The following is a 121,896-nucleotide window of genomic DNA, read 5'->3' on the forward strand; positions in this document are numbered from 1 at the left end:
TGCAGTCTATTGCTCCGATTATGATTGGCAGTCCAGCCACGGCATGAAAGTCCCTCTTTTTTTTTACTTGTTGGACAGCGGTGTATGGGAATTTGATGTACCATGGGTGATAAACTGATGAGAGCTTTGATGACCAAGGGGAGCGCACGACTCACAGAGGACTGGGACACCCCCGATCTGTCTCCAATCTCCCTCTGAAAGGTTCCAGTGGCCAAAAATCCAAGGGTGGTGAGGACCTGGACGTGTGGTGGAACTGGGTTTGATCGGCGTGTTTCTCTCTGGAGTTGTGGCTCTACCAAGCTGCATATTTGCAGCAGCACAGTCCTTGGCAATCTAAATCACGATGTCAGCCATTTGTCTGTCTCCACAAGGATATCTGCACGGTCTCTTCCAAGAGCCTGACGCACTAAGGCATCCAAAAGTAGCAAGACAGCCGCTGGTTACACTTCCCATAAACCTTGTTATATACAGAGTCAAATTAACCTTCAATTAGTGCATAATTTAAGTCCAACAGAATAATGTCAGCATAATTATGGGGTATAATGTATATATTTATTTATGTTTGCTTCAAAGTAATTAAATATACAATCCATTAGTCAAGCAAACTTGATTGGAATAACAGCGGACTATTTTAGGAAACTCCTACGACAGGTCTGGGTCACTTGTAAATTCTGTTCGTACCTGAAAGAAAACGTAAAATACGAAAAGATTGGTGAATGCGCAAATTCTCTTAAATCACTCGTACGCACGACTTACAAATCTGTGCGTACGAACGGTTGTTGCATGAGGCCCATTGTCTTTGCCACACAAGGCTATTATAAAGGTAGAGCAATTCTCTGCTTTCTCTGCTTCAAATAAAAGTTCAAGAGTCCATCTCTTCTCTCTATGGGGAGTTTTTCAAATAAAATCAGTCTGGAACGATAGTTTAATAAGAAAGTCCTCATAACCCTGTCTTATCTGACCATTTTTTGATAACCTTTGAGTTTACATTACTTGACTATACAGTTTCTGAGAAGAAATTTACATATAGAAGGTGTCTATCAGAGGATGCTGTAACCAGATTTAAAGAATTAATTCCATCATCCTTTTCTTCACTGCCATGTGCAGATATGACAGAGGACAGCTACCTAAATTTTACTCCAGCAACACTTGACTCTCTTGTTGACAGCACTATAGTTTCAATGCATACAGCACTGGACAATGTAGCCCCTCTGAAAAGGAATGTAATCAGTCAGAAGAGGCTGGCTCCTTGGTATAATTCACAGCTGCTTTAAAGCAGACTGCAAGAAAGCTGGAGAGACAGTGGCATTCCTCTAATTTAGAATCTAAATTAGTCTGGAAAGATAGTTTAATAGCGTATAAGAAAGCCCTTCGTAAAGCTAGAACTGCTTATTATTCATCATTGATAGAAGAGAATAAGAACAATCCCAGGTTTCTCTTCAGCGCTGTAGCCAGTCTGACAAAGAGTCCGAGCTCTGCTGAGCCAGGTATTCCTTTAACTCTCAGCAGTGATGATTTCATGAGCTTCTTTATCAATAAAATTGTTTTTATCAGAGAGAAGATTGATGGAGTCCTTCCCACTATTATCAGTGATGTATCATCAAGTACAGCAGCTTTAGAAGTATCTTAAGAACCTGATTTATATTTAGACGGCTTCTGTCCAGTTGATCTCTCTGAGCTAACAACATCAATAGTCTCTTCTAAACCATCAACTTGTGTTTTAGACCCAATCCCAACCAGACTGTGCAAGGAGGTTTTCCCCTTAATCAATACTTCCATATTGGATTTGATCAATCTGTCTTTGTTGACAGGATATGTACCTCAGCCTTTAAGGTTGCTGTAATTAAACCTTTACTTAAAAAACCTACTCTTGATTCAGAAGTGTTGGCTCATTATAGACCTATATCCAATCTCCCTTTTATGTCTAAAGTTCTTGAAGAAATAGTTGCAGCTCAGCTTTGTGATCATTTCCACAGAAATAATCTGTTTGAAGAGTTTCAGTCAGGATTCAGAGTGCATCATAGCACAGAAACTGCACTGCTGAAAGTTACCAATGATCTCCTCTTAGCCTCTGATAGCGGACTTGTGTCTGTGCTTGTCCTGTTGGATCTCAGGGCTGCATTTGATACGGTCGATCACAGTATCTTATTACACAGACTTGAACATGTTATTGGGATTAAAGGAACTGCATTAGGCTGGTTTAAGTCATATTTATCTGATAGATTTCAGTTTGTTCTTGTAAATGAAGAATCTTCCTCACACACCAGAGTAAGTCATGGAGTTCCTCAGGGTTCTGTGCTTGGACCGATTCTTTTCACTTTATACATGCTTCCATTAGGTAACATTATTAGACAGCATGGTATAACTTTCCATTGCTATGCTGATGATACTCAGTTGTACTTATCTATAAAACCTGATTAAACCTATCAGTTAGTTAGACTCCAAGCATGTCTCGAGGACATAAAACCTGGATGACTAAATTTTCTGTTTCTATATTCAGACAAAACTAAAGTTTTTATCTTTGGACCTGAGCGCTTCAGGGAGAAAGTGTCTTGCAATGTATATACTCGGGATTGTATTTCCTTGGCTTCTCGTACTACAGTGAGGAACCTTGGAATTATTTTTGATCAGAATCTGTCCTTTGATGTACAGGTAAAGCAGGTTTCCAGGACTGCCTTCTTTCACCTTTGGCTTCTCGAGCTCCATCATATCTTAACCCCTTAACGTTCCGATGTCCCGCTGGCGGGATGATGCATATTCTATGGTTTTCCTCAGCCCCACTGTCTATGTACCTAAACATGTAATATGCTGTTGGAAAGCTAAGGTTATTGAGATTCAAATTATGTATGCCAATCCAGGATGCAATCATAACTGTGTAAACAGTCAACACTTATGTCAAACCAGCCGCAAATACAAAAAATTGTCCAACTCGCCTATGAAGCCTCACAGTATTCTAAGAACAGATACAACTCCAACAAAAATGGTCCTGTTACGTTGGCAAGGGTCCAGTAAATGTACTCAAGTAAAATAGTTAGTCTACAAGTCTTACGTCCACAAACACACATAGTCTGCGGCGGCAAACTGTCGAAATTTCCATCAGATGCGTATATTTTCCACATGTTCTTGATTATAACTTAAGTTAGTATGCATGTAATAGCCACACCGTGACACCAAAACATCTCTGGGCTTTAAACTTTTGACATCTGACTTGCTCCAATAGCAAGTCATTTCAGATTCTGCAGTTTATTCGTCTTCTTTTTTCTACAACATGGCTAAACAGACTTCAAAAACAAAATACAGTATGGAGGAAGCCTTGGAGGTTAGTTTACGCCGGGACAGTGATGTCTCTGATGTCAGAGGAGGACAGTGATTTTTCTTTGACTCTGGAGAAGAAGCAACGTCTGAAGAGTGAAACGTTGAGGGAAACGTTGCTCTCGACAAGTAAGTATTAATTATATTTTATTATTATTTTATTTAATATTATCATATAGATAGATAGATAGATACTTTTTTCTTACATTTCTTTGTTTTTTCTTTCACTTACATAATAGAACGTTTGAAGATAATTCAGACGAGGACTGGGTTCCATGTGCTACGTGCTACTATTTCCTCACAAGGCTGTTCAGAGATTACTGAAGAAGGGCAAACTATACAGTCTTCCATTCCCAAAATCAGTAATGTCATGTAAAATGTTCCCTCTAAGATGCCAGCCCCTGCACCTTAGCAGTAGGGCAGAGGATGCTGCTAATGATCAGAAGAAGGGAAATGTAGCTGGTCAACAAAAGCCTACTGGGCACTGGACATAAACTTTTTGGAAATAATTTTTACACAAGTCCAATGCTTTTCAAACAAAAGATCTGGGCGTGTGGAACCATCCGAACCAACCGGACTGGCTATCCAATATCGAAAACAAATAGTCTGAACTCCAAATCACCACAAGGGAGCATCAGGTGGGTGAGGAACGACTCTATCCTGTTCCACCAGTGGGAAGACACAAGAGATGTTTTTCTGTGTTCCACTCTGCACACACCACAGAGAGGACACTGTCCAATGGAGGATCAAAGGTGGAGGTGGGCAGGGGACCCTGAAGGATATCCCTGTTCCACCAGCAGTAAAGGAGTACAACTGGTATGTACTATGTACAGAAGTGTTTTCTGCCTTTTGAAATGTAATAATTTGTATGCTGGACATATTTTGATACGATTTTTCTTTTTTCTTTTTTCCAACTGTCCTTTTAGGTACATGGAGGGAGTTGACCTATCAGATGGCCTGATAAGATACTATAAGGTCTTTCACAAAACTCTGAAGTAGACTTTCTTCTACCAATTCATGGACATTGCCATTGTGAATGCCGTCATCACGCACAAAGAACAAGCCAGAAGCAGAGGTGAGGTTCCTTTGCACCAGAAGGCATTCAGGGAGACCTTAGCCTTGGCAGAGACGGGGTCTACCACCACAGCTGAATCTGGACCATTTCTTGCCAGTCAACCCAAACCTGTGCACATATCAGGACCCTGCACAGCTGGGCGCTTGAGGTGCAGACACTGCCAGACCAAGACACCTGTAAAGTGTGCCAAATGTGATGTGCCCCTGTGCTTTCAATCTCCGCCACTCAGCGGTTATGGTGAAAAGAGACCCAGGACAAAGGCAATCTAAGACCTATATACCTGAGAAATGGGCAGGGTGGGGGGTGGAGTGTGTCCCACACTCCGAAACACAATTATTGTGTCTCGGTGAGGCAAATGGTGATGCGGATTGGAAAGCCTGTTGTGGGGGTTTCTAAAGCCGGTCTAAGAGACATAGAATTTACCATTCCATTTCTCCCTTTTGATTATTATTAATCACTAACAGAAAACACACTTAAAAAAAATGAAAGGGAAGGAAATAAAAAAAAATAGTCACAACTTAAGTATCTGATACGCTAATTCATGCAGATTTAAAAAGTGTATAATTATGGCAGTTGTTTACAAGAGAGAAAATAATAATAATGAAAAACAACAAAAAAGAAAAACAAAGAAACATTTACAAAATGTTATCATCAGAGGGATAATGATAGGGGTCAGGAATGTGAGGAGAAGTTGAATTTTGATCAGCATTATTGGCGTTCACATGAACATATGTGGAGGAGTGAATCATCTTTTTCATGAGCACGTTAGACAGCCATTTTAACACACACGGAATTAAGTTAAAGAGCAAAAAGAAAATCATTCTATATGGGATTATCATTGTTAAAAACCATGCTGGCCATCCTTGGCCCCAATATTTTAGCCAAGAGAACCATGAGTCACTGCTAGTGGGGGTTGAATGGCATCTTGCATATGTTTGATGATGTTTTCATATTCATCGGAGTGGTTGTCTTCAATTCCAGAAGACAGCTTGACAGTCTTAACATCTGACAGCATGTTAAGTGGGGCGTCATGTGGGTCTGGTGGCCCATTGACTATAAATGTGAGTTTATAGTGAGTGGCTCATCCACTGTTCGCAGTGAATAGGAGCTTGATATCCGGGAAAATTCTCCTACGACCCTCACTTGGCGACCAACCACCTCATTACCTTTTAGTGCCTAAGGTCCCGCTCCGAACAGCCGAGTCACACCAATGGCAATGCACATACTTATGAATGGCTATGATTGGTAATTTATATACTTGAAATGATTCAGCAATAATATGAAAGAGGAATTAACTAAATGTTTAAACGAAAAGTATTCTGGAAACCAAACAATATACAATAAACAACCTGAGGAACAGGGCTTGAAAACTAAATTATTTTTCAATCGTTCCGTTCCGAACGGTTCAGGCATGTTTAACGTTTTCGTTCTTGCGTTCCGCCACCAACATATCGTTCCTGAACCGGTTCGGAACGTAAAATATCGTTCGTTCTTATCGTTCCGGCAGTATTTGGCGGGCCTATCAAGTCTACGTGTGTGGACTTTACCTTAGAATAGACGTACTCATTAGTATTTGCCCTTGATTTACACCGTAGCTCTATGCCCAAAAATAATAAATCACCGGCAGCATCCAAAAACATTCAGATGGGCTATCCATCCCACATTGCTTACTGTAGCCTATAGGCCTATTCTATGATAAATAATTTCTTATCAAAAACATTTCTGGATAAGTGGGGGAGAGCCGGGACGAATGAAACACGTGCTCCCAATGCGCAAGATCCAATTTTCTGTTAAGCTTTTTTCCTGCCATTCTGACGACTAAATTTCATCTAATTCACTTATTCTATTATTATTACTTTAGGCTACTTACTTGAGCCCTGTTGCAGAATTTATAGTGGATCCTCCTGTTTTATTTTGACCCAGTATTAAGGCGTGGGTGACGATTGAAACAAGTGTCTCATTCGTCCCGACAGTGTCCTCCTACTGACACTTAAATCCTTTTTGTCAGTAAACCTGACAACGTTAACATTTCATACTTTCGGATTTATTAAAGTAACGATTCATCTGCCGTATGGTCATAACATCCTACTGCATAAAACAACTAAAAGAACTTTTGATCACCAAAAAACTACGACGGGTAAGATTTTACTTATCAGTGTCAAAAACAGGCTCGTGAGGCTAACGCTGGAACTAGGGGACGTCACGGTGATTCGTGACAGCTGCCTGCAGCGAAGTGAACGCACAGCCGGAAGTAGTCTTTTTTTCCCCTGACAAAGGCTACGCTTTTGTGAAATTTTATAAAATATATAGAGAACGAAAAAAAAACGTCATTAACCGGTTTTGTGGATTTCAGAATAATGTTTCTGTTCCGGAACAGTTGAAGACCATTTCGTTTTCGTTTTCGTTTTCGTTTCCGTTTCCGTTCCTTGTAAAATTCCGTTCGTTTTCTGTTTTAGTTTTCGTTCCTTGAACCGGTTCGGAGCCCTGCTGAGGAACATCACAAAACACTAAACAATACACATTTAACCATGACATGTGAATATGACCATTGAGTTGAGAAATTATGAATATTAATGATACAACTAGTGTAATACCTGACCATTTCTTTTTATGTGAACATTTTTATGATGACCATGTGCAGAGTCGTGTAGTGCAGGTCAGTCTCTTCTGGTCCAATCCTGTCACTGCTTGGTGTTTGGTTCTTCTCCTCCTGGCTGAACATCAGTTCAGCAGTCTGATCCGGAGCTAACTCGGAAGGAGAGGTTACGAGCACTTCACTTCCATGAAGGGGTCTTTACCACCCCTTATTCCCTAACTAATCTTCTTTTAGGACAATTCAGGAGAGAATTCAGATATATTATGTTGACAGTGGTTGAAGATTGTGTGAGGCGTGCCCATCATTTGGCATGATGGGCACGCCTCCCAGAATTTCAGATGGACACCTTGTCTGTCGCTTGGCTGTGAGTCCTGTAGTGGTTCTGCTGCTGATGCAGTGAGTTTAACCTGAGGATGAATGTTTGCAGGAAAGAGAACCGAGCAGCACAACAATGCAACAAGCCACAATGTTCTACATTGCACAATGTTCTACATTCAGGAATTGCCTTTTAACAGGTTCAATCCCAGTATTCATTGGTCGACCAATTAAGTTTTCACATGAACCCCGACAAATAAAACAACTGGCCAGTTGATATAAACCGTGTTTTAGGACAATACCAGAATATTCACCAACCTGCTGTAAAGCATTGATTAGAAATGCAGTAACAGCAACTTATTTTGATGTGGAAAAAACTTCAAACCATTTAGAGAACACATCAACACAGAGACACAACATAAGACAACGCAGAACAAAGACAAAAGAAGACAAAATCACACAAAGAATTTTTGGGAAAACTTGACAAGTTTTAGTAAACCATGATTAATTGTTAATTAATTGTTAATTAATTGCCGGACTCCTCCACTGCAGTTTCTCCTCCTGTGTTGCTCTTTGCTGCAGGACAGAAATGTTTGTGGTTAGAGTTTATTTTGGGAGCAGCACAGCATCAAGAAAGCAGCCATTTGTTCCCAATGAGTAACTGATTAACCTGTTTAGGATAAATATTGCCTGTCCTCTCTTAATTCAGCTCAGAGCGTTAAGATAAAATTTCAGCATAATCGACTTAATTCTCACTTGTTACTTAATACTAAATGTTCTTTAATTCTTACCAGTGGCTGTGTTTCGTGATACTGAGCCGTCCACAAACAGTTCAGGATCAGCATAAGTTTTCCGGCTCCAATGAATCAGAAACACTTCATGTGGTACCAACAGTGTGACATCAGAGCTGTTTCCAACATCATGTGATAAAATAACATGTTTCCATACAAATTAGAATAAAAAAAAAAAGGTTTATTTTATTTGTTTATTTATCTTAATTCATCATTTATTTTTTATCTTTGAGGTGAGCGTTGTGGCCTTGTGCTGCTGACTTTTCCTTAGCAGTGCCACAGCATCGTGCTTGTGTTGTCAGACATCTGGGGTCCGTTTCACAAAGCAGGTTCAACAAACTCTGACGGTGCGTTCAGACCAGACGCGGTGCGAATTTTTCGCGTGACGTGATTACATACAAAGTCAATGCAAAGACGCAAATAGACGCAAATTCGAGCCGGCGGCGCGAATGAGGCGAATACCGCCGTGCGAATGACGAGACGCGAATTTGCGCGAGTTCAGAAAATCCAACTTTGGCGAAATATTCGCGTCACGACAGCCTATCAACGTTGAGATTCTGGACGACAGTGACGTCATGCGTCCCGGGATCTTCTTAATTGATTTATCTGCCACTCACCGGAGACAGATGGACAGGCACTCCGCAGCTGAAATGGAGCGCCTGTAGTTGGTGTCCTGCTGAGAGCTCACGGCACCGATCCTCCCGAGCAGGTCATCAAACTGGGTCCTGCTGAGCCTGAAATACCGCTGGAAGCGGCCGTCATCCAGACGCAACTCCTGGAGAAGGCGGTGAAATTCTCTGAGCTGAGTGCAGCTCCGGATGATGTCACTGACCCAGACACGACGGCGTGTGCGTTTCCGACGAATCTCGGACTGCCACAGCAGGTATAAGGACGCGATGGTACTTATATCAGCCATGGTTGATGAGAGAATGAAATGGAGGGAATGGCCCCTTGAGCAAAAATTCGCTCGTTGTTTACTCGCGCGAGTAAATTCAATTACACCCGCGGCAAAACTTGCGCGAGTCCGGTCTGAACGCACCGTGAGTCTATTCCTGAACTCTGAGTTAATCTACTTAGATAGAAAACTCTGAGTTTTCGGTTCCAGAAACGCTGATTTGAGTGAGGTTAATCAACTCTGAGAACCAGCATCAAAGGAGCCCTGATTCGACGAGTCACCATGGCAACGGGGAAGGGGAGGGGCTACGTTTTTCACCAACCTCGAATTGGAAATCTTAAAGGATAAGACCGTTTTTTTGACATTGGGCCCTTGATTTCACATTATAACATGATGTTCTACTCACCCCTGCTTGTTGTTGGTAATTTGAAGCTGTTCCGAAGATATTCGAGAGGCGTCTGGCTGCTCTCTTGAGATATTCGGCCATGAAACGGTTTCCTATGGGCAAGCTTATACAGGCACAAACTATGCTGTTTATAATTTATTAATTACTGTACACTAGCACTGATAACGTGGAGGTGCGTCGCTTACTTAAAAAAATCCGGGTTACTAATTTTGAATTTTAGTCGAATGAATGAATAGGCAGCAGGTCTGTGGGCTGGCAGTTGCACGACGAGGACGTCAGTAACACCCACTTTACGACAAAAAAAATCAAAATTACAGTAACCCGGATTTTTTTAAGTAAGCGACGCACCTCCACGTTATCAGTGCTAGTGTACAGTAATTAATAAATTATAAACAGCATAGTTTGTGCCTGTATAACATTGCCCATAGGAAACCGTTTCATGGCCGAATATCTCAAGAGAGCAGCCAGACGCCTCTCGAATATCTTCGGAACAGCTCCAAATTACCAACAACAAGCAGGGGTGAGTAGAACATCATGTTATAATGTGAAATCAAGGGCCCAATGTAAAAAAAACGGTCTTATCCTTTAATGCGCTCATACGGCAAGTTTCAACACGTTTTTAGAAATAAGTGCAACACCGTTGCAGCAGCAAAAGTGTAAATTTAAATGTAGTCCTTTGCAATCACAATAATATTACAAGGAAAACTGCTTGAATGGTAGCCCATTCTTTTATTTCATTTAGGTGCAATCCCACAGGGGAGAAGCGCACTTGGCAGCAGTTTAAGATGAAATATAAAAACATTGTTCAAACAGGTGAGACCTCGGCATGGGGGTACCACATTCTGATCATGTTTTACACTGTAAAATAAATATTAAGTGGCTATTTGACTGTGCAGTTATTTTATCCCCAACATAATGCTGTTTTCACACGCATAAATGTCTTCTCATCTATATCATGTTCTGTTAAATAATTAAGCCTATTTACACTAATCAAATCAAATCAAATTTATTTATATAGCACATTTCCTGTACAAAACAATTCAAAGTGCTTCACATAAAATAAAAGCATTGCAGCAGGGAGTGTAAAAAGCATTAAAATACATAAAAGAATATAAAGAGAAACAAATAATATTATTTAAATGAATTTAAAAACAAGCAACAGTCCAGATAAATTAAAAGATAGCGTTTAGATTTCATGCATAGACACATGAGAACAGAAATGTTTTTAACCTGGATTTAAAAATGTCTCCATTTGGTGAAAGTTTAATCTCCACTGGCAGTTTGTTCCACTTGTTTGCAGCATAACAGCTAAATGCTGCTTCTCCATGTTTAGTCTGGACTCTGGACTGGACCAGCTGACCTGAGTCCTTGGATCTAAGAGCTCTGCTGGCTTTATACTCTCTGAACATATCACAGATGTATTTTGGGCCTAACACAGACTCCTACTCAGCCAACAGAAAGAAGGCAGATGCCCGTAAAACGTGTGGTGGCCCAGAACCGCCACCTCTAACGGAAGGCCAGTGGCTGAGGGAATCCCTGGAGGGAGTTCACCCCCAAGACACAAGACAGCCTTTATAAAATATAATAGGCCTATATATAACTTTTTTAAGCCTATTCATACAAATATTTATTTGTCTTTTATGTCTTTTTTTCTTTTGTCCCAACAAAATTCTGATGGTGCCGCTCAAAAAGATAATTGTCTGGAAATGCTAAAACATCTATGATGGTCTGATAACCATCTCCTGATGAATATTTAATTCTCTGCGCAGTAATGCTGCACCTTCATCCACGGGATCGTTGTCAAAAGGACATGTTGGTGGAAAAAGTCGGCTCCTACTGTGCCTGATGGACTTCTAGAAGTAGAAGAACTCGCTCTGCTGACTGAATAAATGAGGAAATCAAATGGCGTGTGTGGCTGAAAGAGGGCGGAGACAGAGAGAAACTCAAGGTTTCTTGAATAAAACCTGGTCCCGACCAGGTTAGGTTCAGAGAGTCTGTTACTCCGGTAACTGACCGTGAGGTTAAGTTACCTCTCTTTGTGAAACAGGCTAGAGTTAGCCCTCTTTCTCTGGTTTGAGTTACCTCCCTTTGTGAAACGGAAAACTCAGAGTTTCCCTCATTTCAGGGTTAATAAACTCAGAGTTTTCACTAAACCTGCTTCGTGAAACGGACCTCAGATCTTTGGTTGGAGATTGATCACCGTTATTGATCACTGTTGCCTTGCATGCATGCTTTGACCTAAGGGCCCACATCAGGTATACTTTTCTCACTTTTCTTCTTAATATTGTTTTGTAATAATTCTCTTTGCTCTGAGCAGTTTTAGAATGTTAGTGAAATTGTTGAGGATCCTTCTTGTTTTCCTTTGACATAAATGAGGCCTTTAATCATGTAGTCCAGAGCTCTGTGTTTACCTGCTTAGAGCAGCTCTGTCTTCAGTATATTCTGTTTTACTGAAGCTTTACTTCTTCCTTCCAATCAATCAATCAATCAATCAATCAATCAATCAATCAATTTTATTTATAAAGCACATTTTAAATAAAAGCAAAGGTTACCAAAGTGCTGTACATTAAAATAAACACAATAAAAACATAAAACAAAACTGTGCACATAAAATAAACAACCAAGACGGTGGTAAAAGCCAAAAAAAAGAGGTGAGTTTTAAGACGACTTTTAAAACAGGACAAGGAAGGGGCCTGCCTAATGTGCAGCGGCAGCTCATTCCAGAGCCTAGGGGCAGCAACAGAAAATGCTCGGTCCCCCCTTCCAGTATGTGTGACATGTATATGTATGTGGGTGTATGTGAATGTATAGCTGAATGTGTGTGTCTGTATGTGGCCTTGGGTTTCACTGCTTTGTTTTATGTGCTTCTATCTTGTAAAGCACTTTGTGCAACATTTTCTTGGATGAGAAGTGCTATATAAATAAAGGCTGATTGATAGATCGATTTAGCGCACCAGATTAAAAAACTTGGGTCATCTCCCATGGAACGTCTTCTGATGAACCAAAACACATGATTAACACTGTTCTCACAGAACATTTCATTAATCCCATTCATATCCTTTTTCTTTCAACCACATGTTATGACTGAGCACAGATCGAGTTGAACCATATCATCTTGTTTCTCAATAAATTGCAATTGAAGTGGGTTGTTGCCATTTCCACACATCTTTTAGCCACCTGGTGTGGAGTGGTGGGAAGAGAGGGTGTGTCCAGATTACTGTTGTAGTTCTTTGTCTATTGAGCTTTTAATGTTTGACTCTCCCACCCCAGGAGGGGTATGAAAATGAGCAGAGAGATCGTAATCATTAGTGTTACTGCCACTCTGGTACTACAGTCTAGTCCCCAGAAGGGTGTTTTTCTTACTGGTTTCATTGTCAGTGGTCTGTTTGATAGAGTCTTAAGCTGGATTTATAGTTGACGCATCGCTCAAAATGACGTTTCAGGCCTGGCGCGCTCCATGAAAAGACAGCACAGCGCGTTGTCGTGCACCAGTCAAATTTTTTAACTTTGCGCACGCTGAAAATTACAGACCGGATAGACCAATTTGAGACCAGGCTCAGTCAGGAGGTGCGTTTGTACAGGCAGCTGTACGACACTGCAGTGAAGCAGCACAGGGAGCACGTAAACTCCCAAAACTGGTGGACAGAGGTTGGCAGAACTTTGGGGAAAGAGGGAGAGTTCTGTAAGAATGTGTGGAAGAAGCTACGGGACAGATACGTGAAGGCAAAGAAGAGGGCAGAGACTCAGAGTGGTGATGCCGGGGGCTTCAGACCTTCACCTCTTTTAACTGAATTAAAAAATTAAAATGATCCGAATACTGCAGCAGTATCATTAATGACAGTGTTCCTGCTCTTGACAGCGGCATTGTTTTCTTCTCCACTTTCATGGTTGTAGAGTAGAGGTAACCTTCACGTAGCAGCGCCACCTCTGTGACGGAGAAAATTGCAATGACTGGCGCATCGACTTGCGCAACTATATATAGCCGGCACGAAATCGTGACGTCATCAACACCGCTCGCGCTAGCAGACGCGGCCACAATGCTAGAGCCTTTAAGGGCGGATTATAGTTCTGCGTCTATCGTCTTGACGTGTTGCTTTGCTCTGGTCGCGAACCACTTTTCATGTTATGGTTCTGCAACCTCGGTCTGGAATTTCTCGGGACACACAGCAGTGCAACTCGCGAGAATTTCGGTGGGCGGTGACGAGAACTTCGGGGGCGCCGGCGGAAGTGTTTATTTTTCAAAAAAAAAAAAAGTGTATGCAAGATATGGATCTGGAGTTGCTCGACATCGAAGAAGAACAGCTTCTTTTATTGGAGTTGGCGAAAATGCAAAGGAGGAAGCCACACAGACAACCGGAAAGGCACACCGAGGACCAATCACAGCCGCTTTTGTCTGCGCACTTCCGTTGGTGGTCTGCGTGCGTCTGTCGCGTAGTCAGGATTTTTTTGAGGTGCACGAGAACGCGCGCAGAGCCTCTGCGTGGGGGAGTGGTCAAGATTTTGACACTTGCAGAGGCTCTGCGTCCGAGCGTCAGAGGCTTTGCGTCTGAAGCATAAATCAGCCTTCACACTGCCTTTTTAGATGAACTGTGGGGACTTCAGAAGGGGTGGGATTTAAGGGGGGACTTTAAATAGATGGGGAGGGCTCAGGGTGACAAAAGAGATCTCCAGTGAAAGGTGAAGAGAATTAAAAAAGAATGGACACATGCAACTGATAACACAATGCAGTTTTACTCGTTCCTGAAAGATCAAATGAAAAGCCAGAACTAAACATTTGCTGGTGATGAGAGACAACTGCTCCACTCAGCTGCTTCCACTTCTCCTATTTCACTTTCCTTCCCCTTCTCACTGCTTTGCACATTCATTTATGCATGCATACCAGCACAGAATACAATTTTTTGTGAGGCTATTTTACGAGTGTGGGGATACGGGTCAGTAATGTTTAAATCCCAGCCATGGACTTTTAGTGCTGGATGGGTGGTCATACATTCATAGTGTGGGTTGTGACACAGCAGGTTTGCATGGATTTGTGTGTGTGTGTGTGTGTGTGTGTGTGTGTGTGTGTGTGAAAGTACAAGGCTGCCCTCTTCAGATTAAGGCTGTGAGAAACAAATGGGAGTTGAGCCTTCTTCTTGCCATCTTGACAAGATGATGGGTAAAAAAAATCACTAATTGATACATTAACATTTGTCGAGTTATACCATGTAATATGTTTGAGAATAATTAAGTCAAATATTTGTTACAGTAAGTACATGCAGGAAGGGTTGCCAAAGAAGCAAGCTGGCTTCTGTTTTTGTCTTGGGGAGTTACTGCCTGGCTTGGAGCCAGAGTTAGTCCATGGTTGATATGGCAACAGTTTGGGTTAACAAAGTTGTGAGCTATTGAGTGCAGAAAACTGATCTGTTGAGATCTTTGAGGGGATTTAAGATGGCAGTCAAAAAGAGGTCTGACTGGGCATTCTTTTTCTGTAATGACAACATGTGAGGACACACCACAGAGGGAGTATAGTCACAGTAGCTACATGACAAGGTAAAGGAAGTGGATGACGTTTTTTCAAGATGATGTATTTTTTCAAATTGTTAGGAAATGGAAAAGCAAATATTCAACACAGGATGTTTTATGAATATGTTCATGCATTTGGGAGACGCTTTTATCCGAAGCGACTTACACTCATATCCCAGGTAGGCACTTCCCTACTGGAAGTCAGAATTCGAATCCCGATCACCCACATGAAAGTTGGCAATCTTACCACTAAGTGTCTTTAAATACCAAAGAAAAGATCCATATTTTTTTTTATCTTACTCAGATCAAGAAACAGCTTGCTATAGTTTCATAACCAGTAACTACTTTGTAGATCTATCTTATGACTTACAAAGAGTTGGACTTAAGTGTCATATATGAGTTCTAGGGAGCAAAGTGATAGAGAAGCAAAACATTTTTAAAAATTACCAAATTAAAAAGTGTAAGTAAACCAATTTTATAAACGACAATAAAAGAAATGGGGTGTAAAGATTACCACTTGGAAATTTCTAAAACTACAAAAAGCTCACAACTGTTTGCAGAGTTTTTGGACAATTCATCATGAAGTTAAATATGTGTGTTAATGTGACCGCAACAACAGCTGCCAACAGAAGATCTGTTGCTACAGAAATGCATACAACAGGTCAACAACCTCTATATAGCTAAGCTCACCTCTTACAGTGAGTTTACTGGCGGCATCTGGCAACAGTGTTACACTCTGAACAGCTGGCTGCCATTCTGACTGCTCCAAACTTTAATACTGTAATACAGATTCATTAAACCCCTTTTCAGTCCTCCACACCACTTTGCATGCTCTCCAGGTCCGTTTCCATAAGATCTCAGGAATAAATGTATGTATGAAGTGTGCGTGTGTGTTAAGTTAGAGCAGTTATAAAGTTTAATTTGACATTTGTCAAGTGTCTTCTCACGACAGCAAGCATTGTGTGTCAACCCATCCCACCTGGATCTACTTTTTCTAAATTCTAGTCTGCTACAAGTGCTCATTTTATTGCATACAGAATGCATGAAAAGGCCCTTTCATCTACAGGACTAGTCTTGAAAATGAAAAAGTTGTACTCAAGCTCCTGTGCATTGCTAAAACAGCTGTTAAGTTATGCTTTTGTGAGAAGCTGCTTTTTATCATCTCAAAGCTCTTGAACACAAAACAGTGCTTTGCTTTTATGTAGGACTTGAAAGAAACTTTCAACCAAGAATACTTTTTCCTTCCGTTTGTCCACCTGTTCTCCTGTTAAAAGGAGAAAAGTACTAATGATGGCAGCTTAAAAGCTTCATGTAAACTCTTAAGGAGGGCATTATAAATGCAGTGTTGTTTCTGTTGAGCCTTTGTTAGCCTTTGGTCTTCGATTCATCACTTGTCAATGTGTCTTTTTGGGGAGTAAATGAGAGATTACTTTTATTTGAGTATAAAGAGTCTACACACCCTTACAGGACTGCATCTGTTCCTCCATGGATTTCTCTTCATTCACCAAAGGTATGATCTGCAGGCCATAGCCAGTGGCCACAATCACCTAAGCTCTTTGAAGTGTGTATATTTACCTAGTTATGGTTTATGGATCTTGTGTCATGTTAAGTTCCACGGGCTGAAGTCTTGCTATAGGCTAAACCATCTCAGCTTTTCACTTTTAAATGAAGACAAACTATTGTGCTGCTAAACCTATTTATATCAAATAGCCAGACGAGCTCGTAGATATTAGACAGTAATACCCACGTATATTTTATTTTTTATCCAAAGTCCAAACACGCACTGTTTCCATATAATAGAGAGACTGTGATGATAATTTTGCTGCATCATGACCTTTGATCGTTAATTTCTTACATGTTTTAACTGACTCAAGATCTTCCTTAATAATTGCTCTATCTTTTTAAACCTTAGTCATCCATTAAGAGGAGAGAGCTTGCAGTTTGTAATTATCCTGAGAAGAACGTTTCTTTAGGAATGTTAATTTGTTTAAAAAGGTTATGGATAAGCAGTTACTATTTCACATAATAATCACATAAATAATAGTGGGACTTTACACTGGGGTGGCTGTAGCTCAAGAAGAGTAATTTACCATTTACCTTACAATACCTTGGTGTTCATGTGGACAACAGACTGGACTGGAGACACAACAGTGAAGCCATCTACAAGAAAGGACAGAGCAGACTGTACTTCTTGAGGAAGCTAAGGTCTAGTGCTGGGCGGTATATCGGTTCACACCGAATACCGGTTTATAATTTCGTTATGATATGAATTTTTAATATACCGCCATACCGGTGTATTTGATTACACAACGGGGGGAACGCTGCGTCGCGCGACATTGTTTGAGACGGGACCCTTTTCAGTGTTGCGCTTCTAAACACGCATGTTTACTGTCTGGGTGCGAGGTGGTAATAAGTACTTGCGTTACTCGAAGGTGAAGGTGGATAGCAGTGTTTCCCACACATAGACTAATTCGTGGCGGTGCGCCTCAGATTCAACACCGGCCGCCACATATTGCGTTTCGTTATTAGGGACCGAGCAGTGAAACTGCAAGGACCCTATTGTATCTGTAAGGATTTTTCTCCGTTCTTCTTATTATTCTTTCCGATTCTTTGCAAAAGGTACTCGAAAACTCAGGAAATTTTGTGAGCACCACCTGCCAGTCGACGACATGAAAGAATCTAAACTTTATATTTTTGGGAGTCGCTCATTGACTCTGTAGCGCCCCCTATAATGCTTAAAAATGGTCCCCTTAATAGGATTAGTTTCGCGTGGGACAACGAAATTCGGTACACTTATTCATCATGCCCAGACGCATAAAAAAGTCTCATGCCGCCAATGTGCCACGTCCACAGGAAGGCGGCCATTTTGGATGGAAAGTGAGTTTTCGTGCCATTTTTGACCGATTCCACACCTTGCACAAGATCGAACTTGTCCTACAGATTTAATGCTACAGACTTCAAACTTGGCCAGGTTACTCTTAAGACATGGAGGGAAAAATTCATGGGGAAACTTTTTCAAAGCTTAAAGGGCGTGGCCGTGGCGACTTCGCAAAGTTCGATGACTCGCCATCACTCGCCACAAAATATGAAGTCGCTTATAACTCCCACATACATTATCCAATCTGTCCCAAACTTCATACGGTGAATGCTGGACCCAGCTTGAACGCGTACATATAACATAGTGACATCCACCTACAGCGCCACCTGCTGGTGGTCGGAAACGTCTTTTTTTTTCCCACACCTCGCATTTGATCGAACTTGTCCTACAGATTTAATGCTACAGACTTCAAACTTGGCCAGGTTACTCTTAAGACATGGGGGGAAAAATTCATGGAGAAACTTTTTCAAACCTCAAAGGGCGTGGCCGTGGCGACGCCTCAAATTTATGACTCGCCATGAAAAATTAAGTCGCTTATAACTCCCACATACATTATCCAATCTGTCCCAAACTTCATATGGTGATTGCTGGACCCAGCCTGAACGCGCACATATAAAATAGTGATATCCACCTACAGCGCCACCTAATGGTGGTCGGAAACGTCTTTTTTTCCCACACCTCACATTTTATCAAACTCCTCCTACAGATTTAATGCTACAAGCTTCAAACTTGGCCAGGTTACTCTTAAGACGTGGAGAAAAATTCATTGAAGAAACTTTTTCAAATCTCAAAGGGCGTGGCCGTGGCCAGGCGGTGAAAATCGTGTGATGGCGTTTGTGGTTTGAAAGCCTTATCATCATCACAAAGTCATGAAACTTGGCACACACGTCCACCCTGAAGACCTCGTACGCATGTAAAGGGTATCATGTGTGGGCGGAGCAAAGTGGCTCAGTGGCGCCCCCTAGAAATTTTCAAAAAACCCTCCACATTGGGGTTATTATGTGCTCGTACGTACGCAGAGGGTATCGTGCGTGTGGGCAGAGCTGGAGCTCCAGCGTCCAGCGCATGCCCCAACGTACGCACATCTCGGTCCCGCTCACAGCTGCTTGCTTGAAAAAGAGACGTGCGTGTTGAGACTGAGGACCAGCCTGAACCGGAGGTATCAGTCTGAAACAGAGCTGAACAGTCCGACCAGTGTAATTAGCTATGTTATTAATTTGTTTACAATGAAGATGTGAATATTAATACAATAAAGTTCTGTGTGACCAATTATTAACGAAGGAATTATTTTGAAGAATTTTTATTTTTAATTCTGTTCTCAATCTGTAGAAAATGCTGTGAACACCTAATTATGCATGAAAAAAAATACCGTGATATACCGTGAAACCGTGATACCGTGATATGTATTTTTGGTCATACCGCCCAGCACTACTAAGGTCCTTCAAGGTTTGCAACAAGATGTTGCAGATCTTCCACAAGTCTGTTGTTGAGAGCGTCATTTCCTCTTGCGTCATCTGTTGGGGCAGCAGCATCAGAACCAGAGACCTAAAAAGACTCAACAACCTGATAAGGAAGGCTGGTTCTGTTCTGGGGACGACTGTGGAACCTCTGGAGACAATAATGCAAAGAAGGATTTTGCATAAAATCAAGAGAATTATGGACAACCCTGAACATCCTCTCCATGAGACTGTTATCGGAAAACAGAGTCTCTTCAGTCAAAGGCTTCTTCAGTTTGGATGCAAAACGGACCGCTACAGGAGATCTTTCCTGCCCACAGCCATCAGCATCTATAATAACTCCTTGATTTAATTGAGTTACATTAACATTTATTTTCCCTCTGGGATAAATAAAGTATTTTTGAATTTGAATTGAATTGAATTGAATTACCATTTACCAAACAAGCTCATCTAAATTGGGCCTTCACACTTAACAAGAACTACTTCACAAGAACTACTTACGTTGAATTGCACTAAAATTAAGTGGAGCTACATTCTCACTAACGTGAGAGTGAACATTTCAAGTGTTACAGTTAGATAGTTGAGCATGATTTAATTACAGCAACTTCCTTCTGCATGTGGCAGGACTTGATGAGCCATGGACAAATCTAATTAGTAAATGAAACCTCAATAACATTGGAGAAACATGTGCTTTCATAGGCAATGTTCCTTTTGACTGCTCTCCCATAGTCAGTTCCGCTGTCTAGCTTTCTATTCCTCTTGAGTCTCATTTCAACAGACATCACATCTGTATATCTATAGTTCCTGGTTCAACTTTCACTCTGTGCTCTAAGAATGGTTGCTCGACCATAATATTTGCAGAATGCACTTTGTCCAGTCATCCGATCTATAGTCTAGTTTGGCAGACTCACAATCGGCTCAATGTTTTCAACAGTACTAAGACTTAGGCCCTGGAATTTAAATTCAAATACATGCTCTTAGTTAATAAACAAAATGTATATTGGATCACAATTTTATTATCAGTGTTTTTTTTCAGGCACAGTTGGAAGAATGTGGACTGGAATCTCTTGTCGTATTTTTTTGGTTCATACAATTCAATTCAATTCAATTCAAAAATACTTTATTTATCCCAGAGGGAAATTAAATGTTGATGTAGCTCAATTAAATCAAGGAGTTATTATAGATGCTGATGGCTGTGGGCAGGAAAGATTTCCTGTAGCGGTCTGTTTTGCATCCAAACTGAAGAAGCCTTTGACTGAAGAGACTCTGTTTTCCGATAACAGTCTCATGGAGAGGATGTTCAGGGTTGTCCATAATTCTCTTGATTTTATGCAAAATCCTTCTTTGCATTATTGTCTCCAGAGGTTCCACAGTCGTCCCCAGAACAGAACCAGCCTTCTTTATCAGGTTGTTGAGTCTTTTTAGGTCCCTGGTTCTGATGCTGCTGCCCCAACAGATGACGCAAGAGGAAATGACGCTCTCAACAACAGACTTGTAGAAGATCTGCAACATCTTGTTGCAAACCTTGAAGAACCTTAGCTTCCTCAAGAAGTACAGTCTGCTCTGTCCTTTCTTGTAGATTGCTTCACTGTTGTGTCTCCAGTCCAGTCTGTTGTCCACATGAACACCAAGGTATTTATATTCCTCAACCACCTCCACTTCTTCTCCCATGATGGAAACGGGGTTCGATCTGACCCTGTTTCTCCTGAAATCAACAATCATCTCCTTTGTTTTGTTAACATTCAAGTTGAGATGATTGTTCCCACACCATGCCACAAAGCGGTCCACCAGCTCTCTGTACTCAGTTTCTTGTCCATCTCTGATACACCCGACAACTGCAGAGTCATCTGAATATTTCTGTAGATGACAGGAGTCTGACTTGTACTGGAAGTCTGAAGTGTACAGAGTGAAAAGGAATGGTGAGAGTACAGTCCCCTGTGGTGCTCCTGTGCTGCTGATCACCTGGTTAGACACACAATTCTTCAGTCTGACAAACTGTGGTCTGTTTGTCAGGTAGTCATTAATCCAGGTGATTGTTGAGGCCTCCACCTGAGTCTTCTGGAGTTTCAGACGAAGCAGATCAGGCTGGATTGTGTTAAATGCACTGGAGAAATCAAAGAACATGATCCTCACAGTGCTGCCTGCTTTGTCCAGATGACAGTGGGTTTGTTGAAGCAGGTGTATGATAGCGTCTTCAACTCCAACTCCATGGCGATAAGCAAACTGCAGGGGGTCCTGATATGTGCTGGTTTGCTTACACAGGTGGGTCAACAGGAGTCTCTCCAGGACCTTCATGATGTGGGATGTCAGGGCAACAGGTCTGTAGTCATTGATGTCTGAAGGGTGAGTTTTCTTTGGTACCGGAACCAGACAGGATGTCTTCCACAACAGTGGTACCTTCTCTTGGGTCAAGCTAAGGTTGAAAAGGTGTTGCAGAATCCCACAGAGCTGCTCTGCACAGGCCTTCAGGACTCGGGGGCTGACACCATCTGGACCTGCAGCCTTGTTCCGGTTCAGTCTCTCCAACTGCCTCTTCACCTGACTTCTAGAAACAGAAAAGTGGGAGGGGGAGGCAAAGGGGACAGCAGCATCTCCTGATTGGGTTGAAGACAAACTAGTGGAAGCAGAAGAATCCATGACTGAGGTGGAGGTGGAGATGTTACAGGAAAGCTGTGGGTCAGAGGAGGGTGGGATGTCTCTTTGGCTGGGAACAGGAGGGGAGGATGGTGAGCTTGTTCCTGAACTGAACCTGTTGAAGAATGTGTTCAGCTCATTTGCTCTGTCCAGACTTCCATCCATCCGATCCTCCCTCTGCTTGAGGCCTGTGATCTTCTTCATTCCTGACCACACATCTCTGATATTGTTCCTCTGCAGTTTACTCTCAAGCTTCTTTCTATACACCTCCTTGCTCTCTCTGATCTTGACTTTGAGCTGCTTCTGTATACTCCTCAGTAACTCCCTGTCTCGCTCCCTAAAGGCTCTTTTTTTCTTGTTCAATAGTTCCTTTAGCTCACTGGTGATCCAGGGTTTGTTATTAGGGAAGCATCTCACTGTTCTGGTGGGGATGGTGTTGTCCACACAGAAGTTTATATAGTCAGTCACACACTCAGTCATGGCATTAATGTCCTCTCCATGTGGCTTACAAAGAGAAATCCAATCAGTTGCATCAAAACAACCCTGTAAGGCTTCTTCAGCTTCATGTGACCACTTTCTAACAGTCCTTTTTGTGACAGGTAGTCTCTGGACAAGGGGTTTATATGCTGAACAGAGAAAAACAAGGTTGTGATCTGATTTACCCAGGGGAGGTCTTGATTTGGAAATGTATGAATCCTTGACATTTGTGTAAAACAAATCCAATGTCTTGTTTTCTCTGGTAGAGCAGCTGACAAACTGTTGAAAAGTTGGCAGTGTAGCAGAGAGTGAGGCATGATTAAAATCACCAGATATTGCCACAAAAGAATTGGGGTGTTGTGTCTGTATCTTAGCAACAACGGAACTGATGACATCACATGCAGTGTCGGCAACAGCTGAGGGTGGAATGTAAACAGCCACCAAAACAACACTGGTGAACTCTCTTGGCAAATAATATGGAGGAAAACTTACTGCCAATAGTTCAATGTCAGGACTGCAGAGACGACTCTTCACAGTAACATGTCCTGGGTGACACCATCTGTTGTTGACAAGCACTGCCAATCCACCCCCTTTCCTTTTCCTGCTACTCTTTAAATCTCGATCTGCTCGTACAGTCAGGAAGCCCGGCAGAGAGACGCTGGAGTTGGGGATATGATCCTGCAGCCATGTCTCAGTAAAACACATAATGCTACATTCCCGATATTCTTGCTGAGTCCTTGTCAAGGCTAGAAGTTCATCCAACTTGTTAGCTAACGATCTTACATTTCCCATGATGCAGGATGGCAGAGATGGTTTGAACTTCTTCTTTCTTTCTCTCCTCTTTGCTCCTGCTCTGCATCCACGACGCCTCCTTTTCAATTCCAGTGGGATTTCTGGCTTCAGTTGTCGAATTATTTCTGCTTTTCCAATGTTAATCAGCTGCTCCCTGTTGTAAACCACCCTGTTGCTGTGGTTAGGCATCATAACAAAAGAGCAAAATATACAAAAGTATTGGGAAAAATCAATCCAGCTGCACAGCATCCAAGGCAGGAAGGAACAGTTGTCCAAAAAATGCAATTTCTTCCAAGAAAAACAGGAATGAAATTTAGAAAAAAGAAAAAATCTCAATGTGAGGTACAGAGCTACTCCAACGAGCTGCCACCCTCAGCGGCGCATTCTAGAATCAGGCCTGAAAAACTGTAGGTTGTAATAGCCATAGATCTTTTTCAAGAATAAGCTGCAAAATAAGGCTGTGCTTAGAGAGATAGTGACAGAAGTCATGGCCCTCCTCCTTCCCCACAGCTGAAACTACAGGCCAGTCAGTTTAAGGGCCTCCCTGTTTCCTGACCCTGGCAGACAGGGAAACCACTGCCGCGATGTATATAAAGCAATCACCCACTGTGAAATATCTGCAGGGTATTAGTATTGCTCAGACACAATGGCAGAGGCCTACACACAATGCTGGAAAGTTCTGCACAGCAGCACAAGATGACACATTCAGTGCGGGTCAAAAAAGCACATCATCTCATTGTACGCTATCATTGTGTGTGGGTGTGTGAAAGCGAAAGAGAGCAAATCCTTGCTCCTTTGTTGTATTCCAAACTGGGCTTAACAAGACTAGCTCCTACCGTAATTTAGTCTCTGGTTCTGGTTGTACTTTTATGTAGATTTTTTGCCTTTGGATTTCCCCCTTGTTCATTCTGTGTAGTTTTTGCTTTTTGCCTGGCTTGCTTCTCACCTGGTTTCAGTTATTGAGTGCCGCCACCAATTGATTTGGGATTACCTTCTTAACTGCTTGGCTTTCTTTGGTCATTGCCTAATTTATTGGTTCCTGTTTTCTCAAGTCTACCCCACTTGCTCATCTTGGATTTCAATTTATTGCATGAACTGGCTTAGCTCTTTCCTTAACCCTCAACTCCATTAGATTTTCCTGTTTGGTGAATATTGAATATTACTGTCAATTGAATGTCAATTGTATGGACAGTATCCCCATAAATGGACAAGACTGAACCTTGAAAACCCAAATCCTGGAAACCCATCTGTGACAAATACATAAAACATCCATTCATCCATCTTCTGTACCCGCTTAATCCAACTCGGGGGGCTAGAGCCTATCCCAGCTGTCACTGGGCAAGAGGCAGGGTCGCCAGTCCATCACAGAGACAAACAAGACAAACAACCATCCCTGCTCACACTCACTCCAAGGGTCAATTCAGAGTCACCAATTAACCCGGTGTGGATGTTTTTTCAGCAGTGGGAGGAAGACGGAGTACCTGGAGACAACATCCCAACAATCCCAGCTGGGATTCGAAGCAGGAACACTCTTGCTGTGAGGGAACAGTTCCAACCATCATACCACTATGCAAAATATCCCTCGATTATATTTCTAACGATCTCTCTTTCGATCATTTCACATTTTAGGTCCATCTTTGGACCTTTGATTTTGTATAGATAGTCGAGTTTTAGTTAAACATATAAAAACATATTCTCAATTACTGCAAAATATTCTATTTAATCTGTAGACATTCTGTGTTGGTGAGTTTTCTTTTAAATGTCTTTCTTCTATGTTTAAAAGTATTGTGTTTACAAATAAGTTTTCAAATGGTTGTTGAATAGATTAAACATGCTGATACATCAAAATCATTTCAATGTTTTACGAACATAGAAACAAAACTTTGAATAAAAAAAGTTTATAAAACTTACTAGCTGCAATTTTATTTGTGAAACACAAACCCTCCTTTCATTTTTATTCCATATTAATCTTGTTTAGGGTCACAGAGTAAGAGGCAGGGTACACTATGGTCAGGTTGCTAGTCCATTTCATGACTAACACATACAGACAGGCAGCCCTCTCACACTCACACCAACGGCCAATTTACAATCTTCTATGAATCTAACAAATTTAGGACTGTGTGAGGAAACCATAGGGGGAGTATCCAAACTCCACAGGGCAGAAGGGCCCCAACCAAGATTTTAACTAGGACCTTCTAGCCATGAGGACAGAGCTTACCACCTCAGCATGTCTTATTTTTTATTAGGAATGTTAACACAAACGACAGCTTTAATTGTATTTTAAGTAAAGACTTTGAACTCACCCAATGACAGCTGGGATAGGCTCCAGCCCCCCATGACCCTGAGTAGGATTAAGCGAGTATGGAAAATGGATGGATGGACTTTGAACTCTTTTGGGACACTGCCTCCTGCTGGACAAATTACACCATTTGCCCATCTGCAGTATGTCATCCTGTTGAAGTTGTTTTGTTGTTTTGTTGTTCTGTTAGTTTCTTCTTAAACTTCTGTGACATGTCCGTCAACATGGTACCCTTCATTTAGGCTTCTCACCATTATGATCAGTCAGTCCATCTCACATAAGATACACAGGGACATCTTTAAAAAACCTGCAGTCCATGTTATTCAAAACATGGTCAGCCACGGCATAGCATTGCATTTAAATGCTGAAACATAAAACAGCAGTTTAATGAATAAGGCGCTATATTGTAGCAACTGGCTAGTTTGTTGGCTCACGTCTGTTTCCCAGACTACAACAGTTTTCACTGCACGCCAATCTTTCAACCCGCTTAATGATCTCCATTTAATAAGCTCAAAGAGCAACAAAACATGAACACTTACACTGTTCAATCAAACACCAAAGTACCCAGAGTATTTCCTTACATTAAATTATATGTCACAGTTATGTCAAACTAACTTAATTAACTTTAGAAATATTTAAAAGCATTAAAAGCAATATTTAAAAGACTTCCAAAGGCATTACAACCAATTTTTTTATCGCTTTTCCAGCACAGTTAACATTCAGATATATATTAATACATACTACAACTTACCCTTGTGGCCAGTACTCTGCAAGACACTATTACACATCTTCTTACCGCCTCTTTTTGAATTATGGGCATCTGAGAACTTGGAGCATGTGCAGTAAGTCCGAGTAGGAGAAATGCTGGTTTGAAGTATTTTTTGTGAATGCATTCAATACAAGTTTATCTAGATCCTCTGACATTTTTCTTTAATTTACGCACAACCAATAAATTTATCATTTAACAAAACTAAACTCCGGGGACCAGTAACGGGTGCAGGAGGAGGCGGGAACTGGAAGTGGAGGAAGCAAGCATATTTCTGTTTAGCCACACATGTGTCATAGTTTACCTTTGTAATCTATTTCAGATCAGTGAAAATAATTCATCATACTTCTTCCTCTAATCATACAGAGGTGAGATAGGATGCTGATTCTATTTTTTAACAGTAATGATATATGAATATGTTTTTCCCATACATGCCATATTTGTTCTGAAAACTACAGCCGACAGATCGGGTAAATTGTATAACACTGGTTATTTCAGTGTACCGGCAAGAGCTTCAGCCTCCCATGGAGCCACCTGCCGGAGGTCCCATAAGGGTCTGGTGCTTTGTCGATTATGCGACTGTCAAAGGTGGAGGCCTTGGTGGTCTGATCATTTTGGTGCTGGAAAGTACACCACCTGGGGACTCCATTGATCTACTGTGGACTTAAATGCACATGTGGGCAACGACTAGGGATTCCGTGGAACGCTTCATATTTTCGCTCAGAATGTTTTCCAACATGGCGTTTGGTGTGTTTGGTGTTAGCCCCTTTCAGATGTGGGTTCTAAGACCATTTGATTGTCCAGCCTGGATAAAATCAAGTCTGGATTTTTTTTTTCATTTTTGGTCAGAAAGAACCTTCAAGGTATTGATGATTTTCCTAATCTTGTTCATAATTTTGGATTTGGGCTACTGTAGACTTTATTTTACTCATAGGTGGGTGACAATGGGCCCCATGGCATGGGTTTGTCAACATCCCATACCCCCACAGCAGGGCACTCACTTCACAAAAATGATAAATAATAACAATAAAGATCATTCTTCAACAGGTAGCCCTCTCAGCACCTCAATTATCCTACCCTGCCTTGCCATGCATCTTCTGTAAAAACAGATATATGTGTGTGCGTATGTTATTTGTCCGCTATATTCACTAGTATAATACTACTACTCTTTCATCCCTATATTAATCAGCCCAACTTCTTCCATCAAATCAGATACACATATAACCAAATAGACATATGTATGTTTATGTCGGCATACATACATACATAAATAGGAGTCATGTTTTTTTGGTAAGTAGCTCTTTAACCAGCTCGGAGTGGTTGCCAGGTTCGCTAGTACCTGCGTTTTTTATGCATTACGTGATCAGTCCGCGTCTATTGGGTCAACAACCACACTGCTACAATAGCTACCAGGTAAGCTAAACATAAAAGACGAGATCTGGCAACCTGATTTAAAAAAAAAACCGCAGCAGGACTGATGTGTGCTGATAACGTCTATTGAATAGACTGATAACAGTCAAATAGGGTGCATAGATATACTTATATTATTATCTATGATCAAAAAATTATCTTTTGCTTTTTGTGAAAACGTATTCCAAAAAATGTAAAATGAACAGAGTAAAGCATATTAGAATGCATACACAACAGAAGGTGTGTTGTGTCATATGTAACTACACACAATAGAATCGTTGTTCCTTCACGTCAGCCTAAATTCCTTTGCATTGTCCTGGTCGGGTTGCCGTGCCTCAGCCACTGGCGCATGCACCACGCAGATATAGTGTGGCTATATAAAAAAAAAAACAACAACAAAAAAACCAAACCAAAAACCAAATATATATGTATATATATATATATACATATATATTTCTTCTTTTTTTTGACAGAAATTACGGGGAATGTCGGCGCTGGTCAGTGACGTTGAGATAGCAGCGTCCATAGCAACCACCTTAACAACGGTAGAAAACGTGATATGCTTCCATTTTTTCAAGGAGATACCAAAATCTTTGGCGAAATTACTAAACGAAAGATCGTCTACATTCTCTGAACGAAGATTCTGAAAATATTATGCATAGTTCTCGCTAGAAATGCCATCGAAATGCATACAAATGCAGATGCTTTCTTAAAATATGTTTTTCACAGAAAAAATGTTGACAGTCGGCCATTTTCCTTTTTTAGCTGAGGGAAATTTGATAGTCACGTGACCTGGTTGCGAAGCAATGTAAATGAATAGGCCAAATAAAACGTGGTATTGTCACAATTTTGGGGGCCAAATTGTGACAATAGCACGTTTTCCCTTGTGGACCAACGTAGCTATTACACGTTTTTCTGTGAGACTGGGTTGACACATCAGACTTCAGGTACAACTCAGAGTCCTGCCACATTCAGAAGTATTCTGATGATACGGCTGTTGTGGCATGTGTGCGCGGTGGACAGGAGAAGGAGTACAGGGACCTTGTGGAGTTCTTCTATGGCCGGACCAAAAATAATTGTTTGCTCCTGAACACCACCAAAACCAAAGAGCTGGTGGTGGACTTCAGGAGATCTAAAACTCCATGCCAGTCAGTCTGCATTGATGGAGGGGAGATAGAGACTGTTCAGATCTGCAGATACCTGGGGGTGGTGCTGGATAATAAACTGGAGTGGTCTGCCAACATAGAAGCAGTGTACAGGAGGGGCCAGAGCCGTCTCTTCTTCCTGAGACGGCTCAGGTCCTTCAGTTTCTGCAGTGATATGATGTGCATGTTTTATCACACTATCATTGAGAGTGCACTGTTCTATGCTGTTCTCTGCTGGGGGAGTTGCACTACAGACACAAACTGTAGGCACCTGGACAAACTGGTGAAAAAGGCTGGTTCTGTTGTAGGCAGAAGGCTGGACCCTCTCGGTGCTGTGGTGGAGAAACGGATGAGGAGGAAATTAGATTCTGTTTTGGAGAACAATAAACATCCTCTCCACAGCATGCTGCAGGACAGAGGAGCAGCTGCAGTGAGAGGCTGCAGGACTGAGAGGTTCAGGAGGTCCTTTGTTCCCACAGCCAGAAGGCTTTTTAACAGTGATGCTGACATGTTCTTCTCAAATTTATTTATTTAGTCATTTATTATTATTATTATTATTAGTAGTAGTAGTAATAGTATTTTTTATTATTATTATTATTATTGTTGTTGTTCATATACAGTCGTTGTAAATATTTATAATGTTTTTGAGCTACTTGACCAATTTGAATTTCCCCCATTGGGGGATGAATAAAGTATTTTTCTATTTCTATTTCCATTCTACTTTGAAACCGGTAACCGGCCCATGCCTAATTGCAAAACGACAGATGTTGCATGCAAAGCATGCATTTAACTTATTTTTCTTCAAGAAGCTAAAAATGATCCCGACAGCTGACCTGGGACATTTTGTACTTAATTCCATTTCAATACAATTCCAACTTTCTCGATCACGCTCGGTAGAAGACACTCAGATAAATGACACAAGACTTTGCAAACAAATTGCAGTTTCGAGAGGTTAAATCTTTCACGCATGTTGGATGATGAATCAGTCACCAATCAGGCTAAGACGCAAGGAATAATTATTTAGGTATAAGTATTTTCATTTTGGGAAATTGTAATAGACTTTTTTTTTTCATCATTCTATTTTGGAAATTCAGTTGTACCTCACTGAATTTCAATTCTGAAGCGGGTGACGTAATGGAACGCGATATGGAACAGTCATGTGACATCCTCCTCTCAACAGAGACTTCGGAGCAATGCTTTGAATCAAACGTTCAAAATAGGTTTCAGTACGTACTGGAACACTGATTTGATTTTGCCATCACTATTTATATCTATGTGCTTGTTCCATAGGACAGGCCGTCACTACCAGCTGAAAGGCAGCTATCCAAGCACATAGATTCCTAATCATCAATCAAAACACCTCAAACTCTGTTTGTGCAATCAATTCATGCATCATGTTATCATATTAAGGTGCATTTTATTTCATGTAAAGTGCCTCTGGTGAAGTAATGAAGATCTTCATTACAGGAGACAGTTGAGGGGGTTTAGGCATTTGGTGTCACGTGTAGGAGGTGGGGAGGAAGGAGGACCCAAGAAAGGGCATAAGTTTGGTCTTAGCTTTGGTAGGGACACTCCCCCAAATGCAGACACAGATAGAAAACCAGAGGTAGACGTAATTTAGACTGATTTATTAAAACTAAACAAACAACGAGGCCAAACTGGAGCTGAGATAAGACAGAAAAACACAAAAAAAGACAGATTACAACATGTTTTCCCATCGCAATTATTAGAGCTTGAGCTCCTTTCATATATATTTCTATTTGATCAGCCTTAAACATACAGGAATACCCTTGTGAAATTCTGTTGCATATGTTTTAACATTTTCAGCTTCCTTTGGTATTCATCCTCAATAGAAGCAGATTAGGGGAAGCTTTGGACAAACATTTGCTGTGGGCACTGTTATGGTTTGTGCATCAACTTGCAAATCGATCAACATTTAGCCACGCTGCTTGGTGCTGTTGTGAATGGGAGGCATGTGTCTTAGGGTCAGAGCCTTGTGTCGCTCCAGTAGTCAGTCTTGCCAGATTGAGTGGGAGCACAGCCAGAGCAGTCCTAGCAGCCAGGAGTGCAGACAAAAAACGCAGCCAGATGGATGCAACAGGAAGCTTATTTTTTACCTGTTTTTAATCAGACCCAAAAAAGGCAATGTTCTCTGATAAGTACTCTGTTCAAAGTCATTGTACTGACACAGATGTATGGTGTTGTAGGTTATGAATCTGTACAAACACTGAGACTGTAACCACATACTAAACAGAGGGCTCTAGCAAAACAGAGAATGCACTCAGCATGATTTGACAATAAATGGGCTGCAATATTTCTTTGTTTTTGGTTTGATTTGGTAATTTGGTGATCAATGATGTTGTTGCCATGTCATTTAGGTAGAATTAGGTCAAATGAAAACTAGTAATTACCACGTGTTAAAAATTCCTCCCTTACAGTAAAACGTTTTTTGTTTCAAGGTAAGGTTGAATAAATACATTTTTTATTGCTGCAACCAGTAACCTGGCAACACTTTCTGTGTTATAATGAATCAGGGCTGCAAAGTGATGAAGCGCCTGTTTCTGTTTCATTTTATGGTCATATTACATTAAACCAAACTTCAGGAGGTATAATGATTACCTGAAAACACCTGTAGTAGTTTCTATGTAAGAACCATTAAATGGGGGCAGCAACGTGATGAAGTACCTGTTTCATTGCATGGTGCTTTAACAATAAATCAATCAAGTAGGTAAGTAAATATGAACTGAACTTACCATGCCACAGCCTGGCAGGACATGCAAACAAAAGCATCATCATTGCGATAAGGATAAAGGCGCAAGAATAAAAGATGTAGACGTACTGGAACTGTTCCTGTATTATTGTTTCTTCAGGCCTTTAGGGGGCAGAAGTTTTCCATATGTCACAGTCCCAGCCAATAGATGTTGAAAGGAAGTGGCAAAACAGGTACTTCCTCTTTCCCACATGTCAGCAAGCGAATGGTGGTATGATTCCCTCTCCAACCAAGCCATCTGCTTATTCCTAGCCCTTTGAGTGGCAATATGAGTAAATTTATATGTTTTATATGGTTGTTAGAGTTTATATCTCAAAATATTGTGTAGCCTGGCTAAATGGCCTCAGGACACAGAAATCTTATTTTGGGGGTCTTTATTTTTAACAGAAAAATCGGTGTTCACTTTACGTGAAAAAGAAAGAATAAAATAAAACTCAAAGTTCTTTACAATAATCTCTGGTATAATCCTTACAAAAGAAGACAAAACAAAATAAACCACTTTCAGAGGGCTCTCCTCTATACACGCTCTTTGGCAAAGCAAAGGTTTTTTTCAAGACTTAACTTGTGCTTAAACACAAGTTCTGACAATAGAAGTCAGTATACAAGTACAAACAAATTATAACAAGAGTGCAAAAATAACCTGCTGCTTCACACGGATGTTAGGTGGTTACCCAGATAGCAGTGGACTCCGGGGCGGATCCGCCCTCAAGCCGGGCAGGTCCGCCGTCCTGATCAACCGCTCGCCCCGCCTCCACACAGTGTTCAGCGGACCCGTTGCGGACTCTAGGCGGATCTATCGCAAGCCAACGCTGCCATATCCACACGTCGAGAGCACACGTTATATATCTTAAAGATCGCGTTCTGTTTTTTTATATCACGCGTGGTATAAGGACACCCGTAAAAAGCGCCCCTTTTCCTCCTTACGGGACGCGCTGTATAATGCTTGAGCACGCGTGCCGAAATACACGACGCGTCCTCTAGATGGCCAGTGCCACACTGAACTTACCTTTACACAGGGGATGTTCCAGCTTGATTATTATGTTTTATTATATATAATATACAAAGACATAGGCGCAGTGTGCAGTTGCAACACTGACAGCAATGTCCAACACAATGGTAAAATGATGTAGCATAAAATAATAAGACACATACAAGGCAATTTAGGCACACAAAGATGTTAAAAGCAGTGGCTTAAGACAAGAAGCTAAAAACTTGGGGAAGAAAAACACCCTACAGTCATGAGGTGAGCATCCAGAGGACGCGTGGTGTATTTCGGCACGCGTGCTCAAGTATTATACAGCGCGTCCCGTAAGGAGGAAAAGGGGCGCTTTTTACGGGTGTCCTTATACCACGCGTGATATAAAAAAACAGAACGCGATCTTTAAGATATATAGCGTGTGCTCTCGACGTGTGGATATGGCAGCGTTGGCTTGCGATACAGATCCGCACATTGTACACGCTCTTTTCAAACCTCGGCTTCAGCTGCATTCGGAGTTGGGCAGCGACACGCCCCGCCCCCAAACAATGTACTGTGAAACAGCGGAAGCGCTGCACACTCTAGGCGGATCCGCACCATTCTTTGTTACAGCGTCATTCGAAGTTGGAAGTTGGAAAGCAACAGCGAAACGTCTCCTTCGGCAGATCGTACACTGTAAGTAAACTGTTAAAACTGTTAAAATGTGCTTGTTTATGCAGATGGAAAGCGGGTGAATCTGTCTCTTATGATTTAACTTTTAAAGGAAAACGTCGGAAAATTTCTATTTTCCTATTTTCCCTGACACCTGTCTCCCAAAATCGATTTCTCACACTGTTTTACATTATTCAACCCATAACCTTGCGCTCCCAGATTTTTTCACTTCTGGCCATGGGCGCAGCCATGTTCAGCCACATCCGGGCATATTTTACGTCAGAAATGCAATTCTACTTGTGCAGCGGAAATAAAATTCTATTTGTGTGGCGGGAGTGTGCTCTAACAAAGTGTAGAGTGTAACTTGGAAATACACAATGATTGAATACTACCTGTATATAGCAGAATTAGAAATTATTTTTATTTCAACATGTATGTTCACATATATCTGTAGTGATAGTCTACAACTGCCTCGTCGGCGTGAAGGAAACCCTTGTAGGTCCCGTCCTGCGACTCATATTTATCCCTGATCGCCCACACCGCACAGGAGGGAATCACTCTTCGGAAGCGCTTCCCAAGTCTCCCATGGAGAAAGTAGGTCACCTGCCGGTAGGCCTGGAAACAGTACACAAGGTTGGGCATGGGGTCCGGAAACGCCTCACGGCTCGTGGATACAACCGGTGAGTCGTTAGCATTTGGCGGCGGTGTCGCGGCTGCTGCGACAGCCACTTGTCCATCCTTATTTTTAGCCTTATCCGACCATCTCGGCTGATGGCTATAAGCTAACATAACTTGGATCGAGAGGCTGATCATGATCTGACTCGGACTCAGGCGAAACTTCGCATTCTATCTCCGGGTCCGAGTCAGACCAAGACAGTTCGTAAGTGTCTTCCATTGCTGTAGAAAAAATGTTTGCATTTCTGACGTCATGTTGAGTGAACATGGCGGCGCTAGGGAGGGAGAGCCAGAGCGGTATAACTTGAATTTCAAACATTCGCGAATGTTACTCTCTCGGGCTGACAAATGTAAACAAGGTGAGAAATCGATTTTGGGGAACATGTACCAGGGAAAATAGTAAATTTGAAACTTTCCGGCGTTTTCCTTTAACTTTGTAATATAGCATAGCGATATAGCATATATAGCATATAGCATAGTGAGCGTGGTTAGCTAGCTCACATAGCATATTGCCGGTAGGTAATGTAGATTTGAGTTATTTACCCATTAAGATCTTCAATATCTTTAGAGAAGTGAATTAAACTTAAAAGAAAATATCATCTGCTCTGCATTTTTTGCAATTAAATGAAAAATTGATCAATTTCCCATTATCAATACAAGTACTAGAGTTCAGGGAATAATTGTACATTTTTGAAGATAAGTAGAAAGTGACTGAGCATCCAGTGAAACTCCAAACATTCCGCTATGTCCTAGTTTTCCCCCTCAGTTTTCACCACCTCAAGTGTAATGTATCGTAAAACATAAACTTTCCCTCCCTTCCCTCTCCAGCTGTGGAAATATTTTCCCTCTCAAACATCTGTTGGAGGAATGTGGGGGACAGAAAGAGGGCCCATTTCCTCTTAGTATATCTGCAGAGTGCCCCCAGAATGGTTGTGTTTTAAAGGAGCCTGCTAATAATTAAAGCTACCATGTTCGAAAATGTTATTAGAGAACAGTTGAGTGTGCTATCTGTTTGGCTCAACAAAAAGATAACACAAGTAAAGTAAAGTAAAGTAAAGTAAAGTAAAGTAAAGTAAAGATTTTAAACTGTGTTAGTAATCTTTATTATACACATAGCTTGTATTCTCAATGCTTCACTCTGCCACAAATCTATAGGCTAACAGTAGGCGTTTCCTTGGAGTTCTGAAAAAATGCATCCTCTCAAATACTGCCTGCATTGCCATCAGGGCAGTGGATGGCAAAGTAGAGAAAAGTATGAAATGTGCTGGAAATGGAGCACGGCTGCTGGGTGAGTGGCAATGTTTTGGGGGGGGGGTGGTTATTTGAAGGTGAGCTGATGACAGTGAGTTGTGAATTCACACATATTTTCATCTGCCTGCTCGCCCTCCTACAACTCTGGATTCATCTCCCAGTAAGCCGATCTGTTTCACCCCTCCCGTTGATGTTCTTCCTGCAAAACTGTAAGACCGTTTACTCCCTTTGACTCTTTTGGACATTACACACCTGAACTCTCTCCCATACTCATCTCTCCATACAGTTCTCCAGCCACGGTTGCCCCAGTGTTTCCCCCGGCTGTTCTGTAGTCCTCCTTATCCCCTGAATAAACCTGTGTTTGCTCTGGTGAAATCCTGCTTTTGAGTCCATGGCCGTATTTGGACAGAGCAGTTTCTAAGAACGCTAAGAACGTCACTGTTGCAGCGACGCAGCCATCTGTGACAGTGACGTGTTACTTTAGCGCCACATTCAACAACAAAACAAAACAAAACCCGGTAAAAGTAATGAGAGAAGAAAAAACACCACCAAGAAGCTAACATGGAGAGCGGGGAGGCCACCGTGTTCATGGTCTGCATGATGGTGATATTAATCATGGACGATCACATCGGGCGTCTAACATGGAGGCTGGAAGAGCTCACAGAGAGAGTCAGGAGACGAAGGATGGAGCGCAGGCCATACTTCTTGGTTTCATGAAGGAAGGAGAGCAGAGCGCCGCAGACAAAGGAGACCACGTGGAGGTTTCACTTATTAAACACATGCCGGTTGTGTCTGTGTCGTACGAGGAAACATGTCAGCCGTGACAACATGACAAGGGGCAGAGCTACCGACCACCAAACACCTCTGTTAGATGTGTTCCTATAGAACCCAGAACAGACCCAGCTGAGGAGAAGGAGCTGAAATGGTTCCAGGAACTGAGGGCCGTGGTCCCGAGTTCCTGTATGTCTGAATGCGGGAAAAAATGTCCCTATTCCTGAAAAGGTTGTAGGAACTGCAAAAGGTTCCTACAGTGGGAATGCGCCTCATCTCTCGTTTTGGTTTTTAGCCACCATGACAGCAGTAGCCTGAAGCACTGGGAAACTAGGGTTAACAAACATGTTAAATTTTACATTTTACATTTGTAACAGTCTGGAAATTCTAAGTCAGGGGTCACAAGAATTATTAAAAATCTCATTTCGGCGTATCCATGATCTAATTCTTTCGGTCATTAACCAAATCACATGACCCTGCCTAGGTGATAATTGGAACATAGATGGACCAGTAAATCGAAAGCTTTGCCTTTTGGCTCAGCTTCCTCTTTACCACGAACTGAAGCAACATCCTTATTATTGCTGACAAAGCCCCAATACGTCTGTCCATCATTTGCTCCAACTTGCCATCACAAGAACAAGATCCTGAGATACTTAAACTCCTACACTTGAGTCAAAGACCCATCTCCAAACCAAAGGGATCACTCCAACCTTTTCTGGTTGAGAACTATGGCCTCAGACTTGGTGGGGCTGACTCGTATCTCTGCCACTTTACTTTCAGCTGCAAACTGTTTCAGTGTGCACTGAAGGAACCACGTCATCTACAAAGTGCAGAGATGCAACATTGAGGATTCCTTACCAAACACCCTCATCTCCCTGACTATGTGTCAATATCCTGTCCATGAACACCACAAAGAGGACTGGTGACAAAGGGCAGTCTTGGCAGACTCCAACATGCACTGTAAACAAGTTCAACTATATGCCAAAAAATTTACCGAAAATGCAGATGCAGTTCTTGCTTATACATGGACTGAACAGAATCCCTCTGGGGACACGGTCAAAAGCCTTCCCCAAGTCAACAAAACACATGTAGAGTAGATGGTAAATATCCCATGACCCCCTTTCTTAAAAATGGAAACCACTGCCCTGGTCTGCCACTCAACAGGTGCTGTGCAAGACTTCTGTGCAGCACCTGTTGAGATGTGTCAGCCAAGGCAGCTTCACAATGTCCAATGCCTTCAGCATGTTGAGAGGAATCCAAACCCTGTTGCTGGGAAGACTTTGAATTACTCCAGTTATGCCAAGTTGATGGGTAAAGTCTGATTTATGGTTGGTGATGCAAGACGCAACGCAAGACGCAAGCGCAAGGGCAGTTAAAAGAGGTATAAATCAGGCTTAAGTCTTCCCCCAAGTCCTCAGACTTTACATCCTCAGTGGAGGACATGGTGGCTGGATTGAGTACATTCTAATAGTGTTCCTTCCACTGTTTTATTGGATTACCAGCACGGGTCATCAGATCTCAACGGAAACTAAGGCTAACCTGGGACAGGCCTGCTTTCCCTTTCTGAATTGTCAAATGGTTCGCCAGAACTTCCTTCAGGCTAGATGAAAATCCTTTTTTTCAGTGGCCTTGCTAAATTCCTGCCTTGTCAGAGTTCTAGCTTCTGCAACCTCTGATCCTGTGATCCGCTAAGCCATTAATTATTCAGCTGCTTCAGGTGCCTCCTGAGCCAATCAAGCCCAGAAGGCCTAGTTCTTCAACTTGATGGTTTCGCTCATTGCTGGTGTCCATCAGTGGGTCCTGTCTATAGCCCCTTTCACACTGCCGAATAAATCCGCGAATTTAGCGTGTCCGCTGTTGCGTTCACACTGCCGACCCGGGCTGCCGCGTCAACTCGACTCGCCTTTAGACCCCCGTCGGACCCTAGTCTTTTTGCCGAGCCGAGTTTGGTGTGAACGCAATCGACGCGGGTCGGACGTGGGCGTGGCGTGACGTGAGGAGTTTAAAAGACAGAATGGACAGCTGATTCAGAACAACAGCGACAGGTGAGGACAAGTTTTACTCTGTTTTAGCCTACATCAAGTTGGAGACATTTTTTAATATGGCCAACTGGGGAGACAAGGAGGTCCGCGAGCTCCTCAGCCTCCGAGCAGAGGACGTTATTTACCGCCACATTTCGGGGACTATAGTGCTCTTGTATTCTACGCATATGTTCTTCGGCGGCATCCCACGTTGTAACCATCCACACCCCGTAAAATAACATCTCCATGAACTGCATATACAATTGCAAAAACGAGTCCTCAAGGTGTATTTAACCCTACCTCCGACGCATGGCTTGTGCCTACGTCATTGTACACGCCCAGCATTTTATGTGTTTCGTGTGACGCTCTGCCACTAGGCCACGCCCCCTGAACTCGGCTTCAGGCGACACGGGTCACCTAAACACGCCAAGCGTTCACATTGCTCGACGCCGGTCGAAGGTGCAATTTGGACCCGCTAAGGTAGCGGGTCGCAGTGTGAAAGGGGCTTATAGTACATGCCGTGCAAAGGCTTATCCTTCCATGATGGTTCCACCTCATCGCCCCTGGGTTTCAACTGCCTCAGCCGTTCACTTAGCAGATCATCTCTTGTATAAGAGTATAGTCTATTTGCTAATACCTTTATGTAATTTAAGTTACAATTGTGTACCCGTAGCTGTTAGTGATTATTTGAAACCTTTAGAATTGAAGGTCAGTTTCTGCACGTGAGGGTATGTTTCTGACAACTGTACCTATTGTATAGCAATGAAATTGGATTAGGCGGGTATGACAAATGGATGGATAGAGAACAAGAGGTGGACAATTTATTGCCTTTTTCTTCCAATATGGACTTTAATTGATAGTTCTAATTAGTGCTGGGCGGTATGACCAAAAATACATATCACGGTATTTTTTCACAGTATCACGGTTTCACGGTATATCACGGTATTTTTTTTTTCATGCATAATTAGGTGTTCACAGCATTTTCTACAGATTGAGAACAGAATTACTGCAGTAGATTAACTTAGGATGGTCTATTTTACCGTCATAGAATAACGCCCCACAAAATGATGCTGTTTACAAAGAAGTGCTACTCATGATTCTAATAAAGTGAGGAATCGGAATGCAAACACAATTGCAGTCAAAATACAGAACTTTTACTGTGCGTCTTGAAGTGACATTTGGCTCGACTTTTCTTTTGCTTTCCCCGTGTTACCTGCTGATGTGGCGGGTGCTGACCTTAACTTCATGCATTCTTGATATTCTAAGACATGCTTACGGCTAAGGTGATGGAGCAAATTGCTCGTGTTGCCACCTCCAGCGACAACTGTAGCCCGACAACACTTGCATAAAATGGTTGTTTGGTCGACGTCGTATTTTTTTAAACCAAAAAACTTCCAAACTACAGACACGGTGTTCTGTCGATTTGTGTTACTTCGTCGAGAAATGCTACCGCCGCAAAAACCGATAGGCTTGTCTATCGATTTGTGCTACCCTATCAAAAAATGCTACTTTATGGTTTTCTACCTCTGTATATCAAAAAAAGTCATAAAGTAAGTTTTTTTTGTCACTCATGTGTGTAATTATAAAAAGTGTAATGAAATTGATTTATTTAAGAGGGTAGCATATTTTGATAGTCCATTAACACGCTGTTAAATAATGTTCCCCCTTCTCAATGCATTCATGACAATGATGGAGCAGAGTCACCTAAATAAAGACAGAAGTGTCCCTCAGAAAGGTACTTGTGAACTGTAGTCCAGTTTTCTTCCATTCCTAAAAAGCATCGCTGTTATTAATTAATGTTTTTATATAGAAGAGAAAAATTGTGTATTTATTGTGAGAGAAAAGCCGCTGCCTCATGGATAGCGTAACTTTCATAGGCGCCTTCCACTTATTCAACATGCTCAAATATGCGTCATATTTCAGACACCCCATTTGTGCATGTTAAGCTAACTGCTTGTTAATACGATAAGTGTTTTATTACTTTGCATGTCTTCCAAAAGAGAAAATAATCAGGATTTTGAGGATGTTACCGTTACACACCAAGATGCAGGGTAGCAAAACATTATGGGCGTGAAAACGAAACTTAGAAAATCGGCTCGGCGCATGCGCAAAACCACAAAGTAGCAATTCTCGACAAGTAGGAGAAATCGACAGAACACCGGCTCCTTTTTTTGGCACAAGTTCTTCTATGTCAGCATGTTCTACTAGTTCTGCAGCTTCGATTTCGGAACTTTCCATGTCTATCCTATCCACCTTCACCTTCGCGTAACGCAAGTGCTTATTACCACCTCGCACCCAGACAGTAAGCATGCGTGTTTAGAAGCGCAACACTGAAAAGGGTCCCGTCTCAAACAATGTCGCGCGACGCAGCGTTCCCCCCGTTGTGTAATCAAATACACCGATATGGCGGTATATTAAAAATTCATATCATAACGAAATTATAAACCGGTATTCGGTGTGAACTGGTATACCGCCCAGCACTATTTCTAATCAGTCTTTGCTGTTCATGCACTGACAGCTGAACAGAGCAGTTATTTAGCCTGGGAATTCCCATGCTGCTTTGCGTGCGATTTCATTCACACTGCAAAGGCAGCCTGGAAACCACCGCCCTTATTTTTGCCTGAGTTAGGGAACCAATCACAGAACGGGGGGGCAGCAAGACAATGACGACGTCTATGACACCGAAGCTTGTAGAGTGTTAATCCAACATGGCAGCGGACACAACGTTACCGTTTGATGCAGCCTTAGAAAGTGTTTTAAGTAGCTTAGAACGCAAGTTTGCTTTTAAAAAAGAGCAACGTTTGGCGTTGAAAGATTTCATTGCCCCGTCGAATTTCTGTCGCTCTACATACGTCATCTGATATAAGTGATACAATTGGCTATGAATCGCACGCAAAGCAGCATGGGAAGAACCAGACGCCATTTGATAGACATTTGTAGCGCCCTATAAACGGCTCTAGGCATTCGTAAACCACGCCTCAAATACGAGAAACACCTAGTTCCCAGACCACCATCTCATCGAGATGTGGACGCGTCAGCCAGGCTAGCAGTTATTGGCATTTTTACCACATTAGGTAAATACCTGCCATTTAGTTGTCAACCCCTATGATCAGTCTGGTCTTTGTGTCACCTGCATCATTTGTGTGCATATCACAAGGAAATTACAAAAGTGAGAGAAAGAGAATGATTTGAATAACTACACATTTTAATTAAATTCATTCAGATGTCCTGAAGGCTTTTTCTAAGTACAATTGTGATTTTATTTAATTTTTTTGTCAGATTAAAGTACTTTAGAAAAAAAAAATTCTCTACCATGAATGGGGGATTTTATCGATATGGAGGAGGTATGGTCATAGTTGTTTTAGTTTGTTTGTTTTGTTTTTTGTGCTGTTTACATTAGCATTAACATTAGTTGTAGGCTACATATTTTTATTTCCGTTTCCCTAAATGTAGCCTTTTTTTTTATCTTCTTATGCATACATGTTCTGCATTTTACTTTACTGTGAACGCAGGTCAGACATGCCTCAGTTGAGGTCTATCATTCACTCAGAAGATATCCACTCAAAGCCTTTGGCTTCATCTCTGACCTTGTGTCAGTTGTGTGAATGGCTTCTTAAGGTCAGGAAGCAGATGGGCAAGTGAGTTATCACCACAGGCTGTGTTTGGTTGAGATTAACTATGTTCCTGTGTGACTGGATGATGAGCATGTTATCAGAGCAGAGAGTGAGGGGCCTGCTGTTTGACTTTGGCTGCACTGGGACCCAACAAGAGCAGCTGGGTTGCTACACAGGGTTCCCATTATTCATGTGGGGTCCTGGCATTGGCTGTCCTGCTGACTGCTTCACCAACTGCCACTTACTGTACAATCAAGACTGTGGAGGGACATAGTGAAGGAGAAAGCAGGCGGTGGATGGGAGGATATGCTGCCAAGGCTCCTGATAATTGAAATGTTTGCAAACTTTTGGCATAATGCAATTACATATAAAGTCATTGAAAATATGCCTGTGTTTGCAAATAATAGATGGAAATTATCCGACAGTGGTGCTAACAGAGAGATAGACACTTGTTTGGACTTTTACTCTAACCCAAACAATTTGGTTTGCAAAAAAATACATGCAAAATTAAAAAAAATTAAATGCTATGAGACTATGTCGAACATAAATGTTCTAAATATCCAAAATACACTATAGCTGTTATGATATCATTTTGACTACTTGGTATTACTTAAACAAGACCTCACACTATTTAACTGTGATATAACATGGGAGGTCTTCATGTCCATTCAGCGATACATTTATGTCAAGTGCATTTTCTCTTGAATATATAGCTATAAGTGAGAAGAATCCCATTGTGTTTACCATGAAGTTACCACATTTGTCTGTATTTTTGTCAGGTATTGCCTTGTATGCAGTGGTGGACAAAGAACTCAATTCCAGTACTTGAGTCAAAGTATTGATACTTATGGTCAAATCTTACTCAACTACAAGTAAAAGTTGCTCGGTCACAATTTGACTCAATTTAAGGTTCTGAAGTACTTACTTTAAAAAATACTTATGTATTCAAAAGTACAAAGTACATTTTCTAATATCAGTACATTGCTGCATTGTTTTTTCTTAGTACTTTTACAGAACCATGTACCACTCTGCGACAAAGTCTGTACCACCTGTAAAAGCTTCAGCATAAAAATGCAATAAAAAAAATAATGAAAGCTATTTTCATTAAAAATATGTATATATTTAAAACATCCCCACCCAAAAAATAGGAGAGCCTTTTTTTTTCTCCACACACATTCACTATGGAGTAGAAGTTTACTGTTGAGTTCATCACCGACAACAAACTACAACTCTGCTTTGATGAAGATCTTCAGTTCACAAAACACTCTTGTAGTCTCGACAAAAAACAGCCTTGCAGCCAAATTTTCTGCTGAGACTCCAGATCTTTTTACACCACTCTGGTGTGGCCAATTGCATTTTAGGAAAGAAAAACAGCAACAGCAGATTACAAACCCTAAAAGGAACGAGTAACGACAAGCTTCCTAGGAATGTAGTGGAGTCGAAAGTACAATATTTGTCTTTGAAATGTAGTGGAGTGAAAGTCACAAGTTTCCAAAAACACAAATACTCAAGTAAAGTACAGATACTCAGGGAAATGTACTCTAGTACAGTACTCAAGTAAATGTAGTCCATTACTGTCCACCACTGCTTGTATGTTGTACAGTAGCAGATGGCTTTTTTTTAGTTATCTGCTATTGCTTCAATGAAAGAAACCTTTCTTAGACCTACAAAGGAATTGCAAAGTTTTATTAACTATATCTGAACATGCCACTATGAGACATTTTATATATTGTACAAAAAATTGATGAGTTTATCTCTATTAGTAACTGGTTCTGCATCAGACATTTTTGTCTTTCAGGGAATATAATGAAATATAGAAGCCATCAAAGAGACTTTCACAGCTCTTGTGTTGTTTCTTTCAGACTGAGCTTGTTTTTTAAAGCTGAAGATGAAAATGAACCATGTTCCACCGTGGCCTAGCTCACACAGCCCATCTGCTCTGTTCCTCAGTGAGTCCTCACTGATCACAGCTCCTGCCTTCTACTCTTCCTGTCTTTTGTAGAGAAACTTGTCCACCCTCTTTCTTCCTACTGCTGGAATCATTAGCAGTCAGATTGAGCAGTAAGAATATGATATTAAATTGTGAAAGTAATGGACAGGACAAGGGGTTAAAAGAAAATAAATAAAAATAAAATAAAATAAAATAAACAATTGTGAAAGTAATCACCACTGTTTCTCTTTCCTCTTGTCTCGGCGCCAGCTTGGGATAATAACCTCAGACTTAGTTGTAAGCTGGAAAAGCATATTCTCAGAAAGGTTTTGCTTGTTTTTATTTGTTTTTTTAAATACATTTCTGACATTTCTGTAAAATTGTAAGTGAGCAATTCTGATCAGGATCAGGCCATACCTAACCCAACACGCCACCCAGCTCCTGGTGCAGGCTATGGTCATCTCCCACCTCGACTACTGCAACGCTCTCCTAACTGCTCTCTCAGCCTGTGCTGTGAAACAGCAGGGTTAGGAGACACAAGCAATTGTGAGGTCTGACTTTTTCCTGGAGAATGATTTTGTGATGTAAATGTATTACTCTTTTGAACGCATATTGTTTTGAGAAGCAAAAAGCTTTATTTTTTAAACCCCAGCCAACTAGCCGGACTACCTTCATCAACACCAAAACTCAGCTGGAACTCTGCTCACAGGACGCAGCAGGGGGTAAGAAGATGTTCATAAATGATGTTGCTGATATGGGATGTCATACAGCTTCATGTCAAAAGAGGTGAACTATCCCTTTAACCAAAATGCAAATCAGACAGGGAGAGAGTGCAGAAGGGGGGAGGATTTTTTTGGAAGCTCAGGGTATGTGCATATGCCTGTGTATTTGTGTGATTAGTTGTGGCAACAGGTTCAAGGAGATTTCAGCTCTTATTAGGACCCTTACTGGTTCAAATTTAGTTCAGCTCTTCCCACCTGTGCTTGTCTTCACCTGTAATTGTATTTATATCCATTCCTCTGAATGTGTGTACAAGTTGTTATGAGTGTCCTTGAATTTTTATTTATTTATTTATTTATTTCCCAGACATTGGATCCTGCACAACAGGCAAAAACAACTAATTAATTCTGGTTGAGGATGTCAGCATGACAACATGAAACATAGATTTAACAGCTACTGACGGGACGAACGTTAAGTAGCCAATTTAGGTCAATCCTCTCTGCATCTCATGGTATCTGTGTGCAGGAGATTAGGATGCGTTTCCTCTAAAAGTCACTCTCCATGGAGCTGGCTTGTTTTAGCTGTTAGATGTTGCAGTTGGAGGGAGCGTAAATATAAAACTGCATAAAACAGCAACATTAGAAGTCAGTTCCCAAATATCCTTGTTCAGTCAGTGGGGTCACAAGGCACTGAAAGGATCGAATAATTAGCTAAATTACAATAAGAATGAGTTAAGAAAGGGTCATTATCCTTGGATATTTGGCGGTGAATGAATCGAATCAAACTCAGGCATTGGAGAAAGATGGAGAACGCAGAGCAAGATGAAGCTACGTCCCTCTACATTTGGTCTGTGATGAGCTGCTTGTTGCACAAACGCGATGCCCAACGGAGCATTCGCCATCGCGTTGTTTGTTTCTTTCTGACGGCGACAACAACAGGAATATCGTCTCCTTTGACTTCCGGGTCACGACCCCGGGAAAACATCTGGAGCATGCGCAGAACGCAAAGTCTGATTCACCACGTGCTTCAGCGTCTACAAGCAGGTTTAGAGTGACTTTCAACCCAGTTATCTCGGGGTCTTAATCCGATCGCGAGTAACCCGATCCGATTTGTTGTCAGATTAAGGTGTCTACCGTAGAGACCGTAGACATAAAAATTCGGGGAGTTATGATTATTGTAGTTGGGGATAAACACCTTCCTCAGTAGAAATAAATGCAATGTGGGGGCATTGGAGACCCATCCAAGATGGCAGCCGCGCTGATACGTCAGCTCCAACAGGCAGCGTCAGTCTATGAGGCGTCTCTGTATATTATATCTATGGTTGAGACGGTCTGACTCTGTACCACCACATAACAGGAAATACTAAGCTGTTATTTTTTCCCATTTGTTTTGAAATATTATAGTTCTGATAAAAAATACATATATAGATAGGCTACATATCCGATCGCTGATCGGGATGTAACGTCCGATTCCGATCGAGTCAGAAACCACGTGATCGGATCGGGACATCCCTAATAAACATCATTATCAAGGATCACTGAGCATCTTAATACTCTGTAAGGATCAATAGAAAGGGCCTCTTGGTAGTGCTATGGTAACATTTGCCTTCCCCTTTAAAGACACATAGTTTTGCAGAATACACACAGAGCCCAAAATCTTTTTCACAACTTCTGCAGGGCTCTGAATTTATCTCAACAATCTAATTTAATAAAACTCTCTTTGAACTGTAATATAGGACTTTACAATCAATTCTAATTACTCCAATAATCATTTTGAGTCTTTCCTCCAAGATCCTGATAATTACACATTTACACGAGTTCACCAATCTGACACACACAATGTGACAGATTTTACAGAATGAAAATACACACTTACAGCATCGTGAGATCTCCAGAGTCCAGAATATACCCCTACAGTCCACTGAGATCCATAAGCCAGTGTTGGTATGTTTGGTCTTGCGCAGCATGCTACAGATAGTTATCCATTCTGGTGCATTAACAAAACAGGCTCTTTTGGGGGGAACATTTCATAACTCAAAAAACACACTGACTGTACACAATTCATAGTTGAAGTAGACTCAGCTGACTGAACACAATCAACGTTTTCCTTCCTGTGTCTGGGTGCAGCAGTTCTTCATTTTTTTCACCTCTCTTCTCTGTGTAAAGCAGCAACATGACACTCAGAGGCAGTAGGCCTTTAATGTACGACACCCTGAGAGAAAATGTGAGCTTCTGGACTGACTAACGCAGGGCATATTTGAGTTATAGTTACAAATGAAATACTGAGAGCCTTACCAAACTAACAGACTTTGTAACTTTGTGATCTGCCACAATGTTTGTTTTATTTGTTTGTTTCTTCTAATGGAGACTGGCAGGGGTCTCATCCTGCAGCAACCTGAAGACAAAAGAGAAAGAGGGCTTCCTTTATCCTGCCGCTGGATGAAGAAGGCTGGAAACACTGCAGCTGATCTCTTTGCCCACATCTGAGAGCAACACTGCCCTCTGGAGTGTCTGCTGCTGAAGCTGCAGCTTCAGAGTGTTGGCAGACAACCAGCCTGCTCTCTGCTCAACAAATCCGTTAGTCCTCAGGTCTGATACCTTGCTGTTTTCCTTCTCAGGTGTTCACTAAGTGTCATAATTGTATTCGTTTTTTTTCCAAGGGGCATCCCTCAAAGAAAGACAGGAAGGGATTTGCATCTTTATCCTCTACAGTGCAAAATATGATTAAACCATTCAAGCATTTTGGAGGAATTACAGCATGTAAAGGGCAGGGAAGCAAGCCTGGGTGGGATATCTTTGATCCCTCAGATGGCTGTGCATCAAAAATGTTCAGTAATACTTCATGAACAGCTGATATAACCACAAGGTCAAGGAGTCCCCGTGATAAACCTTAGTCAAGCTAATCCTACTCTGCAAAGGAAGCCTTATGTTAGCCGGTTCCAGAGGCAGTGTCAACTTCTCTGGACCAAGATGCATCTGGGATGGACCACAACACAGTGGACTGATCAATCAAATCAGTATCTTTTTTGGAAGAACAAGACAAACATGAAACGCCGACTATGGAAGCAATGAAGAACATCCCACACACCATTTATAAGAAATAAAGGTTAACTCAAAGCTGAAAACAGTTCAAAACAATGGATTTCATTCCTAACAAGATACTTGCCTCAATTCTAACACACTTTAATTCTGGTCCAGGGCTTCACCTGTTAATATTGAGAAGGTTTTAAAACAACATTCTGTAAAATTTTGGTTGATGAAAAAAAATCCGTCTGGATGATCAGAAGATGTATGAGCAAAGGGCCATGCTGTCATGGACAGTACAGAAAAGAACCTGCTGCAGATGCTGCAGGAAAATGGCAATAGAGACACGATGTGAATGCAGCTGATTCACATGAACATGTAGTCCTCCATACATAGTGACCATAGTTAGTAATCAGGACGCACCGAAGCAAATATTTCTTCATTCTAATTGTCATCTGTCTTTATTCAAAGTATCTCCAGACATTCATAGACATTCCAGGATACTCTGGCTCAGGGTTAATTTAATCTTTGCACAGCAGGTGTCACTAGTGAGAACGATTCAATGAGGCTATGAACCTTTTGGTGAACCTTTGGGCTGGAAAGCCTCATTGCTTCATGAAGCCTCATTTTGCCATCACTAACCATAGACATAATATACGTAGACGCCTCATTGCGTGCTGGAACGTAACAGCATCGCCGCCATATTGGCTGGGTCTCCTCACTCTAGGCTAGCACCAGAATCAATTGGAGTCGACGGAGAGTGAGCTACTATGTTCGTATTTTGTGCAGCTTATGGTTGCAATAACCGGCACAGTATTGATACAAGATCGCGTGGGATTACCTTTCACAAGTAAGATTGAACAGTAATTTTGGTTATTTTACCATATATAATATTATGTCATCGTAACTAACGTTACTTTCGTGTAATGTTATTACAGTGGGGACTGGTACTCTCTCTCATTGTGTCTTGCTGTTTTCTTCTTCATATTTTGAAGGTTTCCCAGTGATACAGGCTTCAGGAGGCAATGGGAAGTTGCTATAAGATGGGAGGGTTTTGTTGGGACTGACTCGTCAAAGCTCTGTAGTGAGCACTTCAAGCCTGATGATTTTGACAGGACGGGTGAGATTGTCAGGCTTAGAGTTGATGCTTGTGTTATTTGTGGTGTCTGTATTTCACAAAGTAAGACTGCACCACATCGCAAAATTAACTACCCTGGAGTTACAGAGTGCCAGCATACGGAAGAAGCTGTGCAAAACAGTTCATTTTCAAGGGTTTTAGCTCCCCAGCCCAGGCACCTCACCAGACACTTTTTACCGGGGCACGTGCAGGTAAAAAAAACATGCGTTGTGCCCCTGTAAAAATTCCCATATACATCCTGAATTCACTACGCTACGATTGATGTGCCAAGGAAGAATACCTATTGGCACGATTTTCCCTATTTCAACTACGTAACCTACTTTAGCCAATGCTGCATATGTCTACCAAAGAGTGAAGTGAAGAGGTTGTATTCGCAGGCATTGGGTGCGTCTGTGCATGTTCAGCGAATGGACCGTGTGACGCGTAGCGCGCAAAATCAGAGTTGTAAGGCAAGATACTGCGGCCCGCACGTCTTATCAGCGGATAGTAGCCACACATTTTGCCATTCGAAGCGTAGTAGGCTGTATGAACTACCACACATTGATGGATTGTCGTCAACGTGGTCATGGACATACGGAAATTCTTACAGAGGAGAGTCAGGGACAGAGAAGCAACAAGCAGAACTGAGAATGAAGTGGAGGGAGGTCAGAGATTTGTTTTCTCTGTAGTGTCGATGCCCATGCCTACCTATAGGCCACTGTCATTTCTTACGTCAAATACGCAACGTTTGCATTTAGGCTTAAACAGTGTCTGGTTCAATGGCATATGAAAAACGCGAGACAATATCCTATTCTGCCTATTATTGCCTATTTACTAATCTATCTTAGGCATGAGGAAACTGCAACAGGAAAACTTCCTTTTGATATTTTTAAAGACTGAAAAGGTTATACAAGAATGGAATACATCAACATACATAATATACATGTATACATAATGGAATGCATGCAGAGAGTAAATCGTGTTTTTTTTCTTCATGTTGCTGTAACAGAGAATAAGAAGCAGAGGGTTGGAGGAAGAGAAGGAATTAAAAAGCTAAATGACTGAACTCAAAAGTGTTTTTATTTGCTTAGATAGCCTATAGCTCTGTCAAACCTGTTGAGGTTCATGCACATTTGAATAAATGTTCTTATACATCCAGTAAAGGCTCATTTTCTGTATACAGTAAGGCAGTGTTGGTGGTGGTGTTCTGTCTGGGGGCCTGTGCCCCTGTACAGCTGTATGCCTAGCAACGTCCCTGCCTCAGCCCCAGTTACAAGCCTAACAGTGATGACCTGGAATTATAACGCTCACTTGTCTAGGCCATTAAAAAAAAATGTACTGAGCTGGTACAGTATATATGTGAAATATTATATTACATATACTGCGTCAATGTTTACTTTCACCATATTTATAATTCCACCATTTTTAGAACTGTATATATCTTTTTCTAATATATTTATAACTGTTTTTACTACTCTACACTTTATTTATTTTTTTATTCACAACACTTTATTTTATTGATTGTTGTTGTTTTGTCTGTTTTTCTTGAGTGCCAACAAAGTTTTAATGTAGGAATAAAAAAACTAAATAAAAAAAATCCTTGAATCCTACATATGAGAGCTTGTATGTATATGTGTTACAGAAGGGCCGTGTATGTGAGAGAGAGAAATAAATTCAAATGAACAATCAAACTTGTTTCTTTATTAAAATATAATATTTATATTTAAATTCATTGATATATTTATCAATATGCCATAGCCTACCATATCTCTTTGTTTAACAGCATAATACAAAGTGATTCAGCATGAAAGCACGTATTTTCAATGTGTGACAGCGTCCTGTATCATAACTAAATCTCAGCCGTTTGTAACAAACCAAACCGTGTGAAAATCCGGTAAATATTCGGGGAGTTATGATTATTGTAGTTGGGGATAAACACCTTCCTCAGTCGAAATAAATGCAATGTGGGGGCATTGGAGACCCAGCCAAGATGGCGGCCGCGCTGATACGTCAGCTCCAATAGACAGCGTCAGTCTATGAGGCGGCTACATTACATTACGGTCATTTTGCAGATGCTTTTATCCAAAGCGACTTACAATAAGTGTGTTCCACATCGGAACATATATTATACATATATTATATATAACATTACAACATATACATATATTATGTCTGGTTATGGTGGTAACTGCCTCGGATACCTGCAACTGGAGTGGAAGGCAGAAAGCAGGAAGTGCCACCACTAGCTGCTGCTGCTGCTGCTACCAAGTTAGCCAGCCCTTGTTGTCAAATGGTGAATAATCTACTCTGCTGAATTCATATATTTGTAACTCTGATTCTGATGGAGTCAGTGCCTCACCAGCCTCACCGCACATCACTCCAAATGTTTTTTTTTTTCAGTATACCTTAGAAAGCTGTTTTCATGAGAGTAGCAGTTGTGCTGTGTTAGGTTTACACTTCTAAATTTGTTCAAATAAAGCTCATTGTTCACTTGAAACATTGGAAGTCCAAGCATCTGAAGTTTTCATATTTAAATGCTTCAGGTTCCTTTTTCCATCAGATTTCTTTAAAAAGGCCTGAAGAACATTACCTAAACTTGGACAGACTCCCACAGACACTGCCAGTACTTACACATGCAGTTTGCACCAATCTAGTCTTTTGGGTAGTTTCAGTTTTCACTAAAGATGGCTTATGTGAGTGGAAACTGAATGATCCTATTTCCCCACAAAGTCAGACCTCTGCTCTACATTTTTTAAATCACTCTTTCTCACGCCCCCTCCCCTTTCCATCTGTTTCTAATCAACACTCACTGCCAAAACCAAGATATGCTTCCCCTTAGAGAGGCAGCTTACACACTGAATGAAATCATAAAGCACTTAGTAAACTTAATGGTTAGAATGTGATCCTGCAGGAAAGCGACCCTTAAAACAGATCATTACAAAATATCAGGACATTTTGCTGAATAGAGTCTTTACTGTATCATATTGTCACATGCTGGTAGCCTTCCTAAGAATGTAGCTTAGAAAACAGCACATCACCTACTGTCTTATTTACAATATCACCTTTATCAGACCATTATATAGGTGGACAATTTGACTCAGAAAAAACTAATGTCACGACTCTGTTCCATTGATACTTTAGATAAACCAAGCTGAAATGGTTGGTAATATTACACCAATGCTTACCCTGCTCTGACTTATCAAGATGTCCACTGTGGTTCTGAAAAAAGAACCACAGATCCCTTACTTGCTTAAGATGAAATCGACATTATGATTTAGAATCTTATGACTATTAACAAAGTCATGCAAAGCCAGACTTGTGCCTCTCCGGACGCCACACTTACTCATCTCATTCAGATCCTTCACTCTCTATTTGACCATGGATCTAGTATTGACCTACAGGTTCTTGTGTTTCTATTTTACCTGGCAAGGGAAGCTCCTTCTGTGGAAGCCAGTGTTTTAAACATCAGCCATCAGGAAAGGGTCATCTACTTTTCACCAGTGGATGAGCTTTAACAAATAGGCACTGGGTTTGAATGTCTGGCTGGATCTGCAGCATTCTCCAGGGTTATGGGCATCATATGAGACTCAACACCCATAGTGCAGATGCTCTTTTGTGCCATGTTTTAACTGCTCATTCTTATTGTGTTAATTGTAACTGTATAATTTATTTTGTTGCTTCTCTGTAAGGTTGTCATGCACTTTGGAAAGTTAAAGAAAATTTTATTTTAGCCTATCACACCGAGAAGCAGGGTACACCAAAGACAGGTTGCCAGTCCATCGCAGCGCTACGCAGAGACAAACAATGGTGCATACTCACACTCACTCCTAGAATGAAATTAGAATCCCTAATTTACCTAACATACATGTTTTTGGACAGTGGGAAAACGCCTGGGTATCCGGAGAGAGCTAACTACCACACCACCGTGCAGCCCGCTTTGTTCCATCGTCTGAGGATGTGTTATTTAGGGCTGTAGTTAAATGCAAGTTCAAACTGTTGCTCGGGAGGAAAAGCAGTCATCTGCCAATTGGAAAGTCAGTGTTTGGATTCCCAGCTTTCCAAGGTTTAGTGTCTTTGAGTAAGACACTAAACCCCACATTGTCTCTGATGCATCCATCTGTGTGTGAATATGTGTGTGACAGCAGAAAAACCCTGTGTATCCTGTAACACTGTACAGACAAGGACGTGCTGTGTGGGAATGAAGCTTGTAGCTTAAAACCACTCAACTGGACTAGAAAAGGGCATATAGGGATAGTCCATTTACCATTTCCAAACCTTGTAAGTCCAGAGTGAAATTCTCAGTGCCAGCCAGGCACATTTCTACCAAGCCAGTTCAGCAGAATATAACAAACCCAAACAGTGAAAATAATAAAGGAATGTATCAGTATTATTGTCATATCATAATTTAGTCTACAGATTAGGTGTGATTTCACTTTTGTCATGAATACACATCCCCTTCAAGGATTTGAAGAAACTTACTCCCATGTTGCTGCAGCCAAGTGGAAAAAAAGGCTTTCCGCTGAAAAGGTGTTCCCTCTCTTGTCTCAGGTAAATAGCTGTCTCCACGTCATTTTCTGAAACTGACAAAATTCATGGATTTATGAAAGGCTACTTGAAGATTAAAAAAAGGTGTAGCTGAACAAATTTTAAGTTAGTGGCGCTCATAATGTACAGACACTGGTTTACTATACAGACCGGCTCCAGTTTACATCAGGGAGTTAAGTGGCCCGCATGATTGTAATGTCATTTTTATTGTTAAGAAACTCATAAAAACATTTGTATGACAAGTTCTGGCTCTGCTGTAGGTTATTATGACCATCAATGAATTGGATTATTTTGAAAATAATTATGATTAAAATGAACCAATTGGCTTGAATTGGACTTTATTATTTAAGTGCCTTGAGATGACATTTGTTGTAATTTTGTGCCATATAAATAAAACTGAATTGAATTGAATCGTACAAAAATGTGCACAGTGCATTGTGAGATACTTTGAGTACATTAAATAGAGTAAATAAAATCTCACTAGCTATAAACTTTGAAATTTGAGTCTTCAGAGGGATTAAAAAGTGCTGGGGTGGGACTTCAAGATATGCTGTCTGACTGTAATTGTAATCGAGCTTTGTTCAGCAGTAGATAGAAACAGGCTAATATTAAATGCCACAAGTTACAGTGCTTTTTTTGTTTTGTTTGTATGTTTCTTTGTTCACGTTTTAAGTTGCGTGAAAAGCACTGAAAATAGTTGAAAGACAAATGGAACACCAGAGCATTGCTTACGTTTCTTTCTCACATCCACACAGCAGAGCACTTGCAGCATGGGTGTAACAGCAAACGGATAACTTAAAGTACATCAAATGAACACTAACTCTTGTCTATATGCACACTTTTGTTGTCATATGTAAGCGTCTTGTACAGTTTGGTTCACTTAAAGCATACAGGGGCCTTTACAAGTCTATTTAGGTCAGATGTCTGTCATGCACTTTGTAACTAAACGGTGACATATTCTGCCCCTTTTTTAACAAGTGGATGCAATTTCCTGAGATATGTATGAGACAGGCTTTAGTCAAAATAGCTGTTGGTTTTAGCACAGTGGCCCCAGGCTATTTTGAGGGGTGAAGATTGAGGGGCAAATCAGCAACTGTTACTGTCAATCTTTGAAAAACTAGCAGCAATAACTGCATTTTCATTTTCTAACCTTTGAGTGTTAGCTACCGCGACCGAAAAAAATGAATCAATAAATTAAACATGAGGAATTATTTCTCAGATGCTTCCATTTTCCTGCTCTGAAGTTCAGGCTCTGAGACTTGGAACTGATCCCTCTTTGTGGCTCAGTTTCTTCAGTCCAGCGTTGAACTGGACCAAGTTGTTAAAACAGCGGGATGAAAAGTGGCTGCTGCACATCCACTTTTGATAACTCTTGGTGTAACATTCCCCTCAAATATAATATATCTACTGGGCTCTCGTATCCTCTGAAGTTATGGGTAGATGTAAAGATGCCCAAAGAACATTTCCAAGTGAAGCCAGCTTCTTCATTGAAACATGTTGGATGTGAGCCTCGGGGAGCTCGGAAGTCAAGGCTTAGCAGAGGAGGTGGAGTGAACTTGACAAGTGACTTCAGTTTACACTGAACATCTGAATGGCTTGTTGAGTGAGATATTTTCTAACCTGCAATGTTGGATTGTGTACAGCATGTGTATTTGTGTTTGTTGTTGGAGCAAGCTATACACCTTGTATTCCTTGTAGTTACTTTGTTGAAAACAATCATCACTAAAAGAAATAATTTTCAAAGTTCTATTTCAGAACCGGGCCTTGTTAAAGTAAAGAAGCATTCTCTTTCAGTTTTGCAGGACATTGCTCTTGAACCTGAACTGTTCACCACATGTTTCTGCTGGTGCTGTAGAGAATGAAGCACTCTGCTGTTTTGGTGCCATTAAAGTCAGCTCTCTAACAACATGAGCTTAATCCCTTTATAACTTATCTGTTATTTCCTGTTTAGTATCAAAAGTTGATTTATCCTTGGAAAATTGTGGTTGTGCTGTGCCTAGGGCTTCTTAAACACTAGCAGTGAGTTTCCCATGTGGATGAGTTTGTTGTGATAGAGGGTATAGTTTTCTCTGGTATGTGTGGAGAGTGTAAGAAGACACCGCAGGCTGAGGGGTAAGGACTGACCTCCTGTTCTCTCTGACCTCCGAGCCCTTTCAGCATAGACTGCCTTTGCTCTCCTCTCCCTCTCTTATGAGTTAGGAGTTCATGAGCAATAGCATGCTTGAGGTTAGAGAAATATATGTTTTAAGATGCTGATTATTTGCATTTTCTGTTGAAAAAAGAGGGCAGTCTGTTAATTGTGAAAAATGGTATCAATTCATATTTAACCACCCACCTTTGTCTGGGTTATTAAAAGGAAACTGATAATCTGACTTTTGTTTCCCGACAGCTCAACAAGTACTGCTTCCAAAAGAAAATGATTTAGATCTAAGTTATAAATCTAAATCAAATTTGGAATAGCAAAATAAGCAAAATATTGCTTGACAAAGTATGTCTGCATGTGTTTTTTTGGGGTATGGAACATTTTGCCGGATTTCATGGATTTTTCATGGTTGGCTTTGACTCGGGGGGCGACATTGTACCTACTGTATCACTCAGCTGGCAGAACCCGTAGTGGCCTTTGAATGCACCATGGGCCTTGGCTGTGAAGGCTACAAAGAGGACCACAAAGAAAATCCCTTTGTGTAGAGTGCTGCTGCTTCTTAATCTCTACATGACCATGTCATGTGAGTGATCTGTGGTGTTTATACAGTACTGTGTCTGTGCTGAGAATTCCAATGTGCTCCGGGCCAAACGGGGAGCGGGACATCTTCTCTGTGCCAGTGAGCTGGTGATCAAAACAGATTTTGGTTCAGCAAAGCTTAACATAATGTTTCTGTTGGTTCATACTGTCCATGCATTACTCCAGCAACACTTGACTCTCTTGTTGACAGCACTATAGTTTCAATGCGTACAGCACTGGACAATGTTGCCCCTCTCTGTGGAACCAGCTGCCAGTTTGGGAGGGAGAGCCTTCAGTTATCAGGCCCCTCTCTGTGGAACCAGCTGCCAGTTTGGGAGGGAGAGCCTTCAGTTATCAGGCCCCTCTCTGTGGAACCAGCTGCCAGTTTGGGAGGCAGAGCCTTCAGTTATCAGGCCCCTCTCTGTGGAACCAGCTGCCAGTTTGGGAGGGAGAGCCTTCAGTTATCAGGCTCCTCTCTGTGGAACCAGCTGCCAGTTTGGGAGGCAGAGCCTTCAGTTATCAGGCCCCTCTCTGTGGAACCAGCTGCCAGTTTGGGAGGCAGAGCCTTCAGTTATCAGGCCCCTCTCTGTGGAACCAGCTGCCAGTTTGGGAGGCAGAGCCTTCAGTTATCAGGCCCCTCTCTGTGGAACCAGCTGCCAGTTTGGGAGGCAGAGCCTTCAGTTATCAGGCCCCTCTCTGTGGAACCAGCTGCCAGTTTGGGAGGCAGAGCCTTCAGTTGTCAGGCCCCTCTCTGTGGAACCAGCTGCTAGTTTGGGAGGCAGAGCCTTCAGTTATCAGGCCCCTCTCTGTGGAACCAGCTGCTAGTTTGGGAGGCAGAGCCTTCAGTTGTCAGGCCCCTCTCTGTGGAACCAGCTGCTAGTTTGGGAGGCAGAGCCTTCAGTTATCAGGCCCCTCTCTGTGGAACCAGCTGCTAGTTTGGGAGGCAGAGCCTTCAGTTATCAGGCCCCTCTCTGTGGAACCAGCTGCCAGTCTGGCTTCAGTAAGCAGACACCCTCTCTACCTTTAAGACCAGGCTTAAAACTTTCCTTTCTGATAAAGCTTATAGTTAGGGATGGCTCAGGTGACCCTGAAACATCCCATAGTTAAGCTGCTTTAGGCCCAGCCTGCTGGGGGAGCTCCCATGATGCACCTCTCCTCCCTCTGCTCTCTTTCCTCTTCATGTACATATGACATCATTGTTGTCACTAACTTGTGTTTCAAAATTACCCGCAAGGTGGCAGCAGTGCCACTTTGCACAAAAAAAAAGCTTGTTTTCTCCATTTTTTTGGTCAAACAGCTGTTTTTGGTGAAACCAACCTATGTTCTACTGTCTATTACTAAAGGACTGAAAATGGTAGAAACAAACTTTTTTTTCCTGATCAAAGAAGAGAGTCTACTCTTTCTTTTGGTAATTTCAGTGCGTACATAGTCATAAGACACACTTTTCTGTGGGTCTTGGAAAATCAGTCAAAATACTGTAAAACACTTGGCAGTATGGGTCTCTCTGCACTGAAAATGGCTGGCAGCCAATGAGTTAATTGGATTTGATTGGATTATGATTACAATGAATTGAACTCCAATTGGCTTGAATTGGACTGTGTTATTGAAGTGCCTTGAGATGACATTTGTTATGATTTGGAACTATATAAATAAAACTGAATTGAATTTAATTGAATGTGCCAAAGCTACTCTGAAGACCCCATCCATAATCACCTTCTCAAAAGCAGGTTGTTTAGGCATATATGGACAAAGGTTAGGGCTCCACTGCTCTGAAACCAAATCAATATTTATCTCGTGCCTTCAACACTGAAGTTTTAGTAATGTTTTTACTTTTGATTCAAACATTGTTGTTTAAGGCGTATTTGATTATTGGTGTATTTTTAATTCTAGAATAGTACATGGTCAAACAAAGTCAAAAACATATATTGTTTACTTTTTATATCAATAATTATTAAAAAAATTATAAAAGTATAATTTATGAACATGTTCTTACCCCCTGCTGCGTCCTGTGAGCAGAGTTCCAGCTGAGTTTTGGTGTTGATGAAGCTAGTCCGGCTAGTTGGCTGGGGCCACAAAAATAAAGCGTCTTGCTTCTCAAAACAATATGCGTTCAAAAGAGTAATACATTTACATCACAAAATTGTTGTGCATGAAAAAGTCAGACCTCACATCGCTTGGCGCTATTTTTGCCTCCCTTGATATCAATGCCTCAAGCCACCTAGCGACAGCCGCACCTGTTACGGTGTTTGCTGCTCAGAAGCAGGGGACTGCTCGGTCTGCTCTTCTGTCTGCACGGTTTACATTGGACGCATTGATCAAGGGAGGCAAAAATAGCGATGCGAGGTCTGACTTTTTCATGCACAACGATTTAGTGATGCAAATGTATTAATCTTTTGAACGCATATTGTTTTGAGAAGCAAGACGCTTTATTTGTTTAGCCCCAGCCAACTAGCCGGACTACCTTCGTCAGTGCCAAAACTCGCCTGGAACTCGGCTCACAGGACGCAGCAGGGGGTAAGAAGATGTTCATAAATGATGTTGCTGATATGGGATGTCATACACCTTCATGTCAAAAGAGGCGAACTATCCCTTTAATGGTTGTGCATGGTTGTTTGCCTCTGTGTTGGCACTTTGTAGACGGAAGACCTTAATAGGTCTCACCTGATGGCAGCTGGGATAACCCCCCCCTTATTAGATGAAGCACATATGGAAACTAGGTGGTTGAATTAACCTTTAATGATCTATTTATATATCAAGTGATTTTATTCCAGCTTCTCTTTTAATGAGCATCTTGTCTTTCTAGAATGGTTTTTTTTGTTGTTTTTTTTTAAATTATTTTTTGGGGCTTTTTATGCCTTTATTGGACAGGCCAGTGGAGAGAGACAGGAAGCAGGGGACAGAGAGAGGGGGAACAACACGCAGCAAAGGGCCGGGACTCGAACCGGAGCCAGCTGCAGCGAGGACTATAGCCTCTTATACATGGGGCACCTGCTCAACCCACTACGCCACGGACCACCCCCTGGAATGTTTGAATAAATGTTATGACAAGACCGACACCAGAGTGAACCTGGCTAATGTGGCTCCATGGCTAATACTCACTCTCCACAACATTAAATTAAAAAAAATGCAAATTCTCATCACAAAGTACACTTCCTGTGTCACATAAGAGCACAATTGTTAAATCTTAAGTTTTACATCTAATCTAAAATCGGGCTGTATCACCACACATCTGTACCAGACATCAGTCAAGCTCTCGCGTTACTAACACACCCTCCATAGAAGCTTAAATGTTTTTATTCTAAAGTGTATCAAAGAACATTCTTATCTTTGAAAATCAGAAGAATCAATACTATTAAATTGAGAAAAATGTATACTTTATTTTGATGTTTCAAAATATTCCTGTTTAGAATATTACATAGAAAGATTTCCGAGGCCTTGTTTTGCTCTTTTTCAGATGACATCTGTACCATACATAACTACATTGTAACATCCTGTTTATTAGTCACTTGAGACATAGAACCTGCACTGCATAGCTTGGACATATTTGGAGCTGCTGAGAGTCATGAGTTTCTGCACATGGAAACATAGCTTTACATTATCCAGTAGTCCACTTTTAGACTCTCACAACACTTCCTTTGTGGCGGAAGTGTCACGCTCGGGCTCTTCCTGTTAAGAGCTTCACACAGTCTTTGTACATTCAGCAGCTTTTGATGTTCCGACCTTGGTAGACAAACAGAAAGCTCATGTCTGGGGCTGTGAGGTAGGGTTGCGCCAGGATATGGGAGCAGCTGTTTCTCTTCTGCCTGTGGAGTGCGTAGTGAGTGTTGAAGCTTCTGCCCACCCTGGCTGAACACAAGGGAAGGGGATTGGAAGGCGGGGGGCGGCAAAGGGAGGGGTGTTTGCTGCTTGTCAGCCCAAGGTGAAAAGGGTGCCATAGTCCTGCATATGGAGACAAGCTAACACTCAATATGACTTTGCCAGCTGGGTTGGGGGTGGGGGTGAGCACGTTGGATGGGTACACTGTCTGTTTCAAGCCTTCTCAAGAGACAGAAGCCCTCTGTTTCTCATGTGCCTCTCTGCCATCCGTTCTTTCTTTTCCACTCTTTCTCTCAGTTTCCAGTCTTCCCATCTGTATGTGATTTGGGATCCGGCTCAGGGGAGAGGCAAACCCACAAGGGGAGAAGAATTTGGGCAAGGAGGGAGGGAGAGAGGGTGGGAGAGAGAAAAGGAGGAAGTCCATACAAGTTTGTTTTACAGGAATCAGCCTGGGCCAGGACTAGGGGCAGTGCTGCATCTAGAACAGTGGGAAAGTGAAGCCAGAGGGTGAAGCAGAGCAAGAGGAGTTACCCAGAGGACACTGACAGACTGAGACGTACATGGAGAGGGGAGATCGCTAACCAAACACAAAAATGGCTTCTAAACTTCTGCTCTGCCTCAGCCTTCTCTTCATCCTTTCAGGGATTGCCTCTTCAGCCTCTGCCACCAGGCTTGGGGAACAGCAGCAGGCTTTGCTGATAGTAAGTCAGATCTGCTTTTAACTCTTTTTTGTAGCTACAGTACTACAGTATGCATACTAAAACTTGCTATTTAAATTATCTTTGTCTCCTTGCTGTACATGTGCTGAATACATTCAGCTGTCTGTGTGGAAACTGAAACTTCCCAATGGCTTTGTAATCATGCATTGTTTGTGTTAACTCAAGGCTGAGGCTCTTATGAACTCAGAATCTCTACTGCTGTCGTTTCCTTACTGCCCCTCCTTGACAGTTCCCTAATGGAAACCAGTACCAATCTTTGGGCAACAGGCCGAGGGAGACAAAAGGCAGAGAGGGCCAGAAAATCGATAAGCAACTATTTGCACAAAGGCTGCTCACATGTTGATTTATCAATAACTTTTATAAACTTCTACAGGCCTTTTGATGCATCTACATAAAGGGCTACAACGTGCCCGTCGGTGCCTCATGACTACAATGTTTTATGAGTACTGTAGTAACTGAACTCACAAGTGATCTGAACTATGAAACCAGTCGATAAAATAGTTTTTTTTTCCTTTGTAAATCACTTTGGACAGAAGCATCTGCTAAATGCATCAATGTAAATGTTTGAAGTAAAAAATGCCAAAGGAAATGTGTAGACATTCAAACCCACAAACTTGATAGAACTAAACCAGTACTCAGAATGTCTAATTCTGATTCTCTATTTTCTATATAATTTTGTTTTCCTATTTGTATTTAAGGGTCCCTTGATAGGAAATCTGCTCCCAGCACCCAGACTGTCTAAGTAGTTATAAAAGCAGGATGAGATTCTCATGACCTGGAATTCGTCTTTTCCTGAGGACGTTTGGTCAACATAGCATGACTAAATCCAGGTTCTGAACCCCTTGTCAAAGTCATTATAAATAAAGTGGCAAGCTTAAACTGAGAAGCAAGGCAGAAATGAGATTCAACATTCAAGCTTTAACATCTAATCCACATAACCCCCTTCCTGGGAAAACTCAACAAACAAGCAAATGTATGTGTAGGATAGAAGCAACTGAAAAGTTATCTTCATATAAACAATTTTCTACATATTTGAAGGTACTGAATGCCTCCCATCTACATGCAAACTACAGAGAAGTGATATGACTGCCTAGTTTGAGGCTCCATGACCAGAGAGTGTTTACTTTGTACAGAGTTCAGGAGCCAAATCCTGTTATTGCGCTTGACACCTGCTCTGTCGTGCATAAAACAGAGCTTTAGGGTTCATCCTAAAAGCATACTGTTAACAACGTTATGCTGATAGCTGCAAAAATACCGACGCAGAAATTGATGGAAATACTGGAAAAGGCAGCTTCATATGAAACAAAGAGGCTATATAACGTGTTGAATGTCAGCTTTGTTCTCCACTTGAGTGGATACAGTTGGAAGAGCATCAAAATAGTTCACACGCCAGAGGCTGCTCAAGGCTGTACATGTCAGTTGTTTCCAATTGTTTCAAACGCCACAATATTTGACAATATCATACCAACTGCTAGATTTGGTGTTACAAGAAAACAACAAAGTTTCCTCTCTACTAAAAATAATGTTTTTCACCTTGTTAACATGTCCATGAGATGTTTTCTATGTTCCAAGACATATCATGAGCAAAATACTGTGGCTGGCGAATGCTGCTTTGAATTTGCAGAGCGACAGAAGTAGTCTCAGAAGGGTAAGGTCAGACAGCCTGTATGTTCCACATGGAAGAATGGAGGAAATATTCCTGACTACGTGTTGGGGAGATCTGCACAGCTCATTTGCATGAAGAATGAGAAACTGAAGAAATGAGAAGCTTACACAAGCTATGAGAAGAAGTTAGCCAGGGGCAAGACATTGAACCCCACATTACCCCCGATATGTTCATCGGTGGGAGATTGAATGGAAAAGTGTTTCACACTGAATAAAAAGCACGTCTTAAAAGCATGCTGAAGAACCCAGAAAAGGGGCCGTAAGGATTAAAAGACACCATACAAGTGTGGGCCATTTACCATTTGGCCCAACCTAGAGGCTGGGCACTTACCTGTGGTACATGCTAGTACCAGGCCCAGCTGATGGCTCAGGCATTACCCAACACTGGAAAAAAATCTAAATCTTACCAAGTATATTTATCTCATTTCTAGTCAAAATATCTCATTACACTTAATATCAGACACAGTTGTCTAACAAGTACAATTTCAGCCAGATATAGGGACTTGTTTCAAGACAATACATCTGGAATATCTTGTTCAGTGAAAAAGTCTTGAAAACATCTTGTTTTGAGTCATATGCCATGTGAAACAAGCTTTTTTTGACATTTGAAGAAGTTGTTAAGCTAATTTCAAGATCCCTTTTATCTCAAAAGTCTTTAAATATCACATCTTATTTCAAGAAATCTTGACAAGCCGATTTTCACTAGTTCCATTGGCAGATTTCTTTGCTTATTTCAAGCAAAAACGTCTTGTATTTGTTGTTTTTTTACTTATTTTTGGAGGGGCAATTTTTTACCCTGCAGAGGGCCAAGCACTTGTTGGCAGGCCCAGCTTGGCCTGGTCAGCACAGGAGCAAGCCTCTCATTGTCAGGGCTCTGCTTATCTGACAGACCAGGAGCAAGGTATTACCCAAAGTAGATTGGAGTGGGCCCATAATAGCATATTCATAGAATGAAAAAAGAGGTATCATCATACCCAAGCTATATTTTTTACAGAGCAACTGGAGAGCAGCATGCTCATGCAACATGCTGTGCATGTCCACAATAGTAGCAGTGGTATGTGATATTGCTGGACAAGGAAATTCTTTTTTATCTTCATGCCAGTGGCTGGAAGATTGTGCTGACACATGAGAAAGCCTGAATGAATGCAATGAGAAACAGCTTGCTCGGCTTTGTACAAAATACAGAATATAAAGTTGGTTAACATACAAAGATGTTCATTATTAATCTTCAGACTGTATCTCATTTGTTTCACTAAGTGGCTGTTGAGCCTCCTTATCAAAGTGAAAATAAAGATATCAATTCAATATTAAGGAGTGAGTGTAGCTTAGGCAGAAAAACAATTATGCTCAGCCACTATTCTCATAAAGAAATGATTCACGCCACCAATGAACTTCCCTGTGCTCATTGATAGTGTTCTTTTACTGTGCCTCAATGTTTGAAAAAAGGTTGAAAACCAGTTGACATTCCCAGGACTGCTGTGCAGGTGCCCATAGCTAAAACTACTCAAACAGCAACAAAATCTGGTTTCTGCCCACGCTCCTCCTCTCACAACAACTTTCGCAGGACATTAGAAACATATAAAGAGATGCAAGAAAAGGTAGGGAAAGGCATTTCCATCATAAGACAAACTCAACAAATGAACAGCTGCAGAAATTGTTACAACTTGCTGAACATTTTAGTTTGAATGTCTTTTTGACCATCAAAAGTCAAAGGGCCCCATGAAGAAACAACTTTTCATAAAAAAGAAAAAGAAAAAGTTTGTTGATACAATTGGCTCAAGTTTATCTTTTTACTTTTCATTTATTTATACATTTAAAAGAAGATGCCCATTGCTGTGTTTGGGGGAAACAAAAGAAACTGCTTACTAAAAGATCAGATTGCAAAACCAGCTAGATGCTAACTTTTTTCTTTCGCCTGTGTGTTGTAATATATATCATGGTGACATAATCATAGCTCCTGCCTGTTCCATGGCTTGAAAATCTGGTTTGTTAGTTAGCAGCCCTTAGTTTTTTTGCTAGACTAACATTCCCATGTGCTAACCACCAATACTCAAAACATTGACGCATGTGAAGCTGCTATTTTGGTCCTTATTCAAATTGGTCCTGTCTAATTTGAACATTTCTTGATTTGAAGCTTAACATTTCTCATTGAAACACAACACAGCTGCTGTTAATGGCTGAAATTACACATGATTTGTACATTTTATGTCACAGTCGGGCAAACAGGGACAAAAATGTTACTCCAAAAGCTCTTTACCCAGCTTGTTTAGAGACTAAGCCATTTGCGTCATTCTCTAGCCCTCGACCCCTGTTCTGTACTCCCATGTACTGTATATAAGCACTGCAGCTGTTCCACTCATCACACAACCATCACACAGCTAGAAGGACTACCAATTCCAAGCTCTTTCAAGTGGCTTTACAAATAGTAAATGCTGGCGTTCTTGTAAACTTCTAACAGCTTGGATTATACCATTATGGTTATTTCACTCTTTGAAAACTCAAACTATTGGCATCATTACTGCCATGTTCAGGATGTATTTCCGTGGAATCTTGGCTCACTGAGTGTTTGTATGGTAATAAAAGCTGGCTCTGTAATTCGTGCATGTGCCCCATGGGTCAGTGAAACTCACAGGAAACTGGTGCGCAGGAAAAATTTGAACTGCTGTCTACATGCATGTTAGCTGGCTACAAGCATGTCTTTGTCTCACAGCTCAACTGTGAATATATCAAAGTATGCATCAAAAGCAGCCATACACTCTTGTGTGTCTGTAGAATGTTCTGAGCTGTGGTTGTTCTGAATTCCCAGCATCAATGTCTGCCAGACAAGAATGTCAAATTTTGGAGTTCCCATAGACTGCTGCTAAAAAGATAAGATGACATAAGATAAGATAAGATAAGATAAGATAAGATAAGATAGTCCTTTATTAGTCCCACAGTGAGGAACCTTACAATGTTACAGCAGCAAGGCCAGTAAGACAGAAAAAGTTTGCCTCACTTAGTGGTGCTGCTTCAAAAGTTCACAGAAGTTTAAAAGATGCATCTGTGAGTGTGAGAGAGACAGAGAGGACTCTGAATCCTTTCAGCACATCATCCTGAGAGTGAACAGACATGAGACAGAATGCAGCATGTATTTATGTCTTTGTATTTGTATTGTCATGTATTTATTTAATTGAGTTTTGCAAAAGTTCATCTAATACCATGAGACTATGTAGGAGTGTTGATTGATTTAGCAAATTGTTATTTCTATAATACATGGCAGAATATTTGTACAATTTTCACATTTTTTATATTAATTTATTTATTGAGTCTTGGTCTACTTGCATTTCTAGGACTGGTCCAGGAACAGTTAAAGTGCAATTTCTGTAGACATGTAAAATAATGCAAAACTCTAAAAGTCAGGTCAAAAGAAGACCACCCAGTTGCGTCTCAGAGGATGAGGAGCATCACTCAAAAGTGTAAACAAGTCCAAACTATTTTGAAGGGCTCAAGCATACAGCACCTCAGCTTTGAACAGGAAAAAAAGTTCTATTTACTGATGAATCTGGAGATTAATGGCATTTACAGAAAGTTGTTAGTAATGAAACCGAGAATTAAACTCACTGTATAACATGGTGGAGGAAATGTACAAGTTCTGTCTCCTCTAATAAAACGCCTGACAGTAAAGACTCTTCAAGGCCGACAATTTCACTTTTACACAGCAAATATTCAATACTTATAAGAAATATATTGCAATGAAATGTACAACAGTTTACTGTATAATTAAGCTCAGAATGAAACATACTGCCAAGTTATTTACTAAAAAGAACATTACACATCTGAACTCCTCCACTTTTCCTGCTGCAGGTGTGTAAAAAGGGATTTTTCCTCAGTGAGAAAGACTTATGCCTACCATGCAACTGCAGGGGCCATGCTGACTTCTGTGAAGACATCACTGGTGTTTGTATAGTAAGTATTCCACCCTTATTTTCACTTAATAATCCAAGTAAACAAACTTAGCCACGAATTATAAATAATGATATTTTTCACCTTCAAGAACTGCAGAGACCACAGTACAGGGGATTTCTGTGAAATGTGTGAGGAAGGCTACATTTTGACCCGTAGTCGGGAAGGACACCATACCTGCCAACCCTGCGCCTGCCCCCTCTCCACCCTGTCCAATAAGTAAGTCACTCAGTTCATGTTTATGCAGCCACAGCAAGCAGCAAGGGTTCTCATTTTGCGTGTGATCTCTGAAACACTTTCCTCTGTGTGTCCGGCCAGCTTTGCTGTGCACTGTGACAGAGGAGGAGCCGCTCTGCGCTGCAAGTGCCAAGAAGGTTATGCTGGACATTACTGCGAGAGGTCAGTGCCAATAAGACTTAAAGAATCAATTCAAAAGTTATATTAAGCACAACCAAGATGGGCTCTGTGAACACTCAGTAAAATACCATCACTAGTACAGATAGCGCTTCAGTGCAGCATGAAATAAAGACATCACAGAAGAGGAAAAAAAGCACGATGAAAGGCAGACTTTTCTCCTCAAGCTTTTTATTGTATCAGTCATCCACAGTCTTCCCCATCCAGGTGTGCTCCAGGATACTATGGCAACCCAATGGCAATTGGTAATTCCTGTAAGAGGTGTGACTGTAACGGCAACTCTGACCCCAACCTGATCTTCAACGAGTGCCATAATGTGACGGGCTACTGCCAGCACTGTTGGGGAAACACGGCCGGTGCCAACTGTGAGAAGTGTGCCCCAGGTTTCTATGGCGACGCCATCAGCGCCAAGAACTGCAGAGGTGGGGGGCAACAAGTGAACTCCCACATTCGTAATCTTCAGTCAAGAGATCTCTGACCATGAAATCATTTTGTTCCTACATATTGCAGTTTGCTAACCTGCATTCTTCTCATACTTCCTGTGACAGAAGTCAAGTGTTCCTCCAGCTCAGTTTAGTAAAGCCCAAGATGGCCTGCAGCATTACATATGTTACACTATTCTAAAATCAGTCAAATCAAAGTGGATATATCTATATCTATTTCTACTTGATTTCATCTCAGCTGTTTGAATGATTACACACAACAAAGGTTTCCTTTGCCATATGTGAGCAACTGAGACGCTGCTCTGCAGAAACCCAAGACAAGTCTGCATGAAGGATTATCATATGGCTTTTGATGCCCAGCAACTCCAAAAATAACCCTTATGTTAACAATATGCAACCTCTAACGTTCTCATCCCTGCAAATGTCATGTGTCTGCTGCAGAGTGTGCGTGCAGCAAATGTGGCACCTCTTCGTGTGACGACAGGACGGGAGTGTGTCACTGCAGGCCGGGAGTCACGGGACGCCTCTGTGACCAGTGTGAGGTGAGACGAGCTCAGTGTGACCGGTGTGAGGTGAGACGAGCTCAGTGTGACCAGTGTGAGGTGAGACGAGCTCAGTGTGACCGGTGTGAGGTGAGACGAGCTCAGTGTGACAGTGTGACCGGTGTGAGGTGAGACGAGCTCAGTGTGACCGGTGTGAGGTGAGACGAGCTCAGTGTGACCGGTGTGAGGTGAGACGAGCTCAGTGTGACCAGTGTGACTTCCTCACATAGCTCAGGTATTCAGCTCAGGAAGAACAGTTTATTACATTACAGGATTGGATTTTTGGAGATTTGACCACTCTTAAGTAAAATCACTTCACTCATAGAAATGTCATTTGTTTTTTTTCTTTTTTTCTTTTCAGGGAATGAAAACAAGAGAAAGAGAAATCATTTAAGCTGAAGTTGTTTAAGCATCATTTAAAACTACCAAAGGGTTGGAGATATCTTTTGAAGTGTTGCAGATGAAGGTTAATCATTACAAAGAGATAAAGTTTCAGTTAAAGTAAAAAAAAAAATCAATTGAAGAACAGAAAAACACTAAATTTCTTTGCTGTTGAACTGGAAGAAGACATTTAGAAAGTTAGATATAAAAGAAGTGAGATATGAAGTTCAGTTTCAGATAAAGCAGAAAAATTGGAATAAATTCAAATTTATGGTTGACGTGCTTGAGATAGTTGTATTGAGTGGGTTTACTTTAAAACATTTGCAGGTGATGATAAGGTAGTGTAAGAATGGGAAGTAGCTGAACTGTCACATGGCAGTTAGTGTTTGAAAGGAATAAAAAAAAGTGTAAATGCTGTTACCATAACTACCAAAAATGAAAATGAAAAAGAAAAAGAGGCATTTGAATGACAGATCCATTGTTTTTTTTTTTTTTAATTAACTTGAAAAGCCTCTTGACTCGCAGTGGTTTTCATTTGTGTCATCTAGGAGGGCTACTCTGGCTTCTCCAGCTGCCAGGGATGTCGAAGGTGCGAATGTGGGCCAGCTTCTGTCCGCTCCACTTGTCATCCTCTAACTCACAGCTGTCCGTGCCGCCCTGGAGCCGGAGGTCGTTACTGTGAGCGCTGCCTCCCAGGATACTGGGATTACAGCCCTTCCGGCTGTCAGAGTAAGTCAGATGTCCATAGACAACACGTCAAATGTTCTTCTACTCTTTTGACACAAGGAGCAATTGTTTAAACTTTCAGTGCAGATTCCCAAAGGAAAAAGCTTCACGAAATGCTTCGATTCCCACACCCACCAGCAGTAGTGTTAGAGGAGCATCTGCTGAGCGCCGTGACCCTTTGCTCAGACACTCTGCAGAGAGCTGAATGACATCACCGTGCAACCCAAATCTATATACATAAACAGCTGCTGAAGCCATCATTCCCACACAAGAGAAGACACGAAACAGATGTATAGGCCTCAAGCCAAATGACCATCTGTGGATCTTGATATATATTTGATAAATGTACTGACTTGTTTTCAGCTGATCAACATTATTTAACCGATAAGCACAATTTTCTGTCTTACCTGACAATAACATCCAACTATCTTTTTTGTAGAGTGTGACTGTGAGAGTGGCTACTGTGATATGCATACAGGAGCATGCCTGGCTGAGGCTGCAACACTCAACCTGTGCAACATCAGTGAGTCATGTTAAAGCAAGAATACACATCCCACAACAGAGGAGTACATTGCAAGAAATGAAAAAATGAAATTTGCATTTACTCCGTTGTTTAAAGTTGATATTAATTCTGCTTTTAGGTTGTGATGACTGTATATGGCATCTGACTTTCGACTTAAAGGTGTCCAATACAACATTGGACCAGCTAAAAGTTGGAGTGCTGAACATCTCTACTGGTGCAGCTGCTAATGACAGGCTCAAGTACTATAACTACACGGCTCATCAACTCCAGGTATAGTCGCTCATGAAATAACAACTGCTGCGTAAATAAAAGATAACTGAGAAATATACCATGTTTGTAAAGAAAATTCAAAGCTGCTTCAGTGGAAAATATTTGATAAAGAATGAAGCCAGAGAGAATGTGAAATGAGAAAAGACTTGCTCATCTTAACAAATACAGAGAATTTTCACTTAAAGTTCATTATTTTCATTTCACATGTTTACTCTTTAGGTTTGTTATTTTTATGTTTTCATGACATTATAGCCCTTCCAAGCAGACATGATTTCAATGATGGAGGCCAGCTATGTACTACAATCCCTGCTCAACAGCAAACAGTAAAGATCATGTTAGCAATTAGTTTCCTAGCTAAGCAAAGTGCCCGAAGCTCAAGCATCATATCTTTTTCTTTTTCTTTTTGCAGCCTGCCATTATTTGTGTCAACAGAAAATATTGAACTCAAATAATCATAGTTTTTTAACACGGCATGAAGTTTATCCTACAACTGGGCAAACCTGTTAAAGTCCTTTAGTCAGATTTGGGTGAAAAAAATTGGCTTCTACTAAAACAGACATAGATGGGTTTGTTAATGTAAAGTGTGTTTAGGGAAAAGGAAAATTCCACTGCTGCTTTAGACAATAATTCCTGGAATTCAGGAGACACCATGGCTGTCAATTTCAAAGGGATTATGTCTTTTCTAAAGCCTTACTTTTCCTTTAAACCTTTACACAACAGTGGCTTTTTACCATTTACAACTCTCTGGTATGTGTTGGAATAAAGAAGCTTACATGCTCTGCTTCCAGATACAGTTTCAAGGCTGGAAAAACAAGTCATCTGTGATGAAGACCCAGACTGATGATCTGGAGTGGGCCACAGACGCCGTGGTGTCGGACATCAAAGAGCTCGGGGAATCGGTCAGTAAAGCCATCATCCTTTCTTTAGTGAAATCTCTGGAAGACTTCAGAAGTTTACGCTTATTTTATTTCTCTCTTTTTGGCTTTTGAAATATAGCATTTTTAGTCCAGCTATGATCAGCCCCTTTCACACTGAGACCCGCTACCTTAGCGGGTCCAAATTGCACCTTCGACCAGCGTCGAGCAATGTGAACGCTTGGCGTGTTAACGCTAGTCGTCCATTGTTCAGTCAACGCAAGCCGTATCCAACGCATTCAGTTCATTTTCAATGAAATCCGGCCGATCGTTGTCGCCGTGCTCGCAAAGCATGCTGGGATTCCGGCACGGCGAGCGGGGGACCTGCGGCACGTCAAAATGTTGGGCTCGCCCGAAGTTTATGCAAATTTGCCACGGCAGCCGTAGTGCGTTACCCAATGACAGTAGATCATGTAGGCGTGTCATGATAGGTTTGTCGTGACGAAAGCATCGGGGAGAAAAAATAAAAAATAATAAAGATGGAGGAGTGTTTGATTACAGCGGTTAGCGGGTTCCCCGTTTTATTCGATCTATCCCTGCCATCATACAGGGATACAAACATAAAAGACGAGGCGTGGAGGAAGGTGGCGGAGATTGTGGGTGTCCCTGGTGGGTTGACATCTGTGTGAACTGTACAAAATTGCATGAACACCTTGCAAACATCATGGCCAGTAATGTATGCTAATGTAAATGGCTAGGTCATTCCCCTGGTTGTCTTCGTGGTGATGAGCTAGATATGTTATATTATGTATAGTAAAATAATGAATGAAATAAATGAAGGGCATCACTCGGTTTTTTTTCCCTTTGTTTATTCACCCCTGAACGTTTCGGGTATTGCTCATGTCATTGCTATTGCGGGTAAAATGAACTGCAGCAGTGGCCAGAATGGCTGTGCTAAAACGATTGTAGGCGAATAAACACACCTAAAACATCAGGCAATTGTGTGAGCATCTCCACTTTTGCAGTAAAGTAATGATCACAAGTTATTTACTTTCCCCCGGAGCCATTCTACCGTATATTCTATCTACAACTTCGTATACATGCCCACTGTAGTAGCAACACGGCGACACTAGGCATCCAATCCGGCGAGTTAAGTTGACGTGACGGAACAATGGATCTCTACCGTAAGGCTCTAGCTTGGTTGCTGCGTCTGCTCGCGCGAGCGGTGTTGATGACGTCACGAGTTCGTGCCCGCCATATATAGTGGCGCAAGTCGATGCGCCAGTAGTTGCAATTTTCTCCGTCACAGAGGTGGCGCTGCTACGTGAAGGTTACCGCTACTCTACAACCACGAAAGTGGAGAAGAAAACAATGAAGAGCAGGAACACTGTCATTAATGATACTGCTGCAGTATCTGGATTATTTTAATTTTTTAATTCAGTTAAAAGAGGTGATGGTCTGAAGCCCCCGGCATCACCACTTTAGGTGACCCGTGTCGCCTGAAGCCGAGTTCAGGGGGCGTTGCCTAGTGGCAGAGCGTCACACGAAAAACATAAAATGCTGGGCGTGTACATTGACGTAGGCACAAGCCATGCGTCGAGGATTAGGGTTAAATACAGAGTGGCTTCCTCCCCAGATGGCGTGGCCCATGTCAAAATATGGCTAGTCCACTCGCCCTCTTCCACTCCTGCCGTTGTGGTCATTAACCGCATGGAACTTTTTCCTCATGGCCTTTAATTTGTTGGTCACCTGCATCTTGCTGCGTGGGAAACCGCGCTCTCCCATCTTTCTCGCCAGCCCTTCCAGCAGAGGTCCATCTTTCACCGTTCCCGAAATGTGGCGGTAAATAACGTCCTCTGCTCGGAGGCTGAGGAGCTCGCGGACCTCCTTGTCTCCCCAGTTGGCCATCTTCAAAAATGTCTCGAACTTGATGTAAAACAGAGTAAAACTTGTCCTCACCTGTGGCTGTTGTTCTGAATCAGCTGTCCATTCTGTCTTTTAAACTCCTCACGTCACGCCACGCCCACGTCCGACCCGCGTCGATTGCGTTCACACCAAACTCGGCTCGGCAAAAAGACTAGGGTCCGACGCGGGTCGAAAGGCGAGTCGAGTTGACACGGCAGCCCGGGTCGGCAGTGTGAACGCAACAGCGGACACGCTAAATTCGCGGATTAAACGCGGGTTCTTCCTCAGTGTGAAAGGGGCTATCTATTACAACATGCATACCACTACAGCTCAGACAGAAACTATTCAAAAAAGTATTCAAAACTACACAAGTTAAACCTCCTTTGTTACATTGTATATAGAAAATATAAACAATTTTCTAATTTGATGTAACAAGATAAAGAAAGACATGTTTATAGAAAATACAAGTAAGACATTCTGTGAGATTCTCCAATCAGCAGATGACAGCAACTGGTGACAGGGGAGGGTGTCAGGATTGGGTGTAAAACATACATTCATCAAAGTCTTCCAAACACCACTTTGTGCCAAACTTCTTTTGGAAAAAAAAAATTCTTAATGGGAGATTTTTGGTCTTTCAATATCTACAGAGCAGAACATCGTGAAAAAATTCAGGGACTCTCAGTGAGTAAAGGCCAAGGACAGAAAGCACTGCTGGATGGCCTTCAAGCCATGTCATGCCACCATGATCAATATGGAATAGAAAAAAATAGAGAAATACTTTATTCATCCGCCATGGGGACCTCTCTGTCCTGCAGGATGCTGTGGAGAGGATGTTTATTATTCTCCAAAACAGAATTTCCTCCTCATCCGTTGCTCCACCACAGCACTGAGAGGGTCCAGCCTTCTGCCTACAACAGAACCAGCCTTTTTCACAAGTTTGTGTCTGTAGTGCAACTCCCCCAGCAGACAGCAGCATAGAACAGACTATATGCTATCTCTGGTTGGGGACACATACACTCAGTGGTCTTCATCAGTGACGTGTTTGGAGCATATGTACTCAGCGACCTCACTGATGCTTATTTTCAAATATTCTCTTTAAGTATCAGACACCTCACCATCAAGGTGACGTCTTTTCCCTAGGAGCTCCGTGGTTATGTCAGCAGGACGACGCCAGACCTCATTCTGCAGCGTGGCTTCATGCACACAGAGTGCGGGAGCTCGATGGCCTGCTCCATACACAGCAAAATAAATGAGAGACTGAGCTGAAACTTGAATTCAGTACACTTGTAACCATATCTATTAATTTGTAAAACAAAAACATTATTGGCTGAGCATTCCAACATTTAAGTGTATGACATCTTGGGTTAGTGCTGTCTTTTGACTTCAACAGTTTCTTTTTTAGTAGATTTACTATTTACTAAGTCTTTCAGAGTGAGTTTGTCAGATAATTGGTGTTTAGATGCTGGAAGAACATAGAAAACATGTTGTTTCAAACAAGCAACAACACATTATAGGCAGGTCCTCATTTAGGATCAAATATTAAAGGATTTCTTATTGACCTTGTATTATTCATTTTCCCAAACAGAATGGTCTCATTCATCTTCAGCTCAGGATTTCCATGTTAAACCATCAGATTGGGCATCACTATCAATTTATTCAAATAGCTACATTGTTCTACAACATAACAATGTAAGAAAATTAGGGAGTTAATTAGGAGTGATCACTTAATGGGAAAATATAAAATTACATAGTGTCACTGTTAAAATCCTACAGCTGGAGCACATTTTCTTTTTTCCAAGATCATTTAAACACAAAATAATTTGAATTTTTCCAGTAGATAAAATACTGAGAACTGTTGATAAAGGTTCTTTGCTGGGCAGGATAACGTGGACAGCCCTGTTTGACCTGAAAGATGTAGAAATAGTAGCCTTGGCTACAGTCCTAGCTTCAGGGGACGAGAATATATATTTAATAAAATACATACATCAAGGGATTTTTTGTTATTACAGAAAATATTATTCATTAATCTGTGGTCAGAATTTACAAAACGGAAGAATCTCTAAGAAATTAATTTTGGAAAATGATTTAGTAGATTGAGATTGAGGGAAACTGGACTGGGGTGTTTACTGATTTCCTTCTGTGGTTTCTCAGGAAAGCTCTTTGAGGAGTCTAGGGAACGAGCTGGATAACAATACACTGGATTCCCTCACCTTGGCTCAGCAACTCAGCTCAAATCTAACTGATCTCAACATACGCATCGAAGGTAACAAACAGGAATGTTTTGTCTCCAGCATTGGCTGATGAATTTCCTGCAGAGATAAAGTTTTACAAACAGAGCACATTGAGGTCTAGCTTTTAGCTGAACAAGCAATCTTTCCAGGCTTTGGAGGAACAGGTAAAATACAGAGATGCTTTTTTTTTCCTGGAGATCTCTCCAGTTATGAATAATAAGTGAACAAATACAAAATCATACGTAATTATTAGTTACCTGAGAAGAACCTTCATGTTCTTGTCCTTATGTAAGTTCTCTTTGAGTGGAGGGTGAGTGTGTGTGTTGGTGTGTGTGTTGGTGTGATGGTCTGGTGACTTGTCTCATATGTCCTTTCATCCATTGGCAGCTTGAATAGGCTCCAGCCCTTAACTGGATTAAGTGTGTGTAAAATATATGTGATCTTAAATTCTGTACTCAATTGGGATATTGTTTGAGATTCAATATAGTGGTAATCGACTGTTCATTGACTAAAAATGTTAGAACCGACTTTTATATTTCATAACACTTTTGGCAAGCTTGTGGGATGATCTGTAAAAGAAAAACTTTGGGAGTTACTGTGGCCTGATGTGAGCCAAGAGTAAAATGAAAACTGAGAGTTTAGCATGAGAGCTCAAACTCAAGCCTAGCTGTGCTAATGTAAGCGTTTGTGTGTGCGTACATAGAGATGATCCACGACTGGGAGCTGTACAGTGTTCAACAGGATGTGGATCCAGAAGTGGTCAGAAAGAACTCGAAAGTAGCCCAGGAAATGGTCACCCGGATGAGGGAGCTGGACCTGTCATCCCAGGAGCCCACCACCACTGATGAGTCAACAGAGGCCCATGACTGTGAGGGGATGAAAACCTTTGTGCAAACACACATAACAGCTTGTGCATAGATACTGATTACAACCTTATGTATTTTTTGCAGGCAGAATGTAGCACTCATAAAATGTTATTATCCTATTCCTTTACCAATATTAGATTCAATTTGTATGCAAAATCATATTATTATCATTAGTCTCCTAACATGTACGTTTGTGGTAAAGAAATATGTACATTATGTAACTTATGGTGATGAGTGGCACAGAAGTGTAAAAAAAAGTTAGTGAACAGAATTATTTCTTAAATCTATATGTAGCTATCTTTGCTCATATAGCAGTAAGGCTGTTGTAACTACACTCCTGAATGCACTAATCTCAACTAGCATGTATTAGTATTAAGATCCGATTTATTGTTCATGCAGACATGCATACCCATGGAGCGGTGGGCAGCCATGAAGCGCCCGGGGAGCATGGGGGGTATGGTGCCTTGCTCAAGGGCACCTCAGCCGTGACAAGGAGGTGGACTGACTCCAGCTATCAGTTCCACCAATCTTTTTTGAGTGGCGAGAGTGGGAATCGAACTGCCAACCTTCCGGTTATTCTAACCACTCTTTATTCAACTCTAACCACTGAGCCACGGCCGCCCCCGTTATTAGTACACTATTACACCAAAATTCCAACTAAGACTTTTTAGCTTGATTGGTGTCTTGATTATGCGATGGGATTTTGGTTCAGACTATGTTCAAACAAAACTTGGTCTTAGTCCAGATCACTCTGGACCGTGCTTCTGTTTGTTTCAAGTGCAAAACATTTTTGGAAGGTTTGGACTTTCAGACAATTTACAAGAAAAGGACCATAGACATGTAAAAAGTGAAGTTGCGCTTTCCCATTTGTGTGAGCACAGTCCTCATACAAATAGCAAACACATCCTCTGAAGTGTTTGTGGAAGATGAGAGAAAGACAGAGAGTATAACATCAGAGACCCAGTGAGCAGTCCTGCTGCTAATTAGCACAAAAAAAAGAAAACTTCAACTTTATTACAAATATTTGACCATATTACAAAAAGACAATTCCAATCAATTGAAATTTTGAATTGTTGGTGATGCTAAATCAAATCCTGTGGAAACATAATATTGTGATCTGACGTTTTCTGGTTTACGCAGTTCCTGTGACACTCAACCGTGACCCTCTGCTTGTGTTTCCAGTGTTGAGGCGCGTCCGTCAGCTGGAGAAAAAGCTGCTGATTACAGAGGGGCGCCTTCCATCTGTCAGAGAGGTCGTGTCTCGCTTCTCAACCAGGCTGTCGGACACTCGGGACTTTCTCCTGAAAGCAGAGAACTTAGTGCAGGAGACTGAGTACAAGAACAGAGGAAGCATCCTCAAATTCCACAGGAATGAGGTGATTTCCCTTTATCAGCTCCTGCTGAGAGCCGCAGACCTCTCTTCTTCTGTTTGTCTTATTGATGCAGAAGTTTACAGTTCTGTGTCATATTCACAGTCCATCCTCCCATGTTCTGACACGGAATTCTTTTATCTCAACTTAGTGTTGTGCTTTATCACATTTTGCTACGTACCTTGCTTTAAAGGCTACCTTGATATGTAGTGCACTGATGTAAAACAGCTTCAAGGCAAGGCATCTTTATTTATATAGCGCATTTCATACCACAGGCAACTCAATGTGCTTTCTGTGCATTCTCCTGTAAAACCTTGTGAGGACCCCTATGAGTAAGCTTTTAAGATACGGTCTTTGCAGAAGTCATTGGCTGGTCCTCCATAGCTTGTAGTATTAAAGCGCTTTGAGTGGTCAACTAGACTAGAAAATGACTGGATTGCAATCCATTGTACTTGTACAGCATTTGTTTTACTAATTGTTGTAAAACAACCATTTTGATTAACTGGTGATCTTCCTTAGACATTTCAATGTCCTCACTTTGTCTAGTATCAGGGAAGTCCTGCTAGATTTGCAGTTGAAAAAACTCCTCTAACTTGGCGACTGAGATTCTGTTCGCGATTGCCTCTGTCAATTTGTTTATGTCCACTGTATTACTTCCACATTAATGTTCCACACTTGGGAACATTAGCCCCAATGAGTAATCCAAACTCAGCGTTTCACATCTTTTCGGTGAGGAAATGTCATTTTTGGTTAAGGGAATGGTTTTCTGTGAAAACATTTTCGGCAAACTGTGTTTCATGCTCACCATGAAAGCTATAGTTTCCAAGCAAATTCCTTACATTGTCCCCAACAAGATGCATAAGCCCTTTCAAATGAAGTTGGTTTATCAGTGACTCTGTGGCAAAGGGAGCCGATGCATGGATCCAAAAATGCATTGTCAACACTTTAGTTTCTTTTTGTGTTTCAACACGCTCTGGAATGATTGACAGGATGCCGTTTTCCTTGCTCGCCCCATTAAAGCTGCAGTCGGCAGGTTTTCAAAATTGCGAGTCTAAAGTCGGAAAATTCGAACTGATACAACTTTCAGGTCCCTCCCCCAACCTATAACAAGCTCCAAACCGCCCCCCAAACCCCTCCCCCTCTGTGGACGAGGTTGTGCACGTGAGTTCACACCAGTGTGAGCGCACACAAGCTGGGGCAGACTCACGCTCAGCAGCGTGTGCACAAGCTGTGATTGACAGGTAGGATTCCTCCACCCTAACGTGATTGGTTAAAAACAGCCGGGAGCGCTCGGTTTTTGCAAGCACGATTACAGGCTTCAGAGGGAGCTACAGATTTCGTTATTTTTCCTAAACAGCCTATTTAATATTCTACTTCCAGAATCCCATGACAGTTCAAGCTAATATGACTAAAAAAAAGTTGCCGACCGCAGCTTTAACTCCAGCTACTACACTTGCTGTTTGTATCCATGAGTAATGTCTGTGCTTTTTGTGTTGGGGTTTGTAGTCTGTAGGTTGATATTTCTTCTAAACATATTCTTTTGTGCTTGTTGTATCTTCCTTTACATTTCTGTAGAGTGGGCGTAGTATGTACCTAACTTGCTTGTTTTCAAAGTCAAAAAAATCCTTTAACAGCCTGTTTCTTTGTTTTTTCTTGAAAGTCGCAGGATGACTTTCTCCAAGCTTCTCTTGTTGAGTTGACTTAAGATTAAAGGGATAGTTCGGGATATTTGACATGAATCTGTATGGCATCATCATAACCAGTGTCGTGCATTCAAACTGACTTACACCCGACAGTGTCCTGTGAGCCGAGTTTTTGTCCAGTGTTGGTCAAGGCGAAAGTAGTCCGGCTTGTTTGCTGGGGTCAAGAAATTAGCGCGTTTTTCTTCCCAAAACAGTACGTGTGCTAAAGAGTGATTTATTTCATCACAAAAACCGAAGCCGGCAAAAGTCACTCCTCGTTATCACTTGGGCCCTATACTGTCTCTCATTGTGTATCAGTGCGCACGTCATTCTGACCGCGAGCTGTGCGCACGAGTTCACTTTGTTTACTGCTCGGGAAGATGTCTGACAACGAGAGCGACGAGGAACATATTGACTTCCGTTCAGAGCCAAGGGGGTATCTTTATGAACCCGTTTATACTGAGGAGGAAGTTTGCCAAATGGACTTAGATCGGGCAGAAAGAGAGAGGGTGGACAGAGAAGTGATGGAAACAGAAGCTGGAGCCACTGCTGGAGCTGCGATACCCAGGGTGGCCGACAAATCCTGGTGCACTTGTTTGAAGTGCGAAGTAATGCAGACAGAGGTGGAATGTTACTGCTGCCACGAGTGGGATTTAGTTATGCCCCAGATACAAAACCTTTCCATAGATGAGGATGTCGGCGGCCGCGGGACAGCTGCTGCCTGCATCACAAATAACGGTGACTTCCCTGCACTCCTGAATGCAGGCGTCTTGAGAACTTTTTTCCATGTTCCCAAGATCAACTGGAAGAGGCGTCCCAGACCAGCTGGACCCGATGGCCAGTTGTCTGCAGAGTAAGTGTTGAGCACTGCCAAAGAACAGAAAGACTCGTGCGCACAGCTCGCGGTCAGAATGACGTGCGCACTGATACACAATGAGACAGTATAGGGCCCAAGTGATAACGAGGAGTGACTTTTGCCGGCTTCGGTTTTTGTGATGAAATAAATCACTCTTTAGCACACGTACTGTTTTGGGAAGAAAAACGCGCTAATTTCTTGACCCCAGCAAACAAGCCGGACTACTTTCGCCTTGACCAACACTGGACAAGAACTCGGCTCACAGGACACTGTCGGGGGTAAGTCAGTTTGAATGCACGACACTGGTTATGGTGATGCCATACAGATTCATGTCAAATATCCCGAACTATCCCTTTAAGCTGCATTTAGGATCCTACAATTAATATCTTTAAACAAATCTTTGTGGAAAATCTCAACAAATTTAAAAACACAGAATATTGGTGCGCTGCTTTGTAGAGTCATCAGTATCAGACAGGTTAGCTCTTATCCCATGATTTAAGTCTTTTCATTTATATAACTACCTGAAAATAATTCTCTGCAAGAAAAAAAAAAAGCCAATATGAAATAACTCTGGCTATTTTCCTATCCTCAGGCAAAGCAACAGAGGCTGACAGAGGACCGCTCAGCTGTCAACAGCACACTGGAAACAGGCAGAGTTTTTATCTCAGAAACGGAGAGAACAGTTGCTGAGGTGGATGCTATGGTGCAGGTAAGCCCTGCATGACTGTGAAAAGACCTATCAGAAGTTGAGACTGAAATGATCTTTGTGTTCCTGCTGTGTAATGATACTCATATTTTATTTATGGCCCGCTGAATAAGGTTATACATATCCAAATCTAATTGTCTGTGATATGGAGTTGAAGTAATTTAAGGTTTTCATTGGGGGGATCATTTTGGGGACTGCTGGAGACTGAAATGTGTGGTGCTCTCAAACAGCTTTCCCATTGAAGTCATAATCCCAAATAAATATTGTGTGTTTGTGTGTGTGTGCACGTGCATGTGGGACTGTTGTTCTTTTAACTTTTACTGATGTTTATGGTGCCTTTACAGATAGATGCAATGGAGTGTTATTGCACATTCGACTTGAAATGTTTTTGTGCCTGTACCTTTGCATCTGTGTGCAGAATGTGACAGGATACCATGCTGCGATTGATGGTGCCAGTCAAAAATTGAAGGAGAAGACAGAACGTCTCTCTCTGGCTGACAGAGATCTGGTCCAGATGGCCGATGAGCATGCTGAAGAGCTGGAGAGACAGGCCACCAAGCTGGAGGAGTGAGAAATCCATTTGGAATTAAACAACTCACTCATTTTCCAACACATCGAGATATTTTAGCTTTCTGCAAATGTTAGTAAAACAAAAAGTACTTAAGGATCTTTTTCAGCTTACATTATACAGCTTGGTGCGTTAGGTAGTCTGAGCATACAGTAGAGTAAGTCCCCTTTCACTAAAACTTGGCCACATTTTGATTGCCTTGGGAGAGACTGTAATCAGCACTCAGGCCTCAGCAAATGGCTCAGAGTAGTCACAGGTGGTTTTTGGCTTTGGCTCCATTTATCGTATATGGGAACACAATACCAGTGTACACTGGTTAATGTCTTGTCTTCACCCTAAACAATAAATACTACTCAGGATTTGAAAAGAAAAAAACAAAACAAAAAACAGAGAGTACATTGTTCATACACAAATATACCGACACACTTTCAATGTTCAGATCAGTTATTTCTATGCAATATTCCATTTGATTTTTAGAACATTTGAAAGAATTCTACATTCTTGGGTTTTAAGGGGTCACCTATAGAACACTCTTACTTCCAGCTCCTATTCTCCATACGCTCCACTTTTGCGGCTCATGACATGTTACAAAAATCAGGAAGTGTTCAAAAAGAATACCACAGCGCACTGTCCAGTGCACCCTGTGTCATGGTGTCAAATACGCATAAACTAGGCTACATTTTCAAAGACAGAGCTGCAGTCGCCACTGCAAGACTGGACACATCTTGCTTTTTCTTTACAGAAATACATGTCTACTGACTGTAACGTTTGACAAGGAGGCTCTGAACTGGACACCACCAACTCAAGGACAAAAAGAGTTGAGATTATTTTGTCTGCAAGACAACTGGAGGTTCATTCTCAGTCCTGGTGTGTGGACTGACATACATAGTCCAACCATAGATAGTAAACTCACCTAGTTATCCCAGAAACCATGGGGAAGAATATACATTATGGCATTTCAAATATATTCACATTTTTAATAGTATATTGCCAATATATTCACAAAAAAGTCTAATATCTAGAAATATTTGAGAAGTATGCTAATGTAACACTTTTTCATGATAACAATTTTCACACACTTTAAATTAATTGTACAAATAGACATTTTATTGGAATATATCAAAAGAAAATATACTTGAAGTTAAAACTATCTGCAATTACTAAAAATAATTTATTTCAAATCTTTTTTTAAATATATTTTTGTACTTTTCAAAATTGGATTCTCAGAGTTATGGTGGTAAAACCCCAGTGGGCAGCCATTCACAGCACCCGGGGAGCATGGGGGTACGGTAACTTGCTCAAGGGCACCTCGGCCATGGACCGCCACCCCTCCAGCAACCCCTCACCAATCTTTGAGTGGCGAGAGTGGGAATCGAACCGCTAACCTTCCGGTTATTGGACGACCCACTGTAACCACTGTAAAGCGGTAAAAGGAGCGTGCGGGCCTTGAATGAGACCATGAATTAGTGTATATGCATTGTTCATGAGTTTCACAGTAGGCACAATGGAAAAAACTAATACTTTACCTTTAAGAATTTTAAACATTCTTCAGCAGATTAAAATGCATTCAACCAGCATTCACACATGCATTCTGTAATGACCAGAAACCTCGGACCACCACACAGAGAATGAAAAGTCTTGACAATTTTATTTACAAGAAGGGCTATTGTGAAAACTGGTTTCCTGGGTCCAGTAACTGGTAATAGCTTGTTCCTGGACACATGCAAAATGTTGAAAGGAAATGACAGCAACTAGTCAGTCAAAATGATGAGGTCATGAGTGCAGCTTTAACTGATCACGATTTTCATGAGCAGTGAAATATTTTCTGTTCTTATGTTCAGTTTCGAGGCTCTCAGACTGTTATCTATCAACCTGTCTCCTTCAGGGATTTGAAAGAGAGCGATGCCAATGGCTTTGTTCAGAGAGCCATAAGCGCCGCCAATGTTTATAACAACATCGTGAAATATGTCGACGATGCCAACATCACCTCGCTCACCACCTTCAACTTATCTCAAAGAGCTGAAGACGTATGTTTGATCAAACAAATCTCCAGTGTTCATTTTCTAAACTTCAATTTCTCTCAGCCAACTAGTTTTCTTTTCTCTCTTTTAGGCTATAGCGGGGATCAACACGCAGCTCGGATACCTGGTAACACAGAGTGACAACGTCTTCAAGGAGTCTGTTTCATTACATTCAGAACAAAATGGTATGGAGTTACTTACATCATTATTGCTCAACTTAAAACTATTATCTGGAGTAGATCTGCTATTTAATGCCTCTAACTGTCTCAGAGGTAGAATCTGGGGTGGCTGACAAACTAAAATACATTGAGGAAACCCAAGAAACCATGGCTAAAAATACGAAAAAACTTGAAGAAATTGTGCAGGACATCGGTGAAATTCAGACAGGTAAGAACATACTTTGTCGTTTTAGAAAAGTCATTACTGTGTAGCAAGTATAGAATTTTCAGTTTATAGCTGGCTAAGCTGGTTTGGATGTGTCACTCATGGAATGTTGGACTTTTAACAGGTGTTTTGTCTTTTACTGGCAGTATTTCTTTAATATTAGGCTACCAAAGCTGTTGTAGTAGGCTTCAGTTCTAGTTTCACAGTTAATTCTAGACCATTTCCAAAGCTTAACAGTCTGGTCTTATGGTTGTCTTTTCATGTGGTTCAGGAATCTGTCTCCAGGCTTTAGCAGTATTGTCTCACAGTAAAGGGCGGTTTATGGTCAGAAACCAGGTTGTCTGCGTGTGTGTCGCAGTTAACGCAGATATGCCCCCCCCCCCCCCCCCTTACGCAGACACTCTGGTGCACCTCCCCAAAATTGTAACTCGCCGCAGACAGTGCCGCAGATATCGCTGCAGGGAGGAGAGAAAGGAGGCTTCTGATTGGTCAACTCTACATCCGCTCTACACTATGCGTATTTCCGGTTTGCTAACCGGCTAATGGTGATGCTAACCGTGCTAACCGTGCTAACCGTGACGATTCTTTCGCCTCTCTGCCAGCTCCAGTAGTAGCAATATTTCTTCTATTTCTAGATCGATCAGCTGCATCTCAATCAAAGTGCGCATTCGTCCAGTCGCCATTGTTGTTGAATGACCTCCGTAACCGGAAGAGAAACACGCCACCCACCACACCCACAATCCTAGCTTGTTCGTGATTGTCCCTCTTGCGTTGTGGCGTGGAATTAACATAGCGCAGACCGCGCTTCAAAAGTGGGCATAAATCAAAAATAACTGCATCATGTCTGCGACAAGCTCACTGCGACACACTGCTGCGAGAGTATACACGGCCCTTTAAGAAACCCAGTTTTCCAGTTTAGCAATCTACACCTATGGTTTAGCTATTTATTTCCAACGTTTAGTTTAATAGTCCTACAGTGAAGCAGTGCACTGCACAAATTTGCTGTTCAGCAGATAATTAGAACTGTATAGATTAGCTTTCAACTCCAAGATGCAGCTCTCCGGGGCTATTCCAATGTTTTAGCAGTATGTTTCTAAAGGGAAATGGACTGTACTTGTACAGTGCTTTTCTGGTCTAGCTGACTACTCAAAGCAGTTCAAACTGTAATCGTTTACAGATAAAACACCACAGCGTCTGCATTTCACCTTGAAAGTAGCTGAGGGGACCCTCAACCGCTCAGCCGACGTCCTTCAGACAATCACCCCCATCAGCAGCAAGGTGGAGGAGTGGGCCAACAACATGAGAAACAACGAATATTCCACGGCTGCGTATGAACAGGCTGTTGACTCCGCAGGAGAAGCAGGTATGAAGTCATTTTTGAAAAATATGTTTTCTAGACATTACCCATAGAAGCTGTAAGTTTCTATTGACATTGACTGTTTACCCCTCTTCAAATCAAAACTCAAAACCCATCTGTTTCAAGCTGCATTCTCCCTCTAGCCTCTTTTTTAACTTGTGTTATTTTGTTATTTTATTTATTGTGTTTTTAATGTGTTGTAAAGTGTCCTTGAGCGTTGAGAAAGGCGCTTTTTTAAAATTAAATGTATTATTATTATTATTATTAAGTTGTGAATCCCTCCGTCTGGACATGGTGCTGACTTCACTCTACCTGCTCCCCATTAGAAAAGTTCAGAATAAGCAGAGGAATGAGGGCTGTTTGTTACTTAGCCCTTTTTGCTGCTTGCCTCTACGTGGATTTCCATTCCTGTTGATATCTGAGACACAGTATTTGTTACCCTAAAAAAAGTCATCTTTACAGAAGAATTAACAGCCTCGTCTGCCATTTTCAGCGTGCTGTCAACAAAACACTGACTATCTCTCATATGTGTGAAGTGTCCTGACCTGATTCTTTGGACATTGTCCCGAGTCTGTTTATAGAAATGACTTCAAATTCAAGGCAACACATACCAAAAGTAGTGGCTTATCTGCCTTGACACGCATATGAACTTAAGTACACTGCAAATTATTTGGTTCTTACCAAGAAAAAAAAACCTTACATTTAGAAGTGCTAGATATTTTTTCTTGTTTTAAGAATTAATTTCTTATTTTAAGTCTTCAACTTAAAGCTGCCGTCGGCAGGTTTTCAAAATTGCGAGTCTAAAGTCGGAAAATTCGAACTGATACAACTTTCAGGTCCCTCCCCCAACCTCTACCAAGCTCCAAACCGCCCCCCAAACCCCTCCCCCTCTGTGGACGAGGTTGTGCACGTGAGTGCACACCAGTGTGAGCGCACACAAGCTGGGGCAGACTCACGCTCAGCAGCGTGTGCACAAGCTGTGATTGACAGGTAGGATTCCTCCACCCTAACTTGATTGGTTAAAAACAGCCGGGAGCGCTCGATTTTTGTAAGCATGATTACAGGCTTCAGAGGGAGCTACAGATTTCGTTATTTTTCCTAAACAGCCTATTTAATATTCTACTTCCAGAATCCCATGACAGTTCAAGCTAATATGACAAAAAAAAAAGTTGCCGACGGCAGCTTTAACAGTATAATCATATATTAAGCAAAACTTTCCTTTTTTGTCTCAAACAGGCAGGGAATCATAAAATGAGACAATTAACACTTAAAATAAGATGTATTACGTTTCTCCTCCAAAGTCTCATCAAAATAAATCTTATTTTAAGATTCAATAACAAACTCAACATGCTTGATTCAAGAGTCACACAGAAAATATCTGAAAACACACTTTATTCCTTGGATTTTAAGCATATGACACATGTTTGTTCACAAAACTGCCTTTGTTAAATCTAGGAACAAAGACTCCTACAATCTTAATTTAAGAAATCTTGCCAAGTCAAATTATCTTGCTGCATGGACAGATTTTTTCACTTGTTTTGAGTACCTTTTCCCTTAGTTTTAGTGTTTTTTATCTTGTTTGAAGACCCCTATTTTTTGCAGTGTAACATCCCATTCTTTATCCAGAGGGTTTAATATGACGCAAGCTTTCCACAAGGTTTGAGAGTTCTTGAGCTAATCTGAAGGCCACATGAAGGTTGGAGGTCTGTAGGGATTGACTCTGCAGAAAGTTGGCGACCTCTGAACACTATGTGCCTCAGCATCATCTGACCCCGCTCTGTCATTTTACCTGGCCGACCACTTCCTGGCTGAGCTGCTGTCGTTCCCACTGACTTCCACCCTGTTATAACACCACTGACAGCTGACTGTGGGATATTTAGTAGGGAGGAAATTTCCCGACTGGATTTGTTGCACAGGTGGCATCCTATCATGGTACTATGCTGGAATCCACTGAGCTGCTGAGAGCGAGCCATTCTTTCACAGATGTTTGTAGCAGCAGTCTGCATGCTGAGCTGCTGGAGTTTATACACCTGTGGCCATGGAAGTGATGGAACACCTGAATTTAATCATTTGGATGGCTGAGTGAATACTTTTGGTAATATAGTGTAAGTGTCTTGGCTATTTCACAAGCTTTTAGGGGGAAATCAAAATAGTGATTTATGAATGGAAATTTAAATTGTCTCATTCTTCTTAGCTACTTGTACTTCAATGTTTTAAAAATCTTCTTAACACTTCTTCATCACATGTGCCCGTTCGAATTCATGTTTTCTTTGTGCTGGATCTGTCTTCAGTGGAAAACCTAAATGTGCTGGTTCCTGAGCTGTTGGACAAGCTAAAGGTGGTAGAGAACAAGAGGCCTGTCAGCAACATGACCACCAACATCATCAGGATCAGAGAGCTCATTGCTCAAGCCAGGAGTGTGGCCAAAAAGGTTAGTTCATCGCTTAAGTGCACGAAAGTTGGGATTCTTTTGCTATATTTTGCAGTTCCAGAGAAAATGTCTGATTGTTTGATAAATGATTTAAAGATAACCCAAGTCATATTTTAAATGTTCCAACACAAAAATTGAAAACAGCATCACCAGCTGTGGCCTATGAGGCTAACGTATTTCCTAATGCTAAGCTAAGTTTTGAATAAGTGCTAACTATCTTTTGAAAGCAAAAAATGTCTGTATCAAGATGATAGTTGTGTGGAGTTTAATGTATCTACGAACAAGATTGAATGCTATGATATTTTTTTTTATATGTATGCCATTAGCACCAGCTCTGTGAATGCAAAGATAACTGAATCTGACATCATATTATGATCTGAAGAATGTTAAACCTGCATGATTTCAAATATAATGAAATTTATCTACACTGACAACATGTTTGCACAGAGTATAAGTGTGGTTCTGTGGCTCGGAGAGAAGGACTGCAGAAGAGAAAGAATCCTGTTGTAAAATAAAACTATGCCATTGGGCTAATCATTTTACTTTACTTTATCTTAATCTTTATTCCTTTTTCTCTTTATTTGTTTATTTGATTTAGGTCAACCATCACGCTAGATTTAACACTGTTCTAATGGCAAATGGCAGCTGTATGGAGTGCTGCTACTCAAAGTTAGTTCCTTGTGTTAGCAGCACCATTAGCTGGTAGGATAGGTTAGGAGTACAGTACCTCACGTGATAAGATCGAGCTAGCAGTTAAGCATTCAAATTGATCAAAAGTAATAACTATATCATACAGAGGACAAACACATACTTTTTCAGGAGCTAGGTGTTGTTTCACAGGCTCCTGATAAGAACCTGTGATTTATTTTGGTGCATTCCACTGTCACACAATAACAGCCATGAACCTTAAAGGGGTTTCCATCTTATGATGTCTTTCCACCTACAGTATACCTGTACACTCAGCTTTGTTTTCTCCCTCAGGTCCAGGTGTCCATGAAGTTTGATGGGCAGTCTTCAGTGGAGGTTCATCCTCACAGTAATCTGGAAGAGCTGAAGACTGTAACATCAATCAGCCTGTTCATGAGGGTGGACCCAGACAAGGATCCTATTGAGGACCGATTCATCTTGTACTTGGGAGACAGAAATGTGAGGAATCCAGACAGAAAGAGCTTTATTGCTTTGTCATTCTGGGTCATCAGTTATGATAGAAAAGATGCTAATGCAGACTTGCCCCCTGGGGCTGAAGGCAAAGATAAAAGGCCCACAGCAGCTTATGGACCTGAATAGTTGATTGTAATCTTGAGAGAGGGGGAGACAGGCTTTGAAATCACACAGTTGAATGGTTACCATGCGACAGTAGGGACAATGATGTATGTGTGTGCTTTCAAAGTTAGAGTCTATTTCCATAAATACTGCTTGGCCCAGCCCATCAGTACACAGACACAGGGCAGTTCTGTAAGGCCTCTCTGTTCAGCTGCATTGTTTGTGTCTAACAGTGCTTCACCTTGGTGATTTCACTGGCACTTATCCAAGCAGGGAAGCTTCTCCAAATGCTGTAATATTACCTCTGACATGAGCCCTATTGGTAGTCACAGTTGAGGGACAGTTGTGTTTTTAAACCACTGTATATTTAAGCTAAATTACATTTCCCTGTTCTTAGGGAATCTCAGAAAAGCATTGTAATGTGTTGAGAAAACCAACCAAAAAAAAGCTGTGATGGAAAAGTTAACTCATCTTTCTGTTGTTTCTGCCTTCAGGGTAAAAAAGACTACATGGGTTTGGCCATCAAGAATGATAACTTGGTCCTTGTGTACAACCTTGGGGGCGAAGATGTTGAGATCCCTCTGAGTTCAAAGCCTGTCAGCCAATGGCCAGCAGTGTTTAACTACATCAGAGTAGAGAGGTAAATGTCCTCATGAGATGATGGGGCTCAGTCTCTGACGGAAAACAGAGCAACATCCCATGCTTTTGGGAAAAAAAGAAAACTCCACAGACCTGCGTTGGAGACATTCATTGCTGTTAACCACAGCATCAACATGGCTTGTTTCTGCTTTTAAAGACTTCAAATGTGGATCAAATGTGTGAAAACAAGACAAACAAAGACAATGCAATGACGTCTTCTGTTGTTTTAGAATCACACCTGGCTTTATATGATCTTACAGCTTTGCTCTCATAGCTGGCAGCAGCGTTTGTCTTTGCTGGGTCTCAGAGCTTTTAGCAGAAATGAGTTCAATAGACTTGAGTAGAAATATAAGAAAGTCAGTTCAGCTCATCTCATGACTGATGTGTGAACATTCAGAAGGTTTAAACAAGGACTTTAGATGCTGATCACATCTAGTTATTTGCTTTCAGACTGGGCCGCCATGGAAAAGTCTTCCTGACCATCCCCAGCCAGAGCTCCACAGATGAGCAGAAGTTCATCCAGAAAGGCGAAGCTCCAGGCACAGACTCACTGTTTGACATTGACCCCAAAGACATAGTGTTCTTCGTCGGTGGCATCCCACCAGATGTCAGGGTAATGAGTTTGAGAGAGTTCTTTATTACAAACCTTTCTGATTCATTTGCCACTAAATAATGACATGTGATTGTTTTTCTCATTGACCAACAAGCTGCCGCCTCCTCTAAGTCTCGCTCCTTTTGTTGGCTGCATTGAGCTGGCTTCGCTGAACACCGATGTGATCAGTCTATACAATTTCAAAGAGACCCACAAAATAAATGTAGTTACATCACCGCCATGCTCCAGGTACGCATTTAACTTGTCATTCTGATCTATTTTTAGGCCTCCAGGGAGAAAACTCTTCTGCTTTCACATAGATTGTGTAATAGCGTTTAAAGTCCCTAATACTCTTCTCATTCTGTTCTCAGGTACAAGTTGGCATTTTCTCAGAGTCGCATCACCAGCTACCTGTTTGATGGAACAGGCTATGCTCTCATCAACAATATTGAGAGGAGAGGGAAGTTTGGTGTTGTCATAAGATTTGATATTTCTGTGCGAACAGTTGCAAACGACGGTGTCCTTTTCCTCATGCTTAACGGGGTAGGCCAATCACTGACACTGAAATGATGAAATGTACGTCACCAACACCAAAGGGTGATGTGGAACTTTTCTGTCTGTCTATTCCTGCAGCAGGATTTCTCAAAAACTTTCTATAAATCTTTATGCCAACCCTCTGAGGAGTGGCTGATCAATTCCAATGTCTCCTCATATTTGATAGATGAAAAAGGATTTCAGAATTCCAAGTTGAAATTTGGCCAATATGTTTTACATTACACAATGTTTATTTTTTACATATCACATTATCTATACACAAATTTAAAGAAAAGCACAAGTGAAAATAGATTTAGCTTTTCTTGGGAAACTGAAGCAAATATTGATTTATTTATTTTTTCTTTGTTTTTCCAGGATAAATTCTTCCTTTTAGACTTAAAGAATGGCTTCCTACGCCTTATGTATGACTTTGGCTTCAGCAACGGGCCAAAGCTTTTTGAGAGTAACTTATCAAAGCTTAAAATAAACGACGCAAGATACCATGAGGTGAATTATTCAATCTTTATTTACTTCTCTTCATGATACAAACATGCTGATGTGTTGCCATAACCATGTTGGTTTTCCAACATTGTCATAGGTGTCGCTAATATACCATCAGTCAAAGAAGATTATCCTCCTGGTGGACAAGAGCCATGTTAAATCCATGGAGAATCCTAAAACCACATTGCCCTTCTCAGATATCTACATAGGCGGGGCTCCATCCAGCATCCTCAAATCCAGGTAAGTGCACATGAAATCAAAGCAATAACTAAACGCAGAGATGAAGCAACACAAGCTATTGGATGTGCGGTCTTTGGCTCCTCCTGCAGTTGTTAGATGTAACACCATTGTCATAAAAGCTAATCTCTGTCTGAGCCATACAGTTCAATATTTTGTCATGCTGAAGAAACCGGCAAAGACAGCAAAAATGTCACCTGACAAAGTAATGTGACGTTACATAGAGGACATAACAACATTACGGCTACATATTGTCATGTACAGAAATATGGAACAACAAACAAAAACCCACAAAATGAAAAAAAACATATTCGAGCCTATCTGAAGTACGGTTTGCTTTTTCTGATTCAGATGTTTGAATGATTTAGATGTGGTGTATGCATGAAATCCATACATGTGCAAAGTACTTTCAGACGTTGGGTAAAATTTGACATGTATTCCCACAGACCGGAGCTGTCCTCTGTAGTGGGCCTAAGGGGCTGCGTGAAAGGTTTCCAGTTCCAGAAAAAAGACTTCAACCTGCTGGAAGAGCCTGGCACCATCGGCATCAGCAGTGGCTGCCCTGAGGAGTCCTTTGTAAATGCTCCGTCCACTAACTCACACACTGACAGTGATGATGCTGAAATCAATAGCAATACGAGTAAAGCATGGGTGGCACACTCTTCCTCACAGTCAAATACACAGCTGGAAACACACACACACACACACACACACACTTTGACTGTCAGCTGGAAGAGGGCAGCTAACTGTTCTACGGCTTAAAGAGGTGCTGAAAGTAAGGTGTGCTTTTACTGTGCCAGATGTCCCGTAAAGCCTATTTCACCGGAGAGAGTTACCTGGGATCCACAGCAAAGATTTCACCGTTTGACATCTTTGAGGGAGGTCTTAACTTCAGAACCCTTCAGCCCAGTGGACTCCTGTTCTACCACAATGAAGGGGTAAACACATCTATTTCTTCAGAAACACAGAAAAACATGTACTTTTTTCAAGTTTTCCAAATGCAAAGTAAATGTTACCTGTTGCCTCTTCAGTCTGACGAGTTCAGCATCTCACTGGACAATGGAGCAGTGGTGTTGAACAACAGAGGCACAAAGGTCAAGTCACACAAGAAACAGTACAATGACGGAAGGACACACTTCTTAGTGGCTTCAGTGAATGATCAGAAGTAAGTTTTTCACTTCTCAACTGTCTTTAGTACACATCAGTGTTAGCTTTTGGTCTAAGCAGAGATGTAATTGCTTGGGTCCAGCCACCTCCTCATGTTGTTTCTTTTCCATTACATCCGTTTGAATAAAGCAGAACTTCAGAATGCATAATGTTTGATCCTGTGCCAAATAAGCTCCTCAATATGTGAATGTGATGAGGATGTTGCATACGAACCTCGAATATAAGTCAGATTCAGCTGGAAAAACTTTGACTTAGATGGTCTGGGATCGGGTCAAAGGCTGCAGCAGCAGAACATCAAATACAAACACAGGAAGTACGTTCAACAAGGGAAGACTTTGGAGCTTTCATTTAGGCCAGCAGCTTGAGTGCAATTCTCTACGGATTAGATGTTTGTTCATTATTTTTTGTGTGTTTGTGTCTTGTTGTCTTATCTGGATTTTGGTATTTTAGTTCTTTGTGTCACATGAAATAGTTTTGAATGAATTTAGTGAAATATAGGTCTGTAAGTGAGGAGGAATCAGACAAAGACGAGCCTTGCAACTGGAATCTAATAGTGTCATATACATGTGCATGTATGCAGAATGAGAACACGAACACGTTGGCGGTATTAGTGCAACACTTTGATGCTTCAGTGCTTACAGGTAAAAGACTCTGGTGCTTTTTAACTTATTTGGCACAGAGTCTGCCAAATAAGCAACCGATCCTAACCAGAGAGCAATCAGAGCTGTTTGTTTTATGCTCTCTTTTTTTGTTTTCTTTTTTTACATTCTGCTCTATAACAAGGATATATGAAATGTCTAAAGTCAGCCGCTTTCATCACCATGTGCATTACAGTGTTTTGGCTTTGTAGGAGAGAATATGGAGGTGTGTGTTTGACTGAAGTAAAGTTGAAAGCTTCAGAGGTAAATGGCTCCTCTTACACGGTTCTCCTCAGATATTCGCTGCTGGTGGACGACAAAGACAAGCAGGAGAAGAAACGTCCATCCTCAGCCTCAACGTCCTCATCTGACTCTGCTGTGAAGACCTTCTACTACGGAGGGTCTCCAAGCAGCAGCTTCAGGAACTTCACCGGCTGCATCAGCTACGCCTACATCAACAGGTAAATCTCTGCAGCTCCAGTTGCTGATTAGCACTGTTCTCTTTCATCCGCGAGGAAAAGACCATTAAATTAAGCTGTGAGCAAAAGGTTTCAGGCCTCTGAGCTGGATGCTGTGTATATATGCTAAGTTGTTTGGCACTCTTCCTGTGTTCCCCTCCTCGTTACAGCTTTATCAGCGAGGCCAGAGTGAGCAGGAGAGGAGGAGGGGTGGCAGTCTTATTTAATGAATCATTTCAATGGAAGCAGTTATCTCCTGGAAGTTTTCAGTCCTTTGAACATGTGGCTGTACAGCTGAAGGCCTCATCCAGAGTCCTGTTTCTGAATGTTTACAGGCCCCCCAAACACTGCGCAGATTAGACTGTAATTATTGTTGGTGATTTTAACATCCATGTGGACAACCCTCAGGACAAAGGGACTAAAGACCTGAGTAACACTCTGGATAACTTTGGGCTGACTCAGCATGTAACAGAGGCCACGCACAATAGGGGGCGCACTCTAGACTTACTGATCTCTGAGGGTCTGAGCATTTCAAAGGTTACTGTGTCTGATGTGGGCCTGTCTGATCATTCCTCTGTTTTCTTTGAGAGTACGATTTCCGTGCACACAAATGTCTCAGCAGCAGTGATCTCTAAACGGTGTCTAACTGAAAACAGTGAGATCTTTAAGCAGGTCTTCTCTTTAACACCTGCCCTGTCTGGGGGTTCAGTCAATGAGCTCGTCAGTAGCTTCAATGCTAAAATATTAAATGTTATGGAAGGAAGAAGTCTCCATGGCCAAATTCCACACTGGTGAAAAATGGGAAAAGAGAGTGTCGGAAAGCTGAGCGCAGATGGAGAAAAACAAATCTCCAGGTTCATTATAACATCTATAAAGAGAAACTTCACTCTTATAATTTACAACTGAGGAATGCAAGAAAGTCCTACTTCTCTAACATCATCACCAAAAACAGTCCTAATGCTCGGGCCTTATTTGCTACAGTTGACAGGCTAACAAACCCTCCTGTGTTAGTGGCAACTGAACTTCATTCCACCATGGCCTGCAATGACTTTGCCAAATTCTTCACAGACAAAATCCAAAATATTAGACAAGCAGTTGGTACATGAGCAGCAGGTGCAGCATATGTACCGTCTCCACCGAAAACCCGTTTAAACACCATGACACAGTTCCAACCCATTAACAGCAAAGACCTGGAGAACATCTTACGTCAGCTGAACTCCTCCTCTTGCTGTTTAGACATCCTGCCAACAGCTTTTTTCAAAAGGGTCTCAAAGATTTTGGAGTCAGACCTGTTACTGATGGTGAACTTGTCTTTAATGTCAGGTGTGTTTCCAGAGCCACTAAAAACAGCTGTAATCAAACCTCTGCTGAAAAAGACACAAATGAACAACTACAGGCCTATCTCAAATGTCCCATTTTTAAGTAAGATCATTGAAAAAGCAGTTTTTCAACAGCTTAATTACTTTTTAAAACAAAATAACTGCTATGACACCTTCCAGTCAGGTTTTAGACAGCAAAAAAAAAAAAAAAGACAGCACCACAGCACTGAGACTGCTCTGACCAAAGTGTTTAATGACATATGTCTGAATACAGACGGTGGAAAAATGTCAGTCTTAGTTTTACTAGATCTCAGTGCTGCATTTGAGACATCCATCCATCCATTTTCTATACCACTGAATCCGTCGGTCGGGTCGCGGGGGGGCTGGAGCCTATCTGAGGAGTCAATGGGCGAGAGGCGGGGTACAACCTGGACAGGTCGCCAGTCCATCGCAGGCATTTGATACAGTTGACCACAATATATTACTCAAACGACTGGAGAACTGGGCGTCTTTCCGGAACTGTACTAAACTGGTTCAAAACATACTTAGAGAACAGGAAGTACTTTGTGCCAATAGGTAACTTTACATCTGAGCACACAAGAGTCACATGTGGAGTTCCCCAAGGTTCCATCCTGGGACCTCTTCTGTTTAACATCTACATGCTCCCGCTGGCACAGATTATAAAAAACAACAAAATAAACTACCATAGCTATGCAGATGACACGCAGATATATATTACAATGTCACCAGGAGACGAGGCCCTGTACAGGCTCGTGGTAAATGCATTGAGGAGATTAATGACTGGATGTGAAACAACTTTCTCCAGCTAAACAAAAACAAAACTGAGGTAATTGTCTTTGGAGCCAAAGAGAAACGATTACAGGTCACCACAGAACTTCAATCTATACACCTAAAAACTACTAACCAGGCCAGAAATCTGGGTGTAGTGATGGACTCAGACCTAAATTTGGAAAAACACATTAAGGCAGTAACAAAGTCAGCCTACTATCACCTTAAGAATATATCAAGGTTAAAGGATCTGATGTGTCAGCAGGACCTGGAAAAACTAGTCCATGCATTCATCTTTAGTAGGCTTGATTACTGTAACAGCATCTTTACAGGTCTACCTAAAAACTGCAGCTTATTCAGAACTCTGCTGCTCGAGTCCTCACTGAGACCAAAGAGGTGGAGCACATCAGTCCAGCTCTGAGGTCTTTACACCGGCTGCCTGTCCATCAGAGGATAGACTTTAAAGTTCTGATGCTGGTCTATAAAGCTCTGAATGGTCCAGGACCAGAACACATCAGTGACCTCCTGACCCAGTATGAACCTTCCAGACCCCTCAGGTCATCTGGATCCGGTCTTTTATCAGTTCCCAGAGTCAGAACCAGACATGGAGAAGCTGCATTCAGCTTCTATGCTCCACATGTCTGGAACAAACTCCCAGAAAGCCTCAGATCAGCTGAAACACTCAGTGTCTTTAAGTCCAGGCTGAAGACACACCTATTTTCAGCTGCATTTGAATAAAGCTCCAAATCTGAAGCTTGAGTTTCAAAACTTAATCACATTTTAACTCCTGATTTTACCTGATTTGATCTATTTTTCTTATTTCTTTCTTTTTTGTTTAAGATTTAAATCGTGCTTTTTATTTCTACTGTTTTAATGTCTCTGTAAAGCACTTTGAATCACCTTGTTGTTGAATTGTGCTGTACAAATAAACTTGCCTTGCCTTTTGCCCTCAATCTGTAGACAAGACCGGGACATTGAGCCAGAGGACTTTCAGAGATACACAGAGAAGGTCCAGACGTCCCTGCAGGACTGCCCATTGCAGCGACCCCCTGCTGCACTGCTGTTAAGGCACAGGGATAGAACTTCTCGAGCTAAACAGAGCCAGTCACAGAAGGTGAAGTAAAAACAGAGCCTACAGTAACCCTTCATAAATCCTGACTTTCCTTTTCATTTCACAGTATGGAAAAAGCGATGTTCTGTGAATGATCTCATAGGTTACTGGGGATAAGTCCAGCCTCATCCCAGACCTGATAGAAGTGAAGAGTGATAACCAGGAGCCATCAGAGCCAAACACTGAGCCCTGCTACCTCTCATCAGCACCCAGAGCAACCCACCAAGCCTTTCACTATGGTGGCATTGCCAACAGCAGGCAGCACTTTGTAGATGTACCAGACTCTCTGTCTGAGAGGTAGGTCAGGCCCAAAACTCTCTCAGAGGAACCTCAGTGTCAAGTCTGCTGAAAAGCTCACTCTGCACATGTAATCCATGCATGGCTTTGTGTTTGCATATGTGAGCAAGTGCTTTGTCTTCCTTCCAGGTGCCACTTCTCCTTGTCCCTGAAGACCCAGTCATCCTTTGGCCTCGTCCTTTATGTATCTGATGTCCAAGAGGACAACTTTATGGCTCTCTTCCTGGCCCATGGGAAACTTGTGTTCACTTTTAACGTGGCAGACCAGAAAGTTAAAATCAAGAGTGAAGAGCGATACAATGATGGTGCATGGCACAATGTAAGTTTATGAAGTTATTCTGTAATGATCAATGTATGTTCCCTTAATTCTGTTTTAAAGTGGCATTCTTCCATCCTCTTCTGCCGTAGATTCATATTATCCGTGATGGGAGTATGGGGAAGTTGATAATTGATGGGCTCAAAGTGCTGGAAGACAGAGCTCAAGGAAACAACTTCTCCTGGCTTGTCAGCAGCCCGCTCTTCATCGGAGGAGTTCCTCCAGGGAGAGCCCAAAAGAATATTCAGGTAAGCTACAAGTAAAAGTTTGGCTTGGGCAAGAAAATACACTGCAGGCAGGGACAATTGAAACCTTCAATATTCTATCAGGGATTTTTCAATGTTGCCATTTTGTGTTCACTCAGAACAGACTGGATGTGATCACACCATCCAGGTTGGCTAACTAGGAAACCACAAATGGTATCATTGTCCCCTTGAACAGTGTTTTTCAATCCTGGTCCTCGGGGACCACTGCCCTGCATGTTTTAGATGTTTCCTGCTCCAGCACACCTGGTTCAAATGAGTGTCCCGTTGTCAGGCCCCTGCAGAGCTTGATGACAAGCTGATCATTCGAATCAGGTGTGTTGGAGCAGGAAACATCTAAAACATGCAGGGCAGTGGTCCCCGAGGACCAGGATTGAAAAACACAACCCAAGAACTCAAAGCATCGTCCAGCAGTTTTTTGGTTCTTCTTTGTGTTTGTTTTCTCAACTTGGATGAAGTAGAACAAGCTTTAAACTGACATTTTATCTGTCACAGGGAAAATTTTCTGTGTTATCAAATCATTTAATTAGATTCAATTCAGTTTATTTATATAGCGCCAAATTACAACAAACGTCATCCCTAAGGCACTTAAATAATATAGTCCAATTCAAGCCAATTAGAGTTCAATTTTATGCTAAAGATACATGATATTCCAAACAGGAGCAGAAACAGCTGCCTCCGAGCAGCTGAGGCATGAGTTACCATGGTGATACAGAAAATCCAGAGCTGAACCTGAAGTCATCGCACTGAGACTCTGATCCTGCTTTGCTGTACAGACCTCAGCTTGTAGGTGACAAAGTAGAACTAATACTGGGTTCTGTATAAAGTCATCCTCTAAAACTACACTGTTTATTTGCAAGAGATTAGCTTACAGCAGTATCACAGAAGGAAGTGTACATTTGGATTTGACCTTACCTTTTAACCCTTACCCACTGAGCAAAGAGACGTTCATACGACGTCTTTTCTAAGTCATTTTTGGACGTCAAATTTTGGTCACCTGAAGGTGCAGACTGTTACTCCAAGCAACGTCTTTTTTCGACGTCTATTGAACGTCCATTTATGACGTCCACAGTACGTCTGTATAGGAGCTATTTCTAGTCCAAATGTGGTCTTTGTGGATGTCTTTTCGATGTCAAATTCGGACTCATTTTAGACATTGGTTTTATACTGTATTGCTTATAGTTTCTATGCATAACTGTAGTGGCATGCTGTTCCAGTTCATTTTCCTATAGCTTTATTTGACCTTCTCACCAGCAGACGGTAACTGGAAATGCATACCAAGGCATGATACATTTCCACTTCAAATCTGCTGCTGAGCCAAATGAAGCTACAGTAAAATGAACTGATACAAGAAACAGGTTCCTACCTTCAGGACATGAGACTACAGTCAGGTTAACAATAAATCACAATCCAACCGCGACTGCTGTTTTCCCCATCTTTATAACCCTAAAGTTTGAAAAAAACAAAGTGGTAAATACAATAAATAAAATGACACTTCTTGGACTATTAAAATACTTTTTACACAGATAAATGGATATTGGAATGGAATAACACACATTCCCTTTGTCTATACTTTCATTAATAAAAAAAATAATAAAAAAATGCAACACACTGAGGACAGCAGCTACAGTGTCATATGCACATGTAAAACAATACTATTAGCCACATAGCTTGTTGTGGAGAAAAAGGAGTCGGAACTGCCGTAGTCAGCCTCTCATGGGGAATTTATTGAACAAACCGTCACAGAGACATGTGCATTTCAGAATGTCCAGAAATTCCCTTTGACCTCATTTTGTGACACTCTTTTATACTGCCCTGCTTCATACAATGCGTACGTGGCTCAAGCCCAATCTCTCTAAGGCGCCTGGCTTTCGCCATTATCGTAAACAAGCTCATTCTAACCTTAAACAATATTCATATGGACCGAACAACAAGGCACGCGGCGTAATTAGGCCATGTCATGACATTTCTCACCCACAAGCTGAGCAAAGTTTCTTCAAACAAAATCAGCCCTCGAGTGACTTTGAAGCCCCCTCTCCACTCTTTTGCGGCGCATGCTTTAAATGCTCTGAAGCATGTATCCTTATAAGTTCCTCAGTGGCCATATTATCAAATTGCATGACTCCATCTGTACAAGTAGAAAAAGACAAATGATAAGAAATATGCAAAGGCAAACTGTGTTCATACACCAAGTCTGCATATCTGTAAGCAAAAATATGTTGCTCATGCTATGCATCAACTATTAATACAAAACAATCAGCCATTGTATTTTAAAAGTTAACAGGGAAGGAAATGTTTTGTCCAATCAAGTCAATTTTCAGAGATTGGCAGGAGCAAAATTTTTTTCCCTTCAACGTGAAATATGGGCTTACCTTGTATTGCTCTGTAAATCTTCGCCATTTCCATCGTTTTTTTTGCCCTTTTTCCCCTTGCCCTTCATGTTAAAATTCCTCATAAGGGCATTGGTGAAGAGTCTAAAGAAAAATTACATCTATAAATCAATTTGAACAATATATATAAGGATAACAAAGGAATAGCACATGTCAGAAATCCTTCATAATATCAAGGAACCCTTATGTTCCCCTCATATCCCAGAACAATTCAGTGAGAGATCAGTAACAGTATAACAAAATGGTAAGTTTAAGCTGTGGGTCAGAGCATCAAACAATAAACTCCTCAGAGCTGAGGGGAACCTTTTAATCACACGATCTTGTTATCCACTGTACGTACAGTATACATGTATTATAAGTTTAATGTAATTGTGTAATCAGTTGTTTTATGCTTGATGTTATGGCTAATGAAGTTATCCTTGTAAGATTGGTTACTACATCTTTCAAGTGTTCCACTTTCATTTCTTTCTGAGATTTGTTTGTCAGCTTGCTGTGTGGGAAATACTCTGTTTCTTGTATTTCTCTCCAGAGAAACTCTGCATATAGTTTTACTGGCTGTTTGAAGAACCTTCAGCTTGATGGACAGAGGCTGTCCTCTGTGGCAGAGACATTTGGGGTTACCCCATGCTTCGAAGGGCTCTCTGAGGCAGGAACATTCTTCTCTGAGGAAGGAGGATATGTCATTCTGGGTCTGTTTCTCTCAGTTATACACATTTATCTCATCAACTGCAAAGAAATCATAAACTATATTTAATTATTAAGTATCCAAAGTGCTGATTTTGTGTATTCCTCCTCTGAAATGTTGACATAGCATATATTTTTGACAATATCAACAAATGTTTTCAAGCTAAACATCTGTTATGTCACATGGTTCATCAACACTCGAGCCATTCTCACCATCTTGTGTGCATTGAGAAAGTGTGTCTGGATGAAGGAACGTGATATCCTCAGCACAGCTGGAGGGAATTTGGGTCAGTGTTTAGAGGGGATGGAGGAGGATGAAGGAATGGTGAGGGCCCTCACAAGGAAACAGGATCAGCTTTGAATGAGTCGAGTGATTTCACACATGCTCCCAAAACAGAAAAAGATGTTAATGGGGTGAAAAGGCAAAGGTCAATCCAGGTAAGGTATCCAAAACTCACTTTATCTTTCTGTCTTTGCTCCTTTCTGCAGATGAATCGTTTGAGCTGGGGCTGAAATTTGAGCTGGTGATAGAAGTGCGCCCTCGTGTGGCATCTGGTGTGCTACTACATGTGCGCACAGCAGAGGGTTTTTTCACTATGTACATTCATGGAGGCGCAGTGAGTCCTCACAGTTATCCACAACATCCTCTTTAGTTTGGTCCAACTGCAAGGTCTTCCTCTAGATACAAGACGTTATTTCTTTTTTTCATTTCATGATTTTTATTTCAGGTGGTGGTTCTTGTAAACGATGGCACCCATGAGTTCTTCACCAAGGTTTCGCCAAGACAGGGTGTGTGTGGTGGCACCTGGCACAAAATTACAGGTGAGATTTTATGGTCAGCATTCAGAAGCCTTTCAAGTAATTAGGAGACATAGCTGAAAAGAGTGAGCAGGGGATTTGTTCGACAGCATAACATAACATTAAATGCTTTTTTAACCGTCTTAGCTCTGATGGAAATGAAGTATCTGTATGGCTCTGTTGCAATACAAAACTAACATAACTGTGTTTATCAAAAGCTGAGTTAAGACCTGATATTTAGATGATCTAAAAATATAAATATGGCAATGGCAAGGAAGAAGGGCATTAAAAGTCCAAATTATGGCTTGTAAAAACCAAACAGCACTGACTGCGGCTCGCTGTCTGGTGAAATAACTTTGGCTCAAATGGATTTGAATAAACAAATTTAAAGCTCAACAACATGACATCATTTGTTCTGATTTTGAGCAGGACATTATTGTTTGCATGGCATAACATATTTTCTTGTGTCGTGCAAAAAAATAATGCCATGATGTAAAATGTAATCAAATACACAAACTCCAGTTGGTTCTTTAAAAACCCATTTGACCTGGTTTGCAGTCCTGACTAAGCTATTACTAGATGGACTTGTCATAGTAACAGTACTTATAGACTCTTAAGTTTACTTGTAAAGGATATTCTATATAAAACATTGTTACTTTTCTCTACTAAATCAATTAAATGTTTTCTCCACCACTTGAGTGTGCAGGTATTTGAATAATACTTTAGAATCACCTCAGGCCGATAAGAGAAAAAGGAGTCACCATAGTGAGTTTATGTGCCTTGGTCTATAAAATATGGCTATTCAAAGAGCTTTAGGACTAAATGCATTCTGCCCTCAGTGATCCGGGATGCCAACGTTGTCCAGCTGGATGTGGACTCTGAGATCAGCCATGTTGTTGGACCTGTGAACCCCAGTTCCACGGACACCAGGAAGCCAGTATTCATTGGTGGAGCTCCACGTAAGCTGGCGACAACAGCAACTTCTTCTGATTTTCTCTTGTTGCAGTCTTTTCTCATCAATTCTTCCTCCTCTCAGATCAATTCCTCCCAGAAAGCATTGCTACCAGGAAGGCCTATGTGGGTTGTGTGAAGAATCTGACCATCAACAGCATCCAAGCAAGCTTCAGCAAAGCCATTCTGGTCAGTGGGGCTGTCGGCGTTGGAAGCTGTCCAGCAGCATAACCTTTCTGTCATGAGCCCCAGGACAGCACTGACAGAACGCATTTTAGTATTTGTCATTTTGTTAAACACACCCACTTAAGAGTAGTGCTGTTATTTTCATTCTATCATTTATGTCTTTCTGTCTGAAATTTTATGATTCTTTTTTTTTGCCTTGCACCAAGAATATGACCAAAATGTCCAAATTCAAACAGCATTTCTAATTTAAAGAAAAGTGCAAAACAATCTGAATGGAACCATCCTGTGAAACTTCCAATATATCCAAGTTGTTTACTTTCTTTATTCACACAATCCAGTGCATGAAGCACATGCATGGATTAGGGCTGGGCGAGTTAACTCCTTATTATCGCGTTAACTCACTAATTATTTAACACAGACAAATATTTTATCGCACATTAGCGCAAAAGTCTGCTGCTGTCTGCTGCGGAACCGGAAAAGAAAGTAATCGGCAGATCCACCAAACATGGAGAAGGGTACGGAACTTTTTCAGACGGCGGAGTCGACAGAACCAAAGTCATCTGTAAACACTGCCAAGTTGAATTGTCTTCTCAGCGTAGTAGTTCCAGTCTAAAATATCACTTAAAGGCAAAACACACAACTGATAGCAGCAAGTCATTCAAGGAAACAGACAGTGGAGCGAGGCTTCTACATAAAAACTACAGAAAGATGCTGATGTTAAAAGTGTGTTTGCACAACTAATGTTATGGCACTTTCATTCATATGGCAGCACATTTAAAATAAAGCTAAATGCTAAAAGCTATACACTACTTTTGGATTCATTTTGGATTTTGCGTACAAATGCGATTAATCGTGATTAATCAGGGAAATCATGTGATTAATTAGATTAAACATTTTAATCGTTGCCCAGCCCTAGCATGGATATTAATTCTTTCCACAGAACAGTGTGCTCCATCACTGTGTAATCTTAATTCCCCAATTTTCAAACAAATTCGTGTTGAAAACCTTACTGTTTTTGTACTCTTTTTATATCTGTTAATAAACAATATTTTACATCTGCATAAGATAGACTTGTTTCAGGTTCATTTCAAAAGATTAGAAGTCTGGTACTTTCAACCCACCATATTTTACAAAGTGAGGAAACACAGAGAAGCATGTTGCTGCTTTTTTGTCTTATTTAAAACCCCATCCAAATGAGTTTAAGAGGAGGTGTTGCAATGCAGGGCAGGAACAAAATGAACAGAAAATGAGGAGGAAGTTCAAACCATATTCTCTTCATCAGATTGCTACCAATTAATGGACGAGCTTGGAGGTTGGAATGACTCTTAACACCTCTGTACCTGGCTTTCAGACTGTAGAAAGAGAGGGAACAATAAAGGAGGGGGGCTTGTTAACAACTGATGGTGTAATGCTGGACATCACTGATAAGGTGATATGGGTGGCAGAGATGTTTAGATGGGTGTCAAAGTGAAATCCATCCACCAGGATGCAGATTTTCCCAGCAGAACACTGCACTGGATTAAGATGAGAAGTGTTGCTCACTTTACCTGTCAGTGGTTTTAATCTTATGGCTAATTTGTGTATATAACAATAATGTATCATTTCCCTTTGGGCTTAATAAAGTATTTAAGTCATTAAAGTTCGTGCATATATAAGCTAATTCTTTCAAGGGATACGACATATCTTTCAAGTGAAAATATGAAGCACATTACACCATCTTTCTGAACATAGACGGGTCATCACCCAGGTGCGCATGGAACTACACTGTTTCTTTCTGTACATTTTTCAATTTGTGACTGTACAAACAAATGAGCTATTTTTTTTAAAGTATATTTTTTATTCAAGAAAGCACAAAGTAAGATTCATTTAAATACAATATCTTGAATTGGATTTGATTTATTTTTAACAAACAGAACCCACCCACCCACAACACCCATATACTGCTGTAAAGGGGAAAAAAAAACACATATAAGCATAGATAGCAAAGTTAAATAAATGAACAATGCAATAAATGAAATAAATAAAGGGAAAAACAGTAATAATGATAGTAGTAATGCTAGTAAGAATGAAAGTGTTTATACAGTGATGAGAAAATTGAGAAAAATAAATAAATAAACAATAATAATAATAATAATAATGACAGAAAATGGGGGCATTACATATTCAAGTACATGTCAATAATTAGGCAAAATCAAATATATATCTATAAACAAAAGAGCTATTTAAACGTATAATCTCTGTAAACTTAACAGGATTTTTATTTAAATCTAGTATTTTATTTCTAAACTACTTTGTCCCCCTGGCGTATTTTATTGGTTTGTTTGTATATGACTTTATATTAGACTTTATATTTTACATTATATTTTAGTTATTTACTTTGTCTTTTGAATGCTTTGAATTTAGCTGTGTTGAGTTAATGTGATTGAGTAAAGTTATTCAAGGCTCAGAGCCTTATAAAAATCCTTTTGAAATCTTTTTACATCACTCTGTAGCGACCCGACGTGAGTGCTTACCGGATGTGAGTACTCCGGATATCCGGGCGCGTATTTACGACAGTTTTACCTCAGCTACTTAATTTGAGTAGCACAGACCTAGTTGAGTAGGAGGAGAGAATCTGTGGTCTGACTCCTGACAGAAGATGGAAGGCTTTTATGAGAATGTAAAAACGTTTTTAGAGATGGGGCAAGTTTTGCCCCTCTGGGGGAAGGAGGAAAGATGGAAGGTTCGCTGCGCATTGAAAAACTTTGTACTGAAAGCAATTATAGGCCTACCTATCCGCTTCCTCGGAAGCGGAGGCGCATTTATTGCTGTCATTAATCATGTTATTACATTTTGTTGTTTTACTCTGTTTTGTCAGAATGTCAATGTTTGTCAGAACTGTCACTTGATGCTGACTAGCACTTATAAAGGCAGCGTTCACGACAGCGAGCCAAGGAGATGATGTGCGATCAGGACTTAACCTCACGTAGCCTTATCAAAAAGTCTAAATTCGTTAGGCCTATAATTTTTCTTGTTTTAATAGATCGTCGCATATTTTATGTCGAACCAAAGCGGCAGTACATGCGGCTGGTGGTGACCAGTGACGCGGAAAAAACTGCCGTCCTTAACGAGTGCCACAATCTCCCTGGGTCTGGCAACCACAGAGGTGTAAGGGGTACTAGAAATAAAACTATTGCTGGCTATTTCTGGGACGGCCAGGCAAAGGACGTCGAGAACTGGGTAAGTAAGAAGCCTACTTTTATTCAGAATTTTATTCATATCATCTTGTATGCCTAGTTCCTCATTGTGTCTGATTTTGTCGTCACACGCAGTAAAAATGTGAGTGGAAAGAAGTCTCCTATGTGTTGTTATTATTTGTCTAAGGTGAGATGCGGCCACAAGTGTCAGCTCAATGACCCCATCCAAACGGATGCCCCAGCCCTGCATCCCATAAAGGTAGCGAGTTTTTATTCAATTCAAGCAGGCGGTTTGCATTCTTTCAAGAAAAAACATACACAATGTGTGTTACTTTTATGTATCCATCTGCAAAATGTAGGTGACATAAATATGAGGCATTTTTGTCAGGTTACAGATCCCTGGACCGTCATCGGGCTGGACCTTGTTGGTCCACTGAAGGAAACGGAAAGAGGACATAAGTACATCATGTCCATGACCGACCTGTACAGTAAGTGGGTTGCTGCCGCCCCTCTTCCTTTATGAACCCACCACAAACTTGATCCAACCAGTCAGCTGATTGTAAGACAAGTACACAGGTGTACTGGTTACCCGGATAAGTTACCTCTGTTGGAAGGAAAGACTGAAGTGTGTGTGCGCACACCTGACCCTTTACTGTCCATTTGTGTGTACGTCTTCCTCTCGGACCGGTGATCCCTCATTCAACCTGGTGACTGAAAAGGACCCTGTGGAGGACCTGGTTGTGGATCCTGTGGAGGACCACGTGAGGGAGGCCGAGAACATGCCAATGGTAAGCAAATTGGCATGAAACTACAATAGTCCACAATTTAGCAATGTGAAGCTATAGTTCCCCTGTGCCCTGCCCCGTTGTGTACAAAGTGTTTTTAGGGGTCAGGGGTCTGTTTTATTTGCTGTGCTTTTATGGTTATGGTATGCTTTTAATATGGTTGCATGATACCTCTACATTGCGAACTTTGTGCTGTAAACATCTGTGTGCTGTGATTACTGTGTAGAGGTGTGCAATTATTTATTATTTATTTATTTATTAATTATTTATTTTCTTGTTTGTGTTGGTTTTCTTTGTTTGCTGTGCCTTGATTGCTGTGTTTTTTTCCCCTTTGTTTGGAGTTTGTTTTTTTTTTTATTTGTTTTAGTTTTCTTCGTTTGCTGTGCAGGAAGTTCGCAATGTAGTTGTTTCGTTTTTCCAATTACTGTCCACCTCTTAGTGTTCATCATCTCCTGTTCTAGCAGGCCTACATTGGCTGCCTGTCTCCTATAGAACTGACTTTAAGATTCTGCTAACAGTGTTTAAAGCATTACACGGTCTTGCTCCCTGTTGCATCTCTGACGTGCTCTCTTTTTATGCCCCTGCCCCTAACCCTAGTGACTGTCTCAAATGTATACCTCTACATTGTGAACACAGTCCACTGCTAAGCAGTAAGATCATGTACTAACTTCTGTGTTGGTTTTCTTTGTTTGCTGTGCTTCAAGTTCGCAATGTGTACTATACATGTTAATATCAGAGTAGCACTGTGCTTTTATTACTCGCCTGCCCTCTCTGCACATTTAGAATGTTTTATACAAGAAGAAGAAAATAAAGGAAAGTATATGTTTTGCAACAACTGTGTCCTCAAGTTCTTTCAAACCTGCAGGGGAAATTGTTTGTGTACAGCAGCCCTAGTGATGCCTCACCCTTAATGAGACTGGCGTAGTCAAAGTTTTGACCTGTGTAACATCCCCTGGTTACACATGCACCAGGTTTTCATAAATTAGACACTTGTTGATACTTAACGGTTAGTGGAATTTCAAATAGCGTTAATTTTTTATTTTTTTTGTAGCATACAGAAGTAAAGACAGATTGCCCCCAAAAATGTCAGGTGGCACAACAACAGAAAATTGTCTTTGGTGTGGCTCCGGTCTCTCACAGACATTAGACGGTGCCCAGGTACCTAAAAACTTCCACGTGCTCCACTGTCTGCCCTTGGATGGAGTGGCTGGAACAGAGAGTGAGTGTGTATGTGTGTGTATATATATATATTTTTTTTATTATTTATTTATTTTTTTTGTCATTCACCAATGTATGCAAAAGTAATCATATAAAACCAGTTAGTATATATTTTGCAAAATTAATCGTATAAAACCAGTTAGTCTACTGTTTATGTCCCCTTAATTGGAAAGTGAAGAAAAGGGTTGGGACTTTTTACCTGTGTATTTTCAAAATGCAGCTTCGCTGGACTCAAAATCCAGGATCTCCTACCCTACCTTTAAAGCAGAGATGAGCTACTGTGTATAAAGTTATTGAAAATTATGAACAGAACTGAATTGTAAAAATAAAAGGTGTATCTCAAGTAGCAAGTTTAGTTACATGATCCCACACTGATTTGGAGTCAATTAATCACATGACATGGAAGCTATTGAGCAAAAATGCTAATATTTACATATAAGTATTAATAAAAAAATATGAACAGATCTAAAATGTAAAAATAAAAGGTGTATCTCATGCAGCCAGTGTAGTTGCATGATCCCAAACTGATTTGGAGTCAATTGATCACATGACCTGGAAGCTATTGAGCAAAAATTTACATATAAAAATTCATAAAAAGACCGTGGTGAAGTTAGTTTGATATTGGATTTTCGACAGATATTCACAATAAGGAAATAAGGTGTCTTTTTTTTTCAAACCAATATCAAACCAACTTCACCACGGTCTGTAGCGGCAGCTGCAGCAGACACATTTCCGGAAAGGTACTGGCTTGATTAAATTCATTCTGGACTCTATATCTGACCACATGAAGACCTCGGGACACTTCTGTTTGGCTTTAGGGACCCTCTACTCACTACCACGTAAGTGTTATGTTGTTTGGAGCTGTAGAAGAGGTATAAAAATAGCGTTTTGTAGCGGTGACATCATATGCCCCCGTCACCTCCAGGCTAACGACTTTTGGCTAAAAACGGTCAAATTGAAATTCTCAAAACACATCCGAATGACATGATTTTGATGTCAACTCAACGTATGTACTCCCAACATCCCGTAAATTGATCTAAAGTGCATTTTACTCCGGATTATCCCTTTAAATATCACATTTTTTCATTTTTATTTTATTTTGAAAACAGGAAGTTGGAACACGCTGCAGTCGTCCTCTCCGTGTGTTTACTGTAAAGTCTGCAATACGGCTGCACTTGAAATGTTGGAGTGGCTTGTTGCGAATGTCTGTCGAATATCCAACTTAAAACTAACTTCATACAAGTTACAACAGAGTAGTTTAGCCTCTTAACGGGCTGTAATTACTATCAAACCTGAAAGAAGCTGGTGGAGTAAAAATCCCAGCTTCACATGATCCAGTTGTGGCGTTTACATTCCCAAGTAGCGCGAGGCGGACGACATTATATTTCTAATGCGTTTGTTTATTTAACATAGACACGACCAACACGCTGACATCACCCCCCACAGCTGATAGACTGCCTGATTGATATAACTTGCCCAGCTGTGTGCATAGAACTCAGGGCCGAGTCACACATGCGCAGTATGCCGTATTATGCACTTAAACATTTACTCTACATGACATCTCCCCCCCTTTTCAAGTATAGTAGGCAAAACACTATACCAACATGGACTGTTAACTTTAACTATACGTTTAATCTTGTACACCCACATTATCTCAGTCATGCCCAACAGGAAAAACATTCTTACAAAGTTTCTCCTGTTTTTTTTTTTGTTTTTTTTTTCCTCAACAGTAACTAAGGGTGTGGGTAGACTGCCACAGTCCCTTGAGATGAGAAGGGATTTATTCTGCCCTTTTGTCCATCATCCCAACTAACTTGCATACCTGGGGTTTGGTTTAACAGTCCGACCAAACCTGGTGACGACTGAAGTTGGGTGTCCAGAGGAACCAGGCGTGTCAGCAGGAGCACTGGCGGTGGTTAAGCCCTGCTCAGCTGGCTCATGCTGTCCATCTTGATCCGTCGGCTGAGGAACATCCATCTTTCGCGGTGATGACAGCTCCTGGTTGACCAGCCGGATGTGGCGCCGATTCCGTCGCGGTGTGTCGCCTCGCTCCGTCTCCAGTGTAAAGGAACGTGGCGCAGCCTCTTGGCGCTGCACAGTCGCTGATGTTGTCCAAGCCTTTTCTCCGTCAATCTTCAATCTGACTTTATCGCCGATGGAGAGTGGTAGTAGAGGCTTGGTGGAGTACCTGCGGTTGTAGTACTTCGCATAGGACTGTTTTGCTTTTGCGTCCTTTTCCTTGACAGTCTCTAGATTTGGCCACATTGGCCGCAGGCTCTCTTTGAGTACAGGGAGTGTTGTTCGGATTTCACGACCCATTAGCAACTTGGCGGGACTTTGCCTAGTTGGCTCTGTTGGTGTTGATCGATAGCTCAGAAGAGCTAGATGAGGGTTGTCTTGCTTGAGAATCCCTTTTGCCGTCTTCACCGCTCGTTCTGCCATACCGTTGGATTGTGGGAAATGAGGGCTTGAAGTAACGTGCTGGAAGTCGTACTCAGCTGTAAAGTTTCTAAACTGTTCGGCTGAGAACTGCGGGCCGTTATCTGTCATGATCTCCTCTGGAATCCCATAGCGTGTGAAGATGCTTTTCAGCTTTTGTATGACGGTTTCTGAGTTTGTCTTTGGTAAGTCGAGGATCTCGAGCCATCTGGAGAAGTAGTCGATCACGATCAAGTAGTGACGACCTTTGAACTCGCACAGGTCAGCTGCGAGCTTTTGCCATGGTAGATCTGGCAATGGTGTAGCGATCAACGGTTCTCTGTTTTGACTCGGTCTGTAGATGCTGCAATGTTTACATGACATCACAAGCTTTTTCACATCACTGGCGATGCCCGGCCACCACACAGCGCCATTGTACCGTTCTCGGCACTTGGTAAGGCCTTGGTGGCCCTCGTGAATCTTCTGCAACATGTAGTCTCTCATACTGCTAGGAATCACAATCTGCTTGCCACGTCGCAGCAATCCATTGGCCTCACTGAGTGAGCCGCGCTCTCTGAAGTAGGTGCTTGCTCTGACAGCTACACTCTTTAAGTGTTCCGGCCACCCATTTTGGACATACTTGAGGACACTCTGGAGCTCAGCATCTGTTCTTGCCTGATCTTTTATCTGCTCGATGATCGGCTTCCTCACTCTCAGGTCATCCTCCACTGAGTCCACGTACGCTTTCACCTCCCCTTCTAGGTCACCTGGATTGGTGTCCGCCATGGGTTGCCTAGATAGGGCGTCTGCGACGATTAAGTGTTTGCCTGGAACATATTCTGCGACTGGGTTAAACTTCATTAACCTGATAAGCAGGCGCTGACACCGAATCGGTGTGGTGTCGAGGTCTTTTGTGTTTATTAGAGTTGTCAGTGGCTTGTGGTCTGTAAGCAGCTTGTAGCTCTCTAAGCCACAAAGATACTGGTAGAAACGCTCAGAGGCCCACACTCCAGCAAGGCACTCTTTTTCGATCTGAGCGTATCTCTTCTCGGCATCAGTCAACGTACGCGAACAGAACGCAACAGGCTTCAGGACCCCTTCATGGCTCTGCAGGAGGACTCCTCCGAGCCCGTAACTGCTTGCGTCTGCACTGACGACGGTTGGCTTCGCTGGATCAAAGAACTCCAAGACTGGTGCTGATGAGATTAACCGTTTCACATCTGTGAACGCTCTGTCTTGCTGAGGACCCCAGCACCAGTCACGCTCAGTCTTGAGCAGCTCGTTGAGCGGCTGTAACACCGTGGAGAGGTTTGGTAGGTAACGGCCAATGTAGTTCACCATACCAAGCAGCCGTCTCAGCTCACTCACATTCTGAGGTGGTTCCATTGTTGTTATGGCTTTGACCCTCTCTGGATTGGGGCTATGCCATCCTTGGTCACGACCTGTCCCAGGAAGTTCAGCTCTGGTTGGCTAAGCCTGCATTTGTCTTTGTTGAGTCGTAAACCTGCGGCGGTGATCGTCTCCATGACTCGCTTTAGCCTCTGGTCGTGTATTTCCTGTGTTTCTCCGCAGACCAATATGTCGTCCATGTACACGACTGTCCCCTCGTGCCCATGCAGTAGCTCAGACATCTTTCGCTGAAAGATCTCGGGCGCCGATGTGATCCCAAACGGTAGGCGCTTAAAATAGTATCTGCCTTGGGGCGTGATGAAGGTGGTCAGACGTGCACTTTCCTCTTCTAGAGGAATTTGCCAGAATCCGCTCTCGGCGTCGAGGCTGGAGAACACAGTACACTTCGCTAGCTTGGGCATGATGTCATCCAAGGTAGGTAAGATAAACTTTTCACGTTTTACATTTTCATTTAGCCTTTTCAGGTCCACGCAAATTCTTATTTTTCCATTCTTTTTCATTACAAGTACCATGGGCGCGCGCACCATTCGGTCGGATCAGTAACTTTTTCTATTATGCCCAACGACTCCATTCTCTTTAACTCCTCTTCGACCTTACGGAGGAGTGGAATTGGAACTTGCCGTGGCGTAGCGATGCTGTATGGCTCTGCGCCTTCTTTGAGTATGATTCTCACTGGTTCTCCTTTCAGTGTGCCTAAGCCACTGAATGTGCTGATCTCCTCTATGTGCTTAATTAGGCCCAGTCTGGTTGCCACTGTTCTGCTCAGGAGATTTTCCCCATTAGTTTTAACTACAACTACTCTGAAGCAGCAATTCCGCAGTTTCCCACTGATATTAGCTCTTAATTTAGCTAAAAACTGCCCCCTTGTGGCCACAGTGCCACCTGGACTCTGAAGGGTGTTCTTCACTTCACTGAGTTTAGGCTTGCTCCGCAGTGTTTCATATGTGGCTTCAGACATGATTGAGGTATCTGCACCGGAATCTATCTTAAATGACACTGGCGTATCTGCTACATCTAAAGTGGCGCGCCATGGTGGCTCATCCCCTGCTAGTGGTGCATCTTTTTGTTTTAGCTCTACTGAGCCTAGGAACACTGTGTCATCCTCTTCAGCTTCGGTTACCTCTTGAACAGCTTTTGAATAGCACACAGCCGCAAAGTGCCCAATTTTGTTGCACTTCATGCATCTTTTTCCTCTTGCTTTGCACTGCTCCGCCTCCGTATGACTACGCCCACATCTCGTGCACGCTCCCTTTTTCGTCTTCTTGTTTATCTTTGCCATGTTTCCATATCTCTTATGTTCAGTTTTCCACACCGATTTTACATTGTCCACATGCTCTGCGCCGTGCCCTCTCTCTGTATTCTGTGACTTGATCAGCTCACAATGCCTGGCTGTTTCAATGGCAGTCTTCAATGTTAAATCACTTTTCATTTGCAGTTTCAGCGACACCTGTTTATCTCTAATTCCGATCACTATGCGATCCCGCATTTGTTCCTCTTTTAGTGCTCCAAAATCACAGTTTTCAGCTAGTTCATACAGTTGCCTGACGAATGCTTCCACACTCTCGCCTGGTTGTTGAACTCTTGAGTGAAACTTAGCACGCTCATAGATCACGTTTCGTCTCGGAATGAAATGTTCATCAAATTTAGCCATCACAACGTCGTATTTATCCGCATCCGTTGCTCTATTAAACGTGAATGCCTTGAAAATGTGCTCAGCCTCGGCTCCCATGGAATAAATCAATGCATTTACCTGCACTTTTTCCTCCTCCTCCGTTAGCAGTGAAGCTATACGATACCTGCCGAATCTTAGCTTCCAGTCAGGCCATGCTTCGGGCTTTGAGAAGTCAAACTGCTCCGGTGGGGTAAACTTCGCCATGGTGATGCACACTCCGGTTCTTCCCACTCACGTCCGACGTTTCTCAGCTCAAATCCAGTTGACTCCTGACACCATGTGGCGTTTACATTCCCAAGTAGCGCGAGGCGGACGACATTATATTTCTAATGCGTTTGTTTATTTAACATAGACACGACCAACACGCTGACATCACCCCCCACAGCTGATAGACTGCCTGAATGATATAACTTGCCCAGCTGTGTGCATAGAACTCAGGGCCGCGTCACACATGCGCAGTATGCCGTATTATGCACTTAAACATTTACTCTACATGACACCAGTCAGTAAGACTTTTTATCATTTCTAACATAATATTTGTGTTACAATTAGGTCATTTGATTATACATTTACTCTATAACCCATTTTACATCATTTTTAATGGAATCCATTTTCCATTATAACTTTGTAATATCCCCCTTTTTAAAGAGGGGGACCACCACTCCAATCTGCCAGTCCAGAGGCACTGCCCCCGATGTCCACGCGATGCTGCAGAGGCGTGTCAACCAAGACAGCCCCACAACATCCAGAGCCTTGAGGAACTCAGGACGGACCTCATCCACCCCCGGGGCCTTGCCACCGAGGAGTTTTTTGACCACCTCGGCGACCTCAGCCCCAGAGATGGGAGGTCCCACGTCCGAGCTCCCCAACTCTGCTTCCTCATCGGAAGGCGTGTCGGTAGGATTGAGGAGGCCCTTGAAGTATTCCCCCCACCGACTCACGACGTCCCTTGTAGAAGTCAGCAGAGCCCCGCCCTCACCATACACGGTGTTGACGGTGCACCGCTTCCCCCCCCTGAGCCGCCGGATGGCGGACCAGAATCTCCTCGAGGCCGTCCGGAAGTCGTTCTCCATGGCCTCCCCGAACTCTTCCCAAGCCCGAGTTTTTGCCTCAGCAACCGCCGAGGCTGCGTTCCGCTTGGCCTGTCGGTACCCATCAGCTGCTTCCAGAGTCCCACTGGCCAAAAAGGCCCGATAGGACTCCTTCTTCAGCTTGACGGCCTCCCTCACCACTGGTGTCCACCAGCGGGTTCGGGGATTGCCGCCACGACAGGCACCAACTACCTTACGGCCACAGCTCCGGTCGGCCGCCTCAACAATGGAGGCACGGAACATGGCCCATTCGGGCTCAATGTCCCCCACCTCCCTCGGGACATGGTTGAAGCTCTGCCGGAGGTGGGAGTTGAAACTCCTCCTTACAGGGGATTCCGCCAGCCGTTCCCAACAGACCCTCACAATACGTTTGGGCCTGCCAGGTCTGACCGGCTTCCTCCCCCACCAGCGGAGCCAACTCACCACCAGGTGGTGATCAGTTGACAGCTCCGCCCCTCTCTTCACCCGAGTGTCCAGGACATACGGCCGCAAGTCCGACGATACAACCACAAAGTCGATCATCGAGCTGAGGCCTAGGGTGTCCTGGTGCCAGGTGCACATATGGACACCCTTATGCCTGAACATGGTGTTCGTTATGGACAGTCCGTGATGAGCACAGAAGTCCAACAACAAAACACCACTCTGATTCTCTCTTTAAAAAGGGGGACCGGAGGGTGTGTTCCAACTATAGGGGGATCACACTCCTCAGCCTCCCTGGTAAGGTCTATTCGGGGGTACTGGAGAGGAGGATCCGACGGATAGTCGAATCTCGGATTCAGGAGGTGCAGTGTGGTTTTCGTCCTGGCCGTGGAACAGTGGACCAGCTCTATACCCTCCGCAGGGTCCTGGAGGGTGCATGGGAGTTCGCCCAACCGGTCTACATGTGTTTTGTGGACTTGGAGAAGGCGTTCGACCGTGTCCCTCGGGGACTCTTGTGGGGGGTGCTCCGGGAGTATGGAGTGCCGGACTCTTTGATACAGGCTGTTCGGTCCCTGTATGACCGGTGTCAGAGTTTGGTCCGCATTGCCGGCAGTAAGTCGGACATGTTTCCTGTGAGGGTTGGACTCCGTCAGGGCTGCCCTTTGTCACCGATTCTGTTCATAATTTTTATGGACAGAATTTCTAGGCGCAGCCAGGGCGTTGAGGGGGTCCGGTTTGGCGACCTCAGAATCGGGTCTCTGCTCTTTGCGGACGATGTGGTTCTGTTGGCGTCCTCAGGCCGTGACCTTCAGCTCTCACTGGAGCGGTTCGCAGCCGAATGTGAAGCGGCTGGGATGAGAATCAGCACCTCCAAATCCGAGACCATGGTCTTCGGCCGGAAAAGGGTGGAATGCCCTCTCCGGGTCGGGAATGAGATCCTTCCCCAAGTGGAGGAGTTCAAGTATCTCGGGGTCTTGTTCACGAGTGAGGGACGAATGGAGCAGGAGATTGACAGACGGATCGGTGCGGCGTCTGCAGTGATGCGGGCTCTGCACCGGCCCGTCGTGGTGAAGAAGGAGCTGAGCCAGAAGGCCAAGCTCTCGATTTACCGGTCAATCTATGTTCCTACCCTCACCTATGGTCACGAGCTGTGGGTAGTGACCGAAAGAACGAGATCGCGAATACAAGCGGCCGAAATGAGTTTCCTCCGCAGGGTGTCTGGGCTCTCCCTTAGAGATAGGGTGAGAAGCTCGGTCATCCGGGAGGGGCTCGGAGTAGAACCGCTGCTCCTCCGCATCGAGAGGAGTCAGATGAGGTGGCTCGGGCATCTAGTGAGAATGCCTCCTGGACGCCTCCCCGGTGAGGTGTTCCGGGCCCGTCCCACTGGGAGGAGGCCCCGGGGAAGACCCAGGACACGTTGGAGAGACTATGTTTCTCGGCTGGCCTGGGAACGCCTCGGGGTCCCCCCAGAAGAGCTGGAGGAAGTGGCTGGGGACAGGGACGTCTGGGTCTCTTTGCTCAAGCTGCTGCCCCCGCGACCCGATCCCCGGACCAGCGGAAGATGATGGATGGATGGATGGACTTTGTAATATAATGTGATGTTTCAATGGGATCAAATATAACAGAGTAATAAATATTGTATTATGGGGCGGGTTAAGCGGCCGCCCCATGTACAGAGGCTACAGTCCTCGCTGTACCTGGCCCCGGTTCGACTCCCGCACCGAGCGGCCCTGTGCTGCGTGTCTTTCCCCTCTCTCTGCCCCTGCTTCCTGTCTCTCTCAAACTGTCTTAACTATAAAGGCATAAAAAGCCCCAAAAAATACTTTTAAAAAATAAATAAATATTGTATTATCTCTGCAGGTTTGAACATTTTCTCATTGCATTCAGCCTTTACAACCTATTAAAGTCATTTTTCTTTTTTATCATTTTTTTGCTCAGGTGATTACTGCCACCGCCGTTTCCGCTGGGCCGCTGACTCCAAGGAGACAGCTTGGCAGTGACTGGGTGAAGAAATCTGTTATTTCTTAAAATATCATAACTTGTTACTGTCACGTTCATGGGGTTTTCCCCATGTTTTTGGTTTTGTGTTTTTATCATGCGTAGTCATGTCTTAGTTTTTGCCATTGCTTTTCACTCACGTCACCTGTATTCATTGTCCCCAGCTGCACTCATTCACCCACTTCAGTATTTAGTGACATGACATGACATGACATGACACAGCTAATTTGCAAAGCTTCTTTCGCTTTTAACACTTTAAACACCTACTGTTACTGTCTAAAGATGTAAAAGTAAACTAACAACTATAAAAAAGCAAATAAATGACTTATTCTCGTAAAGTATCAATGCACTGTAAAACTATTAAATCAAATGGAACACAAACTTCAAGTGTAGCTTCTCTTTTTAAAGGGATTTTTTTTCAGTATGGTTGTGTGAAGTACTTCTAAGTAGTCAGTGTTCTGTTATGGTAAATTCGATGTCTGCTAACCTTTTGTCTCTTAGATGACACCTTGTTGTAAATCCAATGTCTGCAGACTATTCGTCTCTTGATTAACACATAGAAAATAATCATTTGAATGACCATTGTTACCAGATTCTACACCCTTCTCCAAAGCATGAGACTTTCCCCCAGGGGGTGTGGCAAGGAGACAGTTGAAGAAATACACACCTGAAAGAACAAAGCCCCTTCCTCCTGTATAAATGCTTTTGATTCCCCTTGTTCTGGGTCTTTTTTCACCATGAACGCTGACTGGTGAGGACTGACCTCTTTTGCAGAAGAAAATAAACACGTGGCCGGCCGGCAGAAACATTGAAAGTCTCTATTTCACTTCTCATCAGATGTAATAGGAAGGTAAGCAAAATCTTAATAGGGAGTTCAGACAAAATTTCCACGACAGTTTTGGCGTTGTTTCGGCAGGACTCACGCGCAGTCGGTTGGGACGAGACACGGGAAGCGATTGGCCGTCCTGAATTATATAATTCAGCCTCCGAACGTCTGTTTAGTTTTTAAGACGAGAGGGCTAACCGTGTAATGTCCTAAATCGTTGCCGCTGAGATTTCAACGAACACAATTCAGCGAAAAACCATCTGGTGAGTACTGAAATATTGACTTCTAAATTATTATTTCAAATTTGGGTTTTAGCATTTCCATTTCTCATGATCTTAGCAGGTGGCAAAGTTTTTTACTGCTTGTGAACTTAAGAAAACGAAGCAGAGGGACGTTAAATGTTTGTAAATGTTTGTCTAATGTAGTTTTTTACTGCTTGTAAACTTAAGAAAAGAAGCAGGAGAATAATCAGTCGTACGACGCTTCCTAGTTGGGGTGGGAAGCAGGGTCCCCGTTGAGGGAGCGCGGCCTCCGGGGGGGGGCACTTGTTGACGTTATGAGAAAGAAATGTGGGGAAAGAAGTTTAAAATATCTAAATGTTTGGACGAATGAGTTTGGGTTCCCAATAGGGGGATCCTTTATTTTAAAAGACATATCAAAGTTAGAAGAAAAACTGAAGAAAAGGGAACGGGAAATAATAAGACAGAACAAAATTCAAAGAGATTGTTTACAAATGTGGAGGACAGAGGCAGAGACACGAGGTGAGAGATATACACAGATACCGATTCCATTTACATGCGAAGGAGTTGAAACCAATGGCGAGTGGATTATGTGGACTCCACACACACGGGGAACAACAGGGGAGCGACATGGCAGTTACAGGAAACAAAAGAAAATTCCAAGAAAAGTGTGTTTCACTTGTGCCCAAAGCGGACACTGGAGACGTGACTGTCCCAGAAACACCTCATCGACACCAGCAGATAAATCGGACTGACAGTGGTTTGGAGGCTGCCAGAAGGAAATGGACTCCTGCTGATGAGCCAAACCAACTTGCAAAGAAGGTACTGTCCTATTCAAATTTGTAGACGGGTCACATTCAAGCTTCAAATACGCATTCTTGCTCTCTGAAGTCTGTTCTATTAACTTGATAGGTAGAGACTGAATTTGCAAATTAGGCTTTGTCTAATCTCAACGCACCAACTCCTTCACACACCTTGTCTACCACACCCTGAACATGACTTTAGCTAACCAATGGAAATTGCAAACTTTAACATGCTTCTGAGTTTTGTTTCAGCCAAGAAAAGCAAACGACTTTAGGACACCAGAGGACCTGGAATGCATTCCTTATGTGCCACCTGATGAATCATATGAAGAAGGCTGGTTAAAGGAGAGGTTTGACAAATTCGCATTGAAACACATTTATTGGACACAACATAAATGTGCTGCACTAGTCTCATTCAGGCCCACACATCCCACTAGAAAAACACACATCACATAGTTGGGAAGATTTAAGCCCCGTTATGAAATCATGTAAGCGTGCAGCCGATTAGCAAGAAAATCTGACCAATCTGTTTTATGTTTCTCACCTACACTGCAGTGATCCAAGAAAGAAAAAAAAAAAAGAAAAAGTGATATCTATGTGCACACCCAAAGGAAAAATCCAGCTGGTAACTAAAAGCACTTCTAAAAAACTTTTGTTGTTTGTCCAAAGAAAACACTGTACTCAAACAGCCTTACAGGAGGTCTCCAAGTCACTGTGGACTGTCGGTAAGTATGATGTTTTTCAAAGTTTGTGAAAATGTTGTCATCACTCCAAAATCAGACTTTAAACTTTGTAATTCAGTTAAACAAGAAGCCATCGATTCTTTGAGTCTCTTAAGACAGCAGGAGTCATTGTCCCAGGTGATGATTCTCCAAAACGCACACTTTTATTTCCTGATAAGAAGATCAGAGATAAAGATCAGCCAACACAGTGGCGTGTTGTTCAGGGTCTGCAAACAGCACACGAGGCCATAAATCCACACGTCTGTTTCAAGAATACTGTGAAAGCCAATGAAGCGTTCAGACAGTCTTGAATCCTTTGTTTTCTCTCCAGACACTACTTCGTTACAATATGCTGATGACGTAAAGATTTGCATCCCACTTTGCAGGTCTATTCTGATGTAACTCTCCTGGTTCCACATGCTGTGTCCATGATTTTACTTGAACAGAAAATGTCTCACCTTTCTACAGCACGATGGCTACGATACAACACTGTACTTTTAGAAATGTCTAACGTCACTGTCAAACGCTGTAATATCTTAAACCCTGCCACTCTCCTCCCCAGACCAGACGATGGAGAACAACATAACTGTGTCGCTGTTCTTCAAGAGATTTGCACCCCAAGACCAGACCTACAAGAAACACCATTAACAAATCCTGACTTGATTCTCTTTGTAGATGGATCTGCTTCACGCGACCCACAAACTGGTCACAACAAAGTTGGTTTTGCTGTTGTAACTAACCATGAAACTCTGGTCTCCAGTTCACTCCCCTCTCACTACTCTGCACAAGCGGCTGAACTGATCGCCCTGACGGAGGCATGCAGACTAGCAAGCAACAAAACTGTAACTATATACACTGACTCTAGATATGCTTTTGGTGTTGTGCATGATTTCGGCACTCTGTGGAAACACAGACAATTCCTAAAATCTGATGGAAAACCCATTCTCCATCATGACAAAGTTGCAGCTCTGCTGGAAGCCATCTTGCTCCCGAGGTCAATTGCTGTTTGTAAATGCCTCGCTCACACTAACAACTCAGATCCAGTCTCTCTAGGAAATGCAAGAGCCGATGCCGCTGCGAAAAGAGCGACACTTCAACCCACTGCTACTGACCCTTTGCTTGTATCGATTCCTGTCACAATTCCCACATCTCTTACAGCGATACAGTCCTTCGCCACACCACAGGAAAAGACGCTCCAATGCCGCACAAAAGGAAGCTGTGTGATGTGCACCTGACGATAAATCTTTCCTGCCTAAACATTTCTTTCCTCACTTTGCATAACTGACACATGGGTTGAACCATGTGTCAAAAGGGGGGAATAGTGATGCCATAACCCAACACTGTTTTCACTAAAGGATTTTCAGATTTTCTTCAAGTTTCGTCAATCATGAATGGTTTGTGCAACGTATAACAGGTAAAACAAAACAATCACACCCACTCACCCACCACAGACAGACCATTTGAACACCTGACGATAGATTTAATAATTGCTTAGTAATAGGTCGACATGTGGTCGAACTGAATTGAAGTATTCCCAGCAAAATACCAAAAGAGGCTCTGCTAACAGAGATTATTCCCAGCTCACTTTGTCAATTCTGCAATAACCCAAATTAATACATTTCTTGCTATTAACCTCAAACAACATTGTTTATAACACCCTGCCAGAAAATGACACTCTAAAATCAAATTAGCGTAGTGTTGTGAGGAAACAGGACTGCCATGGACAAAAGTCTATTGTCCTTATGCATATTAGAATAAGGAAAACATCTAACATACACATGAGACCTTTTGCAATTCTTTTACACACGGAGTCTGTAACCAGGCCACTCCATTCCACTCACACAAGGAAATATGTTACAATATTGCAAAACTTATTCTGTCTCTCTGTGTCAGCAGGTAAAATCACCATCAGCTTCCACTTCACGCCATGACTTCCAGCCTGACCACTAGGTGGAGGGCCTGAGAAGGAAGCACCGGCATTCCAAATGGTAACGAGATCCATTCCAGGGCCTTCTGATGACGCATACCGCTGTGAAGATGGCAGAGAACGACGCGGGTTCACGTCAACCACTGAAGGAAGATCCCAGAGCCAACGGAGGAGCCAAGCTGCCAACCGGAACGACAAGGAGGAACACACGCTGTTCTGGACTGAGTTCATTTCAGTGTAATTAGAAAAGTAATTAGTGTGCTATTTCCTCCTCCTGCCACTAGGTGGTGTCTTTGCTTTTGGGGTTGGGCTTAACATTTGGGCAGTCATATTGAAATTCAGACCAGTATTGGCATGGTAGTGTGAGCAGCAGCTACATCTTAATCCATCCTCTTTGAAATCACTTATAGAAGCATCGTCTGTAAGTATTTTTGAAGGATATTGTTAGGATAAATATATAATGTCTATATTTCTGCATATTTTTGTAATTTCATCGAAGTGAAAGCTATTGATCTTTGACATACTATTTCATATATCCAGCTAGATGCTATAGTAGTTTTCTAGGCTAGTTGTAGGCCCTATGTTTGGGGGTCTGTATTAGATATTTTAGTGATTACATATTTTATGCTGATTGTGTGTTTTATCTTGTTTCTCCATTTTAGTTTTACACCTATTTACATGCTGTCAGTTTGAATAAATCTACCAAATCTGACCAGTGTGTGATGGGAGACATCTGTCTGTCTAATTGAAGAAGGGGGACTCTTTAATGAGGGCAGAACACACGCCGAGGATGAACAACACGAGGACAAATGGTGCAAGGACGCACAGACGCCAGAGAGGACGACGCAAGGAATCAACTCAATAAACGCCAACTACACGTGTTTCAACAAACTACACCATGGCACGTATTGGTGTGGAATTAAATATCCAAGCTCGGATATGTACAAACAACTCAGTTATAGTCAATGGGTCACCCGACCCACATGGCTCCCAACTTAACATGCTGTTATTTTAAGACGTCAAGCGGACCTCTGGAACTGAAGACAACCACTCTGATGAATATGAGAACATTACCAGCATCATCAAACATATGCAAGATGCCATTCAACCCCCACCAGTAGTGAATTCAATTCAATTCATTTTTATTTATATAGCGCCAAATACAACAAATGTCATCTCAAGGCACTTAGATAGTAAGTCCAATTCAAGCCAATTGGAATTCAATTAATTAATAATAATCATAATTCATAAAATAATCCAATTCGTTCATATAGAGCCAATTCAAAAACAATTTCCTAGCTAAGAAAACCAACAGATTGCACTGAAAACTTTTTGTTTTTCGGTCCAATCTCCCGGCCTGAGCGTGCCTGAGGCGACTGTGGAGAGAAACGACTCCCTTTGAACAGGAAGAAACCTCTGGCAGAACCAGACTCAGGAAGGGTGGCCATCCGCCTCCACCAGCTGGGGTTTGAGAAGACAGAAAGGGGGGGACAACAAACACCGTAACACCATTCAAAGGATATCTGTTGGAACAGGGAAACACGAGTTAATGACCACAATAATGTCACATATACATAAAGAGAGTAAAGTGAGGAAAGGTGTGACAGATGAGGCCCCCCAGCAGTCTAGGCCTATAGCAGCTTAACTATGGGATGTTTCAGGATCACCTGAGCCATCCCTATTCAAGGTAAACACAAGAAACTTGTGCTAACGAAAAAATAAATAATAAATAAAGGACCAGACTCTGTGAGTAATTCCCTATACTCCCTATATAGATCTGCTCCTCACACCACAACAACCATCTTTTTACAGCCACAAGCTACCTTGTGAAAGCTGAATGACTTTCTAGT

At 41.9% G+C, this 121,896-nt stretch overlaps 1 protein-coding gene and 1 long non-coding RNA gene across 2 annotated transcripts; both read left to right on the forward strand.

Annotated features, from left to right (window-relative positions):
- The first annotated feature begins 59,462 nt into the window (after positions 1-59,462).
- lama4 (laminin, alpha 4) lies at positions 59,463-102,948 on the forward strand. The gene is made up of 40 exons (XM_075458610.1): positions 59,463-60,053; positions 65,580-65,681; positions 65,770-65,897; positions 65,997-66,077; positions 66,300-66,514; positions 66,977-67,077; positions 68,007-68,187; positions 68,624-68,707; positions 68,826-68,977; positions 69,766-69,876; positions 73,888-73,999; positions 74,671-74,835; positions 76,016-76,209; positions 79,334-79,450; positions 79,866-80,014; positions 81,901-82,042; positions 82,128-82,221; positions 82,307-82,423; positions 83,598-83,783; positions 86,069-86,208; positions 87,190-87,354; positions 87,966-88,111; positions 88,561-88,723; positions 88,818-88,951; positions 89,074-89,245; positions 89,612-89,743; positions 89,835-89,977; positions 90,421-90,550; positions 90,775-90,912; positions 91,006-91,139; positions 92,076-92,240; positions 95,306-95,459; positions 95,560-95,753; positions 95,883-96,072; positions 96,162-96,317; positions 99,252-99,411; positions 99,896-100,023; positions 100,135-100,228; positions 101,044-101,163; positions 101,241-102,948. Exons 1-40 carry the CDS (start codon positions 59,946-59,948, stop codon positions 101,384-101,386), a joined length of 5,643 nt encoding a protein of 1,880 aa, XP_075314725.1. The 5' UTR covers positions 59,463-59,945; the 3' UTR covers positions 101,387-102,948.
- A 13,526-nt stretch (positions 102,949-116,474) lies between these two features.
- On the forward strand, positions 116,475-121,336 carry LOC142375063 (uncharacterized). The gene is made up of 3 exons (XR_012768871.1): positions 116,475-116,618; positions 117,286-120,295; positions 120,709-121,336. It is a non-coding gene; the product is annotated as an uncharacterized LOC142375063 (long non-coding RNA).
- The last annotated feature ends 560 nt before the right edge of the window (positions 121,337-121,896 follow it).

This window comes from Odontesthes bonariensis, chromosome 24 (assembly GCF_027942865.1).
Source record: "Odontesthes bonariensis isolate fOdoBon6 chromosome 24, fOdoBon6.hap1, whole genome shotgun sequence".
Taxonomy (NCBI): domain Eukaryota; kingdom Metazoa; phylum Chordata; class Actinopteri; order Atheriniformes; family Atherinopsidae; genus Odontesthes; species Odontesthes bonariensis.

Coding starts and splice junctions, on each gene's coding strand:
- lama4 (XM_075458610.1), top strand. CDS start 59,946: ATGGCTTCTAAACTTCTGCTCTGCCTCAGCCTTCTCTTCATCCTTTCA. Junction 65,898..65,996: donor CTCTCCACCCTGTCCAATAA/GTAAGTCACTCA, acceptor GTGTCCGGCCAG/CTTTGCTGTGCACTGTGACA. Junction 88,724..88,817: donor GCATCCCACCAGATGTCAGG/GTAATGAGTTTG, acceptor TTGACCAACAAG/CTGCCGCCTCCTCTAAGTCT.